Genomic DNA, 144,179 nt, shown 5'->3' on the forward strand with positions numbered 1-144,179 from the left:
GGGGGTCTGACTTTTCGTGACGCCGTGTGACGAGGGGGGGTGGTAAAAAATCGTCCAAAATCGCGTGACGTCATTTATGGACGGTCCCAGAGTGCTATTAGCGAGTGGCACCCACGAAGGGTCCACACTGTGGCACACGAGGGGGTGGGTGGCCAGCCCCAACGCCCGCCCGGCCGCCTTTGTCTCCCCAGTTGGCGATGTTTACTCCACACCGCACCAGGTACTCATTCGGGGCTGAGTCGACCCTAGGGGAGTTCAGACAACAGTCACCGGTATAGGCCGTGACCGGTAATCGAACGAGCCGTTTCGTAGTAGCGCTCACCGCTGCACCACCGCTCCCCCCACGTTAAACCACGCAAACCCGCTCCAAGCTTCAGGCCTGTGACGTCATGTCATCTCGGAACTGATGACGTCATTGTTCGCACACGCCGCCGTGTCTATGACGTCATCGGTGCCGCCACGTGGGCGCGGCGCGCGCACCGTTCATCTCACGTCCGCATTCGCGGGGCCTGCAGAGCGTGGCCGAGCTGCTGGTGGTGGTGTTAGTGGTGCGTGAGTCCGGCGTGTATTTGCGTTTCGTCTCTCGTCAACGCCTCCCTCTCCCCCCCCGTCTCTTGTCTCTTAACCATCGTCTTGATCGTTTATTTGTTGTGGACGTCTGTGGTGGTGGTGGTGGTGAAGGGGATATTTATGTTTAAGTCGTGGTTTAGTGGTAATTAAGGACGCTGCTGCTGGGCAATTGGAGGCAGTCGCCCTCCAGCAACAACGGAGGGCGGAGGAGCGACGCTCACAACCACGAGCGGAGCGCCGGGGTGGATAAAGCACAGCAAGTTGGCACAGTAGGGGGCACAGGTGGTGCATCAGCCAGTCATCTCAGTCAGTCGACCCGTGGCACCTGCAGGGTCTGCCCCGTGACCTCCTGCCAGCGGGAATTCAACAATTCACGTGGCCTCAAGGTGCACCTAGCCTGGCACAAGCGTCGTGGTGACGTCACCGCCACTTAGTGGCGAATGGCGGTGGTTGTTGTTGTTGAGGGAGAACAGAGCTTTACAGCTCATGGGATTCCTCCGGTGGCTTTTACAAATGCGGATTCTGTCTCGGGTCTCGTCTGCACTGCCTTGCTCTACCCCCGCCTGTGTACGGTCTGTCTGCTCTGGAAAGTCGACATTCTGTACCCTCTTGCTGTATCTCAGCTGTGCTCTCCTTTGCGCCGTCTTGTTCTGTCCTGTCTTGTCTACTCTGCACTGTATTGCTCTCGACTGCCTCGCCTCTCCGTTGCCTTGTTCTCTCTCTCGCCGTGTCTATACCCCGTCTTGTTTGTACAATCCAGTCTTGGCGACGCGGTCTAATCTGTCAACTCCCTTCCACGCCGTCTTTGTCTTTGTTGCCATCTGTAATGTCCGGCTTGCAGTGTCTCTTTTTGACATCGTGGCCGAATTATCCCTTGCCATCTGGTCGCCTCTCTGCAGCTGTAATCTCGTCTTAACGCCCGTGTCGTGTGCGCTCTTTCACAGGCGACTCTGACCACATGTCTAGCGGCTGGTAGATCTCAACGCAGCTGCTCTTACATCTGAAGAAGCAGCAGCAAGCAGCAAGCCCCTGCTGCTGTTACTGCTGCTGCTACTGCTGCAGCTGCTCACTGCGTTTAAGTCCTCGCCTCGTCGCAGCTCCAAGCAACCCGAGGCGCGATGGCTGCAGGTGAGAGAGCCGCGTGCGTCACGTCTTGACCGGGCAAGGCCGGCAAGGGGCATGGCTAGAGGAAGGGATGTTAGGCTATTCGTTGCAGGGCAAGAGTTGGGAAAGGAAGAGGGGGCAAAGGCTGGGAAGGAGGGCGAGGATAGGGTGCTGGGCGAGGCTGGGCTACAGGGCGAGGCTGGGAAGGAGTTCTCATGGCTCGGGAAGTTTTAAGGCAGGGCATGTGTTGCAGTGCAAGGCAGGGAAGGAGGGCAACGCTAGGAAACCGGGGCAAGGCTGGGTTAGAGGGCAAGGCTGGGCTAGAGGACAGAGGTAAAAAATTTAATTAAAATAATATAATATAAAATAAATATTTTATTTTAATTAACTTTAATTTCATTTTTTACCTACGTGACTTTACCGAAAGAACTAAGAGTATGAATCCTTGCAGTAACGAAAGCTTCAAATCTAGAATTAGAGGACAGAGGGCAAGGTTGGGATGAAGAGTGAGGCTGGGCTAGGGGGCAGAGGGCAAGGCTGGGCTAGAGGGCAAGGCTGGGCTAGAGGGCAAGGCTGGGATGAAGAGTGAGGCTGGAAGGCTGGGCTGGGCTGGAGGGCAATGCTTGGCTGGAGGGCAGAGGGCAAGGCTGGGATGAAGAGTGAGGCTGGAAGACTGGGCTGGGCTGGGCTGGAGGGCAATGCTTGGCTGGAGGGCAAGGCTGGGCTAGAGGGCAAGGCTGGGATGACGAGTGAGGCTGGAAGGCATGCACGTGAAGGGGGGCAGCACCTGGAAGGGGGGATGGCAGCGCAGGAAAGGGGGGCAAGGCTACGGGGAAGGTGCATTCTGGGTTGTGCAGTTGGGACACTTTGAGGGTCGCGTAAGGCTTGAGTTGAGGGTAGAACTGGGAAAGGAGGTTAAGGCTGGAGGAGATATAGCATTATGGCTGCAGGTATTGTGGTCTATGCAAACATGACTCCTTGTAAAAAAAGGTGTCAGTTTTGTTGCCAGATAGAAGGGTAAAAAACCAATTATCATATTTTTTACTGGCAAATGAGGTTCCAATGGTGAGATATGCCTCGTCTGGCAGGAAGGAGGGCAAGGTCTGGGCAAGAGGGGTGTGCCCACAGAGATGCCAGTACTGAAGTGGGCATTGGTGCCAACCATCGTGAAGGTTTAAAGCGGGATGTGGTCACGTGTTGCGATGTTTTAAGACGTTTTAAGGCCTCGTGTTTTAATGTATGGGACAGCTTCATAGCATATTTGATGTACATAATGTAATGTATACATAGAATGTATATGTCCTACATAATTGCACATGTGTCTTGCACGCATTTGTGTTGTTGGAATATACTCTAATGCAAAGTATACGTGCATATGGTATGCACATGAGTGTGAGATGGCACATAGGGTGGCTGTGTGTGGTTTATGTACATGTGTATGTTGCATGGTGGAAACGTGTATGCGATATGTAAATGACGTGTATGGACATGTATGAACATGGGAATGTGGTGCGGAGGTTACACGGGCTATTTATGGTGTGTACATGTGCGTGGGGTGCATTTACATTTGGTATATATATGTGCATGTGGTGTGTGTGTGCGAGTGTGATCTATAACCTAAGTAATATCTGAACCTGTCCTGGGCATCCTTTAGGTTTGTTCAGCCTTAAATGACGAGCTGTTGCAGTGTGCAAACATCACCAACAGGAGACAAATGTGGCCGGGCGTGGTGTTAGCCACACTCGCCCACCTCCTCGTTCACCGATCTCATCTTAAAATAGTTGCTCGCCCACAAGCACTTGGCCCAGCAGTCTGATAGAGGTTACACGGTGGGTCTTTGTGTACGTCTACTGTATCATTTGTTGGCCAAAGACCCTCTGCAGCTGCTGCAGTTCTGTAAGAGTGAGCTGAATGCATTGAGGTCATTGCCAGTCACTCACTGCCCCCCACCCGCCTCCACTGCCAGTACTGAACAGCAGCCACTGGCAGATGTCGCAAACGGGTTTTGATTCCATACCCGTACCCGGCCGGGTACGGGTACCCGTTCCCTACCCGTACCCTACCCGAAATGAGTGATAAATGGTTACTCACCAGTGACTCATGGCCTACCCGTACCCGGCCGCACCAGGGTCGCAAACGGGTACCCGTACCCGTACCTGGCCGGGTACGGGTAGCCGGGTATCGGGTAGGGTACGGGTATCGGGTACCCGGTTGCGACCTCTGGCCACTGGTCATCGTCATCATTATGGAGCGAGTATACGAGCCTGGGCCATCGCGCGTTCTCAACCCGTTTGTCAATCCACTGCTAGAAGTGGGCCTCCCCAAGCAGCGTGGGGGGCCATTTGACCGTACTTCACCACACCGGCCAGTTTGGGATTGGTGAAGCGTGTGGGTTGAGGAGGGGAAAGGGGTTCTTGGCCAGGACCCAGGTATCACTTGGCTTGGATAGTGCCTAGAGGTCGCAACTGGGTACCCGATACACGTACCCTACCCGATACCCGGCTACCCGTACCCAGCCGGGTACGGGTAGCCGTTTGCGACCCTGCTGCGGCCGGGTACGGGTAGGCCGTGAGTCACTGGTGAGTAACCGTTTGTCACTCATTTCGGGTAGGGTACGGGTAGGGAACGGGTACCCGTACCCGGCCGGGAACGGGTACGGGTACCCATTTGCGATCCTGGTGCGGCCGGGTACGGGTAAGGAATCAAAACCCGTTTGCGACCTCTGATAGTGCTGGGATGGGTGGCCACCATGCAGACGCAGTTCGTCACCCTGATGTGAGGTCCACGCGGTGGGTTGCATAGAGAGCGGTGCAGTAAAATCCATTGGTGTACCCGTACTACTACGCTTGCGTGGCTATGCTGCCCGCCTTCACCAACCCGAACTGACCAGCATAGAGTACCGCACGGACCAATAACCCCCACGACCCCACAGGCGGGAGTGGGGATGCCTTTGTCCTGCAGTGGACCGATTAAGTGGGTTGCAGGTGTACAACAAAGATGGGTAATCGTGACAGATGTGGACTATGGGGGATGGTCGTGACGACTGGAGTCAGGGACACTGCCCGGAGGGAGGGTTATTGCAGTTGTTGCGACACGGTATGCCTTACAAGTATAGCATTACGGAGGAGCTGCACCTTTTGCTTGTATTCCTGAGATTCCATTTACCTGCAGCAGTGGCAGAAGGCAAGCTTTGTTTAACGCGACCGGAGAATGCAATGGGCTTTGACGCAATACAAAAGTGCGATGCAATCGGGTACGTTTCCTGTAGTGGCAGGTACACAAATTATGTAACTTTACAGTCAATGTAACAAAACATCACTGTAATAGTGCACGCATATGGGGAGGCGGCATTGTGATGGTAATTATCAGTGTTAGACCAGAAAATGCAGTTATAACCCCTCAAACCCAAGCTATTAATACTTTAATACTTGCATTGTCTTTACACTGTTCGCCCTTCGGCGTTCTCTGGTCTGACACTGGTGAGAAAAGGTCATCACGAGGGTGTAGCCGAATCCAAGGCTGTAATTATAATATTCAAATATGCTCAAAATGTCCCCCCCAATATATTGCTATAACATTTTTTGATATGCTATGTAAATAAAAACAACAATTTTCTGAACCTTGGCCACAATATCTGGACTTGTCTTCATATAAATCAATGCATAGATTTATGTTTATATGATTGTGGTTATGGTTGTACTTTATTAATCCATAATCTCTGCCATTACATACAATGAAACAAGAAATGGTAAAAACAAGTAAAAACAGAGCAATGTAATACAATACACTATTAGACATGATTGTAAAAAATAAATAAATAGTCCATCCCACGTGTTAGTGATTTTTAAATATTTTAGGCAGGAAATTCGTTTTCAAATGTAGATATTTTTCTGGGTTGGGACCCCCAGACACCCTAGAAGATTTGGTCCCCCCCAATGTTGACTCCATGGCTACGACCCAATCAGTTTTCAAAAACAATTCATATTATCAGAGAATGTTTGCACGTGTTTCCACAATTGTGTGGTAAATGCAGACTTGATGCCTTGTAGTAATTGGTATGAATTTGACGTTTGAACATCTTAACGCATATTTTATTGCCAGTGTGGGTAAAGCCTATTCCTATTTTTTCCATCATTTCGATACTGGTAAAAGACCCATGGATACGCCTTAAAAGTGTTTGAAATGTACTGACCGTAGTTAAATGAAAGTTTTTCCCTGCATGTCACGAATGTTTTTTTGTTAACTCACCCATAGACCTTGAACATGTTGACAACTTAGGGCACAGTTATGTTTAACGTCTCTTTGAGCACTAGCCTTCCAAGTAGAGAATAGACAAAACCAGCAGTTTTTCTAGTTACATTCACAAGTAATCACCAGACAACATACAATTATTCACTTGACATTTTTACTAGACTTAAATATGTGACGATATGTTCATAGTATTAGCACTTCCGATTAGCACGGTTGGTTACGTACAGTGCGAAAGAAGTTCAACATATCTTCTTGGTTCTTTCGGTAAATTCACGTAGAATGGAAATAATATAATAATAAAAATAAAACATAATAAAATTATTCTCACGACGTTTCGGCCACAATGCAAGCAGCCATCCCAGGTGGAGAGCAGGTCTGTCGAGAAGACAGCGTCTGAATGACACACTCCAGGCCTTATATCTTTATTATTTTATTATTTCCATTCTACGTGACTTTACCGAAAGAACCAAGAAGACGAATCCCTGCAGTCATGAAAACTTTAAATCGAAGTTCAACATACTTATGTTGGTGGACAACCATACATCATTCCTTCATCGTTGACGCGACTTTAACAGAAAAGCCCGTCACTAAATCACGGGCAATGCACCCGATTCCGTCAGACAGCAGTCACGGGGCAGTGCTTGGACAGGCGACCACTGTGCATGAAACGAGTGTTGGGAGTCGTAGGTGTTGAAGGGAGCAAAGGTCAGTGCAGGTGAAATGTTTTGTTCTGGACTAATCCCACCTTCAGCTCGAAATGGCCAGCCTGGTGGACAGTAAGAATGACCTTCATGACCTGCACGGTATGGGGAGGCCCTCATCCAGTCGGTGGATTGACAAATGAACGTATTGGCGGTGCACCGGTGATGTGCGGTATAAAAAAAAAAGCACAATTTTCGCAATAATTATAAAAAAAAAAATCGGTTTAAAGCTTTCGTGACTGCAGGGATTCATATTCTTGGTTCTTTCGGTAAAGTCACTTAGAAGGGAAATAATAATGAAAACAGGTGTGTTTTCACACCTGATAATGATTGCTTGTGTTGCAATCGAAACGTCGTGAGAATTTTATAGTTGTATTTTTATTATTTTCCTTCTACGTGACTTTACTGAATGAACCAAAAATAATGATTTACTTACCCGCAATTTGCAACCCCGGTCAGAAAAATCTTGCGGGGTTGGTGCGTCAACATCCGTTCTCGTGATGTCGAAGCAGTCGTTAGAAGAATGTCCATTCAGATTTAGATTTTGGACTGTTTTATGAGGACCCCGGTGTGTTGCGTTGCACCGGTGTACTGCCAATATGTCCAAATGGTCTCGACACGTCAGCAATGAGACTTCAAGTCACTCGGTGGAAAAGGTCACCCAGTTGACGTCTTTAATCGCCCAGAAGTAACTGTAAAAGGGCCATTGCCTTTTTTGTTTTATTTTATTTTATTTTCATTAATTTTGATGTTTTACCTACGTGACTTTACCGAAAAAACCTAAGAATATGATTCCTTTCAGTCACGAAAGCTTCAAATCTAGAATCATTGCCTGAAAGTTTAACAAATACATATATTATGAAGGCACAATTAATAGCTAACACGTCATTCTAAGTGTGGTACATTATTTGCATTTTTATGTTTTACAAATGCCTCCAAGGAGTCAAAACTATGGGAGAGTAAGAACTTGACTTTCGGTGACTGTCAAGATAAACATTTTTCCCGGGGCAAATTCGATGTCTCCTTGCAGAACATTTCATCGCGATGGTTTTTCACTCTGTGACTCCTGTCCCTGCAGATATGGACAAAGAAACCAAGTCACTGGCAAAGCTCTCCCTGCAGATTGGTATCTAATTGCAGATGCAGCTGTTCATCCAAGCACAGACCCTTTCTTGGGTTGCGCTTCTTATCCTTTGGCATTCATTTCTAATTTCTACTGCTTCTAGCTTTCAGTTGAACGAATATGAAGATACGCCACATCTTTAGTTTTCATGTAGAGATGGGGTTCGGCGAGAGGGTTTAGGGTTAAGGTTTACAGTTTTCAGTATATTGTTTTTATCGTTAGGCAATAGGAGTGAGGTCTTTTGGGTGAGCGTTTTAGGGTTAGGTTTAAGGAGCTGTAATGTAATTCTGATGGTTAGTGGTTAGGGACAGACGTGCCCAGTACTTATTTTCTTACCACACGTCTTTCATGAAAGCGGTGGGTGCAATTGTTCAAGGTCTGCACCACAAAACCAGGAGCCATGAGTTAACTTCCAAGCCACAGAGATCACGTCAGTCGCAAATGACAGCTGAGCTCACATCCTGGGCCTCTACTAGATCTACTCGGACTTGCGAAGAGCGCCTGGGGCAGTGTGAAAACATGAACAGTGGGGACACAAAGACAGCCAGCCGGGTATGGCCACGGCAACAACACCCTTTCATGCGCCATACCAGCTCAAAAAGTCGCTCACTTGCCGCTAGTGTGGCGAGTGATATCTGAACTGGCTCTGAGCACCACCTTCACCGACCCAGTGACGTGAAGGCTGCTCAAGCAATCCCCACGACTGACATAGCGCGGAGAAGGCCTTTGTCCAGCAGTGGGTTGGTAACGGGCTGAAATTATTTACGTTTGTCTTATGAAGTAATTGGTGCCACCGATAGTTGATCCATTGGTCAAGACCAGAGAGTTTTGTTTAACAGTCTTATTATTCTTATAGTTACAATCGTAACACCTATACTGCCGACGAAATTAAGTCGGTTATTACAAAAATAAGACTAAAGAAAATGTAGATTTAATTCTGAAAGGTACCGTGTCGTGAGAGGAGTGGTGGCATAGTGCTTAGTGCACTCCGCTTTGAAAATAGCGACCTGAGTTTTAGTCTTGACCACTTAGCAAACCTCACCGGGCCAGTATGGTGAAATATTCTCAAAACAACGCCAACGATCGACACAGCGTGGGCGGAAGTCTATTCATCCAGTAGTGGATTCACAAAAGGTCGTTGTCATTATCCTTTTGTGTGTGTGCGTGTGTGTGTGGCGCACGTGACTGCGTGCAGGTGTGGACAAGGTGAGCCTGCCCTTCAAGCTGTACTGCTTGACGGTGATGACCCTGGTGGCCGCCGCGTACATCGTGGGCCTGCGCTACACGCGCACCACCACGGGAGACATGTACTTTGCCACGACCGCCGTGTGCCTCACCGAGGTGGCGAAGCTCATCGTCAGCTTCGCCATGCTCACCAGGTGAGCGGCGCCGACCCCCCCCGCACCGCAGGGAACAACGGGACAGCATTGCAGGAACCGTTCGGCTCGGATGCGCGCAAACGTGGGCCGGGCGACTCGCGTTGTTGCAGATCGCTGTTTTATACAAAGTTCACCTCGCTATGAATGCTGATAGTTGGCCGTGACAGTGTAACTGAGTTGATAAATAGACCAAAAAACTATAATCGCTCACTTTTATCGTGGCCCATACCTGGCAAAATGGCAGCCGCCCTCCACACGCTGCTCCCCCGAAGGTGGGAAACCCCCTACGGGCCACACGCGGCTGATGACGTCACCAAGCCTCATCCATTACCTCCTGTCCAGCGGCATGCGTGGGAATGGAGGCGAGACTTGTTTCCCACTAGTTTCGTGTTATTTGATTCGTCGAGTAATGGAATCTGTAATTAGTAGCTTGGATGATTACTTAAATAATTGTACTGGTGGGGGTCTGCACCATTGGACCCCCATGGCCGCCTTTGTCTTCCCATTGTTGGCTGTTACTCTTCTTCGGCACTGCCCTGTGTTTTTGCGTCATTTGCATTGTGTTCTATGTCTGTCCTGTTTATTATCTAAAGCAGGGGTGGGGAACCTTTTTTCTGCCAAGGGCTATTTGCATATTTATAACGTCATTCGCGGGCCATACAAAATTATCAACTTAAAAATTAGCCCGTTATATTTGGTCAAACATTTAATTCACTCACCCCTAATGCGATGGCTGGAACTGCTTCTCTTTGGCGAGGCGTGTGATGTTAGCTGGTATTGATGATGTTGCTGCTACTCGCAACTGCTTTTCCAGGTTTGCTCCTAGATTTATTGAATTTCGAGTCCCGTCTGCGGTTGCCTTGGCAGGGCCACATCAAATGATTCCGCGGGCCTGAAACGGTCCGCGGGCCGGACGTTCCCCACCCCTGATCTAAAGGAACAAAAACAATTGCATATATGTGAATTACTTGCTCATAATTTCTTCTTGCATGTTTGTTGTTGTAACATTCTTACCCGCCCCAACTGGACATCTGTGAAATAGAGCTTTATAGCTCGTAGAATTCCTCCAGTATAAATACATATTCTGATTTGATGTATTCCTCGTGAGCCTGAGAAATTGTACGAATTGATGAATAGTTGAATAATGTAATGCCTGCTACTCGCCATCCCATCTGCTTTGAGTGTGCTATAACATCATAGCCACATTGTTTCCATGGTGCTACCATATTTCTGCGAGGCTTACACTAAAATAGTTGAGTTTTATTTGTGTATTTTTCTTTGGTGATTGGCTTACATTTCCTCTACTTTGCACGCCTATCGTGTGTTTGTATCGTTTTAGTTGTTGTAACGTTCTGACCCTGCCCCTACTGGACATCCGTGATAAAGAGCTTCATAGCTCATCGGATTCTTCAAGTATGTATACATACAGTGATCCCTCGTTTATCGCGGTTAATGGGGACCGGAACCCCTCGCGATAGGTGAAAATCCGCGAAGTAGGAATGGCCCCCTAGGAATTTCCGTATATGTGTGTGTGGGTACCAGAATGTTTAAAATATGTATATTTATACTTTATATATATATTTTACTTAAATCTATTTAATTATAAAACCTTAATATTATACATTCACTCTCTCTCTCTCATACGATACGTATTATGGTGTTCTACACTCACCAATGACAGTAGTATCTTGAGACTTGACTCCAGTAATGACGACGACGATGATGACAATGATGATGACAATGACGACGATGACAGACCTGTGCAGTTCGATGAATGTGATGATGAATGATGATGATGATGGTGTTACTGCACAGGTATAATGAGGCCTTTAAATCAGTTCGAAAAAGCCGCGATGCACTGAGGCCGCGAAACTTGAGCCGCGAAGTGGCGAGGGATTACTGTATACCGATTCACATGGCGAACTACACAGGGGACCTTTGTCTTGTGTGCCACAGGGAGACGGGCAGCTTGCGGGGTATGGCCAAGTCCGTCTGGGAGGACGTGATCATGAACCGCAAGGAAACCCTAAAGCTCGCCATCCCGTCGCTGGTGTATGCGCTGCAGAACAACATGGGCTACGTGGCGCTCAGCAACCTCGATGCGGCCGTTTACCAGGTATGCCCTCCGAGTCCTCGGTCGAGCCCTCCCCTTGCTGGGCGCACAAGTTACAGGCATTCCCGATATTAGGAGGCCACTGAAGCGATGCGCTTTTAAAACTAGATTAAAAACTAATTTCTTTCAGGACTGCTTTTTGTGTTGAGTTTGTTGTCCTGGCCCCGCACCTCCGATTAGCACAGTTGGCTACGTATGGTGCGAAAGAAGTTCAACATGCATACCTGATCCTGATATTGTGGAAAACATCTCCACCTCCGGCTTGCATTGTGCTGACTCTGTGTCGGTCAGCAGACGAGCGATAGTCGGTCGCCCTCTTCGCACTTTCCTTTCGCTACACCCGTGGTTTACCGTTTTTCGTGAACTTCACTCGCCGATTCCTACCGCCCATGTTGAGAGAAGCAAACGGTAGGTTGCACATCTGAGGAGTTGTCCGATAAAAACGATATAACCCACATACACAAATACATTATTAAAATACTGCCTAGTCTATTTACACGTGTGTAGAGGAGTAGAGGAGAGTAGTGGCGTCGTGTGCGCTGTCCAGTGCGATGACGTCACGGGACGTGGGGTCACGCGCGCTGGACAGTGCACATGACGTTACGGCTCCTGGAGGTTAAAAGGGGGACCCCGTGACGTAAGCGGGGTCGTAGCTGGAGTCAAGGGTCGAGAGAGGGTGAAACGGGGAGCCAGGGTCAAGAGGGTAGGGATAGTGGAGACAGCACAGCGCCAGGGCTGGACGTGGCTGTGCTCCTCGGTCGGCCGTGTTGGATGATCCCACGGCCGGCGCAGAGGAGACGGCACAGGGCAGCTGGCTGTGTCGGGACCCAGTGGGAACTAGCCCGGGACCCCTAACCCCTGGGAAGTGGTTCACACCCCCCTTGTGTCTTGTGTAGCCCTTTAATAAACGGCGAAAGCCCTTAACCTCACCTCCGTCTCGGAGTGAGTCGTCGCAAGCTACTCAACACATGCACTGGAAGTAACAGACACCTGCATGTGTGATTTGTTTCACGTTTCGTGAGAAGCGTCTACATCAATGTAAGACTCATGGATTGTGATTCGGTCTACCAGATTGACAGTTGTATCTCATCCATGGTGTGTTCAAGCACCGTACTTTAGTTGAAAACCTTTCTCGCTTTGCTTTACTCACATAATTCAACTTGGGAATTCCTGCCCATTGTGTCTTTTCCCGAATTCGCATAGCCTCACTCAATCAGGAAACATTTAACTCAATTTCAAGAGTGCTGTTTGTTGCTGGCCATCTGGTATTTTGGGCCTTTGCTCAGCAACTGTCGCTGTGAGGGCCATTGGGTGTCTTTCGTTGCACGGCAACACAAAGTCGAACAACCGCAAAGGTTAGGAACGGTCGCCTCCGCGAATTAAAACTTGTTATTTGTTCATATTTTGACAAAAATGCGCAGTGTAAACTTCACTTCAAGAGAATGTGAGTAGACCAGCGTGTGGGAATCTGGTCTCGTGTGGTGTTACAAGGGCAAAGCTCACTCAGAGTCCTCTTGGCTTTTGTTGGCTCTGTTTACAGTGATGTTGACAGAAGCATTGAATGTTTGAACACAACGCAGCAGGCTAACATTGAGACACATCGTAATTGTGTTGATCTCTGATAGGAGCCATCTTGAGGGATCGTAAACGTGGCATCTGTTATTGTTACTTTTTCCATGAGCAGTTTCCATCATCGGACAATCCTTTAAACCGATTCTAACACTCGTTAGTAAAGAAACTCTTCGGATAGAAAAGTTAGTGCAGGTTGGCGACACGGATAATAATAATATGCGCAATACGTGCTTTCTAGAGAGCAAAAGGCACAATTGACCATAGAATATGTCATTGCATGTTACGTGACATCACCACACTGCGTCTCTCTAATTTTAGGCCACCGACTGAAGAAAGTCTATATGTTTACAACACCGTAGCAGGATATTCCAGCACACACTACTTGAAAACGAAGGTTGGCCAATTTAGTCATGTGGTACGGCTGTGGAAACAACGGGGCAAGTGTCTTAAATCTTTCTTCACCGCCTCTGTCTACCCAGCAGTATAAACTGGCGCATCACAGTTCATCGGCAGGCCGCGTGTGTTGCAGTTAAGTGTTGGTACTATCACCTCTTCCAAAATATCTGGCCAGCCTGTAAGCATAGGCCAAATATCCACTAAAGAGTCTGTCAAGAGCGCCCTTGAGTGGAGGACCTTCCATTAGCAGTGACGTGAGCAACCAATTGCAGGGCTGCACCTTTTACCTTTGTAATCCTGAGAACTCTGTTTAATCACAGGCAGTTGCTTGTATTCGAACCCACGATTCAAGCTCGGCTTCCTGACCTTTGACCTCTGTCCCACACGGCCACCTCTGACCCAAATGTTATCGGTCGGGCAACGCAGACACGCACGCGCTTCTACCCACACGCATCCACCCGCACGCATCCACCCGCACGCATCCACCCGCACGCATCCACCCACACGCATCCACCCACACGCATCCACCCACACGCATCCACCCACACGCATCCACCCACACGCATCCACCCACACGCATCCATCCACACGCATCCACCCACACGCATCCACCCACACGCATCCACCCACACGTGCACGCACGCGCGCGCTCACCTCGCCCGCCCTCCTTGCACGCAGGTGACGTACCAGCTGAAGATCCCGTGCACGGCGCTCTGCACCGTGCTCATGCTGGGCCGCTCGCTCAGCCGCCTGCAGTGGTTCTCCGTGTTCGTGCTGTGTGGCGGGGTCACCCTGGTGCAGTGGACGCCGGCTGAGTCAACCAAGGTCATGGTGGGTAGGTGCCTGGACTGCACCACTGCCTTTCCCTTGGTGTCGGCGCAGGGCACGTTAAGGCCTGGTGTTTAGGAGTGGAGCTGGACTATCTGATTATATCATTAATTGATTACTCTAACTGAATTTCGGTTGGATTACTCGACTATTCGGATTGCACGAAATTATTTGGAGTAAAAAAAAAACCTGTGTTTGAAATGCGTCTGCAGTACATGGTGCATGCACTTTTGCCGCTGCGTAGTTTTTTGCGGTTGTGCTGTGTAGCTCTCTGGTGTGTTTTCGAGGTTTGTGCCGTTCAAGTTCAAGTTAATTTATTAGGTATAGCCCTGTGAGCCATTCGGCTCTTGAATCGGGTGCAACCGCAACAAACAAAAAACAAAAACATGAACAGGAAAACATTTTAAAGTGAATATGTGACTAAGTGCAAACAGAAAATCCAAGAAAAGACAGCTAAATATTTCAGAAAAAGCACCATACACAAACGCTGTGTGCAGAAATCCCAGTGGGGTGCAAGTCAAACAACAACAACCACAAGACAACTTAGATTAAGGCCATCAGTCTAACTCCGTACTACAACAAACAAACATGGCCAAACCAAAAAACTTTTCGAAAATCACCAAAATAAAGCCATGAAAGCAATGAAACGGTGATCATAGGAACTGTGACGGAATTTTCACAATTAACGACATAAACAACATGTACCACCAAACCCTGCAGCCATAGCTGGCTGCACGACGTCCCGGGAACCTCACCTCCGAGCACGCTGAGCGAATCGTCATTAATTGTGCCGAATAAACACGGTGGTCGAACTTGAATGAACATCGCAGAGCTATATGGTGTTCTTGTTTTTGTTGCGAACACAAATATACAGTATTCCCTGGTGATACGTTCCAGAGGTGCTCGTAAATAGCAAATTTCGCGGATAATTATATTGGTCTACGAAAACCGACAAATAATATTGGCCAAGAAAAATATTTTTTTATGAATTACCTTAAATAAATGAATACATAAATGAGATATGAAATACGTGCAAATTATTTCATCACTTTACCTCATTACCTGAGCTCATCACTTCATCTCATCAATTTATCTCAACATTTTCTCTCATTGCATTCTCTCTCATCACTTTATTTCATCACTCTTTCTCTCTCGATGCAGTCGTGTGGAGTCCCAGATGCGATTCGCGGATAGCCAAAATCGCGGATCACAAGTTCGTGACTAACGAGGGAATGCTGTCTTAAGCACCTCACCTGTTCACCTCTAATGCTGAATGTTGTCTGCCGAAGGTGGAACAAAATCCCTTTCTGGGGTTCATGGCCATCGCCGTTGCGGTCGTGTGCTCGGGGTTTGCTGGTAAGAAGCCCTCGTCTCGCGACATTCACACTCGCACACACACACTCACACACACACTCTCACACCCACACGCACTCACTCGCACACACACGCACACACTCGCACACACACGCACACACTCGCACACACTCACCCTCACACCCACACACTCTCACACCTACACACCCACACACCCTCATATCCACACACACACCCACACACCGTAATACTCGTCGAGAAGGCCTCTTTCAGCGACTGTGATTGTTAAAAGGAGGACCAATATTTTCCAACCCTGGTTAACGAGCTCAAATTTGATTTCGTACCGCAGCATTCACACAAGGTCTCATAGCGCTTTGCACAAAACAACCAGATCCTTAACTAACCATGAACAAATAAAACTGACTAAAACCTTGAATTAATAAAAACAATTAATAGATAAGACAATAAACCCCTGAACAAATAGTACCTTTAACAGATACAACTGAATTTTTATTTAAAGCTTTCGTGACTGCAGGGATTCATATTCTTGGTTCTTTCGGTAAAGTCACGTAGAAGGGAAATAATAAAAAATAAATATATTTATATTATTTTATTATTTCCCTTCTACGTGACTTTATCGAAAGAACCAAAAATATAGATACAACTGAATAAAAACTCTCAACAGATAAACACTTTTGACAAATATAACCGAATAAACTTTTAAAAATATATATATAAACAATGTAAAAGGCACATAACCTACACAGACGGGTATACAAGTGAAAACAAATATGTGTCTCCAGCTTGTCGATGGCATTACTTGTAGTATCTATTTAACCGGATGGCTCGTTGTCATGGTTTACGTTTGGCGCGGGTGATGCTGCAACCGCTTGCTCAATTGCCACCTGTTCCAGCTATTGTATAATCTTTATTGCTGTTACCACTTGCTTACAAAAGGTGCGGTTAAAGTTCCAATGGGGGTAGGGGGGGGGGGGAAATCGTAAAACTGTAAACTATTTTCTGAAAATTAAATTCAGTGCAGCAATTTATTGATGATGCAATCTCGCACGGTACTGCATTAGTGGGCCTTGGCAGAGAGAACAAGGGTTACGTTTGCTTGCACGAAGCCCAGTAATATTTGCCCATCAAATAGCGCTCACTTTTTTGGGTGGTGAAATGTGGTCCGACGATGAAAGACGCTTTGTACTTCAAAGTAATAAAATCTCTGCATCGTCACCCCCAACGTGGTCCTATTTTATGAGAATTGTAACGTTTCTACGAACGCTTTGTGAAACTGAATTGGTTGAGGCATGCAGAGAGGAATTGAAATCACTTTCAGCTCGTATCCAGACATCAGCGTGTAATGAACTCGGTGACCTGAACAAAGGTGCTTTTGTTCGACCACATTTCAACCGTACGATCAGTATTGTCATGAGATAACATTTGGACGATGACATCACATTTATACGAACTGTGTTTAAAATGTAGTTTAATCGTGGAATCGCTGATATCTGGATGCAAACTCTTCCTATGGCTCTCAGGAAAGGTGGTGGCTCGCCGCTTTAGCTTTGAGTTGGCCACCTAAACCGCTTGGGCCGCCTCCTGGCTTGTGACTTTGTTTTTATATTTTTTCCTAACGAGGCCCCCCCGTTTGTCGCGCCACAGGCGTGTACTTTGAGCGGGTGCTCAAGAGCTCCAACACGTCACTGTGGGTGCGCAACATCCAGATGTACCTGTGGGGCATCCTCGTCACCTTCCTGGGAGTGGTCACCAACGACGGCAGCGCCGTGATGGACAAGGGCTTCCTGCACGGCTACACGCCCATGGTGTGGCTCGTCATATGTGAGTCGGCTTGTCGAGCATCTTGCGCGCACGGCATAGATCCCTCCGTCTCGCACTTTGTTCGTTTCTCAATCCGCTTGTCCTGGTGAGGATCGTGGTGGCAGCATGTTGAGTAGTGGCGGTCCAGACCTCCCTTTTCCTGGTGACGGACTCTAGCTCTTCCTGGGGAATTTGCGGCGTTCCCTGGCCAGCCGAGCGACATAGTCCCGCCAGCATGTCCTGGGCAGGCCCCGGGGTCTTGGCCCTTTGCAGAGATTAACATTTTTGTCGAAATATATCACAGTCGCTAAGTACAGGCCCAAAACTCGCAAGCAGCCGGACACAAACCGTCATTATTAAAGGTGTAATAGTTGAGAGGAGAAAAAAGTGTATTGAATTGATTAGGGCGAGGTGATTGAGAGCTTGGGAAAAGAGACGATGGGAGGAGAATTCCAACGTGGGAAAAGTGCGGGGGAAGAAGCAGAAAGAGCACTGTTTTGACCTGCAGTACGTATCTATGTACCGTGCTAATCGGAGGTGCGGTGGTTGAACACAGATGAAGGTTTGCTAAACTGTATCACATCTGATCAAATCTAATAATTCAATAATTCCTCATGGTTACGATGCACAAATCAAATCACACATTTTAAGAATCAATTACTCTTAATGAATATGTAAATAGTTGATGTATAAATTACAATGTATACGTAAGTTATCTTGTTTTTCCCAGGACGTCCTTAGGATACACAGCTTGCTATTGTTTCCAAGTTGCCTCTTTAAATCCCCTCGTCTACATTCAGTTAATTCAATATTTTTGAGAGTTCACCATCTAGATTTGAAGTTTTCGTGACTGCAAGGATTCATACTCTTTGTTTTTTTTCGGTAAAGTCACGTAGGTAAAAAAATAATAGAAATAAACGAAAACAACTACATTAAATCACGACATTTCGGGCGCAACACAAGCGTCCGTCTTCAGGTGTGGACAACGCAGCGAAAGTACATTGCTTAAGTGTGTGTACTTTCGCTGCGTTATCCACACCTAAAGACGGACGCTTGTGTTGCGCCCGAAACGTCGTGATATAATTTAGATGTTTTCATTTATTTTTTACCTACGTGACTTTAACGAAAAAAACAAAGATTATAGTTCATCTGGCAGTACCAACCTCCTCCTGATGCTGCAATGCCCAATGGTGGCCTTTGGCAACCCACGCCACTCACCCTGGTGATCATGCTGTACTGCTGCTGTGCTGTTGCTGTACTACTGCTGCTGCGCTGTTCTACTGCTGTTGCCGTTTTTCCCACGTAGTCCTCGCCAGCGTGGGTGGCCTCTACACCTCGGTGGTCGTCAAGTACACGGACAACATCATGAAGGGCTTCTCGGCTGCTGCTGCCATCGTGCTTTCCACAGTGGCTTCGATGCACCTTTTCGGCCTGCAAGTCGGTATGTTTGTCCCTTCGTCCGTCCAGTCGTCCGTCTCCATATCCGGCTGTCACAGGGGGGAATAATTTGCAGCGTGGGGTGTGTGAGGGTCTGATGGGTGATCAGGGTGGACACAAGACCAACAGTCTTTTATCTCATAAACAACAGGAATCAAGAACACCTTGAGACGGCAACGTATCATAAAGCCTATCGCTATACTAGACAACACATCAACTCTCCGGTGCTACAAGCTCTGCTGCTCTGCTCTGAGTCCACACGGGAGGGCAGTGAGGCAACTTCCTTGGAGCGTCAATTCTTGGGGCAACTGCCTCTATAACCAGGATACAGTTGATGTGACCGCCGTATTTGCAGAAGTGGAAATGGGTCTTTGGGCATCGTAAAGAAATCCGACGACCCTCTCCCTGTCTTCTTGAAATCTTCTCACACAGCCTGACTGTCCCTGATGACACGCTCGGCGGTCACCACCTCATCCACCTCCTCTTCAGCCTCTCATTGGCTTCTGTTCCCCATAGCGCGGCTCGGACAATGAGCGCGCACTGCTATGTCACCAATAGTTTAACCATGACACGAGTTGCTTGTACAGAGCCTCATTGCACCCACCAATATTTCTCTCCCACAATGTTATTAAGCCTATTGCTTTCTCCAATTACGGCCTTCCTAATATCTGATCAGGATCACTTTTAAGTAGAATCTCGACACATTAACATTACTTTTCTTCAGTAACCATATTGGTGGATCACACAGAGATGTGGCGATTGTGTGCACGCGATGATTGTATGTATGTATGTCGAACATCTTTCGCACCGAACGTAGCCAACCGTGCTAATCGGAGGAGCAGGAAAATTTGCTTATAAATAAAACGGCGAAGTGCCTGTAGGGAACGGCACAGTAAGGAGGTTGTGCCAGGCCATTCCTGTGCTGCTGTGGAGCGTATTCTCCCTTTGCCTGAGTTGTGGTCTCTGGGCACTTTAGTTTAACCCCCTTGTTAAAACGCGAGGAAATTGTGGCACTGCAAACGGTGGTGAGAAACGAGGCGCATTGGGCAACGATCGAGGGAGAGAGAGCAGTGAAACCTGTGAGGGAACACCGCGACAAGAAACGCCGCCAGGTGCCATTGCAATGCTTCCGCCGTGTTGTGCTGCGGTGACTGCAGGCCTTTTGTTCATGGTGGGCACGTTCCTGGTGTGCCTCTCCATCTACATGTACGGCTTGCCGCGCACCGACACCACCAAGCTGACGCCGCCCCCTGGGAGCGACGCGGAGCACAGGAAGCCGAGCACTTCCATCTGAGACGAAGCACCGTCTCCCGCCACTGCCGCTGCCGCCACCACTGCCCATCGGTCACGCCCGTAAAGACAAAAACAGAATCTACGTGTATGGGGAAGAGTCCGACGCGTGTTCCCATATTCCCACTGCGGCTCGGCAATGGTGACATTTCTCGATAAGGGTCCGTCGTGGCACGGGGGCAGTATTTCAAGGGATGTTTCTGCCCCCCCCCCCACCCACCTAACTTGTGTTTTGGACCACGCTGCTAAAGGTGAATTCGTGATGATGCTGAAATAGCGGCGTCAGTGGTCAAATAACGATGCGTGGACTCGATTGCGATGATCGTGAAGTAAAACTCTTGCCGTGTTCGACCGCAAGCCGAATCTCGGTTCAGTGCGGTTGTGTTTTGCGGCCTTGGTGAGTGACACGAGTGTGTGCCGCCACCCAGGCTAGTAATGTACGCTTATGTAGCGGCTCGCCAGCCCTCTGTGTGTCTGTACGTGATCGTGAGTCGTGCGCTACGACGAAGTGGTGTCCTTGGGAAAAACTTTAATCGTAAAGTTGTCGGTCGTCTGGGAGAAATGTTGATTGTGGGGATAAGTCTAAAAAGCACAGGTACTGTTTCACTCATTTCATTTGTAAGCCTCATCACAAGGTAATTTCTATGTAAACACTGGATCACTTGGGTCAATAACTGGTCAAGATTTTAAAGTCATCATATGTAAAGGTTGGTTTTTATTTGTTTTTTTAATTTCCCATTGGCGTGTGAAGTGTAAACTTTGTATAGTCAGGGTGGCCGGGTTTGTTGAAGGTCAGAACGCTGAACCAGACCTTGCTGACATCCCTCGGTGAAAATATAATCAGCCACCCGTGGTTAGACCGCGTTCTCAAGCACAGTGGTCATCAATGACTTTACAACAACAACAACAAAAATACACGTTTGGCTTTGCACTTTGCTTCATTGCATCTTGGATAGTTAAATAGATGTTTTTTTACTGTCGTGATAATCTCACTGTAGAGTGTGTGGATAAGTGTAACCCGTACTGGGTCATGGATAACAGAGGCCACTCGGAAGGATTGTTTTGTGTGAGATCCTGTAAAAAAAAAATTCCACAGTCAATACCTCAGACACACCGCTTGTACTGATGTGCAATTGTGGCCAAAAGCACAATTAGAATTAGTGTATAGGTAAAAGGAAAACAACAACTAAAGCGGTAGATTTTAAAATGTTGATCCATTTAGGCAACTGAACTTCTAATCTAAATTATTTTTAAATGTTATTCTGATTTAACAAAATAAAAACACTACCTAGGTTTATTATCATCATCATCATCATTCTTACAATGCTTGTTTACTCCGGAAGGCTGCACCTTAACCAACACTCTTTTTCTAAGAAGGTCCCTGCCAATTTTTCACAGACGGGGTTGCTGCTACGTGTAGTCCCAGTTGAGTAATTAAAGCAGGCAAATTGTCAAGCGTGAGAAAGTTTGGCCAGTTACATTGTGGGTTTTTTTCTCACTTATAAAAGATCATACACTCTTGGGGTTTTGACACAAGGGTGGTCCACCGTGGTTTATACACCTCCACTCCTGCAGGCGTTTCACGCTGTGCGCCGGGTATTTTGGGTTTGCGTCGCTGGATTGCGTTTTATTCATGGCCATTGGCCGAACTAAGCACTGAACCTTGACCTGTGGCCAGTTGCATACAATTCATTCAGAATGTGAGATTTCACCGTTACACTAAATTTACATTGCAAACAAACGGACTAAATGTCACTCTGATTTAAAGCTTTCGTGACTGCAGGGATTCATATTCTTGGTTCTTTCGGTAAAGTCACGTAGAAGGGAAATAAGAAAATATTTTATTATTTCCCTTCTACGTGACTTTAACGAAAGAACCAAGAATATAAATGTCACTCGTGATGTATCATGTAACCAACTACAGGGTGCAACCCACAGTGTTTGGCATGCGAGTCCAGACACCGCCAAAAAACGTTAAATATGGTCAAGAGGTAGCCACAATTTTGGTCACGAATGGCATTTTTGATCGGTGCACATTCAAGGTGACATTCTAATGTTGACTACGGAACTTATTTTTTTCCGCAGAGCAGCGCTTGAACAATGAGGCTCGGTGTCGAGTCAGGCGCCGGTAGTTGCTCTCTTGCATCGCGGGGTGGGGAGTGGTGGTGCACGTCACGGAGCCTGTCTGTGATCTAACCAATAACCACAGGGAACCATTCCCTAGTAGGACACCTCCAACTTCTATCGTGTAGCTGCACCCGACTGAAGCCTCATTGACGGGCTCCTGGGCTCTCTCGGTTGATGAAGCCGACGTGGTTCGCTCCACACTCGCCACACCACACGAGAGTTCAGTTTTAGAGAAAGAAATAAAATGGAACGTCATTCTGAGTCGTTCAGCATCCCCTCATGAAACGCTAATTCGGCGCACAGAAATTACCTCCGATTTGTAAACAAAGACTTTTGAACCAATTTTGACGGGGTGGTATTTGGATAATCCTGTGTGCAATGCTTTTATTAAAAGTTATTTTTGGATTGTATTGCAGTTCTCTCTGCTGGACAGGCACGCAAAAAGCATTTCAAGAGTGGCTAATGTAAGGGTAATCCTTGTTTGAAATGCGACTACGTTTGTTGGCTTAATAGATTGTAGATTGATCCACTTTTAAAGGTTTATTTCTGTGGTGTACTTGTACATTAAGGTGGACATATAACCCCCGTGATGTGCCCAAAGCTTTGGTCAATTAATTTAGCTTTTCATTGCAGCAAGCCTAGCATGGAGAATCCCACTAAGAAACAACTGCACCATGCCTTTTGCAAATGTGTTTGGTAGCACTAGTGTTGGGCGTGCGTCAAATAATTGCATCCATTTGACCAATTCCAAAGCAAAACATCGTGAGACCTGCAAATATTACCGTATTTATAGCTAGATGCTGATTTATAGGGGCTGTTTGTAGAGTGTGCGCACTTTACGATGTAATGTCAAGTGGGTGTTGGTCAGAAAGCACTGGGGGAAGTGATTAAAAGGTGGCTTTGGAATTCGTTTTTTAAAAGTTAAAATTTTTTTTATTGTGTTGGCGAGTTTGTGAATCCTGTGTACGATCATATTTAATCAGTCGGTTGATTCGACGGCTCGCAAAAACTGGTGCTTGGTAAAACAACCTCGCGATTTTTTTTGACAACTTGAACCGTGCATGGAACTTAACGGAGCAAGCGTTACAACTGGCGCGGGACGATCGATGGTAGCTTGGGAATATACGTAACAAAAACAAGGAGTCGGTATTGACACAATCCGCTGCCGAACGAAGATCATCCCAGTTGCCGCCATCCGTTACGCTCCCAAGACGCAACGGTCCAGCACCTGCGCACGCTCCAATTCCATCGCTCTGTCTCTGCACTGGATGATGCCCTCGTGGGTGCCGAGCTGGAGCGATGGAATGGGCCCCGCGTGCAAGGATGCGCGTTGCATTTACTGCATCGCAGGGTTGTTGATGTTGGGGGGGGGGGGGGGTGGTAGCGTCGGTCTTGGGAAGCTTCCATCCAGCAGTGGATGGACCACAGCAGATGAGTAGTCTCGGCTTCCTTACTGAGTAGACCTGTACATTTGACTCGACCAACGACATTAAACAATGCTGTATACAATTCGAAAGGAGTTGCACCGTGCTTGCTTTCTGGCATCTTTACGAATGGAAAGGTTAAACGTGGCCTGATGCTCATCCTCCTGCACCTCCGATTAGCACGGTTGGCCACGCACTGTACGAAAGAAGACCCAACATACATAGCCCTGAACCGGTCCCCGTAAGGGTTGTTCACAGCTTACTGTTCAGCGTAGGATTGCTATAAAAACATTGTTCTGCTCAGAGCACTTTATTATAATGCAATAAACCCATTAAATGGACCTATTCATGAAGGCGAGCCCCACATGTCCCGGTTAGGCTGGGAACGTCGTTCCTGTGTGCCCCGAAGTATTGGATAAAACTTAGATATTTTTTTTTCCCTCTGGTTTAAAGTTATTTTGCGTAATGCTCACTCTGCATGACTATGGGGCAGAGAGCGGGGCTATGGAAGTAGTGGGTTGGTGCTAGTGGTGGAACAGTGCCCGTAAGTCTTTTGGACACAATATTTGTGAGAATCGATTTCCTCATCTCTGCAGGTCTCCTCTAGCCACCTGCATTACCTGGAGAGACAGAAACATACACCACATGATTATTGGCAGTTCACTTACCTGTATCACATCGACAGGGACCAACGTTATTCATCACGCATTTCACTTGCCCGTATAGTCACACCTGTTTTTTTTTTATTTCCCACCAGGATTTGAACCTGCGAACCTGATACCTCCAAAAGCTTGGTGGAGCCCCAGGTGCTTCTTTGCTGCGCCACAGAGCTGCCCAAAGCTCCAGTGGCTTTGTCCACCCAAGTCCTTTCACTGTGCATTAATGCAGCAATAAAAGTGCGATGATTTCATCACATACACCGAAAATAATGGCAAAAAACAGGACTTGGTGGGATTCCAAACCAATTGTGCGTTTGCTACGCTGCATTAAAAAAAAAAGTTTTAAGAAAATATTCTGCTGGATTTGAACCGAGGTATCTTCAAACAGGACACACAATCACTGCATTAGCCACTGTCGGCTTGGCAAGACTTACAGGAGCGGTGATATATATAACTGAGACTTAAATTGAAGTCCTGTTAAAGTCATATGCCAGTTGCACACGAGTCTCGGTATTAAGAGCGTACAAAGGTCTCAATAGAGGCGGGCCTCTGGTGGCTGAGCGGGCTGAGTGGGGTGTGTGGGGAATTGGAAAGTGTGTGGACATGGTGAGGCTGAGTCAAAAAGTTCAAACCCCACCTATTTTTTTTCTCAATATTATTCAATTACAAAATAGTAAAAAAAAAATTACATTGGTGGATTCGAACCTGTGTAAGCTTCTAACCTTCTAACTTTCTAATTCCACATACTCTCCACCCAGCCACCAGAGGCAATGCTTGATCTACTACAGTCTTTGTTTATATGACTTGTGACCTCCTCGGATACTAAGCAGACTTGTGAGCTTAACCAGAGCTCCGATGCTCTGTTATGAACCCGGCGGGGACACTGAGACCTCTCTCCAACACAGAATATGGTCTGTTCCCATCTACCTCAAATATTGTATTCATATACTGTGGTATATGAATACAAGCTAACTACCAGCCCATCCTCGAGACAGGGCGAATCTTTATACGAACTAAAATCCTTAATGAAGCTGCATTGGATGAGAGATGTGAAGCCTGATTTGAATTCGCCTTCCAACTTTTGACCTCATCACAAAATTAACAGACAACGGACACATCACAAGCGGATCCCCAGTACGTCACCGATTATAAATTACAGCCACCGTCGCAGGGACATCACTGGCAAACCAAACACATCACAGACGCGACATGAGAAATGTTCTTTGTTCAAACATGAGTTTATTAAACATTGCGAAGTTGTACATCTGTGGGATTTGATGAACGTCAATGTGTTGACGAGCGGTGCAAGTGGTGGCACAGTGGTTCGCACTGCAGCTATGAACCCAGCGACCAGTTTGATTCCTGGCCACTGCTAAGTTTCGAGATCGAAATCGACCCTGGGTGGGTGCAGATACTCCCTTCACCGACCTGCATGGACCAGCGTGGTGAAGTATGGTTAAATGACCCTAATGACCGACGTGGTGTGGTATAGAGGCTGTACAAGGGTGGTCTTCTGCCGTCGAAAGTGGCTGTGGTCCGCTGCTTTCCGTGCAGTGATCTCGTCTAATCACGAGGCAACTCGTAACCAAGGCAATAATGGCCCAGCCAAATTGGCATTCGGTCCCCCCACCCCCCCCAATTTTCGTAATCGATTTCCCTCTGGCCCAGCCAAATTGGGTGAAAGGACGGACTCTTCTGTAACACGCAGCCAGCTCAGACGGGTATACTCTCCCGAGACGGACAAAAAGGCACACCTCAGTCGTCTGGTTTCCACTGTGTGTCCTGTTGATCCTCTATTCATTGGTCTGAATATCCTCAGTGTACTCCAAAACCCAGCAAGCGAAACTACAGAGCAAAAGACGACTAAAACGGGTTCATTCACCGTTCTAAAATGTGCATATGGATGTAACATTATTTGGGAAATTCCATTGCACACATTTCACAAAGGCGATCTGGATTGAATACCACAATCGTTTAGTGTATTTTTTTGTCGTTATTTATTTACTTACGAAACAGCCACAGTGCAGCTGATAATTTAATCGTGTGCGTGCCGGGGAGTGGAGATTTCAACACGATTCCAAAGTGTTCTCTCTCAACACCGGTGCATGTGGACAAGCCCTTACCAGAACGCTCTAGACAATTTAGATTTATTAAAGAACAGACCACGACTATCCACGTAAATTCCAACTACATGGAATTGTTAAAGAATATAATATACCTTTGCAATGTTCCATAGAAATACTATACACACATTCCATGACTTAAAAAAAAAAATTCTATAAAACTCAAAGGAATGCTTCATTATGACTAAATCATCAGAAAAATATTCAACCAGCATCAGTTCTGACAAGCCTGGTTCACGGATCAGTAACCACCGGGGCTTGCTACGTGTGGTAGGCGTGTGACTGCGAGGTATGACCAGGAGATGGCAGGGCTGAGTGTCACCCTCTAATATGCATGGACGGTTTGTCTCGGCTATTGGTTAAACATCCAAATGTTGGATCCTTATGAAGCAAGATAACAATGTTTGTCTTCCCATGGGTTTTTCTCCGGGGGCAGTTATTGCAGTGTGTGCAAGCTGTGTTTGTCGTTCTTCTGCTGGCTTCATTCGTCACGCACACGCAGCCAGTCTGGCCAAGAACTTCCCTGACAATTCGTGCGGACGCTCCGATTTGCCCCACTGCGCTGAATTCACAGGCAGGATTCCAACTCCTGTAGCCAGAAGTCCGAGTGCCTGAGCATCGCCACGTTTCTGCCACCGCCTCCCCATTTCTGGACATCTGTGAAACAAAGCTCGATAGCTCATCGAATTCCTCCAGCATAAATACATATTCTGACTCTGTATCAACATCCTCGACATTGCATCGAGTCGGCTGTTGCAGGTTGCCGCTCCCACACGGCCCTGTTGCGATCGCAGCCGCCTCAGTCTCCGCGAGTGACAGTAACCCCCCCCCCCCCACCGCCTTCACTGCGACAATCCCGTCTGCCCGCCCGCCGCCTGGCGATCGTCTTGAAGCTGTTGCCGCCCGGAGCTGCCGCAGGAGCCTAACGGCGCCGTCACATGCGGTCGACGGGGACGATGCCCAGCAGCCGCAGTCCACGGGCGAGGACGGAGCGCGCCGCCGCAAACAGGTGCAGCCTGGCCTGCGTCCCCCACGGCGACACGACAACAATGGCCGAGACTAAAACTAAACGAATTTTTGGTTTATTTTAACCAGGTGTAGGGCCCACCGAGCTCTTTTTCAGAAGCGACCTGGCTACAATGTGGCGGGGAAAATGTGGCGGGGAAAATGTGGGGTGAAAAATGTGGGGGGAAAAATGAGGAGGGGAAAATTCGGAGAGAAAAATGAGGAGGGCCCAGAGGAAATCCACGTGATCACGGGGAGAACATGCAAACTCCAAATAGACAGGTGTCAGGGTCGGGATCGAACCTACGACCTCCTGTATACCAGGTGAGGTAGTTAACATCTTGCCACCGTGGCGCCCCTCTTGCCACAGTTAAGACGAGCCTACCGACAAAGAACAATAAGGGTAGAGGTGTAGCCCTGCAATTGCTTTGCTCATGCCACATTGCTGGCGTAATTGAGTCATCCGAAGGGTAATCTTGGCTACTCTTCCACGCTGGCAAGACGCCTTTGACGAAGTGGGAGCACCCGCGCTTTACCCGCAAACACGTCGGAGAGCCGTACAGCACAACTGCGAATACCGCTGCAGGAGCGAGTCATGACCATTATAGGTCGTCTTGGGACAAGTCCACGCGATGAAAATGTGCGGCCGAGATCCAGGCTGGTACAAAGCGTGTGACGTAGGCAAGGCCGGATTAAGGCACGGGGGCTTTAGGGGCTGCAGCCCAGAGGCCTCCACCAGCTGGAGGGGCCTCCAGAGATGAAGTGAAAAGTTATTTCATTTGTGAATGCTGACTTTTATTTGTTGTTAGCCTTGTAAAAATACAATTTTCTTTTTCTTTAACTGTTTACCTTTTGAAAATATTACTGGGGGCCTCACAGTACCTGCAGCCCAGGGGCCTACACAATCTTAATCCGGCTCTGGGCATAGGGCTGCGTTGCTTTAACGGACTCAGGTTGGCTCACCTGGGCGAGGTCGGAGGGCATCCCCTTGACAGGAAGGTTCCGGTGAGCCACCGCTGCCAACCGACTGCCATGGGAAAACACAACTCGGTCAACGGCGCGCTTATACCACCCGCCAGGATGGTCCACTTTAACCAAGTGTTCTTTAAAGGTGCGGCGACGTATGGTGCAAAATAATTTCAACATACATGCGTACGACGACTGTGCAATGTGGACTATGCTGTAGATATGCCTTTAATATTCGTGCAGCCACCAGACCTCATTTCAGTCGGGATTGCCCCCTGAACGAATTGCCCATCTGGTGGGGACCTCGAACAATTTGTCATCCTTAATAAACAACAGCACCTTCTTCTCAGTCTATCTGGTTTGTGGGGGTTATTTGAGCATACTTCGCTAGGCTTTGTAAAGGCAGGGTCAAAGACCCGGGGGAATAGACGCATATTAGCCTTTACGTAATACGAATATAAATAAGCATATAATTGACATCCCACAAAATCGATTGTTACACAAAGAATTCGATGCATACGAGTACAAGAATCAGATGACATTGAATGATATGATTCAGCTTCTGCTGCTGCCAATGACGTAGGGCTCGTTTTTATTCAACGCTCCGCATTATCGGCCCACCCAGGTGTAAAGCGAGCAGAGCCGGCAACCGGGCAACTGCGGACTTGCATCACCTGAGTGTGAAGAGGAACTGCACCAGCGGTCGGGGCTGCAGGTCGCACGCCGCCTCCTCCACCGCCTCGTCGTAGCTGCGGCCGCCACGCGCACGGACGCGCACGGACGCGCGCGGTCGTTAGCAACATCCCGTGTCATTGGTGCCGAAAGTATTCATCAAAAATAAGTTTCTTATTCTGATCACCGATGACCGAGCGGTGGTCCCCCGCACGTCCTATTAGCACGGTTGGCTACGTACGGTGCGAAAGAAGTTCTACATACAGACACGAATTGAAGGACCACAGGTTGTCATCGAGCAGACCAAGGGCTATGAGTGATGCTGCTGATGCCAATGACAGCCGCTGCTGATATTTTTTCAAGGCATGCCTTGACATTCCTTTTTTTCTGTTGCTTTTTGGTTCTCTCTCCACATTTGTTACTGCTCCCACACGTATCTCTCTTATCCGTTGAGCTCGGACTATCTCTCTCGTGGCCATAATACTGCCGCTTAATTGTTCAGGGCTTCGTGATTTTTTTGAAAGGCACTTTTGTAAAACGAATTCATGAACTTCTTATGACTAAGCTAAACAATGCTAACAATGGTGAGGTTACCACGAAGCCTCGGTTGAAGATATTTCCAATGGGAACTCTCAGCTGGCACTGCGTGGGGACCTGCGTTTCTGTGCGTGTGTAACCGCGCAATGTGTCTGTGTGTGTATACGTGTCGGCCAGTCATCTCAGTCAGTCGACCCATGGCACCTGGGTCTGCCCCGTGACCTCCTGCCAGCGGGCGTTCGACACTTTACGTGGCCTAAACGTGCACATAGCCTGGCACAAGCGCCGTGGTGATGTTACCGCCACTTAGTGGCGAATGGCAGTTGTTGTACGTGTCCATGTGTGTGTCCGTGCATGCGTGTGTCCATGCGTGTATCTGTGTGTGCGCGTCCATGCGTGTGTGGTGTGTGTCTGTGCGTGTGTGCGCGTCTGTGCATGTGTGTGTGTGCGTGTCTGTGCGTATCCGTGTGTGTGCGTCCATGCGTGCCAGTGCGCGCGTCTGTGCATGTGCGTGCCTACGTCTCTGTGCGTGCTTGCGTCTCTGTGCGTGCCTGTGCGTGCCTGTGCGTGCGTGTCTGTGCGTGTCCATGTCTGTACATGCGCAAGCTACCGCATCAGGTGCTGCACCAGTGCTGGCGCGGGGCTCTCTTGCAGGTGGCTTGGACTGAACTCCTTTTCCAGCGCCACCCCACAGCTCCTCTCCAGACTACAGTCAATGAACAACGGTGGCACCCGTGCAAATGACCATGTGTTCGTTTGTATCAGCCCTTTAACTTGGTAGGAATTGGACGAGGTTTTCTCTATAAACAATTTCCCCCCCCCCCCCATCCTTAGGAATGTGGAATTTCCACCAATGGTTCAAGGCTGTAAACATGAGATGAGCACCGCCCCCATGCTCATTTCAGCCAAAAACCACTTTGGCTGGCCTGCCAATCGACTCTGGGGGTACCCACACTTTACCCCACCACACACGGCCAGCCGATCAAATAACTGATGTACCTATTTATAACGCCGGGTGAAGAGAGGCTGGGGCATTTAAGAACCTTGCCAATTCTTTCAACTGACACCGCGAGATCGTATCGAACCGGTGACCTCCACACATGTCGCATATTAATCGAGGAATCCACACGATCTGTGCAAGTAGCGTAACGCAAGGGGCATGTCGCACATCCGCGGAAGCATGTGCTACGATAGTCACCCACCTGCAGAGACGCGCGTGTGTGTACTGCAGGAAGACACCCGTGTCGCCTCGGCTCTGCAGTACTCGGTCCCAGTCGAACCTGTAGCCTTTTTTGAGGTCACCCTGGAAGTCCTGACCAACGCAATGAGGCGAGCGGGGCTTCAGGTTGGAGCACGAGCGGCGGGTGTGTGTGTGTCCGTGCAGTGGCCAATGGCACGCAGCAGATGGAATTTGTGCAGAAGGGCACCTGAATAATGATGGCGGCAATGCCGAGCTTCTCTGCCGTGCCCTCTGGGTCATCCAGCTCCTTGGTGGCTGTGAAGAATCAAATCGGAAACGTGGCCACTGCTTCGGCGAAGCTCGGTTCGAAAGGTCGCGTCGCGTGGGCACGAGTGTTGTCAACGGCAAGGCAGCTCTTGAGATTTTAAAAAACGTCAGTTAGGCTGTCATGAGGGGTTTACTCTTTATTGCAGTTGCCCGAGTACAGGCCTGAAGGCATGACGCAATACCCCTTTCCCATGGGCATCGCAGCAGAGCCAGTGTGGGGCCCTAACAGTGCAGGCGTTTTTTTTCCACTGGCTATTTTGCCATAAAATGTAAAATTGGCCAGGAACTCAAGTATCATGTGATTCCACCATTGGAACCTCATTTGCCAGTAAAAAAATATGATAATTGGTTTTTTACCCTTCGATCTGGCAACAAAACTGACACCTTTTTTACAAGGAGTCATGTTTGCATAGACCACAATACCTGCAGTCATAATGCAAACAAAAAACATAACTCTGATGATGTATGCACTGTCCTTGAAGTTGATTGGTCCACACCCGAGACAGCTTTCCTTAGAGCCTAGTCTCACATGGGTTGGACCAGATGACGCCAAAAGGCATACATCATCAGAGTTATATTTTTTGTTTGCATTATGACTGCAGGTATTGTGGTCTATGCAAACATGACTCCTTGTAAAAAAAGGTGTCAGTTTTGTTGCCAGATAGAAGGGTAAAAAAACAATTATCATATCATGTGATTGTTACAATGCTACCGTATTGCATGTTTCCCCGCAACACGGGGGAAATTGCCTGGTTCTCCGGAACACAGCGGGGGGGTTGGGGGGGGGGGGTTCAACAAGACGTGTGCGGTCTGCCTGCGCGGCACTCACTGGACGTGGAGTCCATGTTCTGCCTCATCCTGGCCTGGGCCTCGTCCAGCACGTCCTCCAGAAAGACGACGTCGCCCCTCCGCGTCTTCATGCCCTGCACCAGGCCAAAGCCCACGTGAACGCACCTGGCGGGGGCAGCCGCATTGTGATCAACATTCTACTCTTGCGTACGGTGGCAACACGTTCAGGACCTCAATGCCAACGTCGAGATCTGCTCGCCACGAGAGGGCTTCGGGAGAGAGTTTGTGTGTGGAGTTTTGCCGTCCCTCTATTGAAGGAGCGCAGGCTACAGTGGCTTACTTATATGGTCCATAGTCTGGGTTGCATGGCTTGTCTTTAAATGTCTATTCATGAAGATGTGTGCAGCGGCTGGCTGACAGCCAATGACAATCCACTGCTGGATGAAGGCATTCCTCCAAGCCACCTCCTCAAATTGTAAAATGGTCGTGGGTCCTGCTTTGGTGGCCGGGTGGCTGCTCAGAGTACAGAGCATTGAGGTGGCATCGCCGAGTTCCTAGGTTTGAATAAAGGCTGCCACCAGTGATTAAACTGGGTTCTCAAGTACAGCACGTTGATGATCTCAGCCAGCTCACCAATGACTGCACACAATTAACCAATCACATTCAATTTTACTATCTGTGCTTAATTTGGCCAAATTCCAGCTCTGAGGATTTAAATAAACATTAGTTTCACCGTCATGCTACGACCGTCGCTCTCTGCAGCAGTGAAGGTAAAAAAGTGGTGCCCCCTGCCATGTAGACCAGAGGTCGCTTGCAGGCACCTCAAATTTGAGAAAATTCGCAATGTCCCCAAACTGTGCTGTTAAATTTCGATTTAAAGCTTTCGTGACTGCAGGGATTCATCTTCTTGGTTCTTTCGGTAAAGTCACGTAGAAGGGAAATAATAAAATAATAAAAATAAAACATAATAAAATAATTCTCACGACGTTTCGGCCACAACGCAAGCAGCCGTCCTCAGATGAAGAACAGGTCTGTCGGGAAGACAGCGTCTGAATGAAACACCCTAGGCTTGGAGCGTATATTTAAGCTGGGTTGGAGGGGGAAGAGCGTCTTGACAAAATAATTTGCATATCAAGAGGAATTTTGCATATTTATGGGAAATGCAGATATGGGATTAGTACTACTTGTGAAATGCGTAGGAGGTGGGCGGGGGGTTTTCAAAGTCATATTATGCCCGTGCATTATGCAGGATTAGCAGCATCAAAGGGAGGGGATAGGGGTAGCATTCATAATAATGTGCTGTTAAAGTTCCCTACCGATCCGTCCAGCCATTTCCCATGAGCCTCAGGGTCTCGAACACCTGGCGGAAGTGTCCCTCCTGTCCTTTGTCCGTCTGCACGAGACACGAGCGGGCAGACACAGCGTGGGAATTAACTCCGTGCCCCGAGGCACACACGTCTATAGCCGAGCGCACAAACACCTGCACAAGCGTGGGCAAGGGAGCACGAGGGGGAGGCGAGTCCACTCACCACGTAGATCATTTTGTCGAAGCAATAGCGATCCATACGGTCAACGGCGGCCGCTATGTCCCTGTATTGGTTAGAATGAGCGCACAACACAAGGGAGACACGTATGCCTCTCAACGCTCAACGCGTATGCCTCTCAACGCTTGCGCACTGCTCAAGCGTTCTGTACCACAGGGGTGTGTGCAACCTTTCCCTTACTGACTTGCCTGTAGCGTATTCTTAGGTTTTTTCGGTAAAGTCACGTAGGTAAAAAATTAATAAAAGTAAAAGTAAAATAAAATAAAAATCACGACGCGATTTTAATTAAAACATTTTACCTACGTGACTTTAGCGAAAAAACCTAAGAATATGAATCCTTGCAGTCACGAAAGCTGCAAATCTAGAATGCCTGTACCGTGTTTGCCTTGCATGATTTGTTTTACTGGTTGACAGTGTTCACTGCAGAATGCAACTGTCCGTAAGGTCTGTGGGTGTTGCCAGCCGTACAAAAACAAATGTTTCTCACAAGTATAATTTAATTAATATATCAAATGCCTAACAATCAATATTGATCAATGAATGAATGCATTAATGGTGTTGCTCCAGACTGTGTCTCTATATTACAAGCTGGTGTCACTACATGCTGTCTCTTATATATCGTTTTATAAAATACGGCGTACGTCTCTGTAGGGTAAGCAACACCACTTTGCACGACATCCCCACTGCCCCACCACCCCATTGTCCCACCGCCCTGCTCCACACACCTGGTCAGGTAGAGGGAGGAGCCGTCGCTTCGCGTGAGCGTGGCGAGTGAGGTCATGTCACGTCCCGGCGAGAGATCCACCACCCCCGTGCCTTGCCTGGGGACACACACGGATACTCACGCATTCCTCCTTGGCGCAACTCGACAACATCGATGCCGAGTCACTTTAACTTTTAATCCCCTGCGCAACCGAGCCACAGTGGGGTTAGGCCAAGCCGCCCAGTAAGCGCCAGGGCTGTACATGCGATCAACGAGTCCAGACGCACGTAGACGCCGCGATGATGCCATCTCCTCGCAGTCGACCGACATCACACGCAATGAGCGAGTCAATGCGGTGACGCTGTGTACTGCACTGACGTCACATTAGCCCTGCCTATGGCCCTGCTTGAGCACGGTCTTGTCAGCCTAACATAACATATCATGGCTCTGTCACGGCAAACAGCCAGTGGAAAACCATCCGTACCGTGAGGGCCCTGTGTTTGCTCGGCTCGGATGTGTGAGTGGAAAAGGGGTATAAAAACCTGGTCGCCCGGATGCCACTTTACGATAGAAGGCCACTGTGTGTGTCTGTGTGTGTGTGTACTGTCATAAAAAACAAAGATCTTTGCTTTTTCTATGCTGTTGTCTCACCTATGAAAGCCGGCACGGCACAAGAAGGGGTGGGAGGCCAGCACCACGCCTGGCTGCCTTTGTCTCCCCAGTGGCGATCTTTACATACCGTTCCAGGCACTCATTTGAGGCCGAGTCAACCTAGGAGAGGCCCAGGACCGGTTCAGACAACCGTCATTGGTGTTGACCATGAGCGGGAATCAAACCCGGGTCGTCGGGTTCATAGCGCAGCACGCTAACCACTATGCCACTGCCCCCCCATAACCCTTCATAGGTGCTCGCTAACAGCACTTGCTCCTACAGCCTATTTTAACGCTATACGGGGGGATATTTTTATTTCTCTTTGCTGCCGTCTTACTCGGTTGTTGTGAAGAGGCCCAGTTCCTTCAGCCGTGACACCACGTCCTGGGCCTTGTCCCTGTAGAGGGACTCACCTGAGTACTCGTCAAACCGCACTGCGAGCCGCTTGGGACGGGAGCATTGAGAGCAAGACGACAAAAAACACGGGGACGTTCACACGAGAGCTTGTCTGGAAAGTGAAAAGCTTGACAAATAAAAACTTTCTTCAAGATAAAAAAAAGCCATTGCGACATCATAAAAGTAATAATAGAAATGAAATAAAATAATAAATCACGACGTTTCGGAGGCAACACAAGTCTCTAAGAGTATGAATCCTTGCAGTCACGAAAGCTTCAAATCTAGAATTAACATCATAAAAACTGAGTGATATGTTGACATTGTCATGGCCTGTTTCTGTCAAACTTTCCTATTTTGTCAAACTATGCCTCTCGAAGAAGTGGGGTTGGTGGAACATGGCCTATCTTGTCCTGTGCAACTCACAAACCAGTTGGTCCAATTTTTTTTGTTCCATCACTGCAAGCATCATAGCCACATGCAGCAAAGGGATTCTTTCTAGATTTGAAGCTTTCGTGACTGCAAGGATTCATACTCTTAGGTTTTTTTTCGATAAAGTCACGTAGGTAAAAAATAAAATTTTAAGTTAATAAAAGTAATAATGGAAATAAAATAAAATAATAAATCATGACGTTTCAGAGGCAACACAAGTCTCCGTCATCAGGTGGGATCGTCACAGGTAAAATTACTGCATCAAGTGAGGAAAATTCCAAAAAACCAGCCCTTAAATACAGGCATTTGACGTTATCCCCCTAATATTTACAATTTTGCAAAGAACAAAGTGGTCACATCGCCCCAGTGCAGGCCTCTTCTAAAAAACAGCCTTGACACTCAGCAAGGCCATTTCTACGTAGAGAACACGACTGCCTACCCCATCTGGCTCACTCTGATATGATCCTCATGCGTGCTGCGGGTCCGTACCTGGTACGTCATGCTGTAATTCTCCACGCTGAGCGCACGGAATTTCCGCCACAGAGACAGCGCCTCGTCTCCGCCGTCCTCCAGGCTCCGCAAGAAGCTTCGAGCTTCCTGTGCCAGCGCCGGGTCGTCCTTGGCTGCGCGGTTCGCTTGCACGTACACCTGGCAGGGCGAGGCGTTTAAGGCAACAGTCAACAATTCAGCGTCCTTTCATGCAATGTAAAACACGAGGCACAAAACTAATCTTCTTGGTTCTTTCGGTAAAGTCACGTCGAAGGGAAATAATAAAATAATAAAAATAAAACATAATAAAATACAATTCTCACGACGTTTCGGCCACAACGCAAGCAGCCGTCCTCAGGTGAAGACCAGGTCGCTGTCTCCCTGAGGACGGCTGCTTACGTTGTGGCCGAAACGTCGTGAGAATTATTTTATTATGTTTTATTTTTATTATTTTATTACTTCCCTTCTACGTGACTTTACCGAAAGAACCAAGAAGATGAATCCCTGCAGTCACGAAAGCTTTAAATCGACACAAAACTAAATTATTTATTATTTTGCCAGTTAAGACCGACTCTTTTCAGAAGGGACATGGACACAAATGATCGCTCAACAAAGTGGCTTATTGTGTGGAAATTTACAGCAACTGCATACTCTAAACGCGTGTTTCTTAACGTGGAGGGAAAAACTGGAGAACCGAGAGAAAAATCCACACGGCCACGGGGAGAGACACGCAAACTCCAAATATACAAGTGTCAGGGTCGGAATCGAACTCACGACCTGTATACCAGGCGAGAGATAGTTAACATCTCAAGATGCCCTGGAGTGTTGCATATAGATTGTGGTGTCCTAGACCAGAGGTTGGGGAACCCTTTGCTTAAAGTGCTTAACTAGGTATTAATTCTAGATTTGAAGCTTTCGTGACTGCAAGGATTCATACTCTTAGTTTTTTTCGGTAAAGTCACGTAGGTAGTAAAAAATGAAATTAAAATTAATAATAATAAAATAATAATAAATCCCTGATGACGGAGACTTGTGTTGCCTCCGAAACGTCGTGATTTTTTTATTATTTTATTTTTTATTAATTTCATTTTTTACCTACGTGCTGAACTAGGCTTTGGCGAACCATGTGTTTAAACGCGCATGAGCGTTATTCAATGAAAGACGCTTAACCGCACCAATGCGATGCCTGTAGCTGCTTTCTTCGCACCAGCACATTGGTGTCAGGCTGCAGTTCTGAAGTAGACAAGCGGCTCAGATTCGTTTGTGGGCCATTTCGCGGGCTTTATGAATATGCAGCTTTCGCGATTGAAAGTTTCAAGAAACTTCGGAGCTCAGATTAGCACGGTTGGCTACGTAAGGTGCGAAAGAAGTTCAACATACGTGCGTAAAAGTATGGCCCGCAGGAGGTAGAATCCCCAGACCTCTACTAGATTATCCAAGATCTATTCATGAGCGAATAAGGATTCATTAGTGACGATTATAAGCTGAGGACTGCAGTAGTGTTAGCCACCATTAGATAATGATGGTGATTTTACCACCGACCTCAAATGAGATACGTTAACCTTGATCAAAGTCAGCTGCTCCCTTTATAACGTGCCTGCATTGTTTTATTGCATTGCCCTGTCTGCTGGTCACCTTGACTATAAAGCAGAGCTCGAGTTATTATGATGATGATGATAAGGTGAAGGTTCACCTCAAACAGGTGCTGAATAGGGTTTCTCTCCAGGTGTTCCGTGGAGCCGAAACGCTGAAACCCAGCTCCCAGCATGCCTGGCAAATTGTTGAAATACAGAAAACAAATTAGGCCGAGATGTGTTTTTTTTTACTTGCATGCATTAAAAAAAACAATACTCCCCTCATACTCTTAGGTTTTTTCGGTGTATTTGGATTGTCAACCAACACTGGGAAAAACAACATGTGCACCTATTGTTTTCTTTTAGCCCCGCCCCCCCCCCAACACGTTCCTTTCATTGGCTACCACATTCAGATAAGCCCCTCCCCCCTCCTCAACTTGTATTTAAGAGCTTGTCTCTTGGAATTTTGCCTCACTTGATACAGTAAATTTAGCTGTGACGGTCCCACCTGATGACGGAGAATTCTGTTGCCTCCGAAACGTCGTGATTTATAATTTTATTTCTATTATTATAATTAGTATTATTTATTTTTACCTACGTGACTTTACCGAAAAAAACCTAAGAGTATGAATCCTTGCAGTCACGAAAGCTTCAAATCTAGAATTAATACTCCCCTCAATAGAAAGAAGATTCGGAGACTTTTCGCAATGTCATTGTGTACATGCAGCAGGCCTTTTGTCAAGCCATTGCAGGATGAGGGCAACCCTTCATGTATCGTGTCATGAAAAATCATATCGAGAGAGCGAACCTACCGAACTGCATGCCCCAGTCACCCAGGTAGTTCATACGGATGATGTCGTGCCGCAGGAAGTCATGCAGATTCGCAAGGAAATTTCCTGTGGGAAGAGACGTATGTGTGTAGAACTTATTTCGCTCCGTACGTAGCCAACCGTCCTATTCGGAGGTGCGGGGGGAAGGACAGCAAACTAAACCCAAAAAGCATTTATAAAGACGTGAGCTTAAAATTTTGATATAAATGTGCATAGCTCCAGTGGCTTCCTAATATCAGAAGGGAGAGCATTCCAAACGGCCGCAGAAGCGAATCTGAAAGCGTCCGATGCAGTGATCGTCTTTGTTCGATGGTTAGCCGAAAGCCACTGCAAGGATGACCGGAGTTTGCGTGATGGTTTATATTCCTTGAAGAGATCAGCAAGATGTGAGCACATGGAGGCAGCGTTGCATCATCGATGTAACGACACGCGTCCCCCCCCACCACAGATCATGAGAGTTTACAACGGCAACAGCAGCACAGAGATTAAACACCAATCACACGTTCATCAGTTAACCTTCGGTGCAGGCGCTTACCAATGATGGTGGACCGCAAGTGCCCAGCGTGGAACTTCTTAGCGATGTTAGGCGAGCTGCAGATGAAAACATCCAAACGAATTCCTTTTAGAGACCCTTAATTAATGTAAGTTTGCACGCTGGGCTTGCAATGCAGACGTCGCACGGCAGTTGAAAAATGCCCCCATCTGTCCACACTACAGTAAAAATTGGTAAACCACAGTTAGTCTACCATCGGAAAATCGTGCGTGGTGGAGTAAGCTGTGGGTATTCCCATCTCTTCCAAGATGTTTGGCCACCAGGAAGAGTAGGCCCAATACCCTATGGAGGGGCTCTGTAGAGCTTCCCTCTAGTGGAGGCCCTCCCACCAGCAGTAATGTGAACAAGTAATTGCAGGGCTGCACCTTTTGCCATCAACCTTACTGACGTCAGGAGCAGTGAAATTTCTCACCTGTACTCGACGATGATTCTTTCCCTGGGGAGGCCAGAGAACAGCTCGCTTGTGGCTCCGAAACACTCTCCATCCTCCTCCACTCTGCGCAGCACAGTCTGGTAAACAGGATCGGCGATACAACAGAGCGTAAACAGGGGGCATGGGAATTACTCTATGTACGTACGATGCAACTTCTTTCGCACCGTACGTGGCCAACCGTGCTACTCGGTTGGCTCCCGTCTAAACTTTAATCAATGCCTTGCGACTGATAGGAAGTGTGAATTGAGCTGTAACATATCATGGGGCCTCCTTTGCCAGTAGCAGCATATGAGAATAGGTTTTCCCCTTTTTTCTGGCAACAAAACAGGTGTTGAGATGTTAAAACACCAAACTGAAACCTTTTACAAGGAATCATGTCTGCATTAACCATAATAGTAATGAGAGCTCGGGGTGAGCAACTACATCATACTCTGATATTACTTGTTTTTGTGCTGTACGCCTTTTGGCATCCTCTAGTCTAACGCCGTTTAGGGACTCGGCTCAAAAGGAAGTTGTCTCTGGTATGGACCAATCAGTTTCAAAGACAATGCATATTACCAGAGTATGTTTTACTGGTAGGAACCTCCTGGTTACACCATCCCACAGGGGATTATTGTGTCCGTCCGTCGTGCATCGAAAAATGGGTGGGGCTGGGTGGGGAGGGGCTGGGTGGGGAGGGTGGGGCTGGGTAGGGGGTGTGAGGGGTGGGGCTGAGTCGGGAGTGGCTGTTCACCCCGTGGTGCCCTTATAATACTCAACGTTTAACCTACTCACGCCGGCTTGTGCCTGCCCTCACAGTCGTGCATATATGCGGAATACACCACGCCGCCATTGACCCTGGCCATTGACCGAGCAACCCAACGTTCCTACCAGCTCCCTCCGCAGGAATGTGTTTTGTTTGCATTCTGACCACAAGTATTGTGGTTAATGCAGACATGATTCCTTATAAAAGGTTTCAATTTGGTGTTTTAACATCTCAACACCTGTTTTGTTGCCAGACAAAAAGGGGAAAACCTATTCTCATATGTACGTAAAATAAATAAATACTTTATTAAAGGATCTATATTTTGATACTGGCAAGAAAGGTCCCGTATAGGAGTGAGATGGATTGTGGAATCGCAGGATCATGACGGATGGTGATGCCATGGGGAGGGCTGCGGTAGAAAGACCATGGCCCACGATGACGATGATCACCATACTCTTTGGTTTTTTCGGTAAGGTCACGTAGGTAAAAAATAAAATTAAAATCTCAGTAAATTTACAAAATTACTGTATCTCAGTAATTTTACAGTAATTTAACTGTGACGGTGCCACCTGAAGACGGAAGCTTGTGTTGCCTCCGAAACGTCATGATTTTATTTATTTTTATTTTCTTTTTTACCTACGTGACTTTACCGAAAAAACCAAAGAGTATGGACCCTTGCAGTCACGAAAACTTCAAATCTAGAATAGATGATCATCATCACAATACAGATGGCGTAGAAGCTTGGAGGTTGGGGTGCCCTCACCGACGTCAGCAGGGCTCGATCCACGGTGAACCCAAGCAGGCCTTGCCTCTGTACTCCCACCGCCCTCACCACAGAGTCGCATGGCACCTGCAAGGAGAGGTCATCAGTGCACGCACTCGCCCTACACGTGGACACATTATCATTGTGTTTTGCGGCTTCCTAAAGTCTATTTGTTTTTTTACATTTGGAACAATTTTCTCCATGGCCTCTGCTTGTAAAAATTAAGTCACTTTCCTTTTCAGAATTTACACAATATTTTTTGTAGACTTAAAATGTTTAAGTGCAATAATTCACCCTTACTTCGCCTTATTCGATTTTTGTTAAACTATTATCAAAAATAGTCTAAACTGTGAAATGTACTGTTTTTAAACGTTTTGCGCACTTAAAATGTCTTGTTGCCCTTGCAAAAGAGGACATTTTCACGTGCCTCAACGTAAGAAGGGAATTATCCCAAATAAAATGAGGTAACAACCCTAAAACACATCGGAGAGTTACACACGACAAACGCAAAAACCTTAAATCATTTCCTATTTTGATGATACATGCAATGCATCATGCTTGCAAGAACAAAATGCTGCAAACACGCCAAACAACACAGCAATGATAACACAAACAAGACAGTAAAAACGAAAATATATTTCGAATCGAATCGCGACTCCGTAATTGTGACAATTTGTGGAATCTGCAGGATTAGGTGCCACATTAAACGCCTCTGTATAAAAGTGTGTTGTTAATTACTCGTTATCAGCCCTGGCAAATGCGCGCGAGTGCGATATGAGCCTCATCGTGTGCAGACAGCATTAAGGGGGGCGGGGGGGCTGGGCATGCTCCTACATCGCACCTTGCGTGCCAAACTCTGGGCCTCGGCGTCCACGTCGACGACTGGACCGAGGAGGCCCCCGTCCGCCAGCGCCCGCACGGACACTTGTAAATGAGCGCGGTCCCCGGACAAACTGCGGGCACGGAGGAGTCGAGGCTGAGTGACACGAGGCAAAGCACGGATACCAGAGCTAGTGGGGTGGGGGATTGAAATGGAAAATATTAAACGCAATTGCTCACCACCCCTTTGTCAATCCGGAATGAAGGTTTCCAGGTACAGGAATGTGGGAATTCCACTTGATGGGAAGACGGTGGCTTATTAATTCAAAGGGGCACCACAACACTACTCGTTCTCTTGTCAATTCCCAGAGTTAGAGTTGTGCACACGTACAGACATTTTGTCAATCCATCGCTGGATGAGAGCGTCTCTACGCCGTGCGGGTCATGGGATTGTTTGACCATACTTGACCACCCTTGTCGGTATGAGTTGGTGTAGGGTGGCCTAAATACCGATTCAGATACCACTCGCCATGAACGTTAACTGTGGCCGGGCATCAAACTCAGTGCAGTGCACAGACTGGGTGCCACTTCCACCCTCTCTCTCCGTAATACACAAAGGGAAACACGCAGTGCTGGATTATCCTAGTAGCAAAAGATTCATATGCTACAGTCCCCGCACTTTCAAGGGTCCCGCGCTAAATGCTTTCAAGCTATCAATTCCGGTTCGGTGATTCTGCACTTGCTCTATTACTATAGTACTATACTGCCTTCAACTTTTATGAACGACTGGGTGTTTAAGGTTAGCGATGTCGTATTATCTGGCTGTATAGCAAATAAAAAAAATACAATTACTTTAATATACAAGTAAAAAAAATGTGTTTTAATATATCTTATTTATTTAGGGCCCCTTTATAACATATGCTACAGGCCCTGCACTAGCTTAATCCGGCACTGCCAATACGTACTCCTCTTGCTTGGTGACTGGAACCACTCGCACCAGCGGAACCAGTGCCTCTTCATCTGCGGCCAGCACTCGCGAAAGCTGCGCGCAAAGACAACGCAATGCGAGACTCGTTGTCAGCGAACACCGCCAAGTCTCCAAAACCACTTTCTCGTCACAACCCACTGCTGTCTTGGTGACGGCTGCACGCCGGTTCAGCTTTGGTTGAGAAGACGTGGGAGCAATCGGCGGACAAAACCAATGGATTTCGATTTAAAGCTTTCGTGACTGCAGGGATTAATCTTCTTGGTTCTTTCGGTAAAGTCACGGCTGCTTGCGTTGTGGCCGAAACGTCGTGAGAATAATGTTATTATGTTTTATTTTTATTATTTTATTATTTCCCTTCTACGTGACTTTACTGAAAGAAACAAAAAGAAAACCAATGGAATTGTTCCGCACTGGCCTCGCATGCCCAAGCACGCCAGCCCCGCCGGCAATCAATGGCCAACCTGTTTGTGCGTGGCGGTCACCATCAGCGTCGCCAACGTAGCCAGGCTCAAACAACGCCTGCTTAGCTTTAGAAGTTTGGGGGGTGTGTATTCTGGGTGATTTGGTCATTGGTAACCAATTTTCTTGGTTCTTTCGGTAAAGTCACGTACAAGGGAAACAATAAAATAATGAAAATATAAAACAATAAAATTCTCACGACGTTTCGACTGCAACACAAGCAATCATCATCAGGTGTGAAATCCACAGCAAGAACATTTGAAAAAAGTGGCGTTTTTTTCTTGCTGTTTTTCACACCTGATGATGATTGCTTGTGTTGCAGTCGAAACTTCGTGAGATTTTTATTGTTTTATATCTTTCATTATTTTATTGTTTCCCTTCTGCGTGACTTTACCGAAAAAACCAAGAATATGAATCCCTGCAGTCACGAAAGCTTTAAATCAAAACCTTCCCAAGGTTATGTTTGAGAATAATATTGTGTTTAGTTTTTACTTTCCCCGCACGTACGGTGCAAGAGAAATTGAACGTACATGGATAAACCCACACGGATTGTGGCCGAAATCGTGAAATCTCGGGAAGCTGAGCAGGGTTGAGAAGACCATTCATCAAGGGTTCATACTCTTAGGTTTTTTCGGTAAAGTCACGTAGGTAAAAAAATAATAGATAATAATAGAAATAAAATAATAAATCACGACGTTTCGGAGGCAACACAAGTCTCCGTCATCAGGTTGGACCGTCACAGCTAAAATTACTGTATCAAGTGACGGTCCCACCTGATGACGGACGCTTGCGTGTTGTGCCCGAAACGTCGTTAATTTTTTTATTTTCTACCGACGTGACTTTACCGAAAGAACCAAAGAGAATGGATTCCTGCAGTCACGTAAGCTTCAAATCAAGACTTCAGTAAACTACATTTTGATTTAAAGCTTCAGTAAACTACTTTGTGGGGATTCTAGATTTGAAGCTTTCGTGACTGCAAGGATTCATACTCTTAGGTTATTTCGGTAAAGTCACGTAGGTGAAAAATAATAATGAAATAAAATAAAAAATAAATGCAAATAACTAAATTAAATCACGTTTCGGAAGCAACACAAGCCTCCGTCATCAGGTGTAACTGCTCCAATATAATTACTGTAGCGTGTGAAGAGAACTATTCAAGACACGTGTTTATATAGGGTGCTGGGCAGGGAGGAGTCAATGAGTCGGGGCGGGGAGATAACCATCTCGGTGCTTGTACTCGACAAGTAAAATGCTTGTACACTGCATGTACGGTGTTTGAACACTACAAGGTGCTTGTACACTACAAGGTGCTTGTACACTACAAGGTGCTTGTACACTACAAGGTGCTTGTACACTACAAGGTGCTTGTACACTACAAGGTGCTTGTACACTACTTTGTGGGGAGCGGTTATCGCGCTGCGCTACGAACCCGGCGACCCGAGTTCGATTCCCGCTCACGGCCAACACCTAGGTCGACTCAGCCTCAAACGAGTGCCGAGTGCGATGCGTAAACGGGACAAAGGCGGCCGGGCGTGGTGCTGCCGTACCGCCCTTCACATGTGCTCGTCGTTGACAGCAGTTGCCCCAACAGTTTGGTAAAGGCTACGTGGGGATCTTTATCTCTGTACAGTTCTACGTTGTGGGTGCTATATTTGCTGCCCGCCTTCACCAACCGGTAGTGACCACCGTCAAGTATACTGTGGTTAAATACCTCGCACGGCGTGAGCAGCCTCTCACAAGGCAGTCGGTTGACAATCAAGGGCTTTATGTACACACACGAGTTGACGAGTCAACACTTGCGTTGTGTAGCCGCGTGTGCGCTGTCTACTGTGTAACGCGGTTAATGTAACGTCAGCAAAGCTCCCACCTGGCGAGCCACTGCCCTGCGGAACACGCACGCCATGTCGAGGGTGGTGGGGGGCCTTCAAGTTCACCGCGGCGACGTTAATTGGCGAAGATATTGCGACATTCAGGAGCCCCAGAGGACGCACTGCGCCCCACGTGTTGCTGCTACTGCAGCACGCACAGTGAGTGGCCAGCCCACGTGTTCAGTACAGTGGGACAGTATCGATTCCCTTGTCGATTCATTTGTCAATTCCTCGCAAACCGATTCATACGTAGCGTCTGCTGGAATCGATTTCATTAAAGCGTGTTTTTTAAAAAGTATTTTTTAAATATTTTTTTTATTTTTGCACGAGTTAAACCGTCATCGATCTTGATTTGAAGCTTTCTTTGGTTCTTTTGGTAAAGTCACGTAGGTATATAAAAAAACATTTTCTTGTTGTGGTTTTCCCACCTGATGATGATTGCTTGTGTTGCAATCGAAACGTCGTGATTTATTTTATTTTATACCGACTTTACCGAAAGAACCAAAGAGTACCGTCATTGATTATGTTGACTAACCAATATGGAAGCGTGACGTCATCGATGTTGACTAACCAATCTGAAAGCGTGACGTCATCAATGTTGACTAACCAATATGGAAGCGTGACGTCATCGATGTTTGCTAACCGAGCTAGAAGCGTGACGTCATCGCCAGTTTGGCAGTAGCACCGCCCGAGTGTCAACTCCTTCCGCAATCCATGGTATCGATCCCATCAGGAATTAATTAAAAAATTGTTACCACATTGATACCTCACCATGCATCGATCACAGAGATCATATTCGTCTGCGGTATAATCCTTAACTTATGAAATATTTAATGTGCGAATCGATTTATGTAAAAAACATGAGATGCGTGTGAATCGATTCACGCCGCGTGGCGCGAATCCCGCGGGAATCGATTACCACAAACCAGTAATCGATTACTTTTGTGCTCTCTCTTTCTCTCGTGTGCCTCGTATCGTCCGCAATTACCTTATTTATCCAGTCTCGTAATATAACTCCGAGCCTTACCCGAAACGAGACCCACCATCGGAATTGACACAACCGCTTGCGTGCTTTTGAAGACGAATCGATTTGCTTCTGCGCGGGGTTGAATAGATTCCGTGGATCGCGAGCGAGCGTCGTGCGAACGCACGTGGACGTCATCTGCCCCGCGCGTTCGTTGTTTTTAAAACTCCACAAATCATGACTTCCACAACTTCTGTTTCCAAGGTAAGACGTTCCACATTCATCTTCACCACTGCCCACCATCGGATGATCGCTGCAAAGTATGATCTTGTGTTTTGATTATAGTGTGCTGATCTTTTTAAAGGTGCATTGAAAAATGTTGATACTCTGACTCATGCCCCTCCTGCTGTTGTGAAGTGGCCTCATGCAGCCAGCTATGGCTACAGGGTTTGGTGGTATTTTCTTGGTTCTTTCGGTAAAGTCACGTAGAAGGAAAATAATAAAATAATACAAAATAAAATACAATTCCCACGACGTTTCGGCCACAACGCAAGCAGCCGTCCTCAGGTGAAGAACAGGTCTGTCGGAAAGACAGCGTCCGAATGAACACCACCAAGCTTGGCAGCGTATATTTAAGCTGGGTTAGAGGGGGAGAGCGCCTTGACAAAGGAACTTACATATCAACAGAGGAATTTAACATATTTATGGAAAATGCAGATATGGGATTAGTCACTACTTGTGGAATGTGTAGGTGGTGGGGAGGTCTCAAAGTCATATTATGCTCGTGTATTATGTAGGATTAGCAGTAATAAGGGGAGGGAAATTTTAACAGTAAGGAGCTGCAGCAGCCAAATGTTTGGTGGTCCATGTTTGTGTCGTTTATTGTGAAAATTCGGTCACAGTTCCTATGATCACTGTTACATTGCTTTTATGGCTTTATTGTGATGATTTCGAATCGTTTTTTGGTTTGGCCATGTTTGTTTGTTGTAGTACAGAGTTAGACTGATGGCCTTAATCTAAGTTGTCTTGTGGTTGTTGTTGTTTGACTTGCATCCCACTGTGATTTTGCACACAGTGTTGGTGTACGGTGATTTTTCTGCAATATTTTGCTGTCTTTTCTTGGATTTTTTGTTTGCACATAGTCACTTTAAGATGTTTTCTTGTTCATGTTTTTGTTTTTTGTTTGTTGCGGTTGCACCCGATTCAAGAGCCGAATGGCTCCCAGGGCTATACCTAATAAATGATAATCACAAACCTGTCCACCCCTTATCAGTGCCCTATCGTACTACAGACCAATTCAGACCTTATTGGCCACCCCGTACCCTTATAAATCTCAACGTTCATCCTACAAAGTCCCATCACAAGGGAGAAACACAAACAAATAGACACAAACATTTGCTCGTATTGAAACGGCTGTACGCCGTATGCACCTGCAAACTCAATATCCCTGTACAAGAATACAGGTAAACCGTATGGGTTGACAGGTGTGTGATGATGGCTTCTATCTACTTACTGTCGTCAAAAGTTCCACTTGTTAGCAAAGTAGAATTTCATTACGTGTATTGATCGCATTCGAATTGTGTTGAAGGTATCTCTAAAGCAGTGATTCTTAAAACTTTACTGACAGCCTTGCACCCCTTTGGGTCTCAATCGTTTAAAACAAACGTATAATGTTGATACATACATCGGTTTGATAAAACAAAGTAGTGGTTACTTACGTGCCCTTGCTTAATTTGTTTTTTCGATTATTTAGCTTCTGAATAAAATCTGGCCATGTCTCGCACCCCCAGAAAGGGCATCTCACACCCCCAGGGGGTGCGTGCACACCAGAGGTCGCAACCGGGTACCCGATACCCGTACCCTACCCGATACCCGGCTACCCGTACCCGGCCGGGTATCGGGTACGGGTAGCCGTTTGCGACCCTGGTGCAGCCGGGTACCGGTACGGGTAGGCCGTGAGTCACTTGTGAGTAACCGTTTGTTACTCATTTCGGGTAGGGTACGGGTACAGGTAGGGAACGGGTACCCGTACCCAGCCGGGTACGGGAAAGGGTACCCATTTGTGACCCTGGTGCGGCCGGGTACGGGTAAGGAATCAAAACCCGTTTGCGAACTCTGGTGCACACCAGGTTAAGAACCACCGCTCTAAACAATACTTTTTTTATTTTCTAGGGATGCTTTGTCTTCAAGCCTTCTGGCAAGAAAAAGAAAAGTAACGACGGTAAGTGAGTTTAAACGCGTAGGCTTTCGCGACCAATATCCGTAATGCAGGGGTTTTTTGGGGGGTTAGATCGTGTAAATATATAAATGTGTCGTTAAACCCGCCACCACCCAACACGGCCAATTAGTAAGGTTTGTCACGTAAACAGAACATGCCAATTCGTTACTAGTACAGCACACCGGTGTTTACGTGACAACCCTTACTAATTGCCTGTGTTGGGTGGTGGCGGCTTTAATGACACATTTATATATTTACGCGATCTAACCCAAAGAAAAACCTGTATTAAAGGTAAGTAAGATGACTGAATTGTGCATCCTTGATCGAAAATGGGAGGCACATTGAGTGCCATTAAGTTACAAATCTTGACTGTATATATGTGCGTATGTTGAACTTCGTTCGCACCGTACGTAGCCAACCGTGCTAATCGGAGATGCGATTGAGTTCGCCGATCGATTTGTTAAATTGTCTTTGTCAGAGGTGTGCTTCCAGAACGAGAATGGTGAGGTGACCAGGGAGAGCCGTTTGAGGTTCAACACCTACCAGACGCTCAGCCAGGAGCTGAAGACGTCTGCCGAGGTGATGATGGTCGTGACAGTAATCATCACTCTCATCATTCTGCACCACGACATTGTTCGTAAGCTGTTTGTGGAGGCCAGATAAGAGAGTTTTTGTACTCCCTGGAAGTAAAGTTGGAAAGTATACACGTTAACATGTACATAATCGCATGAATTTTTACAATAAATCTTAAGAAATTACACTAGAATCCATCGCCTGCGTGAAGGCCCTGGTCAAAACGCCATCTTATCTAACAGTCTTGCGATGCGTTCAGTCAGTCTTGCACCTGCACGTGAGATGATTTTACAGCTCCCATCGGTAGAGATCCATCCAATCACGCTCTTACGTTTCACTGCCACTTCATCGTTAGTCTCGACAACCAGCTGTCATCTTTTCTAACTCGCTAAAATTGGAAACGCAGTATTGAGGAGTCAAAAGTAGACTCGTCTAGTACCCAATCGGTGCAGGAAAGATTATTTGAGCGACGGATAAATATTGTTTGCAGGCCTTTCAAAGCGGTTGTTCTCATGTTGTAGCGGGCTGTATGAAATTAAGTCGTTGGCTGTGTACAGCCAGCGGGCTGCAGGTTCCCTACCTCTGTTTTATATTCACAGACATAAATACATCCTAGATTTGAAGCTTTCGTGACTGCAATGATTCATATTCTTAGGTTTTTTCGGTAAAGTCACGTAGGTAAAAAATTTAAATTAATAAAAGTAAAATATTTTATTTTTATTTTAATTAATAAAAGTAAAATAAAAATAAAATATTTTACTTTTATTAATTTTAATTTTTTACCTACGTGACTTTACTGAAAAAACCTAAGAATATAAATACATCCTATATTCTGTAGGTGGCTGTGTCCTGAGTATGTATGTATATTTCACTTCTTTCGCACCTTACATAGCCAATAGCCTCTGCTGTGTGGATGTTGTATGCATGCTCAGGCAGTGCATGTCGAGATGAATGCCCAGGTGTTTGAGAAGATGACCTCCTTCCTGTCGGGAGCCCGCGGTGTGGCCTCGGACAACCTTCAGAGCTGGGCAGAGCGACAGAGATCCAACGAAATTCCGACAGCCGCCTTTGTCACAGGTGCCGTTCGTTCCTTTTGACCCCACCTTCACGGTCATTGTGTAACTGTGCCAGCCGTCACAGGGATGTCTTATTAGGATGTTGGCTTTGCCTCTGCCTACCGTAGTGGGGCACGCGCAGTGCTGCTGTGGCATTGATTGCTTTGCGTGGCTCTACGTGTGTGCAGGCGTGAACGTAGCGGATCACGAGGTGGTGTTCCAAACGCTGACGGAGCGGCTGCGCGAGTCTGTCACGCCGCACATCGTGTCCCTTCAGCCGAAGGAGTGCACAGGTCAGTGTCTGTAAATACAGGTCCACGGCAAGGCTGAGCGAGTCCCGCTTTAGTTTCTTAATGTTAGGAATAGCTCGAGGGTTAATTAATGGAGGTTGTAATCCAATAAACGAACAGCTCTTTTTTTGTAGAGTTGTACCTATGATGTGTGTCTCGCGGTTATCGACACGAGTTTGAAGCTTTGTTCATGAGAAGTTAAGGACCCATCCACCGGTGTCAGCTCCAGATTTCAAGGATGACGGTCAACACACTTCTCTCGGCCCATGAAACCATGAACTGATTACACTGGAAAACCTGGTTTGATCACTGGCAGCTGCATGCATTCAAACCTGAGATCTTATCTGTGGCAGCTCAGTGCCTTTACCTCTGAGCCACATACTCACGTCTCAACCGCACGATGGTTGATCACCTTCGCAGGGCTGAAGCAGGCAGTGCAGAAGATTCTCGGTACGCTGCTTGGGAGGCAGACATCGTGCGAGGACGACGAGGGAGAAAGTGACGACTTGGGCGACAGGAAGCCCTTGTCGGCATGGCGGGTGCTACCGTCGTTCTCCGCACTGTGCAGCTGGTACTCGTCTCTGCCGCAGGTACCCTCCGCCTCCGTCATGGGCCCTTGAGCAGAGCTGCTCCAGTCGGACAGACGCAGTCGTTTAACAACAGATGAACCGCACCACCGATTAGCATGCTTGGCTACGTACGGTGCGAAAGAAGTTCAATATACATACAAACCATTGCTTAAACAACACAATTCACACGTTCTGTTGGTCTAAACCCACAGCTGCAAGGTATATATCCTTGTGTTTTATATCAACTTATGTGGCCTTTTATAAACTCATCCAAAATGCACTGGATCTCGTTAACTTTAGAAAGCTACAGTGAGTTGAGCCTGGATAGTGCTTGGGTTTGTGCCAAATGAAAAAAAAGAGGTTATTGTGCAAAGTAGCAGTATCCATTGTACTGTACTTCCACACTCCCACATCTATGCTACACAAACTCCCAACTGCCCAGTGTGCTGGAATATGGTCAAGAAACCCCCACGCCAGATATGGAGTGTGGGAAGCCTTCATCCATGAGTGATAGTAGGCTGTACATGTGTGCACGCGCACATATGTGTATATGGGGTGCAGGGAGCGGTGGTGTAGCGGTTAGCACGCTGCACTATGAACCCTGTGACCTGAGTTAGATTCCCGCTCATGGCCAACATCAGTGATGATTATGTGAACTGGTCACGGGCCTCCCTCTTAGGTCGACTCAGCTTTTAAATAAGTTCCTGGTGCGATGGGTAAATGTCGCCACTAGGGAGGGTAAAGGTGGCTGGATGTGTTGTTGGCCACGCACCCCCTCGTGTGCCATGCCGGCCTTCATAGTCAACAGCACTTCCCCAAAAAGTCTGTTAAAGAAATAAATGGGGATCTTTGTTGTATGTAGCCTGTATCGGACGGTGTGAAAGGCAAGCGGAAGGTGAGCGAGCGGCACAGCACGACTCCCCCCATCGTCATCATCCTTCGGGAGCTCGAGAGCTTTCCGCCACGTGTGCTGCAGGACCTCATCCGCATCTGCAGGTGCCATGTCACCCACATGCTCCCAAACGCTCACTTCTAGCAGGATCTCAGTACGCGGTGCAGTGGCGTAGCTATCGCGTGTGCAGGCAGTGCAACTGCACGGAGGCACATGGCCCAGAATGGCTCAGGCGCTGTGCTATATGAGAGGGAATTTGGTTGACTACTATTACTACAGCTGTAGCACTTCACCGTATGGGGTCATACCGTCCTATATTCCAGACTGTCACTCACAGCAGTCCATACCTTTGGAGTAGAGAGGCTCGCGTCCAGCTCGAACTTGCACAGCCAGGTGTGAGGAGGCTGGCCAGCTGGATGCTTCCAATCGCCGATTAATCTCACTCCTTGTGTCAACTTGACACATAGCTGTGAATCGAACAGGGGTTCCCCATTTTCATTCCTTGTACCAGGATGATCCAACAAACAGTCGTTCGAATTGAATGAGGACCGTCCCATATGGCAGCTAGAAGGTGGAATGAGAATGCTAATGGCACGAGATGAAGTGGCGATAATGTGGTTGAGTGGCTTTATAGCAAACATAAGAAGCCACTGGTACAATGGGCGTTAAGTAGTCTCGTACCATCGTCCGTGTTGCCGTGTGTGCGCATGTAGCCAGTACGTGGACCGGCTACCCCTGGTGCTGGTGCTGGGTATCGCCACGTCGCCCCTGGCACTGCACCGCTTGCTGCCGCACTCCGTGTCATCTCTGCTGTGCGTGGAGCGATTCCAGACGCCGCCTGCCACCGAGTTGCTGTCCTCTACGCTCGACCAGGTGGGGGCTGTGCAAGCAGCACAGAGCTGCTGGCTCATGGGCTCATGTGTACATGTGTAGTGGGCTCAGATAGGCGCGCACACTTCTTGGGAGGCAACACCGTTTATTAACACCAACCACGTTGCACTAACATAGGGTGGTAACCACTGACCTGCTCTGACTAACACACACACCGTCACTCTCCATCTCAGACTCTCGGATACACTAGCGTGACCCAGCCAGGTGGGCTACTAGCGGGTCCGCTGACTGGAGGCTTGACTCTTCTTCTTAGGAGGCTTCTTCACGATCCATCTTCACTCTTGACACGGGCAGCCTCGTGTCCCGTGAGGAAGCTGCTTATATCGGCCTCGGCGTGTCCAGAACCTTCTCGAAGTTCCTCGGCTGTCCACCTGACCACCCAAGGTCCCCCCGGGGCCCCCGGCCCCCACCTTGATAGGTCACGTGTCCAGCCAGGTTCACTCAGTGCCACGGCCTCACCCAACCTCCAGGTCCCTGAACCGGCAATGACGTCATCGCTGCCTCCAGCCGGGATGATGTCATGTGTGTCTGTTTGGACCCGCGGGGTCGTGACGCTCCCCCGCCTAGTGACGTCACACGTGTGTGTGTGTACACAGTAGTGACGCTGTCAGTCACTACACATGTATCTGCTAATCGGCTAACTGCTACTCAGTATCTGTTAATTCAAAAACTGTTCACGTGTTCAATTGTATTCAAGGAGTTTAAAACACCACACTGTAAAGTGTGATCTGCATTTAACAGTCAACATCTCTGCCTTTTCTTCACTCTGAAGAAGGGCCTTTGCTGGGAATGCCACACATACAGACATCTTTTGTCAACCTACTGTTGGACGAGGGCCTCCCCACACCGCTGTGCTGGGCTGCGTGGGTTATTTTACCATAATCTCAAAATGTCTGGACGGTGCGGGTTAGTAAAGGCGGCTAGAATAGACACGGGTGCGTATACGTACTGTAAAACTAGAATTTCCTGCATCATCGTGCATGGAGGTCATCAATCTAAGCACTGTCCTGGCTCCATCCTGCTTAGCTTCCGAGATCTGAAGCATTCTGGGTGATTTGGTCTAAAGCAGCCATGTGACACGAATGATGTATTCCAAGCCGAGTCATTCTTTTGGGTTGAGCTGGCAATGATGCCACAGTCGCCCGGGTACAAATGGACTTCGGGTCAATGTGAATGAAGCGTTTCATATCTACCTTTCAGCTGCTGCTAACGGATCGCTTCCTCTTCAAACTGAGCGGCAAAGCCCTGCAGGTGCTCATCGGAATCTTCCTCTACCACGACTTCTCCGTCAGGAACTTTGTCAAGGGCTTACAGGTAGGAGAGATTAATCCATTTATTCCAAGATCAGAAGTCGATTCTAACAGTCACAATACACACGCCAATTTGCGTGTGAATATTGCTCGTGTAGTAATGGTTCGAAATGTATTGTAATAATATACAGCCATTTGTCAGTTCAACGTTGGATAAATGCCTCCCCCATACTGTGTTGGTCATGGGAGTTGTAATGACCATGCTTCACCATGGTGGTTATTGTGGGTTTGGGAAGGCAGGACCAGGATCAGTTCAGATATCACTCGTTACTTCTGTTAGCTGTGGCCTATAAGCGAACCCAGGTGGCTGGGTTCACAGCATAGTTCATGAACAATGATGCCACTGCCCCACCCTATGTAAAAAAATCAAATTTTATGCAGATGTTGTCTTAAGGCTAATGGAAAGAACAAGAGAAAACAAACGAGTCAGACATTATCTATGATACAACATACAATTAATTCCTGAATATGATTTGTCAAACCACATCTTAGACATTCATCAAATTAAAGAGGGAAGGGTGATTTTTATCACATGGCTATACTGCTTGTTCCACCATCACAATCAGAGCATTCAGTGATTCATGTCCAACGATCGCTTCATTTTTTACGGTTCTTTCGGTAAAGTCACGTAGAAGGAGACAGAGTCTCATTCAGACTCTGTCTCCTTGACAGACCTGGTCTTCACCTGAAGACGGCTGCTTGCGTTGTGGCCGAAACGTCGTGAGAATGATTTTATTGTGTTTTATTTTTATTATTTTATTATTTTCCTTCTACGTGACTTTACCGAAAGAACCAAGAAGATGATGAATCCCTGCAGTCACGAAAGAAGCTTTAAATCGAAATTTAAGACCGCTTCATTGCTCGCTGACTCGCATACTTTATTTCATCCTTGCAGTTTGCCATGATGGAGCACTTCTACGAGCAGCCGCTGAGCATGCTGTGTGTGCCGCCGTCCAGCCTGAAGGCTCACGTCGCTTCACTCGGACCGGAGCTCTGTGAGGCCGTGCGTCAGGCACCTTCCTTCTGCCGGTTCGTCAGCAGTATTGGCACAGTGTACATCCTTACTTAGGGTCGGAATTGGATTCAGTACCTGTTGCGGGCCACCCATTGAGACACGGGCCTTATCATAATCATCATCAGAATTGCGTAGATGACGAAGGCCCGTTGTGCCAACCCAGAGTATCCATATTCTTAGGTTTTTTCGGTAAAGTCACGTAGGTAAAATTTTTTCATTTTTACCTACGTGACTTTACCTTGATACAGCTATCGTGCTGTGACGGTTCCACCTGAAGACGGAAGCTTGTGTTGCCTCCGAAACGTCGTGATTTTTATTTTATTTTACTTTGTATTTTACTTTTTATTAATTACATTTTTTTACCTACGTGACTTTACCGAAAAAACTTAAGAATATGAATCCTTACAGTCACAAAAGCTTCAAATCTAGAACAGAGTATCCATGTTTCACCGCATTGTAGAAAGCCTCCTGCAAGGTGTCTCAACAGATCTGACGAACAGACGAGTCCATAGGACGGCCCATTGGATGGTGCCACGATGGAGATGGTTGAGATCTACTCTTTACCTGGATGGATAGAAGTAGGGCATGGTGTGTGGGGAGTATCTTTTAGCCAAACAGGTGAATCGATCTTGAGTGGATAATTTCATCGATCGCAGGAAAACCAGTCTTTGATGAGACTTCGGTGTTGCGAACAGAGTCTTGCCATCTGCGGCCAAAAATGTGCTGCTGACAACGCATATGGAAGGACTGCAGCCTGTTTGGGTCTGAGTCTAAGTCTTGGCACCACACAGTAGGACAGGTATCATGAAAGTGTTGTATATTCAGATCTTGGTAAATGTGCTGGCATGATGTTGAGGCCAGATGTTGTACAAAAACTGCAAAATACACACTTTAGCATCATCTAACAACAACTCAAGTATATTGTTTTCTAAGGGCTCACCTTTATTATGATGACAAAAGTGTCAAATTGGCAAAACTGTGTTGTCAGGTCAAAAATATTCCCCTCTAGCACCATAATTTCTCTCTGAACTACAGTCCCAATTGGATGACATACTATGCCCAAGAAAAAAAAAATCCACACCATGATCATACAAACAATGGCCCACATTTAAAATTGTTTTGAAATGTGCATGCAAAATCGGGGAACTGTTTATTTATATTTAACAGTTGTTGAATTGTATCTACCTTTTAAGTATTATAGTTGTAAGATTTCAGGCACTTTAACATCATGGAACTGCCCCTTTGCGTTCCATATAATGCTCTAAATTACTTTAAATCTCAATGGACACAGCCTGCAACGTGAACAGTCTCACAAACAACAATGCAGTGCTGCGCCATAAATTGCTACTAATGGCTGGTCCATGTGAAACTAAAATGGGCACCATGGTGGCGAGATGTTAACTCCCTTGGCTGGTATACAGGAGGTCGTGGGTTGAATCCCGATCATGACGCCTGTATATTTGGAGTTTGCATGTTCTCCACGTAGTCATGTCGATTTTTCTCCGGGTCCTACGCTGTTTCCCTCCACATTTTAGAAACATGCATGTAGAGTCTTAATTTTGGAGCTTTCGTGACTGCAGGAATTATTCTTTGGTTCTTTCGGTAAAGTCACGTATAAAGATAAAATAATAAATTAAATAATAGCATACGACGTTTCGATTGCAACACAAGCAATCATCATCAGGTATAATGAAATAGCGACATAAAATCTAACCAGAAAACTATAGACAGACATATAAGCAGACAGATATCACCAAGATACATAGCGAGAGCAACACAGGTACAGAGAGGGGTGATCGTCTCTGTGGGGTGGCCTTAAATAGACAGAGGGGGGCGGAGGCAGCGAGAGGGAGGGGTTAGAGACAAAATTTACATGTCAATGAGTACGAGGAGACGCGTAGAGAAGTACGCAGGCTTAGAGGGAGAAAGAAACACACTAAAATTAAATAACCTGGCAAAGTATCGAAATGTTATGTAAAACGACACAGAGAGTCGGTCAACACACAATTAACGCATAGCCTGATCGATTACGTATTTCAAAGATTGCTAAGTTAGAATTTAAGTGAAAATTCCAAAGAAAGACAAAAGATAAAAACAAGAGGAACGGAGACACACAGACAGAGCAGAACCTAAGAACGACAAAGAATGCATTTAGAGTATTTCACTACTATAAATGTACACATTTGTGGCCAGGTCACTTCTGAAAAAGAGCTATGTAGCTCAGTGGGCCTTACCTGGCAAAATAAAAATCTCGATTTAAAGCTTTCGTGATTGCAGGGATTCATCTTTTTGGTTCTTTAGGTAAAGTCACGTAGAAGGGAAATAATAAAATAATAAAAATAAAACATAAAATAATTCTCACGACGTTTCGGCCACAACGCAAGCAGCCGTCTTCAGGTGAAGAACAGGTCTGTCAGAAAGACAGTGTCATTCAGACGTCCTCAGGTGAAGAACAGGTCTGTCACCTGAGGACGGCTGCTTGCGTTGTGGCCGAAACGTCGTGATAATTATTTTATTATGTTTTATTTGTATTATTTTATTATTTCCCTTCTACGTGACTTTACCGAAAGAACCAACAAGAAAAATAAAAATCGTTAAAAATAGTTTATAGTTGACAATGCTAAAGGATTCTGGTGGTCACTTCATAGGTACATGGAGGGCAGGAAGGCAAAGGAGCAGGACCGACTCCTGACTGATAACGAGTACCTTAAGGTAAGTGGACACCAGCCTTGGCTGCATGGTTTCCTGCTTCCTGCCATTATACTGCATGCCACTTAGCATACAGTAAACACTCAATTATCTGGGCTGCAGATTAACTGTGCTTGTCAAAGAAAGAGCTCAATGCACGTGCTGGATTAATTGTTAGCTGTTCTTCACTCCTCAAGGATCAGTGACCTGTGTCACAGCAAACACATCTGCAAGTTAAACCGATTACTTTAAGAAGCAATAAAAACAGACGGGGACTTTGGTGTCTTCTCCCCCATTCTACCCCGATAAACAATACACAAGCCCACTTTACGTGTGTTTTGAACTATCTGTGTTTTAGTATTTATTCATGCAACTCCACTCTCCATTACCATGCAGAATGGAGAGTTTACTCTGTAGCTCGGTGGGATTGAATGTTCATTGTCTTACATGATTATTTTTGTTGTTGTTGTTGTTGTGAAATAGACGATCCCGTTTAGCCAGTTTCCAGGATATTTTTCAATAGATCTGTGATGCTTGAGCACAGCAGCAACACAAAGAAAAAATACCGACTTCAAAATTTCAGAGAACGAGTACAGGCCCCTTAAGGAATATTGAAAAGCACGAGGATAAAAAAGAGTGCAGATATAATGAGAGCAAGAGGTGCCAGCAAAGTTTCAGTACATGTGCAAGCAAGCTCTGTATTTCAGTCTTAGCAGTGACGTAAACACACGCAAATCGAAATAGACCGTGCACACGTGTGGGAGCAAGATGTGCCAGATAAACGTTGTGTGCAAATAAGCTCTGCTTTGGCCTAATAGAGGGGAGTGAAGGGAGGTAACCAAGTTCTAGATTTGAAGCTTTCGTGACTGCAAGGATTCATACTCTTGGTTCTTTCGGTAAAGTCACGTAGGTAAAAAATGAAATTAAAATAAAACAATAAAAATCACGACGTTTCGGAGGCAACACAAGTCTCCGTCATCAGGTGGGACCGTCACAGCCAGATTAGCTGATGCAGCTAATCTGGCTGATGCAGCTAATCTGGCTGTGACGGTCCCACCTGATGACGGAGACTTGTGTTGCCTCCGAAACGTCGTGATTTTTATTGTTTTATTTTAATTTTAATTTCATTTTTTACCTACGTGACTTTACCGAAAGAACCAAGAGTATGGTAACCAAGTTGTAGGTGAGATGTAAGAGTATTTCACCTGATTATGTGCTCGCTAACAGCACTTGCAGTAAGTCTACGAGGCTGTGGCAAGGTCTTTGTCGTTGATGCTTGTATATAATTCATACGGGTACCACCAGGACCGTGTGTGTATCCTGCTGTCCGAGCTTCACCGATACCATCGGCGGTTCTTCCTGATGCTGCGGGGTCTGCACACCTTCACGCACCAGCTGCCCGGACACCCACTCGGCAAGCAGGTGCCGGCCTAGGACGTTACAGGGTCCACTCACCAGTCCCTCCTAACAGGCAGAGTGCTCTGAGAAAACACTGCCAAATTTCCAGATGGTTATATCACCTGGACAGTCTGAACCTTCCCAGAAAACTTACCACATTTATTAACACTTCTTTATAACAGATAAAATATATGATAGGCGGATGTTTCGGGCAGTATTAATTACGTGCGTATTACATTTTTTGTATTTTTGCTCGAGCACCATTGAAAACTCTAGATTTGAAGCTTTCGTGACTGCAAGGATTCATACTCTTAGGTTTTTCGGTAAAGTCACGTAGGTAAAAAATAAAAAATAATAGAAATAATAATAAAAATAAAATAATAAATCATGACGTTTTGGAGGCATGACGGAGACTTGTGTTGCCTCCGAAACGTCGTGATTTATTATTTTATTTCTATTATTATTTCTATTTTTTTTACCTACGTGACTTTACCAAAAAATTTAAGAGTATGAACCATTGCAAACGTTGAAATATGACGTCGTCATCTCGTTATGCGGCTCAGAAGGTGACGTTAATCAGAGGACAAACCTGTTGGAAAGAGTGACAAAATCCACGCGTAAGCATTATATATTTGTTCCTTTGAGAAGTGAGATTGAGTGCCATGCCATGTGAATTGTGCTTTGGCGACGTGCACACTTCTCGCGGTCTGCAGGTGCGGGAGCTGTACTGCAGCGTCCTTGAGTCCCCAGTGTGGGAAAGTGAAGGCTACTCATCCGCCATGCATCTCCTCCGGTGGGTGTCCTCGCTTCCTGACCAGACATCCCCCATCGCCGCCGCCACCATCGTTATTATTGTGATCGTCACAGGTGCGGAGGGTGAGACCTCTGCTGCCAAATGGCGATGAGCATAGTCCCCATGTAGGGGAAGCCTTCTCCCCTCCAACCACCCGATTGCTCGTGGTGAGGTGTTCTGTTTTTATGAGGCTGATGATAAGGCCCCCCTCCTCGTTGTGGCAACGTCGAGGTTCAACAGGGCCTCCAACTCCTACTCAGAATGAGCATTGATTACCAGAAATGTCTGATGTGGTTGACCTCGAGTGTTTCCATAACTGCCTGGGAGCTGCCGTTGAATCATTGAATCGGGGGGATGGGGCACAGTGGCAGAGGGAGACAATTGCTGTTCATGAGGTGGTTATATATTATATCATTATATTATTTTATTATATTATATTATTTTATTATGTTTTATTTTTATTATTTTATTATTTCCCTTCTACGTGACTTTACCGAAAGAACCAAGAAGATGAATCCCTGCAGTCACGAAAGCTTTAAATCGAAATTTGAGGTGGTTATAGTCACCGGCAGTAGTGGGGAGTGGTAGTGTCGTGGTTAGCGCACTGAGCTATGAACCCGGCGACCTGGGCTTGATTAGCGCTCGTGGCCAATAGCAGTGATGATTATCCGAATCAGTCCTGGGCCTTCCCTAGGATGACTTCGCCTCAAATGAGTATCTGGTTCGATGTCTAAACATCGCCATTCAGGAGTCAAAGGTGGCCAGGTATTGTATTGGCCACCCACTCCCTCGTGTGCCCTGCCGAACTTCAGAGATGTTCATCAACGGCATTTGCCCCAAAAGTCTATTTCGGTTATATGAGGGATCGTTGTTTTTGTTTTACAGTCCCCTGCCGGCTCTAAAACAGAATTGCAACTAGCATTACTGCAGTGACACGCTCGCCTTGCCATGTGCCAGGATGCTCGCCCGGGATGAGCTCTGCTGTCTGCTGGAGAGCTGTGTGGAGCAGCTGTCGACCGCCCCGACTGATCCTGAGCTACAGGGTGCGGTCACGTCACTCCAGGATGTCCTACAAGGCCTGCATGCACTTGGCGAGCCCGGCGGGGTACCCAACGTCGAAGAGATGGCGTTGCCGGTACAAAAAGTGCCAGTGCTTGGAAAGACCGACCTGCACCAGCTGCAGAAGGTGAGGGGCAAGCGCACAAATGTCGCTGTGTGCGAAACTTGATGCACAGTGCTCACCATACACGAGACACTGCAAACCACGTGCTACATACTGCACACAATGCAACACATGCTGTACAAAGCTAAGTATACTTTGTTCAACCACCACACTCCAGGTCAAAACAATTCTTATTCTGTTGCTTTCCATATACTGCTTGACTTTGGAATTCCTTCCCGTCATCTCATCTCCCAAGTCCTTATAACATTGCTCAATTCAAGAAACATTAACTCTTATCCACTATCAGAGTCACTTGGTGTTTTGGGCCTTTGAGCCTGTGCCTAGCAGGCTGCATAATACTTAGCATTGAATACCATGCCCGCTGCATAGCACACACGGCTGACGTATCGAGGCACAGGCATGCGCGTCGCATTGCGACCATTCCGTTTACAATGTTCCTGCCGCAGACATTGATGGAGATGCAGGCGGCGAAGAAGCAGCAGAAGAAGTCGAGTCCCTACGAGGTGCTCCGTACCAAAGCTGTGGATCTGCTCGACGATCTGGTCAGGTGGGTAGAGGCCGCAACAGCTTGAAAAGAGTCGCCCAATATGGCACACCAAGCATCCCATGGTGTGACATATCGTATTGCATGGGGGTTAATTTGGCTTGGTTTACAGTGGGGCATTTCATCTCTATATCTGTGTTCAACTCGCACTTTCAGATTAGTACACTTTTACTGCGCCCGACACTTGCTGTACTGACATGTGGCCACCTTTAGATTGGCTCCAGACTTGGTGCAATTAGAAAAGTGCCAACCCTAGAACTACCTGGTGCGCGTGATCGTTATTTAGTTGATCACTTTCGAGATTGCAGCATCCATTCTGCTGCTGCTAGCACATTCATTCCCTTATTTAATGCTGTCATCCCATGTTGATGTCCGTCTTCTAGACCCCACTACCCCTCACACTTTCCGTTTACCTTGCAGCACTTTAATGTTTAATGTTTTACCAACTTCATCTCTCCTCACCTTTCCCCACGTCTCTCATTTTCCTTTAGCTCTGTACCCCCCCCCGCCCTTGCCTCTTCCCAATGTCTGCCCCCCTGCCCTTATCACTCTACCCATCCAACCCTCGTCACCCACTTTATTTTAGCAGGTGTTTAAAGAATGTTTTTTTAACTCGCAATCTCTTCAGGTACTTTAACCCATTTTTTTAATACTGTTTATAATTACGTTTTATTGTGTGTACAGTGCTCTGAGATCCTGTGGCTTGAAGTACGCTCTATCAAAACACATTCTAATTATTTACAAAAGCACTACAGTATATAGAATCGGTGCATGTATTTAGCTGCAAAGTGGCCACTTTTGATACATTACAAACTGCAGAGCTTTTCGCGTTTGTCAGGCTTGTTGGGAATTCCGTCCAGCTTTACCAACCGATTGTCGAAGCAAACTGCGCGTTGCTTCTGAAACATATTTGCCTTTACACAGGAAATACCTGCAGCCACCTGAAGGGCAGACGCTGCACGAAGTGAGCTACTTTAGCGACTCCTCCACACTGAAGCAGCACCTCAACGCGTCGCCACGTGCAGCCATCCAGATGGCGCTCACCAACCCTTACTACTACCTGCAGGTGAGCAATAAATTCACCCGTAAAAACAAAGTTTTTCACTATAAATCCTTTATATGCGTGGCGGCTAGAGTCCTCTCGTCCTCTGGCTTGAGATGGCTGCCACCTATGGGGCAGATGATTGCCTGCCACCATTAAGCAATTGGTAATTAAATAGAATTTATTTTTTCCTAAAAAGTGTAAAATTTTGGAAAAAACATTTCACGAAAATAAATTGTCACGTACAACGAGTCTGTGTGCAAAATGTCAGCTCGATTGGATCACGGGAAGTGGGTTAAAAAACGACCGAAAGATTTGCACGGTCGTAAGTGCGCAAGCAAGCAAGCAAGTGAACTTAATATAAAGGATTTAAAAAGCAGCGGCTCTAGCAGAGCTTCATACGTAGTACAGCAGCTGATCGGCGAAGCGTGGTGGAAGATTCCTGTGATCCGTTGCCATGGATGCAAAGATTTGGCGGATCTTGTAGATTTGTAAAAACTCAGATCTTCGTGCGCTCGGAGTTGGCTAAAGCATGGCAGTATAGAAAGGTCGGTTCATGAATCTGTGAATGCAGAGAATTGTGTTATCTTTACGTATGTCTAGGCCTATTTAAGGACTGCTTTTTAAAGTTATTCATATGCATTTGCGGCTCTTTAAATATCAAGTTTATCACCGAATTCGAAAGTAAAATGCCTCGTTATTTTGGTTGCTGACCCCTGGTCTAGGTTACTCCAGTTCATTTCAACGTACAAAACACTCAGTAAAATTGAATTGGTCAAACAACCTTTTGAAAGAAATACAATTGAAAACTCAAGCTTTCCTGGATAAGTAAAGAACCTTTTTAGTTTCGCCAGTCAATGGGCTGCGTGTTGGTCGAGAGACGGAATGGGATTTGAGCATGTCCGAATCCTGATATACCATAAACGCTGGAGGGTAGTGACTGTCATTGAACCGGGAGCGGTTGAACAACATTGTTTGCTGGTCATGGGTTCTGTCTCCCGTGGGACTCATTGAGCCCTGGTTGCTTCAGCCCCCTAAACTTGTCCTTTTTGGCCTCATATTGCACTGCACTGCACTATTTCCGTCTCCCATGTGCACGTGCCCTTACCTCCCTTCCTATTTGATCTTCTTCCCCAATGTAGTATCTCACTTTCATATATCATCTTGAGATGCGGTTACATAAATTGTTGTGATGATGATGATGATGTGCGCCATCAGAACAAGGCCTTGCGCAGCGCGGAGGGCAGCATCACCAACATGGCTCCAGATATATGCATCGCCTATAAGCTGCACCTGGAGTGCGGTTGCATGATTAACCTGTACGACTGGCTGCAGGTAAGCACACACAAAACAAGTTGCCACCGTATGAGATTGAGGTGTGTGTCAAATGAGCAAACTGATTACGTTAATGCAGGAATAGCACTCCAGAAGAGACTTAATCCTGGAGAGACGTTTTGGAGTTAATCCATATGAAGCTGGTTAACTACCACTTAAGTCTGTGGTTGAGAGTTCTGAAATGCACTCCATAGGGATAAAGAACCTTTTTGCCAATATTGTCTGTTCCATCAGCAACTATAACAACTTTTGAACATTGGTAATAAATGTCAGTATTGTATGTTAAACGTAGTGACTATAATTATTTAAAAAAAAACAGCTGATGGCACAGCGAAAGCGAATCGGGGATTAAAGGGTGGAGTTTATAGCCTCTAAATGAAGCATCATTCAATGGGATTCCTCAACAAATGAGTTGCTGATACTCCCCAAGAGCTCTGAATCATATATAAATAATTTCTCTGGAATCAACTTTTTTTATACATTGTTCAATCCAACATCCTTGTTTTTTTTAAGTCCACAATTTTTTTTTAAATCCAGTTTTAAAAGTATATTTTTTGTGAAGCTTAAAGTAAGTTTTGTCTATATCACCACTGCTATGTGCCTGTGATCCCAGGCCTTCCAGACAGTGCTGCAAGCTGGGAACGACTCTGAAGAGACCGAAACACCTCACGTCATTGACCAACAAATTCAGTATCCTTTTTACTGCCAAGCACCTGTGGGGTTTGTAATCCATCATTGCTTCAGCCAAATATGCTCACATGCTTTACACACTGCCTGTTGATTGGCTGCTACAGAAAATGGGCGTGTCCATAGGACGTCCTTTACCAAATCTTGCCAGAGCACACACTTGTGCAGGCCTCACTTTTTCCAGTTTGTCTTAAGATTAGCCGAGCAACTGCCTGAAAAGCTCTTGAATCCTGAAACTGTTTACAGGCGAAATGAAGCGTGCTATATGTATGTACAATTTGGCAAATCCATTTTTTTACACTGGAGACAGATTGAGGATTCATTAGGTTAATACAAAAGCCGAATGGCTACTACAGTGCCAAGCTTTTTCATAAATCAATAACAATTTATACCATTCCCGCATGCATAATTCCATGCAATTAAATATATTTTCAATGGTGAATCAACACTCCCTTACATGCCTAATACTGGTAGGAACCTCCTGGTTACACCAGCCCACAGGGGATTATTGTGTCCGTCCATCGTGCATCCAAAAATGGGAGGGGTGGGGAGGGATGGGGAGGGGCTGGGTGGGGAGGGTGGGGCTGGGTGGGGGGGGGGGGCTGGGTGGGGAGGGGCTGGTCACCCCGTGGTGCCCTTATAAAACTCAACGTTTAACCTACTCACGCCGACTTGTGCCCGCCCTCAGTCGGCCATATTTACGGAATACACCACGCCGCCGTTGACCCTGGCCATTGACCGAGCAACCCAATGTTCCTACCAGCTCCCTCCGCAGGAATGTTATTTAATCACGATTAAGGAACTACAGGGGTGGAACAGTGACAATGCACTATGAACCCAGCCACATGAGCTAGATTCCCAGCCATGCTGAACAGTGGTGATATCTGAAAATATTCCGGGCACCTCCCCTTCACCAATGCACACTGACCAACATCGTGCAGTTATGGTCATTACCACCTCCATAACGGAGATGGTAGAGGGAGGCCTTAATCCAGAAGAGCCTTGAGAAGGGGTGGTTGACTTTTAAGATATTACAACTGTAGGTAGCTACCAGATGGCTAAGGGCTCGTCCATAAATGACGTCACGCACCTAGGGGGAGATGTGACGGCACATCAAAATGCTTAACTTTAAATATAGACAACACTTTCTACTTAAATAGACTTTTTAATGTTTTCTCCTACATCAATGCAGCGGCACATTAAATATGCACTACTATGGCAATAGTTTAAAGCGATTTGAAGCATGTTTAAAAAAAAATTGGTGGGGGGCAGAGCTTTATAACGTCATATTTGAGGGGGGGGGTCTGACTTTTTGTGACGCGTGTGACAAGGGGGGGGGGTCCACAATCGTCCAAATCATGTGACGTCATTTATGGACGGCCCCTAATGCGTTTGGGCTGCCCCAATGAAAATGAACTCGGGTGACCAACTAGTTGGTTGCAATATCTACAAAACTTGTTCATACTCTTTGGTTCTTGTTTGGCCAAGCTGTTGTCCTGAATTGTTACGCACCCAGCGCACGGTTCATTCGTGCAGTCTCCGAACTGCAGTTCCTGGGCTTCGTCAAGCCCACCAAGCGCAAGACAGACCATGTGGCTCGTCTGACTTGGGGTGGCTGCTGAGGCATCAATCCTGCTTGGTGGTAATATTGCATACAATGATGGTAATGTCAACAAATCGTTTTTCAATTAGTGAATGAACAGTGGACATGTAGTCATTAAGGTAAATACTACCCAGCAGTGAAAATGCAAAGATAATTTAACATGAGCAGCCTCCAGTGCGTAAGTGTGGATTCGATTTTCAAACAATGCTAATTAAATCAGACCACGACTGGACTGGCTTGTATAAAACATTGACTGCATGCATGGTGGTGCTGCACCAAGGATAGTCAAGAGAATCCAGTTCCCACTGCACTGCAATAGGTTCTTGTAAATACTCGTATGCTGTAAATATTAATGCGGTTTGTGCTTTAATAAACATTTACGATTTGCGCATTGAATTGAGAAGTGTCATAACCTTAACCTTGGAGCTGGTATTTGCAGTCTGCCATCTTGTTCAATGAATAGCCATATACATCTTACAAAATGGTGTAAAGACTCAATGCATTTCCATCTTTTAAAAATACAATTAAAATTAATAAAAAATGTTCTTTGCAGGCAGATCCATGTGTTAATACGGAGGTATCAAGTTCGAGGGGTAGGTAACACTATCAAGAGATTATTTTTAAAGCATTAAATGTTATTTTCCAGGGTCTGCCCATACCACAAATCTGCAAATCACGAGTAAAATGAGTAAATTTGTAAACCCAACATCAATACGAGACATTTCCACATGAACCAATGTGCGTAAATTGGTATACTGCGACCTATGGCATCAGAAAAGTCAAACAGAACACTTCCATGTTTGGAATACAAAACTACCAGTTGCTATTGCCAGGGTGGAATAGAATGCGTCAATCTTGTGAAAAGCAACCCCACGTTCTCACAAGTACACCTTGTTGCTGGGCCTAAAACTTGGGCTCGGAGAATAAGGATGGTGTAAGGTAACTTTATTACGGTATGTTTCATATGCGCACATTAACTGGCAGTCCTATGTACAGTACAAAGGCATTGTTACAGGTGCACTAGTTGTTTTGTACTAACATTTACTGGAATTGTCTCAAACAATACTAAATCTACGGGTCTAGAACCCAAGAAATAAAACGAGTCAGTCAACACAACAAACAAAAACAGCAAAGAAGTTCCCAAACCTCATACGTTAAAAAGAACAGGCAACGCAGTCAGTGCAACATCTTAAAGCAATGTCTGTACATGCTAAGCAATTGACAGCAGCTCTTTAAGATTTATACAATGCACAGCAAGTGTGAGAGTGAAATCAATATGCTTGCAATAGTAAGTAATCAAATTGTGCCATGCGTTTGCAAGTGAACGTTAATACCAGTCATGTTGGGAAGTGTGAAACACGGTCATTTAGGTTATACGTTTTAGTTAGCGAGGCTGCACTTGTGTGGGTAAGGCGGTTTGGCAAAATTTGAACGTGTTCTCCAAGTCAACAAAACTCAAACCCCACCAGCCAAATTAACAAGTCTGGGTCCTGTACCTGGAGCAGGCACAAAGATCATGCGACTTTCATGAAGTCAATAAAGCACCAACCAGGGCAACTCCAAGCCAGAGACATTTGGAAATGTCACTTCACTTAACTGGCCATTAGGGTGTAGTTGTATACATGACCCCAATGTTATAATTACATCTAAATATTGATAATTAATTTGCTTGCAAATTCACATCAAGGTCCTTTAAAGGGTGCAATTGAAAAGCAACAGGCATAAAATGCACATTTTTCTCTCCAACCCTGAATTCTTTCATATTGCAAACACCATTTACTTCCGATAGACCAGTTTTCAAACAAAGTACACTGGGACCAATACCCATCCCAGATTTCCATGACAGAAAACTTCTAACACAGGAAGTTTTCCTTGTGAAAACCTGCCGATTGCTAGAATTCGAAATCAAGGCTGGGTAGATGTATCTAAAGGCCTGTGATGAAATCCACCCTTTATGCTTTCCCTGGCTGTATTTACAAACCACAACTCCAAGGCGCCTTGTATCCCATTCACACATTACTTGTAAACCCTTTACTTTGTGAGAATCTTTGATTACCCACATTTCTCAACCCTGCTATTCCAATACAAATAGTTAACACTTGCTCCACAAACCATCTTCACACTTAATGTCTGTTTGCAAAACATCTTGCCTGCATTCCCCAATTGAAAAAAATAATAACAGCTATCGACCAAAAGGCAAAGTAAAGCTCGGAAGTCAGTGTTAGTTACAATTCTTATGAACAGCAATATCACGGATACTTTTGCTATTTCTGATGAAGGCAGGGTCAGCTTCCACAACGCAGTGTTACGCACTGATCCCTTTGCACTGTTTTGACTGTTTGGGTGGGCCTCTACACAAGTCAGGCATCGCGACTTGCAGCAGAACAACAGGACAACTGCAGCCTGGCCTCTTCAGGAGACATCTGTGGAGCAGAGGAAAAGAATGTTAGACATACATCTGCTTGGAATGTATGTGTGACATTTCACAATGGGGTGGGTGGGTGGTTCGGCCTCTTTCGGGCAGTATAACTCTTCTGGAAGTGTCGTGTAAAAATTGCATCATGCCATTGTAAGAAATTGTGCGACGCTGTTTTGAGCCGATATTAAACCAAAATAAGGGTGGTTCAGAAATGACAAATAATTTACAACAATTATGGTACTAATAAAATGCTTATTCCAAACATAACAATGGTAATATTCATCTTAACGTTTAAACTCCAATGTAAGTATGAATCAGCAATTTTTTAAATCCGAATATTACTTGATACAAGAATAGTGCAAAGTACATAAAGATGGCTTCATTTGTCTAGCAGGGCTTACAGCTGGCTGGTCGTTCCCCATACTTCCGCATAATCTGGTCCTGGGTGAACTTCACAAACCCCTCGTATTGCTCTGAAATAAAACAAGCACATACACAATGGCAACATCTAAGCACAGCAGACATCTTCATAAAAGTCGCTGTTTTACCACATGCAACTATTTGGCAAATTACTTGCAAAAAACATCAAGCCACTGCTGTGTTGTATAATTGATGTCTTTTTGGGTTGCACCGCACGTATTATTCAGCACGATATCCAACGTTTCGCTCCAAATGCTGGGGGAGCTTATTTAGGTACTCCCAGCATGTCAGCAAAACGTCAGTCATGCCAACCACAGACACACCGTACAACCAAAAAAACACATTAAAGACCATAAAAGACAATTGAAAATGGGTCGCCATCCCTGGTGTGAATGCCATGAATTACCTGCGAGCTTGGTGGACAATATCTGGTCGTACTCCTGGCGGATGTGCACCTCCCGCTCGCGCAGCAGCCCATCGCAGATGAGCCCCACCTGGCGCAGTGTGAACAGAGGCTGCTCACGTCGCCCACCGTCTCCACTAACGCTCGCTGGCGTACAGAGAAAGAAAACGCATTTGAACGTCAGCCTCACTATAACACTCCATTACTCGCAAGTATAGGTGTAATCATGGACTGGGGCCGGTATTCACGGATAATTGAATTATATGCATTTAAAATCTAAAAGCAATTAAGCATGATGAAATTTTATCTTTGGAACTTGTGACAAATCTATATATTTTTTTTATTGAAACATAGTGAAGTGCCAGCTGTAATACACTCTTATTTCCATGCAAATATTAAAGCCCGTTCTTGTTCCCAAAGCTTCTGCCTTCATTGTATAAAGCACTCCGTAAAATATCAAATTACATCAACATTTTATCCATCTACAAGCGTGCACAGCACATCACCTCTCACCATAACGCTTGCATTGCGAAATTGATGGTAATTGCAGATAACTCCTCGTAAGGCTGATGGTTTTCACATAACATTTCAAAATACAATTTTAAGAGCATGCCATAAAACTGGCTGGAGTGTGGATGCGTGCATTAACTTAATAGGCTCAGCTGCTGCGGCTCTTCATTATGCAGCCGATGCTCTTTTGTATTTCGTCTCGAGTTCAGACATACCAAAATTTCATCAGACCATCTGACGTGCAAAGCAAGGGTGGGGACAGTACGAGTATATGCTGCCATGTCAAATGGCTGGCATGCCAGGAAGCCTTAATATGGGTTTGTATGGGAAAGGCATCGTACATAGAGTAGCGTGCAATATTTGGAGGGTTCAATTTAAATTCCACAAAGCAGAGTGAATTGGAGCCAGCATGTGAATGCTCGCTACTGCTAACAGACTTAAAGCAAGCTTGCAGGAGATGCTTGCAATCGTTACATGGTGCTTGATGGACAATGCCGCAGCCAGCGCTGGGACTGGCTGAGTATGCTCCGCACTGCGGAACCAGCGTCGATCCCAGGGCAAGGAGGGGGGGTTTATTTGGGGGCACAAACGGCGTGGCACTGGCCGTGGCTCATACTGGGAGAGGCGGGGCCGCTCTGCATGGAGGCGCTGTCTCCAGCATGTGCATCGGGTGGCCCGTCCACTTGCAGGCGCCGCTGCATGCGCGAGTACTCCTGCTTCAGGTTGGCCAACACTTGCTCTGCACACCAGACGCACCAGAAGCAGTCCAATGCAGTGATATGCAAGAATGTGACATTTTGTATAAAGCCAAATTTACAATCAAGGCCAACCAGCTCACGCTGTGATGTATTCTAGTCACACCACTGCATCTATGCTGCCAGGCACACATGGGCATGCATTTCGTTCTAACGCTCGAAGCTTGTGGCATAAAGAATTACCATCAGGAGCTCATCCAGCTAAATACCAAAAATCTCTCGACGTTTATAGAACGAGAAATAATCCAACGAGCCCAGCATCACAGCAGTCATTAACTAAATAATACTAACACTGAGAAAACCGACAGCCAAACATCATCCGAGCTTCAACAATAGTAATGGGCTGCATTGTACACCACACGATTTGTCACGGCAGCAATCACTGGCTGCTATGGCGACTCATTTGATATGCACTGTAATGCGACATGGGGGAGTGGCAGTGCAGGTACGGTATGAGGGCAAGCCAGAGTTGTTTTGGCTAACTTTACGTGTCTGGTTTAATTACGGCACAGCATCAGCACGAGTGCCTATGAATAGTGTTGGATCCACAAACCTCTCCTTTCTTAGACTACTGATTAAAAAGTTAAAAATAAAATGTGTGCAAGGCTATTCCACCACCCGGCCCTTTCTGTATGCTTGTATAAATATCATGGGGCGGCAGTGCTAATACATGCAAAGGCTCTGCGCTTTCAGTGTATACAAACCCCGGTGAACAGGAGGGGGATAGAATATGGAGCAGCCAGGGGGGTTAATCATTCACTCCACAAGCACACTCAAAATGGGTGCTGTGTTGTCAAAATATTTTCTTTTTTTATACCTCTCATTTGGATTCGGAGAATTTCTAAAGCATACAGAGCCACTGCGATAAGCTCGTGAAACATAATGACTTCACCAATACAAGGCAACTTGGGACCCAGCCCATAAAACATTCCAGCAGACATTGTGCAGATCCCTTTCAAAAGCCAACAACAAGAAGCGCTGTTTAAATCCTTTTGAGCACATGCTACATTTTTACAAACGTTACAATGATTTACTCTTTGGTTCTTTCGGTAAAGTCGCGTAGAAAGATAAAATAATACATTTATTATTTACCGAAAGAACCAAAGAGTAATTCCTGCTGTCACGAAAGCTCCAAATCAAGTTTGTTACAATGAATGTTATTTCTTAGCTTATCATTCCCTAAGCCACATCAAATTACTACATACTGTAGGGTAATGCGACCCATTTCAAGGAAACAGCCCTATAAAGAGGGCTTCCTACAGTATGGCATGTACTTCATTACGACAGAGCTATACATTTCCACCTTTGGGTATCCGGAGCGACAAATTTCTGCTTGCGTATTAAATCTTAAAAATACATGTTGGTATGTAGAGATAAAACGAGCGCTCAAACTAAATAATTGTTCCAAGAGACCAGGCCCTCAATTTAGTGTTGCACCAGTACCAAATCTTAACTCCACACCCTATTTCGTGGCATCTGCTGCGTATTGCCATTTCATAACACGCATCAGTACTGCACAATCATACGAGCAGAGAAAGGGCTTTAGTGGAAAAACACATCTATGCCGCCCTGTCTTGCCACAGACAGACTTAAATGTAAGATTGCCCCTACCAACGGAACTCAACGTCAGGGCTATAATGACGCTTGAAACATTTCAGAAGGTTAAAAGTGAAGGTCCATTTTTCAATGAGCGCGTATCCAGCCCCAAATAAGGAATATTGCCACGTAGGCTTGAGTATAATCTATTGTTACTCGGGAGGAAAGGAATATACTATTACCGGTGCATTATTGTGCATATACTGACGCCGAATCAGAAGCTTAAATCACGCCCTTACAATCGGGCGATCATAGGTTTAAATTGAGTCGCACTAATCAGGTGTGAAGATACTTCTCTTTGAAGAAATGTAACCAAAGACTTGTCAAGGCCACATCTTTTGTGAACACGACGGGGGTTTGGTGGCACTATCCAAGCCACACAGCCATTTTAAAATTCACAGGGAGACTCGACTCAATCGCATTGTTATTGCTGCTGCTGTGGCTGAGATAGAAGAAGCCACGATACTAATCCAGCGGCCATTTAAGACTTTGGCTAAGACCAAGAGGAAATGTGGAAATGATGGCCAGTGTAGATAAACTGATAGCGAGCTCTTCTTCTTCCGAGATGGGTTATCTCTGGCGATGATGAGCACAGGGGCGTGGGTCCTGTTTCTGGGCCCACAGCAGCGTCTCTACGCCGGGAGCCATACAATTAAAAAAACATTGCGAACACAACAAATTTAAACAAAAGAGTACAACGCCGAGTTGACTAACATCCCTTCCGCCACGGCCTTCTGTGTCATTGTTGAATTGTCTTGGCACAAAGGGGGAAAATGCAGGCGACGGGGACCGTATTAGCGTTGCAATCAATCATTGCAGCACCATGTTGGGTTTACAATTTAAATGCTTCGCCGGCCATGGCGTTTAAAACCGTATTACCCTCCCACAGTCATTCACACGCGCATCAACGTTTTAAATTAGATGTTAAACGTAATTGAGCGTGTGAATTAAGTCTAAGGCATTTTTACAGGATTTAGATAGTAAATGCCGCACCCTTGTTTAAACGCCCATAACGACCAATTACTTTGGTTGCTTCTCGGCACATACACCAGCAAAACTATCTGATCATAACGATTATTTTTTTTTTATTATAAAGTAACTTGACAAACTATTCTACAAATATCCGGCGACGCGAATTAAAGGCCGGGACTGAGCGAGGCCTAGCAGGACGGATGGATCCTCGGCCTCGCCTAGTAGGCCCTACCGCCCGGAGCTGCACTTACCCGGGGTGAGGCGGGCAGCGGCAGCGGTGGAGTGGAGGTGGTAGTTGTGGCTCTCAGCGAGCGATGGCGTCGGCTCGGCCTGCAGGTATTTGCCCGATGAGGTGGGCGACGGCGGCGACAGCGGCGTGCAGCGCCGCCGCTTCGGCGACTGCGACGAAGGGCTGAGCAGCGGCTCGAAGTCCAGCTGCCGTTTGAGGGTGGCACCGCACGCCATGGCGGCGACGGCCGGGTTTTTCCCTTGAGCGGCGGAGCGAGCGAAGAGTCTCAAATACCCGCTCCTAGCGGGGTGATCGGAGCAAAATGACGGCGGCGATCGCCTCGCGGGACTCTCGGCGTTGAATGCGAAGAGGAAATGGACGACGGGAGGCGGCGGGACGCGGCCGATGGGTGCGGATTGCGCGGAGCGGGCGGAACCAACGATCAACGGCGGAGAGACGCGATCGTCAACATGGCGGCCTCTCGCCCGGCGTGAACAATGACAAGGCCGGGGTCACCATGGCAACGACCGCATTATTTACCATAAGCCCACAAGCCCCGCCCCCCGTCCGGCGTTTTTTTTGTTTCCCGCACCCGATGTTTGTTACACCTACTTTGCCTGCACGATTACCGTACGTCGGGTACGTGTCGTCGATTAATCGACAAATTAATCGATTCGCATGCATTGGATTTTTTTGTGGTTGATTACTTGGGGCCCCTTTGAAATTCTTTTTTCAGCTGTTTTTGATTAGTTGAGTAATTTAACCGATAATCGGTAGAGTAATCGATTACCTCAATGAGCTTATAGTCCTGCTGAGCACAAGCAGCTGCCAAAAACACTGCCTTAATGTAAGGAAGAAACATCATGCACATCCATGGGTTTTGTACGTTTGGCCTACCAAAAGTATTTCATTTTCCCCATGAATGTGCACGACGCACTACCTGGTATGAGATGGATCATTTCCTCGTGAATGTACATTAATGATGAGGGGTGACAAGCTGGCCAAATATGTCATCATTAAGATTAACTATAATTCAATGCAGAGCTGAATCAATGCCTTCCTAAGCCACCCTCTTCTCAACATCCCTTTTAGCGATGTTTTCCTGCATAAGGTCAAACACTTTTCTTGACCAAAATTGTCTTTACTCTATATTCCATGTGTTTGTCTATAAGCATTACTAAAATTCCAAGCACTTTTCATTTTTTACGTCATTCGTTCATGTCCATAATTGCGATCCATATGTGAATAGAAAATATCTGTCGTATGAACATATATTTGAAAATCAGAAAGTTAACTTCTGTAATATAAACCCTAACTGCAGAGAGAATGAAACAATCTTTGGTATCATTTATGGAGATGTTATTGCAGCAGCAGATCGATTGTAACATTTAGGACTAAGTGACAAATGATCCCGATGAGTATTGGTCAGAAGATTGTTCCCTCCTCCAACATTGGCTAGAAATCAGCAATTTTTTTTCAGAGGAAAAATATTCCAATTTTAGATTGTGATTGAGGGCTGTTAAGCAAAGCTTACGATGCATACACATTCTTCTCTGCTCTTATAGATTATAGTTAAATTTTTAGATATATAATCAAGCTTCCATTAGAATTTGAGATACATTTTAACAATTTTTTTGATTTGCGGTGACACACCTCCAAAAGTCTCCTGTAAATGGACGTCTGTGTTTGTGCTACAGATCTACAACTCTCCATTCATGCTATCACGTTTCTTCTCTGTTTCTGTGTAAGATATGGAACCATTACTTTTACAATATGCACTTACAAATTATTTGGGTCTTTCTGTATAGCCACGTAGATGACTTTCCCAACGGTTGGGGTGATTGCTTTACGGATTGTGTAGTCTGAATATCCATTCATCTTGAGGGCTTGGTGTACGTGTTCCAGTTCACTGGCTAGGTGGGGATGGTCAGAAATACATCGAGCTCTATGGTGTAGAGTTTTGATGAGGGATTTCTTTTGGGTTGGATGGTGGTGGGAGTCAGGTTTTAGGTAGGCATCCGTATGGGTGGCTTTCCTGTAGACAGTGTCCCATTACGCCATCTGGTGTCTTTTATTAAAACATCCATGAATGGTAACTTGCCATCCTTTTCCACCTCCATGGTGAATTTGATGGTTGGGTGTATGTAATTTATTTGGTTGAAGAATTGGTCCAGAGCTGGTAGGCCTTGTAGCCAGATGACGAACGTGTCATCTATGTACCTCTTCCAATAGGAAGGACGTAGGGTGGATGCCTGGATGGCATCTGTCAAAAAAAAAATCCCATTAAAATATTGGCTATAACTGGAGATAAGGGAGAACCCATTGGGGTACCTTCAACTTGTTTGTAGAAGGTTCCATTCCAGGTGAAGTAAGTGTTGGTGAGGGCAGTGTCTAACATGGGCCGGTACATCAGCATTCAGTCCTTGTTGGACCAAACCTTCGATGATTGCAATGGTGTCAGGAACAGGAACTTTGGTAAACAAATATACTACATCGAAACTGACAAGCAAATCACGTGGAGATAGTGAGATGCCCGTAATTAACGATACCAAGTGAGCTGAGTTAAGTACAGTTGAGGTGGTCTTACCAGTGAATGGTTGTAAGGTCTCAGACAAAAATCGGGTCAGTTTGTAGGTGGGTGAGTCAATGGTGGAGACGATAGGCCGAAGTGGTGTACCTTCTTTATGGATTTTTTGTAAGCCATAAAATCTGGGTGGCATGGCAGCAGAGGGATTTAAGGAAAGCCGCTTGGTTGGTTCGATTAAAGATGTCGAATCAGTGATGATATTGTTGGTTTTTGTAACCAGGCGGTTGGTGGGATCTCTATTGATTTTGGTATAGCTACCATCATTAACACCATTGGAACCTCATTTGCCAGTAAAAAATTATGATAATTGTTTTTTTACCCTTCTATCTGGCAACAAAACTGACACCTTTTTTTTACAAGAAGTCATGTTTGCATAGACCACAATACCTGCAGTCATGACGCCTTTTGGCGTCATCTTGTCCAACCCATGTGAGACTAGGCTCTAAGGAAAGCTGTCTCTGGTGTGGACCAATCAACTTCAAGGACAGTGCATATATTATCAGAGTTATGTTTTTTGTTTGCATTATGACTGCAGGTATTGTGGTCTATGCAAACATGACTCCTTGTAAAAAAGGTGTCAGTTTAGTTGCCAGATAGAAGGGTAAAAAACCAATTATCATACCATCATTAAGTAGGTCCTGATTTTTTTGGTATATGGGTTTGTCCATGATGACAGTGGCATTGCCCTTGTCGGCTGAGAGGATGACTATGTCATCTCTCTTTTTTAGTTGAGAAAGCTCAAAGCGCTCATCATTACTGATGTTGCTAATAGGTGTCTTAGCATTTTTGAGGATTGCAGCGATTTCCGATATTGCCACGTCTGCAGTAATGTGTGAGTTGTACGCCTTCTGGTGTCATCTGGCCTTACACCAATGGGGACTAGGCTCTAAAGAAAGCCGTCTCGGGTGTGGGCCAATCAACTTCAAGGACAGTGCATATTATTATCCTTATCAGAGTTGCTTCTTTTTGTTTGCTTTATTGACTACTTGTGTTGTGGTCATTGCAAACATGATGCCTTGAATAAAGGTGTCAGTTTTGTACCAGTTAAAAGGGTAAAAACCTACCATTATATTTTGCCACTGGTAAAAGAGATCTCATAGTGTAAATGTTTACCCCGAACTCTCGATACTCTGATATTGCACTGTTTTTGAGTTGTACGCCTTCTGGTGTCATCTGGCCTTACACCAATGGGGACTAGGCTCTAAAGAAAGCCGTCTCGGGTGTGGGCCAATCAACTTCAAGGACAGTGCATATTATTATCCTTATCAGAGTTGCTTCTTTTTGTTTGCTTTATTGACTACTTGTGTTGTGGTCATTGCAAACATGATGCCTTGAATAAAGGTGTCAGTTTTGTACCAGTTAAAAGGGTAAAAACCTACCATTATATTTTGCCACTGGTAAAAGAGATTTCATAGTGTAAATGTTTACCCCGAACTCTCGATACTCTGATATTGCACTGTTTTTGAGTTGTACGCCTTCTGGTGTCATCTGGCCTTACACCAATGGGGACTAGGCTCTAAAGAAAGCCGTCTCGGGTGTGGGCCAATCAACTTCAAGGACAGTGCATATTATTATCCTTATCAGAGTTGCTTCTTTTTGTTTGCTTTATTGACTACTTGTGTTGTGGTCATTGCAAACATGATGCCTTGAATAAAGGTGTCAGTTTTGTACCAGTTAAAAGGGTAAAAACCTACCATTATATTTTGCCACTGGTAAAAGAGATCTCATAGTGTGTCCCAAACCCTTAAGGGCTGGAAATTATATCATCAACTGGGATGTGTTTAGGGGTGACTGCGAAATTCAACCCTTTAGCTAGAACCGATTTTAGGCTGTCGGAAATTGGTCTGTTACTCTGATTGATAACAATCTTATCACCGTCTAACTTTTTAATGTGTGGATTTGGCTTCTTCTTGGACAGGAGGTTGAACTTGGCAATCAGGTTATCTTTGCACTTGGCTGACATTGAGGCGGCTGACGAGGCAGTCATGTTATCTACATGTTCCCAATCAGATGTAGACATTTTTTCTGTCACTTACAAATTGAGAAGAAAATAAGAGGGTTATTAGAGCTTCCACAATGCAATATCCCAGCAACATTTAATAATTTTACTTTTAATGTAAAGAAACACCTGTTGATTAATTGAAGGGGTTTTCTGTTGTTCAGTAGCTACAATTATGTAACTATTCATATGCATATTAAGAACAGGTCGTGAGAAAACATTTTAAAAATGTAATTCTCATCAGACCGCATTGTGTAGTCTCCAATCCCTATTAACAATCTGGTCTATGTGTGTTATGAAGGGCCATTTTATTTATTTTTAAGGTTGTGGTATTTACGAATGCCTTGAGTTGTTTGTTAATATTGCTTGTGCACCACTGCCAATGCAACATCACCAAAGTAATTTGTGGGTTATATATAAATGAAGCACTTTATATATTTTAATAAAATACATGTGATGGTTCAAGAAGAACAAAAAACCTCTTTGTAGTAATGAAATGTAAATTTGGAATGATTAATTTGAAATATGATTTATCTGTGATGACTTTTTAACTGGCAGTTGTTTTTGTCAGAAAGTAATTATACACTGTCAGTGCAGAAATGGACGATGAAAATTGCTTTTACACTTTTAATAAAGGCGTGTAATTTCATGCAGCTATCCGGCCATGAATCATTTTGTTAAATTAAATTGTGTAATTGAGTTGTGATGTTGTTTTCGCTAAATTTGACACCGATGGTTGTCATAACTTTGGTCACATTAACTTGGACCATTAACAATCTTGTACAACTTAAAGCACGCGTTACACGCTGCCACTCATTAAATCACACAACACCAGACGCTTGATGTCAGGACAAATACTTTTCAAACATTCATCATTTGGACAGTTTTTTTTATTACTTTTATATCCAAACTCAAAGTAATTCAATGTAAAAAACCAGCCCAGCCTTGAGGCTGATTGGGATTAATCTCCCATGCATAGCGTAATTGTATTATCCTTAAAAGTTTCCGACTAAAAGTAGCTGGTAACAGTGTGAATGTATTTTGCAGGAATCGTGGGGTTTTCAGTCCTCTTGTGAAGTCCTCTTGTGATGGCACCGTAGTTGAAATAGTTCCTTCTCTATCCCATGCTATTGATTACATAGGAGCATTCTATAACACAATACCAAAGTACACTCCAATACTATCAGACTTTTATATCCACCTAAATGCAGCAGCATTCCCATTGGACGTTATAATGGCAGTCATCGCAAGTGTTTGGTGGATATCTGAACTGCAGGACTGAGAAATGGCAATAGTTTGGGAAGGCTGTCATCCAATGGATTGATGAAGACGATTAATTGCAACGGCGTCTGAAGACACCGTACACAAATATGGGAAATTTGCATCACAGGGAGCACCAAAAAAATAGTTGTATAAATGTTTATGGTAAGGGTACGGTTAAATAGTACACTTCATAGAGAAGAAAGTCATTTTCAAAGGAGAAGATGAAGGTATTGAGCTTCTACTTGAGCAGGGGTTAGGGAATCAGTAACACGGATGGTTGGGCAGAGGAAATTCTAGATTGCACTAGCAACCCAGAAAACGGAACCGTTGAAGGACCAGTATCGAACTTCAGTCTAAAACTAGACGGTTCGGTTACTTTAATAATATATTGGCTTTCATACTCTTAGTTTTTTTCGGTAAAGTCACGTAGGTAAAACAATTAATAAAATAAAATAAATGAAAACTACGAAATTTAATCACGACGTTTCGGAGGCAACACAAGCCTCCCTCATCAGGTGTAAAAGGCACAGCAAAATAACTGTAGCGGGAGTTATTTGTGATGAGACATTGTTATTTTGCTGTGCCTTTTTACATCTGATGAGGGAGGCTTGTGTTGCCTCCGAAACGTCGTGATTTAATTTAGTTGTTTTCATTTATTATATTTTATTAATTGTTTTACCTACGTGACTTTACTGAAAAAACAAAGAGTATGAATCCTTGCAGTCACGAAGGGTTCAAATCTAGAATATTGGCTTTCATCGATTACCTGAAGAATTGCGTAACATGAAAATTGTAGTAAAAATGATGTCACCTCTGCTCCTACATGTGCCACTGGATGGGAGGTGATGGGTGGGACTCCGTGGCTTGTATGGGGTTTCCAGCCATCGGTGTGGCATTATGTAGAGAAATTGCCTCCGTGTTCAAGGGGCTCGAGTAATCGACCATGCAAATGTTATAAAATAGATACGTATACATAGGTTTCTTCATGTAGCCTCTCTAAAACAATAAAACAAGTATTTCCAATTCTAGATTTGAAGCTTTCGTGACTGCAAGGATTCATATTCTTAGTTCTTTCGGTAAAGTCACGTAGGTAAAAAATGAAATTAAAATTAATAAAAAATAAAATAAAAATCACGACGTTTCGGAGGCAACACAAGTCTCCGTCATCAGGTGGGACCGTCACAGCCAGATTTGCTGTATCAAGTGAGGCAGGGATTTCAAGATGCATCTTGGAATCCATTGTGGAAATATCATTCAAAGATGCATCTTGGAATCCCTGCCTCACTTGATACAGCAAATCTAGCTGTGACGGTCCCACCTGATGATGGAGACTTGTGTTGCCTCCGAAACGTCGTGATTTCTATTTTATTTTTTATTTTACTTCAAACACAACCCATGAGCTGCGCGACCCTCTGGAAATCCATAATTTTATCACCACAGATTCAGTGCAACGAAATTCTGGGCCAGTTTCAGCATAGTGTCTCAGCAGCAGATTCACGCTTGCTTACTTAAATCAATGCAGATGAACTGGCAGCACTTACAGGCAAGGCCCTTCTCTTTAAGATATGGGTCGTAGTAAAGGAAACAAAAGTGGTAGATTGCAATGTTTAGTGGAATAATTGACAACGTGGACACATCGTCCCAGTTTTAATTAAGTCAATCAATTATTATGAAAATGTCTTGGTTGTCACTAACGTTGCCTTAAGCAGTAATACCCATTATACTTTATGGACCAAATAGGAGGTATAGGCATCATTATGGGGTCCACAAAAGGAAACAGGGATTTACGGGGTTTCTTAATTGTTGAAATAAAAGGAAGAGATGGGTTAAGTGGGTTTGTTTCAGTTTTGTACTCGAGAAATCTTTCCAGCTGCTCGACACTGCGAATAGTGCATTCATATTTATCCTCTCTAGAGGGCAATGCTCACCCAATTACTGCACTCCCTGTGCCATTGTGGAAATATCATTCAAAGATTATTCACCTATTTGCAGAAGCCCTACGCATTCTAATTGAGTGAGTTTCATTTGTGGTGGAGAAATGTCTATGCCGCATGTTAGCGAATAACGAGCTGTAAGGTTGATTTTAATGCCGTTTGTGTGCGTACCCAAGATTCATTTACACATTTGAAATGTCGCATGAATGTAATTCTTTTTTTCATTTCTTCTTGAAAAATTAAAATAGCATTTAAATTGTGCTAAGCATGAGCCGTCACATAGGAACTGGCAGTTCTTTCAACACTTCACCTACTTAATAGACTATCCAATGTAAAACTTGGCAGAGTTACCGTAATGCAATTCACATGTCTTTCTGTCCATACCCTAGACACATGATTATCACGAGCTTCTATGAGGTTCTGAATGTCTGTGCATAATCCTTAAAGCATTGGGGTGTTTAAGGTGTTAAGGCATAATAGTATATATTTTTTCGAGATCCCAAATTCATAGCTAGGGGGTGTAATTTCATGAAAAATATTCATGGATTCTCAGAATTTCCCCTCCCCCCCCCTCAATTTATTTCTATAATCCACCTTTCAGCACACTCTATAAGTGCTCCGAGGCTTTTAAAAATGCACAAGAGCGGTGGGGCAATGTTTAAAGGCAGTACAGTATTCATCTTCTTGGTTCTTTCGGTAAAGTCACGTAGAAGGGAAATAATAAAATAAAATAAACATAATAAAATACAATTCTCACGACGTTTCGGCCACAATGCAAGCAGCCGTCTTCAAGTGAAGAACAGGTCTGTCGGAAAGACAGCGCCTGAGTATTGTTTTTTTTGCAGTGCCATCTAAGCTTGGTCTTTTTAGAAATAATGTGTGGCAAAAACAGACGTGGTCTGCCTTCTGACCATCAAATTCCTAAAAGAGCGGTTACTTATGAAAGCCACTTCTGAGCTCACTGGACCGATGATTGCCTGTGGCAGGATGAAATCCTGTTCTCTTAAGAAACACGTCCGTTTCATTCTAGATTTGAAACTTTCGTGACTGCAAGGATTCATATTCTTAGGTTTTTTCGGTAAAGTCACGTAGGTAAAAAATTAAAATTAAAATTAAAAAAAGTTAAATAAAAAATGAAATAAAAATCACGACGTTTCGGAGGCAACACAAGTCTCCGTCATCAGGTGGGACCGTCACAGCTAGATTTGCTGTATCAAGTGAGGCAGGGATTTCAAGATGCATCTTGGAATCCATTGTGGAAATATAATTCAAAGATGCATCTTGGAATCCCTGCCTCACTTGATACAGCAAATCTAGCTGTCACGGTCCCACCTGATGACGGAGACTTGTGTTGCCTCCGAAACGTCGTGATTATTATTTTATTTTTATTTTACTGTTATTAATCTTAATTTTAATTTTTTACCTACGTGACTTTATAGAAAAAACCTAAGAATACGTCCGTTTCACGCAGAGAATAGCGATTGTTGTGTCGCTTGTGAACTATTCTAAATTCTCACGACTTCTTTTTGCACGAAAAGAAAAATGTAATAATACGCGCACATATCACAGTTATAAATCAGCTTTAAGACAGAGTGGCAGATGTAATGTAAACCGGTGAAGGTGAATGTGTATCCCGTGCAATTACAGAGACTGGGGGATTTACGAAACTTGGCCACTGGCCACGCCAGGAGATTATGCCGGCGACCTCAGGATTGCAAGTCCAGTCTGCTCATCAAATATACCACGGCGTCATTCCAGATAGAATGCATAATTTTTGCAGCATTGATTCGGTTAAAGCAAATTCGAGCACATTCTGCACCGGTTTCGAAATAAGCAGTCTCGCTGTGCATTCATTCAGGTGCAGACAATGTTTTCATATGTGAACTCCTTACGTGTACGCTGCCAATTGTCTAACCACCATCTCAACAGTGTTTTCACTGCTACGCAATGCTCAGTTTGCCATGGCGCTATTATGTAATTCCCAACCGACTGATGTGCAGTGTCAAAATGCACAAATGCTCTTGTTCCATCTATTAAATTCTGCCTGATAGCCACTACGGCACCAGATATGCCAATTGCACGGACACTAGTAGCTTTGCACACGCTTATCGTCTTGATAATAATTGGCTATCGAAACGTCTTGATGCTTGCGTTTGAGTTGATTTGAGTTTGATTAGATTTGTTATACTGATGATCCTACGCAGTCAATTGCCCGCTATTTTTTTACAAGGGAGATCCGTGGTGCGTGAGCACAGCAGCGACAAAATAAAAAAAAAGAAGAAAAAAAAAGCATCACAACGAACAAACGAGGTACACGGTCGTAAACGAATCGCACGCGAATCAAAAAAATAACCACAGTGCAAATATTATGAGAGCATGGGGCTCGGAAAAGGTTAGGCGCTCCTCGTGAATGCAATCTATATTTTAGTCTAACAGTGACATTAACATACACACACAGATCGAGAAAGACAGTGGCAACGTGGGAGCAAGATGTATCAGTAAAAAGTTGGGTACAGATGCAAGTATGGCCTGCGTTTTGGTGTCATGGGGAAACAAAGATGGGGAGTGAAGAGAGGAAACCGATCTGTAGAAACGTGGGGCAAATACTCGGGTTGGGATAAGCAACATCTTGCTGCAATCTTTACTGACACATAATTATTTAGATGTTAAGTCTAAATTCCAACCACCATAATTAATGTTTTAACACACTTCTTGCATCCGGATACACATGTGCAATGATAACACTATGTAACATGATTTTGTGTCCCTGGGTAGTAAGTGTTACTTTTTTAATTGCTTACGCCTAAAAAGTACAGAAATTGGCTATTATTCCCCACAAACTTTGCTTTTGTGACCAGGACTTTACGTGAAGGAATGCCACAAATGCACACCGCGTTTTCTCATTGAAAATAGGTACATTTCTAAATATCACTGTCCTGGTCACAAAAGCAAAGTTTGTGGGGAATAATAGCCATTTTCTGTACTTTTGAGGCATAAGCAATTAGGAAATAACACTTATTACCCAGGAACAACATTTTGTTTTCTTACACAGTGTTTAATGGTACAGAACAGTGGCTTCAAGGAGGACGATTGATTAGTGTTTTTTTACGAGGCCAAACCATGCCTGCAATATGCAGAGCAGCTTTGGCCAGGGAGTAAACATCACACCCGTCGACTTATTCCGTTGTGTGGCTGTAATAAAAGGCTATGAACGACTGAAAATCTTGAATGTGCTCACAGACAATTCACTTGGGAACTCGGTTAGCTTCGGTGGTGCTCGTCCATTTGGGGCCCAAGGCAGAATAAAAATGTTTGGCCTATCATGAGACTTCAAACATTATATACTGAACAACCACAATTATATTTTGATTTAAAGCTTTCGTGACTGCAGGGATTCATATTCTTGATTCTTTCGGTAAAGTCACGTAGAAGGGAAACAATAAAATAATAAAAATATAAAACAATTAAATTCTCACGACGTTTCGACTGCAACACAAGCAATCATCATCAGGTGTGAAAACCACAGCAATAAAACATATTCCACAGCAAGAACATTTTTTATTGCTGTGGTTTTCACACCTGATGATGATTGCTTGTGTTGCAGTCGAAACGCCGTAAGAATTTATTGTTTTATATTTTTATTATTGTATTGTTTCCCTTCTACGTGACTTTACCGAAAGAACCAAGAATATGAACCACAGTTATGTGAAAGAATTAACACAATCGACCAGATTCGGATCCTAATCAACTTAACAATCTGATAAACATATCTCTCTGTCTGCACCTCTATCGTCTTACCTCACTACGGTACATCTCTATGCTTGCCTGCATTTCCATGATTTCACTCCATCTCTTTTATACATGTCGTCTGTCATCTCACCAAAAAAAATAATTTCTGCTTCGGGCCCCTAAGGGTTATTATCACTAACACTGTGCACACTGCTGTTTGCACACTGAGCAGTTCCCAGCAGAGGCTGGATCCAGCAGAAGACTGACTTCATGTGAAACTTATTCACATTCCAAACAGCGGGAAATGTGATGCTTTGTGCTGGAGATCTTGTTTATTAAATAGCAGCCCAGAGGAATAAAGCACAGCCTGTGAAATAAGCACTATAAATAATGTCAAACATGTCACTTATGGTGTCTGGAAAGTGATTTTGTACGTATCGCTCATAACGCTTCATTGCAATATTACATTCGATCAATTCATCATCATTAAAATTCGCCATGTTCACTCCACTGCTGAGTGAGGGCCTTCCCAAGCTGCTGCAACTACCTGTCGCGATCCTGAGCTGCTGGAGACGAGTGGTCGTGGTTGGTTTAGGTGCGTCGGTGATTGGGGGGGGGGGGGGGTTGGAAGGGGGGTGGTGGTTGACCATACTTCACCATACTGGTCAGTGTTGATTTGGCTAAGGGAACAAATTTCGTCTCGATTTAAAGCTTTCGTGACTGCAGGGATTCATCTTCTTGGTTCTTTCGGTAAAGTCACGTAGAATGGAAATAATAAAACAATACAAATAATACATAATAAAATAATTGATTCAGACTCTGTCTTCTCGACAGACCTGTTTTTCACCTGAGGACGGCTGCTTGCGTTGTGGCCGAAACGTCGTGAGAATTATTTAATAATGTTTTATTTGTATTATTTTATTATTTCCATTCTTCGTGACTTTACCGAAAGAACCAAGAAGAGAAATTTCGTCTCGCCTCTACGCTGAGTTCCTAGCTACGTGCAGCTACTCAGGTCTACAAGCCACTTGTGCATCTTTGTCATGGATGAAGACGCCCTCTGGTGAAGAGCTCAATTAGCCAAGTCCAAACCCTTTGCGGTAACATGTAGTTTGTAAAATCCATGAGCATCGAACGATGTATCGATCAGTGGATTCTCAAAAACGCGGCGCCTCGTTAATCTGACACGGCAGACATCTGATCCTTTATATGTAGCTCATACTCTATTAAGTTGTACTAACTCATGCAGTGAACTGTTTGCATCATGTATAACGACTTGCAAGTTGTACTTTGCGTCAGTAATGCAATGGTTAACAAGGTATAAGTGCAACCCTGCAATTGCTTTATGATGCCACTGCTGGCGGAAGAGACTCTATGAGAGAGGGCTTGAGAGAGCCTTTGGCCTACTCTTCCACTGCTGGCCAGACATCTCGGGAGGGGTCGGAACTACCCACAATTTACTCAACAACACGTGATCTGTTAATCAACGAACTGCGATGTCCCCCATTTAAACGACCGGGTGGACAGATTTAAGAAACGTGTCAATTCATTCAGCTGCCACGCCAGGAGATCGAATCAAACTGGTGATCTCTGTAGTGTGTGTGTGATGACAATTACACTATGGCTGCTATCCCTTTGTATGTATAATTACATGGAAGTTCTACTTTGCTGGAAAGGAAGGGCACAGCATGAAATCATGGCTATTAAACAGAGATGTTGTTGAATGGGGTCAACACTTTCTTTCAATGGGCCAAACTATATATATTTAGTATAGGACAAAACGTTTCCCAATGATGTGATTTTTGGAACACGAATGGAAATTAAGAGGCCAATGGGTCAAGCAGTGGCAATGTAAGGCCAATTTGGTTATATCTAATCACAGGATGCCATGCCTCTTGGCCTTCGTAACAACTTTTCATCCTTGCCCGCAAAGTCAACCGTCCCTGTCGCATCATTACACAGGGTAGACACAGTGCTGATGCCTTGCAATTGACCCCACAACTCTTCTTGCTTGCTGTGTGTGCTAAGTGTTCGTCCCTTATTCATTCGGGCTGGTAATTGTGATAGAGATAATATGTCCATAATACAGGTTTTTTTGGGTTAATACTCTTAGGTTTTTTCGGTAAAGTCACGTAGGTAAAAAATAAAATAAATAATATATAATAGACTTTACCGAAAAAATCTAAGAGTATGAATCCTTGCAGTCACGAAAGCTTCAAATCTAGACATTTTTGGGTTAGATCGCGTAAATATATAAATGTGTCGTTAAACCCGCCAACACCCGACACAGCCAATTAGTAAGGTTTGTCACGTAAACAAAACATGCCAATTCGTTACGAGTACAGCACACCGGTGTGTTGGAGAGCAAAGCCACAACATTTACAATCTGAGTACGATGTTTCACCAGTAATTACAACTAGCTTCATCAGGCAACAGCAAGATTTGTGTAAGGGTGGGTTTAATGACACCTTTATATATTTATGCGATTTAACACAAAATACCTGTATTATGGATGATATTGGTCGCCAAAGACTACGTGTTAAACTGAGATAATATGTATTAGATAATGAATCATCACCATCACCAGCGATGCTCTAGCTACTGCTAGTTGAAGGCCGCCCCTCATATACTGCGGTGCCACAATCCGTCTCCCTCGTGCCCATGAGTCAATCTCATCGCTCCATCTCGCTGCTGTGGAATCTAGTTGAGTCTGAAAAACAAGAATAGGTTTTACCCTTTCTGGCAATTAAACAGGAGGTGTTAAAATGTTTAAACACCAAATAATTACCTTTTGCAAGGATCAAGTCTGAATCAACCACACGTACTTGTGGTGAACATGCAAACAAACATGATCTGATAATGTACTTGCATTGACATTGAAACTGTTTGGCCTACACCAGAGACAGCCTTCTCTATGGCCTAGTCTCACCAGTGTCAGACCAGAGAACGCCAAAAGGTGAACATCAGTTGAGTCTGCTATGAAGAAGGGCTGATTGCCTGAAATATCAGCACGTTATATATTATGGTTGTTGTCATTATTAGATATTGAGGGTGGTGACACGGCCGAGGGGTAGCACATTTTATGCTCGTTACCGAGGTTCGTGGTTTAGGCCCGGAGACCATCCTAGTTAACACTGCGGGTGTATTAACCAATACATACATGCCGTCTTCTACTCAGTGGACATTAACGATCCCATGAAACGATTGGAAAAGAAAGGAGACCACGTGTCCAGGCATCTTGGTCCAACTGTTTTTCCAATTATAAAATCTGTTTCAAAATACCTAATTTGGTAAAAGCCACAAAGCATTATTGTCCCACTTACTGGTAGACCACGTCCTGAAACAAAGTGCCTTTGTGATAGCCTTGCGCGATAATAATGACACAAATGTCAAATGTGTGAATCATTTTTTTTACTAATGTAGTGTTAATGACGAAGGTGGTATTGCCTCTAAGCCTGACCCAAAAGTTGGGTTGACCCGTTAACTCTTATGTCTCAACATATTTGCAATGTTTAAACTGTTCGGCGCCAGAGAGGGACCACAGTGATCTGTGAAACCCTCCGATGGACCGTCCAGTAGGCGAGAGTGGGGTTAATGTTGCTATACTTAGGAGTGCATTCAAGCACTGAAGTGGGAACGGGTCACCACCCCATCGAGTGGCAGATGCTTCTCTATTAGGCATTGAGGGTACCAGCGCTTGGAATTGGTTGACCTCCAAGGAGCCGGAAACATTGGCCAGCTCTGGCTGCCAGTTATTTGTCCATTCCCATATGGCACAGCACTCAGAGAAGACACGATGCACTAAAACTATAGCAGATTGCACGCGCAAAGGACAGCGTTGAGGTCGGGGAGAAGGGTCGTGCTACAAGTTTGAGATATATATGTCATATATTAAAAAAATGTGAATGACTGATGCGTAATATATCATTATATATAGTGGAGAGCGACATAGTGATGCTGATCTTGCTATTTATTTTTTAAGTGTCAGAAAATTTTATTTTAAACGACGCTCGAAAGAATCCTAGTAACAATGCTACATCCGTTGTGATTGTTTCGTATGTCGGAATGATTAAGTGAAGCTTTTGCCGTGGGTGCATGGTCGCCGTCACGACCGAGTGAGGAAAAAAAACCCAGAAATATATTTGGTAGCTCCTATTTTAATCTGTCCTGAAACCAAATATGAGGATTAAGCAACCAAAATGTATTATTTAAGCCTGCCAGGTTTAATGATAAGAAAGGTGATAGAATAATTATATGCAGGCCACGTAGTAACTCTGAGTGTGTCTACATCCTTTTGCACCTGGGGGCGAGGCACAATTTTAATCATATTTTCCAGTGCGCATTTCATTTAGTCATTAAATAAGACAAACTAAAACATGTAAAATCTTGCTACTTTTAAAACGTAATCTCTTTTAAAAAATCTGTTTCTACTTTAACTGTCTGCAATAGTTTTCTTCAAATATAAAATAGATAATGGGGGAGCGAGTCCAAATCTTATAAAAAAAAAATTGTCAGAGGCCTCAATTCATTTTATTGAAGGACATTGACTGGCACATTTTCATATAAATTGGACCAGAACTCTGCCAAATAGCCACCAAATGTTGATCAGTCATGATTGATGGAGCACCCCTGCACTGAGCTCTACCATCTGCATGAGACAGAAGGCTAGTCAAAAGAATTAAACACTTCACTGTCCATTGCAAGGGTTATATGCTCAGAGACCAAGCCAGTGAGATACCCTTGACAGAGTGACAGAACCTTCTCCAGGGACGATGGCTTCTAAAATCCAGATTTAATTGCACACAGTTGTGCAGAAACAATGCCCACATACAAATGCAAATACATATCCATATCTTCAGGTAAGACGCTGCCATGGTATAATGGTTCGCATGCTGCATTTGCAAACTAGAAGTTGCAGATTCAATTCAGTAGGCAACATTCTTAAATCCCCTTTGTCCAACCAGCCATATAAATAGGTATATCAAGGTTGGTCGATTGGCAGGTTGCAAGTTGTGGCGTAAAGTGTGGGTCCTCCCAACTATTTCAAGATGTCTGGCCAGTGTGAAAGAGTAGGCCACATACTCACCAGCGGAGGATATTCTGCCAGCAGTGGCTTGAGAAAGCAATTGCAAGGGTGCACATTTACCTTGTATCTATGGCTACATAAATAATTTTCAAATATGCACTTCTGCTCTTTCCAAGACCATTCATATCGACTCATCTCTGGATTTGTGCATTCGTGCCGTGCACGGCAAAATACATTTGTGTGCATTCCATAATGGGGGCTATTCAACTTGACCCTGGAAGAAGCCACGTGATGGAGAGACCTTGCATTCTGCAGAGTTTTGTCTTTTGTTGCCAAAACTCACAATGTTTGTGGACTCACCCCCCCACCTCTCCCCAGAAATGTGCATGGCCTCGTCTGCCATAGTTTTGTCCTGGTGGATATTTTTTCGGCCGAGAAATTAAATCACAAAATAAGGCGATAATTTCTACCATGTAACAACAAAAATTCGCATCACGTTGCGAATGGTGACAGCGTAGCCTGTGTGTTCTTTCCATGACTCAAAACACAATCCCACTGCGAGTTAAATCAAAGCTAAGTACTTTCGGTGACTGGAACAAAAAAATAAATAAAATCTCAATATCATCTGTCCTCTCTCACCTTTTCGAGAGCCAGGACATGATCCATGCTTGAACCTATTTAAGCCTGGGCTATTGGGATCTCAATAATGCATCGCCATTACGGAAGCAGATGTCACAGCCAGATAAATCACGAAGTCATATGAAGGGCACGTCTGTGAGTGGATTTCGAAAACAGAGACCCCCCTTGCCACATAATGGCACCTTCCACTGTCATCAGTGGGTGTGTATACTCTCATAAGATGCGGGGAGCGGTAGTGGTAGCGGAAAAAAACCAAGGGATTGATACCGAGATATAGCGGTTAGTGCGCTGTGCTATGAACCTGGTGGCCCGAGTTCGATTCCCGCTAACGGCCAATACCAGTGACGATTATCTGAACCGGACCTGGGTCTCCACTAGGTCGACTCAGCCTCCAATAAATACCTAGTGCGGTGTGTAAAACATTCCCACTGGGGAGCCAAAGGCGGCCTGCGCCTTTCAGGCCTTCATAGGTGCTCGCTAACAGCACTTGCCCCAACAATCTGTCAAGGCTATACGGGGGGGGGGGGGGGGGGGGTCTGTGTACTCTCGTAAGAACTGCAGTAGGGAATACTTGGGATGCAATTTCCCCACCAACTGCCAACACGGGCAAATAGAAATTAAAAACACACATGACAGATGTAACTAAGCGAGGGCCGCTTCTGGCAAGGCAAAAACCAAGGGATTGATACCGAGATATAATTGCTGCCTAACATATTCTCTCGTGTGTTCACCTTATGGGGGTTCTAGTGTCCTGGCTCATGTTCATTCAAAGGAATACATTTAATTTCAAAAAGGCGCAAGACGACGATGCAGACATGTGTGTCTGCGCAAAACTTACATGCATATAAATGAGATGTCGCTGAACAACATTGTATTAATGCATTTATAAAGCAACGGTAATAATCTGAAAAAGTAATGAGCTGTTTAAACTTGGAAACTGTTGGAGTAAGTTTCTATTCGAGAGAATTCGGGTTGCCATCTGTCCTTAGATTTCCCAAGACAATCCTCTTGTTGATGTAGCTGCTGTGCTGGTAAATCTGCAATTATATTCGAGACGATAAAAGTCCCCGTTTTTTTGTTGTCAGTTGCATAATATTAATAGATCACTCGAGACAATAATTTAGATATATTTTCATTCCCGTAATATGTCCCGATTCTCTTGTACATCAACGGTGGCCACCCGAAAGGGTACCGATTAAGACCGGCACGGTACACAATGTGGTGGCATGATCAGCACGTCTCGTGGCCACGATGCTGACCCTACCACACCGGGTATAAATGTTTAAGACTGAGTTCACCTAGGAGAGGCCAAAGCCGAACTCATGTACCCATACCTCCTGGGTCTGTGCACGGCCAGACATTCTTACCACGATCGCGAAATTCGTAATGCAGTGAGTGAACCCGTGGTTACAGCACACATCACAGGAGGAACTCTGGCCGGAGGGGCACTAAGATGGCATAAAATGCTGATCAGCGCCACTGATGAACGAAAATGCACCATTAAGCATCCATGAACATGGTTATGGAATGATTTTGCTTCGACATTTGTCATTTTCCTTCAGATGTATCCTCACCGTGCTCCTGGCCTGAGGTCATGGGGCAAAGTGTCCGTTCAGATCTCCCGCGGAGCGGTGCAACCGCTTCGTGTTAGGGAACGACCCAAGGAAGCGAGAAACCACAGAGCTACCTCTGAGATCCCTCCGTGTGAGCTCTATAATCCATACACGACGGCGTGGCACTTCCCCACCTGATTTGCCACAGGACGGGAATGGCTTTTTTTTTCCCCGCAAGGAATCAAACCAAATATTTGAAAATCTCAGAGCTGGAATGTAGCAAAATTACACGCAGAATCAAATTGTTGCGTGCATTCAGTCATTGCTTAAATCATGTGCGTTCCTCCTGTGTTCCCCGTGGCTTTAATCACTGGTGTGAACCACTGTGACGCTGCTCCACGTATATAAATAGTAAACAACACTGACACATATAAATACGCGTTGTGCGTGGAAAACTCAAAATAGCTTTTGCTGCCAGACCTGCATGAGGTGACAGCGTAGGAGGCAGGGTTGTAATTACGCTGAATAACAGGGGAGGCAGCAGCTCGGTTTATGCCTTGTGATGAGTGGAAGAGAATGGGTTATAATTTTATTTGAATGCCGGGTGCTGACGGAACCACAAAGAGCTCATGCATGCGTCGAATGCAAAAAATGACATCGCTCATTGTCTACGTTCACGTACACATACAGCCGTTTTGCCAATCCACTGCTGGATTTGGGGTCACGCGTGGCATTTGACTATACACACCACTCCGGAGAATGCGGGCTGCTGAATGAAGGTGGGTGGAACGGGACACTCTAATCATGGTTCAACAGCATGTGGCTTGCCCACCACGTAGCACAGCCCTGTAACTCACCGTGTTCCGTGGTCATACATCCAGGCACTATCCACGCGAAATCCTTCCTTAGTTTCCAAGATGTGACAATTTGGATGCTCTCAGGATAATTTTGTGACCGGGTTGCTTTCGCATTACTTAAGGCTATCAAAATGAGTTCGAGTAGTTTTATAATTGTAATACTGCTTAAAGCCCGTTGCCATTCCAATCTAACATTATAGTCTTACGAAGAAGATTCCACTGCTTGATAAATGCCTTCCTGTGTCGTGCAGATCGCGGGGATTATTTGACCATACTTCACCACAATCGTCAGTGTGGGTTGCTGAATGGGGGGAGGGGGGGTAGAGTGGGGGGTCAGAACCAGTTCAAATATCACTCGGCGATGAAATAATCCACGGCTGCCAATCGATCTCACCAAATTCATATGCACTGCACTGACCGCTGTACCACCCAATGGTTTCATATTCGATGTTTTTTTTTTTTACAAAAATATAGTTTTTCACATTCTTGGGTTTTTTCGGTAAAGTCACGTAGGTAAAAAATGTAATTAAAATTGATAAAAGTAAAATTTAAATACATTTTTAATAAAATTAGAATAAAAATAAAATTTAATTTTTATTTTACTTTGATTAATTTTAATTTTTTACCTACGTGACTTTACCGAAAAAACCCAAGAATATGAATCCTTGCAGTCACGAAAGCTTCAAATCTAGACTTGTTTTTCACATCAACGAGTGCATAACGTACAGCATCCGCAAGTGTGTGTGTTCTGGAGATCGCGCACACTGAGACCTGTGTTACGAATTGAGCGTTGTAAATTATCAGCGATGCTGATCGCAGACGGCGATGCTGGCAGTGGCAAATATTTCCACAACCCGTCGGGCGCTCGAGCAAATCCATTCCCCTTATCCCACTGGGCGGTATTGTGAAAGCGAACAGCACAAAATAGTAATAACCAGCCGACAAAAAGGGCAAGGCAGGACCGTATCTGTCCTCACATTCTTTATAAACCTGGGTGGCCTGACTGCCACAAAACATGCCCTGGTGCAAGACCCCCCCCAACATTTTTTTACCAACCTTAACTGACCTGTGTGGGTCCATTTGACCTTTCGAAATGAGAATGACATTAACTGCATTGATGCCTGTGGTGACAGGCATGGGGTAAACGTTGATTAATGAGTAAAAATAGACCGCAAATAGCGAAGCCTGTTTTAAAACGGGACCACTGACTTACATCACGAATCAGTATGGCTCACAGCAACCACACACTCATCGCCTGTTGTCACCTTATATTTTTAGTTGGACAGTGATCAATCGAGAGCCGTAATGGGATAAACGGAACTTAATGCATTTTCGTAAGTCACCCATGATAGGGCCAAAGGAAATAATAAAGGCAATTCAATGAACTTGATTTCACGTCAAAACAAATCAATATTAATGGTCACGCCGCTGGATGCTGATTCAATTAGTAGAGAACTATTCAACACAAAATAAATAACCCCCCCCCCCCCAAAAAAAAATCTCTGAAAAACTAACCAGCCGATGCGTGTAAGAAAAAAAATATGTCATGGTGCTATCAAAGCTCAGTGACTGCAGCAGCTGAACGCGTTCAATTATAGATAGGAAGGCAGCCCTCTTCCACACGGAGACGCGGCCGCGTGACTCCGAGTGCATCACCCTTTTCTTACCGGAGGGTCACAGTGGTGTCACGCGGAAATTAGCGGAGGACTCGAGCGACGGGCTATCGAGATAAAAAAAAATACATAGCAACAAACCCCGTGGGTGTGAGAGGAGGTAAAGAGAGAGAGAGCCTCTCGCACCAGCCAGTGTGCATGGCGGGCTTGCCTACACGCACGATGCCTCGTTAGAGGCAGCTCGTTTGCGATGCTGTTTTTGATGGGGAGCTCATCTTTGTGGCCAGTTCACGCTATGAAGCACGTGCGCTCATAATCATCGTCGTTGTTTGTCATGGTCAATCCCGCCGCTGGATGAAGGACTCTCCAAGCCGTCACCAAACACAGCACGAGCTGGTCTTTGACTTGTATATTTGGGAGGGGGTGGGCAGGTGCTCGCTTTGTGGTAGTACATGTTGTTTATGCCATTATTGTAAAAATTCCGTCACAGTTCCTATGATCACTGTTTCATTGCTTTCATGGCTTTATTTTGGTGATTTCGAAAAGTGTATTGGTTTAGCCATGTTTGTTTGTTGTAGTACAGAGTTAGACTGATGGCCTTAATCTAAGTTGTCTTGTGGTTGTTGTTGGTTGTTTGACTTGCATCCTACTGGGATTTTTGCACACAGCGTTGGTGTACGGTGATTTTTTTCCTACAATATTTTGCTGTCTTTTCTTAGATTTTCTGTTTGCACTTAGTCACATATTCACTTTAAGATGTTTTTTGTTTGTTGCGGTTGCACCCGATTCAAGAGCCGAATGGCTCACAGGGCTATTCCAAATACATGCACTTGAAATAAATTAACTTGAACTTGTCCCTCACGTTAGGAATCGTGGGTGCATATAATAAATAGATGCATTTGGTTTTAATATTAATTGTAAACTAATGAAAATAAATTAATGAACGTGTCCAGTTTGGGGGGTATTGGCCCCGTGCCCCCCCCCCCTCAAACTCTGCCCATGATGTATGTATTCATACTCGAGGAATCCGATGAGCTGTGAAGCTATTTTTCACAGATGTCCAGTATCCTCGGACGCAATCCATTCTCTTGCTGCTACTCTGTCAGCAATCGAGCCCATTTTTTTTCTCGACTGTTTGGATGCTGCTCGTAATGGTGTTCGGAATCGTTTGGCGTTCTTCACGATGTTGGTGAGGGTGGGTTGGTCAAGAGAGCAAGGTTTGTGCCGCTTCTTGCCAGGTGCCTTGCCAGGTACCATCGATGGGGTACCCATACCAGTCCTCAGTCTGCAAGGCGAGCGTGCTTCTTCGCCACAGCAAGGGAGGGCCCCAATGGACTCACAATAATATTTATTCAACATGAAATGCTTCAATGAGGTCGATATAATTTTACATTTGATGGTTTCCACGATCACATCTGTTAATTTGCCTGGGGCGTTCACCCGCATCAACCTTTCCCTAAGTTTTTTGTCCTCATTTCCTTGTATAATTAAATTGTTTAGTAATGCAAAAAAAGGGGAATTGTGTCCATGGCGATGGCTGTCACGAGTGCACCCAATTAGCCTTTTTTCCAAAGGTGACGGTATATTCAAGCGACGCACAGCCAAACACGCCAATCAACCTCACGTCCTAGCAACCAGAGCCCATAATGCCCCGAGGGCACGGGGGCTTAATATTTTAGATGGATGCTCACATGAGCGTCTCGTTTCAGATCAGATATTTGCGATGACGTAGCTTCAGTGCTTAAGGAGCTCGTAATTACAAATGCTCCGTTGTGAATTGCAGGGCGGAATTAGCTAAAATAAAAAATAAAAAACCTTGACTACCATTTTCTGCCGAAGATTTTTTGGGATGTATTGTCTGGATGTGGTGGCAGTCTAGTTTGAAAATTGTAATGATTTTTCTGGATTAAAATAAATAAATAAGTAAATGTACGTTTGGCATTAATGTGGTAATTTTTAAATTGCTTTTTTTCATTAGTTTATGTTAGGTCTCATTATTTTAAATGTCACGTGTTATTATATTTATTATAATGAAAAAAAACTATCTGCATGGTGACATTAATCAAAGTAATTTTCAGAGGCCTTTACATCAGTGTTGCATCGGTGAGAAAGCTGGCCTATGAATGGCGCCGTCACAGGAAAATTCCATTCTTCTCAAGAGCAAATTTCCCTCCATTCAGTGTCATTATTAAGTGAGATCGTGACTTTTGTTTTTAGTTGTGAGGTGTAGTCATGATGCTACCATGCAGAGTAAACTATGCTCACAATAATAATGCTATTTGTAACGCGCACGATATTTCACTGACATAAATGATCGTGATTCTTCAGGCAACGCGGTCAAGCTCAGTGTCACTCGAGCGGCCGGCGAAAGACGTGGGGCCTTCACGAAGTCGGTGGAGAGTGTTCGCCGCTGCGAATGTGCAGCGGGACGATGGCCGCTCTCCAGATGGCGTGGGGCTACCGATGAGAAACGACGCCTGGCATGGTGGTCCTGGTCCTTGGCTCAGAGAGGAGGATTCTAGATTTGAAGCTTTCGTGACTGCAAGGATTCATACTCTTAGTTTTTTCGGTGAAGTCACGTAAGTAAAACATTTAAATTTAAATTAATAAAAAAAATAATAATAAAAATCACGACGTTTCGGAGGCAACACAAGTCTCCGTCATCAGGTGGGACCGTCACAGCCAGATTTGCTGTATCAAGTGAGTAGGAGGAGGATGTTGTGAGTCTAGCTGTTTGCTGCCGCTGTAGTGCAGGGTGACAGGAGGGAGTCGTGTTGAGAATCGTGCACACGAGAATGATGTGTTCCTGTCACCCCTGGCTCCTGTGACCCCTAGCAGCCGAGCGACGCGACAATGGGCCGCAATGTAAAGAAATGTAATCGTTGCCTGAATAGAATTGTGACCCTGAATCGTCAAAATGGGTTGAGTTGCAAGGGTGAGTGAATCGCCACAGGAATAGGAGTGATAAAGTCTTGACAATTATGCAAATTTAACTTTACAAAAAGTTAATTCAAAATATGTTGTAATGTCCAATTTTATTTGGCCCAACATATTCATGATATTTTCTGCATCCAGTGCTGGGTTAACTGTGGCTGATGATGATGATGATGCATCTAATTCTACCTATGACCAAATTTAGCTCAAATGGGTCCACCCAATCTAAGCAGCTTGAATTCCTGCATAGAGCTTGTATGGGTGTCCACCAGGCATAACACAGGTGTTACAGGCTGCTGTGGGTCTACGTTGTGGACAGTGGAGGGGAGTGCAACACCATCAATTGTTGTACTCTACTATGCTCCTATGGTTATTGCTTCCCGCCTTCACCAACCCACCACTGACCAAGGTTGTTAAAGATAAAGATCCCCCGTAGAGCCTTAACAGACTGTTGGGGCAAGTGCTGTTTGCGAGCACCTACGAAGGCCGGCACGGCACACGAGGGGGTGGGTGGCCAACACCATGCCCGGCCGCCTTTGTGTCCCCAGTGGCGATGTTTACATACGACACCAGGTACTCATTTGAGGCTGAGTCGACCTAGGGGATGCCCAGGACCGGTTCAGAGAATCATCACTGGTGTCGGCCGTGAGCGGGAAACGAACCCGTTTGCTGGGTTCGTAGCGCAGCGCGCTAACCGCTGCGCCACCACTCCCATAACCCACCACGATGACACACGTGGTGAGGGGAGACCCTCATCCAGCAGTGGATTGGCAAAAGTGCAGTACACGTACATACATTGACTCCATTCAATATTGCCTTGAATAGACCACAATAGTGCCTCGTATTTGGTTTTTATTTTTTATTTGTCACTCTGCTGTCATCACAGACGTTCTACTTCACTAATATGATCACATATTGCACAGACTCAATACAATTGGAAATGTAAACAGCATACAGTGCAGTAATACAACATCATGAACACGATAATTAATACTGGCTGTACACGTTGAAAGATCAAACCATTTTGCTCTCGATTTTTAAAATATGATGTCATCACCATTACCAGTCTAAATCCTTCACCTCAACCATCATCAAAAAGATAAACGCTATCTACATTCAGATAAAAAGACACATTTTTTTATCACTTCAGTCATCTGTTTTTTTTATCATTGCTACCATTATCGCGAACACCTTCGCTTCAATCGTTGTACAGGGTGAAGAAAGCACGGCACTTTGTTTTAAAGACAACACCTACAAATTCTGCAGTCCTAATTGCCGCCACCACCACCACCATCCGCCACTATTTCCAGATCGCCTGCCCCGGAACGACCACTTCTAAAGCATCGCTGAACCACGCGGCTACTGGCGCAGCTGACCGCCGTGTCAATTGGAAGAAAATTACGGCCCCGTAAATATTCCCGCTGGCAGTTAAAACGGAATGGGGGCAGAACGCACGGACCGTGCCCGCAATGGGGGTGAGCTCTTGAGTGGGGCTTGTTGTTGTTCAGGGAGGTCGATCATTAATCTGGCGTGGTGCCAGCTTCATTAGGCCGCGCGATCAGACACCTCGCCGCATTCCATGCTTAGGCCGACCAAGATGTGCGCAGTGGTGGAGTTTGGCCCCGGGGGAGTGTCGTCCCAGGGTAGACGCGAGAACACGAGGCTGCTCTCATTTGGTTCTGGAATAATTAATTGGTCGATGAATCAACGGCATTTATTGTAATCGACTGACAGTTGTTTTGTCGTTGTGGTCCCATTACTCGAGTACCCCCTTTAACAATGACTCCCGCCCCAACCGAAAGGCCAAAAAAACCCCTACAATCCATGCCCAGCGTGGCAATGGGCTGATCATATCGATGATTGCCACCAAGCTCCCGCCCATCACCTCCCATCCAGCAGCACAAGTAAAGAACAGAGGCGAGAGAGACTTCCACCCCCCACCCAACTATTTTTGTGTTATCCGATGAGTTGAACAACTGAGCTGATCATCGATCGGGAGGAGATGATTGATTACATTTGGTGACACAGGAGTGTTATATGAGGCCAGTCCTCATCGAGATGTTCCGAAATTGAGAAAAAAGGTATTCTCGTGCAAAAAAACAAACAAAGGGGAGTTGAGCTGCCTCGGCACGGATTGGCACGTCGTGGTTTTTACTCCGATGAAGAGCGCTACCTCGGGAGGTACACAGCTACGCTTGGGATGGAATTTAAATGTCGTGGGGCCCTATGGTTCCCGGGTGGTTAGGGAGTTCTGCTGCACTATTACGCACAGAGTGTTCGCCACAAATAAACCACACTACCACGCTGATTTCGTCAAGGAGCATAGACCATCACCACACAAACTCCGGTCATCCTGGCAGCAGCGGCTTTGGGCTTGACGGTCGAACAAGGACGGTCGCCACGTCGTGCGGCGCATTCAGATGCGCTTCTGCGGCCGTCTGGAACGCTCTTCCTTACGATATTAGGAATCCACTGGAGCGACGCACTTTTAACTCTAGATTGAAAAGTAATTTCCTCAGAAGTGCTTTTTGTTGTTTAGTTTGTTGTCCTTTCTCCGCGCCTACGATTCGCACGGTTGGCTACGTACGGTGCGAAAGAAGTTCAGCACGCCATATTCTGCAGGATTATAAGATGCTTCGGAAAGTAAGATGCACCCTCCAAATTTTGCTTCAAAATAACAATCCAGACAATGCGGTATATTTAAACCCACCTCGCTACTAGCCGCCGACTCATTCTACCGCTGAGCCAGCCTCATATCGTACGTCTAGAAAAAATACATTGGAGGTGTCTGGACCGCTTTTCTGTGCGGAGATGATGTTTGGTGCCGAGGAACGCCTCTGTTGGATAGGCCAACCGCGGGATGCGGAGCCCTCCCTGCCAGAACCGATGGAGGAGGAAGCCGATTTCAGGTTGAAGGTTGACCTCACAAAGAGAATAATAATAATAATAATAATGATCATCCAAATTGAAATGGACGTTAAATTTAGACACGGGAAGCGAGAGGTGTTGAAAAAGATCAATGCGACTTTGGGGGACTGGCGCTTAATGGGTTTCGCTCACGACAGGTCACGAGCTGCTCTTGCGACTCTCCAGTCGCAATTAATCCAGCTGTGCCGAGTAACTAACGAGGGCCTAATTAGTCGAGTATAAATGTGAGCGGTGAAGCGGGGCCACCGTGCCTACGGTTTTTAAAAAAAGATCAATTGCGGGCACGGTTTCTCCAGAGTGGTCTTTGCTCTCGGCGCTGGGTAAAGTCTCTCCGAATGAGATCTATCGTAAAACAAATAAAGAAAATCCTCATTTCAAATACGATGCCGAGTCAATTATTTTACTTAAACCTGACGACACCCCCCCCCACTCCTTCCCGTCCCAACACGGCTTCCAATCGCAGGGGGCCAGGTAGAGTTAAGTTCCTCTGGAATGAGAAAGCAATTCAGATTGAGACAGCAGCCCTCGATGGTGAAAACGACCGGGTACAGCTGTGGGCCACGTTTGCCATCTGTCAGTGGTGACACGAAGCGACAATAATCCTAGCTTGGCGTTCGGAGTATCTGCCTCGTGACACAGCTGCATTTTGTAGGATACAGAGATTGGGCGATTAGACGGAGTCATTTGATGAAAAAAATTAAACACGCGTTAATCTGCATTTAGTAGATTTACCACATTGGGTGTGGATAAGATAATTTATAAATGGTAAAAGTGCAGCCCTGAAAGTAGTTCTTGCTTACACCACTGTTGGCGGTAGGGCCTCCACTAGGCAAAGCTCTAGAGAGCCCCTCTATAGGGAATTTTGGTCCACTCTTTCACGTTGGCATGTTGTGGGGTAATGTATGAAGTACCCACACTTTACCCCACCATGCACAACCTGCTGAGATCAGCCACGCCCGGTGTACCCATTTATACTGACGAGTTGATAGACGCAGGGGGATTTAAGAAACTTACACCGCTGTTTTCAACCGTCGCAGCGGTAGGGAAATGTATTTTACCGCCGACTTGTTTCTCAGGCGCTCAAGCATACTTTTGTAAGGCGTTGTTATAAGTGCGGTCCATTCAGATGGCCAAGTGAAACCCACTCAAGCTACGGAAACGTCGTTCCAGATCATCAGGTGCAATGCAAGACCCCAGGCAGTTTTTTGTCGGCCGCAGAACGGCGAACACGAGCGGAGGCTGCTTTTCCAACTTGCGTGAAGCCAAGCCGACGTCAGACATCGGATTTGTATGACAACATCACGTGGCGTGCGTCTCGGAGGGGCGGCGTGGGGCCCTGCTTGAGCAGGGACTGCTCCTCCTCCCCTATTGAGCCCGAGCTCCCTGCTGGCCGCAGTGTCGCCAGAAACGCAATAATGCTCAAGCATCTTCTTGGTTCTTTCGGTAAAGTCACGTAAAAGGGAAGTAATAAAATAATAAAAATAAAACATAATAAAATAATTCTCACGACGTTTCGGCCACAACGCAAGCAGCCGTCTTCAGGTGAAAACCAGGTCTGTCGAGGCGACAGCGTCTGAATGAAACAGCACCATGCTTGGAGCATATATTTAAGCTGGGTTGGAAGGGGGGAACGGCGCCTTGACAAAAGAATGTGCATATCAAGAGGAATTTAGCATATTTATGGGAAATGCAGGTATGTGATTAGTACTACTTATGCCCGTGCATTATGCAGGATTAGCAGCATCAAAGGGAGGGGATATGGGAAATGCAGGTATGTGATTAGTACTACTTATGCTCGTGCATTATGCAGGATTAGCAGCATCAAAGGGAGGGGATATGGGAAATGCAGGTATGTGATTAGTACTACTTATGCCCGTTTATTAAGCAGGATTAGCAGCATCAAAGGGAGGGGATATGGGAAATGCAGGTATGTGATTAGTACTACTTATGCCCGTGCATTAGGCAGGATTAGCCGTATCAAAGGGAGGGGATAGGGGTAGCATTAATAAAGGGAAGGAGTGTGACTTTACCGAAAAAACCAAGAATATGAATCCCTGCAGTCACGAAAGCTTTAAATCGAAATGCTCAAGCAGTCTAAACGAGCCAGTCAGAGGGAGCGTTCGCTTGCTTCCTGCTGCTCCCCGCAACTCTCCAAGTCTGCATTTTGATGTTTGGGAAAGGGAATTCCCGCTTGCCGATGATGTGCAAATTCCACGTGTTAAAAATAAATGTTTTGGTTTATCTTGCAACTTGGCCGTTTGATCTCAGTGCCAATCTGTGGAAATTATTATTATTGGACATGCTTCAGCTAAAAAAAACCCCTATAAATACACATTCCACTGTTGAAACATTAACATTTTGTGATAATATTGATGATGAAACGACGTTCCTTTGAAATGTCTCACTCTTTTCAATAGTTATTTTTCTTTTTACCTTGGCAGTGTCCCTGTGTGGAGGGATTTAGCAATAAGCACAACGCCTCTGCGCCTGAGAAATGACAGTCAATTGCATCAGATTCCCTATTCCCCAGCTCCTGTCAATTTCATGCGATTCCACTTTGATTTCTCCAGCGAATGCTCATTTATCAATGTGTGTCAGCAGAAGGCAATACCAGTCTGGGGCAGAGGGTCTCCTGGGAGCGGATGGTATTGGTGGGGAGGCCGCATGTGTAGAGCAGGGCGGAGGAAGAGAGGAAGCTAAACACAAAATACGACAGCATAGTCAGGAGAGCGAGGTGCCTGCGGTGATGAGCGACTGTCATCAATGAGCATCGACTCCGGCACTTTTATGCCCCCACTTTTCAATGAACCACGCAACTCGAGTTTCCCCGTCCAAAACTCCACTTCCATGTTTGTAGGCTTACTTTGTGTTGGCTGCCAATTCGGGCAAGTGCCTGGACTGTATGGGCTGATTTCGCATCATTAGGCTGCACTGGTTTAAATTTTACATCAAATTTTAGTCTGAGTGGACGTATTATACATTTCCGGGAAATATTTGCCTAACTAATGTGATAAAGCGACTAACTCGAAACATCGTGGAAACACCACTTATTTGATTTTCACCAGCTCAATTTTGTCCATCAACTCAGGGTTCTGGGAGAGATCAGGCCAAATTAGGATGAATCAGGCCAACTTGAGTGCACTCGAGTCCATGAAAATGAGATATTAGATTGCCACACAACAATTTTATTCAGAGTCAGCGACTGAGTAACACTGGACTCGCCTCAATACAGGGAGTGAAGTTTGGACTTTGCAGGTTACCCAGTGTATTCGGGTTACACGCCGTAACAGGGCATTGCTAACCATGCCTGCCTCTGCACTGTCAGGCAAGCAGCACAAGGCTACAGCAAATTGCGTGCAGATTGAACGCAAGATCCCCCCGCATCTCTTTGCAAATGCTCCCAAGGAAAAGTTTCCCGTAACCGCACTTCGAGATGCCCCTTTGGATGGCCTTCGTTTTTTTTTGGACAGATTACACGGCGCCGGCAAATCGAGCAATCCGTCGGTAATTTGTGCTCGCCGGAGTCTGCCACGGCACACACGGGTTGTAAGCATCGATTACGAGCGTCTCGTTACCACTAAACACCGTCGCATCCCACCTTGTGCGCCACTGGGGGGGGTCTGCTCCATTTTCCGACGCGTTTGGAAGTGTTCATCCGTCCTTCCGGAGGTTTCTGGCGTCTTAACACGGGCCGCTGCATTTTTCGGGTGTTTCTTTTCACGACGCTTGGCGGGTATTTTCACGAACCATAATTTTTTTTTTTATCTTTCAACGAACAAGCATTCGCCTTGCTGGAAATGTGAAAGCCGCCGGCTACCGTGCCGCAGGCGGCAAAGCTACGAGGGGTTTTCGTTTTTTTGAGGTCAGCCAAGTTTTGGACGTTCGACGAAACTCATGAAACATCGCGGCAGCGGCTGAGAAGGTGACTGCTCTGATGACAGTCGCCCGAGTGAGTACCGTCCGGAAAAAAAAAAGTGACAGGCCGTTCCTCGCATCGATGTGGCTTCGACGGGAATAATCTACGCTCGGTCAAGACGTTTTCTTGGGAAAGGACTGCAGGTGTACGTCGTGTTCTCGGAGAATTGTGTGTTGTTCCCCACCCACCACCGCGAATGTAATTGTCTGCGCGACTTTAAAATAAGCAATCACAGTTTTACTGAAGCACACAAAACAAATATTGCACAATACGAAGTACTGAATTATCATTGTCATTATCATTGCCACACGGCACCACAGCAGAAAAACACAGAAAGTCGGGATGCACGTCTTCTTGGTTATTTCGGTAAAGTCACGTAGAAGGGAAATAATACAATAATAAAAGTAAAACATAATAAAATAATTCTCACGACGTTTCGGCCACAACGCAAGCAGCCGTCCTCAGGTGAAGAACAGGTCTGTCGGAAAGACAGCGTCTGAAACTCAGACGCTGTCTTTCCGACAGACCTGTTCTGAAACTGTTCTGAAACTCAGATGCTGTCTTTCCGACAGACCTGTTCTTCACATGAGGACGGCTGCTTGCGTTGTGGCCGAAACGTCGTGAGCATTATTTTATTATGTTTTATTTTTATTGTTTCTCTTCTACGTGACTTTACCGAAAGAACCAAGAAGATGAATCCCTGCAGTCACGAAAGCTTTAAATCGGGATGCACAGTCAATGCCTTTGCCTTTGCCCCGAGCGCCCGAGTAGAAGCAACGACGAAATGTAAGTCATGAGAAATAGCGCAGAGTACCCTCTACAGAACCCTCTATGGGGCCAAGTGCTCAAAGAGAAAGAGAGAGAGAGATAGAGAGAGAAAAAACCCTTTCAAACACAAACTTACGACACAATAGGAAGCCTTCTGAGAAAAGAAGGAACCTCTGAAATAATTTCCAACAGTCTGATTATCAAAGTTTTGACATATATTTAGTTAGATTTTTTTTAAAGCCACCTTTACACATATTCACCCCTCTACACGCACGCTGTTCCAGAGGATATCAACGTGTAGAAGAAAACAACATTAAAAAAAGAACCACAAAGCCTCTAACAACTCAGCGTGAGATATCTAAAGTCTTCCTAATAAAACCGAACCTTCGAAACAGAACAGACTGCTCCCTTTTCACTGTTGGCACTTGTGTATGTTGGAACCATCTCTTAAAGTGCAGTCACAGATGTCAGCAGTGAGGTCGGAAACATTCCATTTGTGTGAAGGGCATTCACATTCTGACCGGACACTTTCCTCGTGTCTTCCAATCCAGACCTCAAGTCTGATATTTTGACCCATCCAGTCAAACACTGCCTGCATGGCATTGCAGGAGCCTACACTGCACATGTCCTGAACAGAGCCCAGAGGTCGGGATCATAGAGTTCAGTGCGGTGACAGAGACGGTTCACAACTAAAAGTTCACAAGTTATACATTTCCGGTGCATTTCATTTGGTCAAATAATGTATGGGGTGTCCGCTTTTCAGTTTTTGTTTGGACTGCTTCCCCCCTCCCCGCCCCTTACAATCATACATTTATTTTTAAATGTGCCAGTTGGTCAATGGCACTGATATCGCAAAAGCTGCTGCCGACGCATTTGAAGCGACCTTGCCTGGTCCTGATCGCCGTTGTATTTTTACAATAGACGGTGAACTTTGGCAGCAATGCCACCCAGCAGTGCTGTGAATGAAGCCTTCAACTTGTGTAACCTGAACCAGCAGTAACTGGATCTCACTCGGTCAGTCAAGCCACCACCACTCATCTTCACGTATACTGATTCTATTTACTGGGTGAATCTATGTATATTAATATGTATGTACATGTACACAGTACAGCCCTTTTTTGTCTACCCATTGCTAGATGAGGGCCTTCCCACTCCGTGCGAGTCGCGGTGGTTGTTTGACCATACTTCACCATGGCTGGTCAACACAGGTTGGTGTTGGTGCAGACCACAGGCTTGGGATCATAGTCTCGTACATTGATGTATTTTTCCGGTCTGCCCTCTACTGCCCCCACGGCATCCCTGCAGCCTCAAACACCTGCGACCCATGACGGTCACCCATCCAAGCAATACCCAGGCTCACGCCTGCTTGGCTTCTGAGATCTGATGCATCCTGGGTAATTTGATGAGAGGCACTGGTCATTTCGCTCAAGGTGCATCCCTGCATTGACACGCCCATGTCACTGCTGGTGGAAGGGCCTCCGCTAGAGGGAGCGCTAGAAAAGCTCTCCAAAGGATATTTGGCCTAATCTTCCATTACAACTACTTACATGCATAAAACATTGTCTACTGTAGTGTGTTTTTTTTGCCACAAGTGCTATCTTAATGCACAAGCGGTCAAACACCTGATCCATCCACCCAGGCGGACAGCAGCCAGATGAGACGTTACGTGAGCGATTTCTTCAATAGGCATCATCAGCCAAAAAAACAAGAGGTGGACACCCGCACGCCACATTAGACAGCACCACAGTGGAAGTCGCACGCGGCTTACGTATGCAGGTCACAGCACGCACATTCAAATTATCACTCCGCATATATATTGTATATATACCGCATGTATAAGATATAGATTTGCAACGCACTATAAGTTGTTAAGTTCTTTAGCGTTTCACACGGTGCTTTGAATTAGGCACCTTGAATAGATCCACTATCTTAGACGACTCGCGTAAATACAATTGGCTTTACTTCGGCACAACCGTTTATAAATTAAAGCCAGTTGTTTTTTTCTCTACAAACACGCTGCAGTTCACCGTTGCATTTGAATAACAAAGCGCCAAAGCCGACACTAACCACTTATAACTGATTATACTGTTACAGCTTTGAATGTTTTCGTGGGAACGGTGGCAGCGTTTGAAAAAAATGTGAAAATTCTCTCCGCGTTTCCATCCGGCGGGGAAAAGAAAAAGAAATGTGTTGCAATCTCCGAGGTCGCCAGTGGCCATCGCAATTAGCGCAAGCCGCATGCAAAAACAATTAATCATTCAGTTAACAATAATGGGTGTGCCTAACCTCTCCGAAGCAAACGATTCCAGTGAGGAATGTGTTTGGAGGGCCCGTGCGGGAGATGCCGGCGGCTGCGTGACAATTCACGGTTGTCCCTTCGTGGTGATGGCAGTGCCCGATTATCGTAGTAGCAAAAGTAGCTACATATGTAGTAGCTACGGGCCCCGCACTTTCAAGGGCCGAGCGCTAAATGCTTTCAAGCTATCAATTCCGGTTCAGTGATTCTGCACTTGCTCTATTACTATAGTACTATACCGCCTTCGACTTTTATGAACGACTGGGTGTTTAAGGTTAGCGATTTGTCGTCGTATCTGGCTGTATAGCAAATGGGAAAATACAATTACTTTACTATGCAAGTTGAAAATTTGTATTTGAATATTTACGTGTTTTTATTTATTTATGGGCCCTTTATAACATATGTCCGGCTGACACGGGCGCTCCGTGGCACAAAAATAAACGCCGCTCACTTGCGATGGCGACGACCCTGACCCAGCCAGGTCGATTGAACCGGCGATGGGAACGTTTCGTTTTTACTGTGGGGCCCGCACGGTGTTCGTGAAACGGCTGGGAAACAAGAGAATCCACAGGCGTGGGATGGGAGCCCAAAGGCATGGCTCTGGCTCACGCTGTCCACGTGATATTTTAGCATTGGCAAAGTTATTACAATTCCCCGACAAGGTGGCACACATCAGACGTAATGTCCTGCGCAAAAACGATTTTGCCTTCTTTGTTTGGGACACCTTGAACTTGGCGCTCGGAGGTTTCGGACGTTTGTTGCTTACGACGAGATTTGCGAAGAGCACAGCAGATAAAGGCCACGCTATCAGAAACAAAATCAGAACGTGCCTAAAAGAGCATCGTTAATTTAAGCAGACGCCATTACACTTTTAATGACTATTCATAATGGCGAGGTAGAAAGGAAATTAAAAAAGAAGAGAGTTACAGCGACTCGCTGCAATTATATTGATTTCATTCAATGTAATTCCCGCACCCCTGTTAAGCATAGATAAGCCATGGGCAGGATGTGCCCTCACAAAGCCACATGCTGATAAACCAGGCTATGAATCACAGCGCGCTACTGGGCAGCCGGCACAGCAGACAGCTCAAACTAAACAGAACACCGTGTACCAGAAGCCACTTGGATAGATTTAAAAATAAAAAAAATTAACCTTAAGAATAATGATAATATTAATAATTTTTTTAGCCCTTTGTCAATATGCATGAAGGCATCCTCATGCCTTGTCAGTCACGGGGGTTATTTTTTTTAAACCTACCATACTTCACTTACACTTGTAAGTGCGTTTTGATGTGGGAAGGCACCCAAGACTGGTCCAGATATCACTCACCACTGATGTCTACAATGGATGGAACTCAAATTCAGGTCACTCGGTTGCTGAATGCCTGTGTAGTGCACCAACTACTACACCACCGATTCATCCGCAACAGTTACATATTCAGTAAATGTTTCATCTTGTGCATCATCGAATCACAACATACACATAAGCAGAATGGAGACTGCACATTGAGACCTTTGTTATCAATTGAGCATGATGAATTATTATTGATTATATGGATAACAACAAATATTTACATATCATAAGTGGTATGAGAATAGGTTCCTGCTCAAGCAAGCATGATCCAGCTTGTATGCGTTGTTTGTACAAGGGAAAATTCCACATGTCTATGGCCTTATCTTGGAAAACCCACTGTTGACTTTCCATAAATTGGTACTCAATATATAAACCTCCGAGGGATAAAGTGCAGAAGTGATCCTTGGACGGAGGATATGAAATCACAATCATGTGATTGCGAGCTGCGTGCTGTAACAACCGGTGCCAACCGGCATGTTTATTTGCTTCTTAATTTAATGACTTGTGTCTTTTATATTACCCAGGAAAGCCTCATTGAGAGACCCTAGACTGTTTACATAGGGACTGCAGGGATTCATATTCTTGGTTCTTTCGGTAAAATCCCTTCTACGTGACTTTACCGAAAGAACCAAGAATTATTGGAATGTTTGACCAATTTTAAAAATGTAACCATAATTTTTTTTAACCTAAAAGTTGAAGATATTAATATATGTTGCTAATCCTGATGGGTTATGCAATGGAAGAGAGGAGCAAAAGTCAGACGCACTGATTACTCTCGCTGCCAATGCTTTCACCCCCGCTGCTCTAAGCTGGCAATTTCACCCTCCCCCCCCCGTGATGGGGGAGGTAAAGTGGATTAGACTTTGAAACGTTAAAATCGAGTGTCAATAGCGTCATTTAAAAAAGGCCAGTTCTATATGGCGAAGCGAAACGCTCGGAATTAAAAAAAAAATTGTGGTGACATTCATGGTCCACAATTTTACGAGTCGGGTGGCAGTGAGTTGTTCAGCTTATTCGCAGATTAATGTCGCACATTTAACGTTTACATATATACATAGCATTTTTAAAAATGGTTTTTTTCAAGGAGCATTTTGTCCCCCTTTGTACGCACTTATAATAACGTATCTCATATAATGTCCATTTAAATAACGTATTACTCGCAGCCCATGCGCACACGACCACACGTCACGCAACACAATTGCGCAAAGCAGTTAATCTACCGCGCGACTCCAAATGGGGCCTTTTTACTCGACGAGGAACTGAAGGCTCCCCCACGACTGAGTCAGACAGATTAAAGCACTGGGGGGCTTAACCCACAGCCAGAGCGGCGAAGAGAACACACTATCATCACGGCCACCACAAAATAACATTCTCTTCATTCTTACCGTGATTTTGCACAACATATTACACCCAGTTGCCTGTCGCCACCAAGTAAGAAGGCAAAATCCTTTTTGAAAAATATAACCTTTCTGGTTTAGCGCTCTGATGTGTTTTCGAATTGTATCGCGCACTGCTCGGCATTATGTGCAACGTTTTGCTCCACGTGCCGGGAGCCTCTTCAGGAACTGAATTGCTGAAGGAGCTCCCCCGAACACAGGATACAGCCGCACAGCTGTGAATAAAACCCCACTTCCCGTTCTCATTTATCTACCCGGGAAAGCATCGCCGAGTCTCCAGGCTTACAACCTCTGCAACCGCATCGCCCGAACGAATCCTTGACGCGAGCAGCTTCGTTGCAATGACCGCCGTGTAATTTGTTTGCTCCCCTTGGAATCCTGCTTGGACTTCCTCCTCGAGCCACCCGCCTTGTTAGACGGCCTGTGGAGGAATTCGCTCGCCGGTCTCCAGAACAATCTGCGCCGTCTTGGGCTGGCAGGCGAGGCCCGACGTGGAAGGAGCGCAGACGTTTTCGGTCGCCTCGCTGGCTTTGTCGACCACGGTGACGGCAGCAGCAGCAGCAGCAGGAGCAGCAGCAGCAGCAGGAGCGGCCGGCACCGGGGTCTGGCCAGTGGCGAGCGCGGACTTGGCCTGCCCGTCGCTCTCCTGGCTGTTTTCTAGCGGCTGCGTGACGCTGCGCGGCGGACGGAAGGTAACGGCGCACGCCATCCGCAGGTCCTTGCTGCGCATGGCGTAGATGACCGGGTTGATGGTGGCATTCATGAGGCACAGCATGGAGCAGAAGGCGAACACGCGCTTCATGTGGTTGTCCACGCTGCCGAAAACGTCGTACACCATCATGGTGAGCACGGGCCCCCAGCAGATGATGAGCGCGACCAGGATGAGGACCAGCGTCTTGGCCAGGCGGATGTCCATGCGGTGCTGCTCCACCTTGCGCCTCTCCGTCACGGACACGCGGCTCATCTTGGTGGACGCCCGCCTGATCATGTTGGTGGTGTGGCGGTGCGCCTTCCACAGGATGAAGCCGTACGCGTAGATGATGACGACGAGCAGGAAGGTGACCAGGCTGATGAACGAGAGCAGGTACATCTTGTCGATGTGCGGGAAGATGTCCGAGCACTTGGAGTGCAGCTGTCGGCAATTCCAGCCCATGAGCGGCAGGGCTCCGGTCAACAGCGCTATCGTCCACATGACGCTCAGCGCCGTCACGGCCCTGACGCGCGTCACGATGGTCCTGTAGGACAGCGGCTGGTGGATGGAGATGTAGCGGTCGATGGCGGTGAGGAAGAGGCTGCAGACGGAGGCGGTGAACGAGGCCGTGACGCCGCCCAGCTTGAACAAGAAGACGTTCTGCGTGTCCTTGCGGTGAAAGACGTGGAAGTCCGTGAAGCTGTACACGAACACGATGCTGGAGAGTAGGTCCGAGAAGGCCACGCTGCCCAGGAAGAGGTACGAGGGCTTCCTGCGAAGGCTCCGCGTGCGGAAGATGATGAAGAGGACCAGGGCGTTCTCGAGCACGGTAAAGATTCCCATGGTGAGCGAAAGCACGCCGATTGCCGTCTGCTGGTCCCTGGTCAGGATCATGAAACACTCCATGTCCAAGAAGTTCCCGCTGCAGTTCAAGTTCTCCTCGAGTGGTCCCAACGTCGTGGCACCGTCCAGGCCGCTGGTGGAATTGGGGTCCCACGGTGTGTCAACTGGAGGTCGCTCGGTTTGCTGCCGAGTGATGATGTTGATTCGCGGTTGACTGGGGTTGCCCCTGAGCGGCTCCATGGCTGGTCCGTGTAAATATTCTCTACCACCCCGCTAAAGAGAATGTCAACGTGTTTCCAGTATGTGCGGATATGAGGTTGAGCTGAGATGAAGACAACTCCCGGGGTCCATCGCTTCACGGAGGAAGAGAGGGGTTTTTTTGTTGTTGTTTCGGTCACTGAATAACGTTACCGCTCCTGGGAAGACATAATACATCAGACAGGTATTAAAATGGTAAACACGATGCCCCTTTTTTGATGATAAAACAAATTACCTTGTGCTTCACCATTTCATTAAAATTCATTTCATGTTCGATAAAATAGTGAAAATGAAAAATAGATTTTTTTAAATGGAAAAATGCATCAAAGTTAACGTAAATTGAGTCGCCTTTGAATATTTATGTCGACCAAAATGTATGAATTCAATCCATTCACTGCTATCAGTACATCCGATGCACGGTGTTCGGTGTGATTTGTAATGCTCACACTGACTCTATCACATGCTAAATAATGTATAGTTAATGCGATACATATATTTATCTGATTTACACAGAGGATGCTTTTAAATGACTGCCCTTTTTCCATTTTAAAGATTTATTTTGTCAGTTTTATTCGCGAACGTTGGAACACAGCGATAGCATTGCAATTTAGATTTATCGGGCATCTGAATATAACTGCATCTCAAGGTTAAAGGCGCAGCCCTGAAATGCCTTGCTCACGCCACTGCTAGCGGAAGGGCCTCCACTAGAGGGAGCTGTAGAAAGCTCCTCTGTAGTGGTAATTTTCTACGCCTCCCAGACATCTTGAAAGAGGTGAAAGTATCCACACTTTACCCCACAATACGCAACCGGCTGATTGATTGTGTGGTGAACCCATGTACACTGCTGGCTGGACAGAGGTGGAAGGATCTAAGAAGCTTAAACAATCGTTACAGCTGCCGTGCTGGGAGACTGAATCGAACCGGTGACCAAGGGATTGGGCGCCACGGTGGCGAGATGTTAACTACCTCGCCTGGATTTTGATTTAAAGCTTTCGTGACTGCAGGGATTCATATTCTTGGTATATTCGGTAAAGTCACGGAGAAGGGAAATAATAAAATAATACAAATATAAAACAATAAAATTCTCACGGCGTTTCGACTGCAACACAAGCAAATCATCATCAGGTGTGAAATCCACACCAAGAAGATTTGAAAAAAGTGGCGGTTTTTTCTTAACGTCATCACCACGGACAGCGATTTGGCAGTTGGCCAGATGGACGAATCCATCGATACAGTGCCTGTCAGACCGCATTCCATTCTCTTCTTCTCTCTCCCCTCTCCTCTTTTCCGAACATAGATGACCAACTGCCAAATCGCTGTCCGTGGTGCTGACGTTAAAAAAAAGCTGCCACTTTTTTCAAATTTTCTTGTTGTGGATTTCACACCTGATGACGATTGCTTGTGTTGCAGTCGAAACGTCGTGAGAATTTTATTGTTTAATATTTTTATTATTTTGTTATTTCCCTTCTACGTGACTTTACCGAAAGAACCAAGAATATACGTAACCTGGTATTCAGGAGGTCGTGGGTGCGATCCCGACCCTGACGCCTGCTGTATATTTGGAGTTTGCGTGTGTTTCTCCGGATTTTCTCTCCACATTTAGAAACACGTTTTTAGAGCATTTGGCTGCTACACATTTCCACATGATAGGCCACTTCGTTGAGCTATTATTTGTGACCAGGTCCCTTCTGAAATAGAGCTATACTGTATAGCTCAGTGGAGCCTTACCTGGTAAAATAAAAAAAAAATTGTTTTATTTTAGTTTTATTGGCAATCCAGTCTGTGAAATGATGGTAGCATCCCTGCATCTAAAGACGCTGCACACAAAGTAATGGAATTTAATTCCCGAAGATAACGGCCCAGGATGATTTGAGGCCACCTAATGGCACTCATAAGATAAAAATCAATGCAGTAAGACGATTTATAATCTCTGAGCTTTACAGCTATACAGGACGAACATTGATAAGTGGAATAACACATGTTGAAAAGCACTGTGGCGCTGATTACACGTAAAGTTATGGAAACATGTATAAACACTCTTAGTTCATAATAGGGGTTTTGGGTCAGGCCGTACGAGTTAAATGTGTGTTGTATACTCTCCTCTACCCATAGAAGAACGTGCTCACGTATTACTACTGTTCGGTAGCACCACCGGTGTGTTGGAGAGTGATCGACACGAATTTAACAATTGGCAAACTGTCCGATGATGCTGGTTGTACCTACCAGCGAAACTTCGTACCCAATTGTTAAACGTTCGTGGATTACTCTCCAACACTACTGGTCGTGCTAACGAACCGGTACATAATTGGCGCCTTTGTTCATCATGTGACAACTGTAGTAATTGGTTGCAATAGGTGTAGGGGGGGGGTGTACGATACATTTTACCCATGTGACCTGCCCATAATATTGGTCTCGAAAATCTACGTGTTAACACAAAAAAATTGCTGAAAACATCAACCCTTTCCTATTCTGAGGCGTCTGCAAGTTTCAGATTGGGTGTCCTATTCACCGCTGAATCTCTGAATGCGCAAGCTGTCAGCGTAAATTTGATTTAGAGGGGCATAGCGCCGTTGTTTTTATAGACATTGTACTCACAGCAGAGAACTGTAGCGACACGACCGCACTCTATGATAGCCGGTGCCAAACTGTGCCACACGCCCTCCCGTATGTATATGTACGTCATTAAAATGGAATCGGAAGAAAAACTGATGACGTAGACGTTCTGTATACGTCATGACATACACATTCTGATGACGTACATGTCGTACAGATACGATATCAGAACTGTAAAGGTTTAAGATACATACTCAATGGAGCAGGGCCCTCATGAAAAAGAGTGCTCGGTCTCATAATGACTCTGAGTAAAAACAAGTAAATATCAAAACAAGCCTGAAAAAAAATTCAACAGCGTGGAGCATACATGAATTAAAATCAAAGTGTACTTTAAATAATATTTGTGATGAAAGTTTTCAATTAACATTTTGCCAATTCAAGGTGTTATAAGTTGTGCTAATGAAAAAAAACACGGTGTTTGAAATTAGATCAATGTCTTAATTAAACATATCTATGTAGATTTTAATGTTCTATTTTCTCTCTTTACTTAAAAGCCAGATCACTCTCTTTATTTATCTTCAAAATGTGAAGCGAACGGTGGTGCAGCTACAATCTGTGAAGAAACCTGTGAAGGGTGGGGGGACCACCAGAATGAGACTGACAGCTGGCCAAATAAGTTACGAAACGTCACGCGTACACATGGGTCACGATTTCCAACATGCGTTAACCTTCAGAAGTATTTAATTAGCAGCGCAGACGCCGATGGGGAAGCTGTCAAGGCTGACATTCATTTGCATATTTCTGAATATGCAGGTGTGAAGGCAAACTCATAAGTATATCTGCAAATCGTGCTTTTTCCTCTGGTGTTCATCTCCACGTGTTTTGGGCAATAACCCTTTCATCAATTTGGCTGGTTCTCAATAGAATAATTCCTATCCTCAAGTGTTGTGCATATTGGAACATCTTTAAAAAAGTTAAAGTGCCACCCCAATTATGGACGGAGGGATGAACAGAGCTGGTGCATGAATGTTTTAAACATTAGGGGGCCACGGTGGTGAGATGTTAACTACCTCGCCTGGTATACAGAAGGTCGTGGGTTCGACCCCGACCCTGACGCCTGCTGTATATTTGGAGTTTGCGTGTGTTTCTCCGGATTTTATCTCCACATTTAGAAACACGCGTTCTCCCTGTGGTCGCGTACATTTTTCTCCAGGTCCTCCGGTTTTTTTCCCCTGGACGTTAATACGCCTTTAGAGTATTTGACTGCAATACATTTCCACACGATAAGCCACTTCGTTGAGCTATCATTTGTGGCCAGGTCGCTTCTGGGAAATGAGCTATAACGCTCATTGGGCCTTACCTGGTAAAATAAAAAAAAAGTTAATTTTAGTTGAGTACAGTAGTTGGATAGAGCCAAGGCCATAACCATGGAGTCTACATTGGGCGGGACCAAATCTTCCAGGGTGTCTGGGGGTCCCAACCCAGAAAAATATCTAAATTAGAAAACTCATTTCCTGCCTAAAATATTAAAAAAAATTCACTAACACATGGGATAGACTTTTTATTTATTTTTTACAATAATGTCTAATAGTGTATTGTATTACGTTGCTCTGATTTTACTTTTTTACCATTTCTTGTTGCATTGTATGCAATGGCAGAGATTAGGGATGAATGATTAAGTACAACCATAACCACAATCATATAAACAGAAATCTATGCATTGATTTATATGAAGACAAGTCAAGATATTGTGGCCAAGGTTTAGCAAATTGTTGTTTTTTATTTACATAGCATAGCAATTCTTTTTTTATAACAATATATTTGGGGGGACATTTTGAGCATATTTATAATTACGGCCTTGGATAGAGCTAAAAAGAGCATGCCCACAGTGGCAGCATAACCACCGTCCCCACCCAACTCAGGTTCATTATCAAAGCTATCCATAGCTTTGTCAAAGCTATCCATAGCTTTGACAAAGCGTCGGTGGCTGTGGGCAGTGACTAATGTTTCGTGGGTCACTTGCTAAAAGATATTCGCCCGCGAGTCCCACGACACACAATGACGGCAGACTCGATCGCAGAGGGCGTCGGCACGCGTGGGCAGGTGTGAAGGCGGGCGTCTCGCCAGCTGCGACCGCCGATGGGGAGGATTTCTAGCGCATTTGCTGAAATCTACTGTACCGCAAAGGCGAGCAGGAACAAAACATGGATAGGGCAAAAAAAAAATATCTTATTTTCGGAAGGAGGGTAGACAGAACCTGTAGCCGCGGTTGTGTCACTCGCTGAAGATGAGGGCAGTGGTGTTTTTATTTTTTTAAGACGAAAGCTCCTGTGGTGCTACGAATAAATGCTGTTTCTGGAAGCGTATCCCTCTTTTTCCACTGCTCGACTGAGCCACACCGGGACCATACCAAGCCACTTTGGCGTGGCTCAGGAGGTGCAAGGTTTTTCCACCGCGGAAGTGGAGCGGTGCCGCTTACCTCGCACGCAATGAACGAGTCGACGCGTGACATTACGAAATCGAATATCTCCGCCACTGGCCTTGCTTGGCCTCGAACCAGATTCAGGTGTCACGCGAGGACCTTGCTTGTAAACCCAGCGTATCATGGGTTGCTTCTGTTTTCAGCTCGGCAAATAGCCTGTGGAAAGCCACCTGAACCGCAAGGGACCCGTGCTAGCATGGCTTGGATGTACAGTTGGAAAATTGACATAAAACGGGCATTGCCAGCTTCAAGACACACTTGGAGTAGTTTCTTCTTCACCACGTTGTACGGAATTCTGGGTGACGGTTAATCCCGGAAGGTTGTTAAAGAGTCTTCATATTCTGACCTACGTCAGCACAGATCACAACCAGGCGGCAGCAGCAGTTCATGGAATGCTTTAATTATCTCCCCTCGTTTCACAGACATGTTAACTACCCCGTTTGGTATACAGGAGGTCGTGGGTTCGATCCCAACCCTGACGCCTGCTGTATATTTGGAGTTTCCATGTTCTCCCCGTGGACGCGTGGATTTTTCTCTGGGTCCTCCGGATTTCCCCTCCACATTTAAGAGCATGCATTTCGAGTATTTGGCTGCAATACATTTCCACGTGACAAGTCACTTTGTTGAGCTATCATTTGTGGCCAGGTCGCTTCAGAGCTACGTAGCTCAGTGGGCCTTACCTCGTAAAAAAGAAAAACAATTGTAAAGCCTGGTAATTTCCTGGCGCTGCTACAGTTAGATTGTGGGTGCCAAATCGCCATACGTTCTGCTTCGACCATGAGACCAGGTTGTGGCATGAAAGCATGATATTGTTTTTCGTTAACGAGAATAATTATCCGTGTATATAACGACGAAATATACATGTCGATGTCTCGCAGATGGTTTAAGCAAGTGCTGCTCGCGAGCATAGATTAAGACCCAGCATGGCACACCTGTGGACAATCATATGAATTCGATTTAATATTGAGTCTTAATGGCACATTGTCTTAATCGTCAGGAGTTGATTAAACCATGGCCAATAATGATGATAAATAAGTAGCATTTGCACATGTGGTGGCACATTGCGTAATTGCAACTGGTAAATATGCACTTAGAATCAAGCTCAGGCTGTCAGTATTGTAGCCCCACTCTCCAAGCATAAGTGCATACACAGACAAAGACCCCCCTTATAGCCTTCACAGACTGTTGGGGCAAGTGCTGTTCACGAGCACCTATCAAGGCCTGCACGGTACACAAAGGGGTGGGTGGCCAGCACCACTCCCGGCCTCCTTTATTGCTCCAGGTACTCAATCAAGGCTGAGTCGACCTAGAGGCAGCCCAGGACCGGTTCAGATAATCGTCACTGGTGGTGGCCGTGAGCGGCAATCGATTCGGGTCTCCAGATTCGTAGCGGAGCGCGCGAACCACGGCACGACCGCTCCCCATAAGTGCATACATACATACAAAGACGAAACAGAGCGCACATTCACACGTACACAATTACACACGCGCGCACACAAACACAACTATAAATACAAATGAGTCACAATTGCGTTTGCCACTCAGGTATTAAACAGGGCAATTGTGTATCTTGGGAGAGAGATCAAGGAACCGCGAGCTCGCTGATTTGGAGCTGCGCACGCAATGAATTGGGCCCCTGCTTTGATGATGAGTAAGCGCTGCCAAGCCCCACATGCTCTAAACATCCCCAGCAACTCGCGAGTCCAGTGATCCAGTCCTCCAGGCAATTCACAATGAATGTTGGGTCTTATTTTCATAATTGCATCGTGGCTTGATAATTAATTGTCGTGCGATGCAACAACAAACAAACTAAAAAGCTCGGGCGGGATGCCGTCTGTTATTTTTTAATTACTTTGCATAGATTACAAAAAAAAAACCTTACCTAACGTACTTAGCGCTACTAAATCGGGATTTGTCACCTTTGGAATAATGCGTTACTGAATCACGGTGCACGATTGCAGCAAGCGTTTTGCCGCAAATCCGATCGACATGCCACCCCAATCGCCCACGCTTAATATTGTTGGATGCCGTCGATGCATTATGGGCCGCGCGCGCAAGAGGTGGGTTTTGATAGATTGAACATTTGATGGCACGAGAGACGGCTTAACAGAGAAAAAAAACCGCAGGCGTTTCAAGAAGCAGGTTGCCCGAGCGGTGGACGGAAGGCGAACTTCAACCCAGCCTCATCGCCAGCCGCCACGTGACGACGGAGGGAAATCAAATCAAAGTAGCACCGACAGCGATCCATTCCACTTGGCGACGATGATCCATTCTAGATTTTAAGCTTTCGTGACTGCAAGGATTCATGCTCTTAGTTTTTTCGGTAAAGTCACGTAGGTAAAAAATGAAATTAAAATTAATGAAATGAAATAATAAAAATCACGACGTTTCGGAGGCAACACAAGTCTCCGTCATCAGGTGGGACCGTCACAGCCAGATTTGCTGTATCAAGTGATACAGATGATGATCCAATTCCAGGTTTTACAACAACAAAACGATCTAACCTGCGCTAGCGCAAGCTTGTGGATGGACGCACGGTGATGGTGATCACATTTCACTGGGCAAATGTCAATTGCGTGGACAAACACACGCCAGCCATAGTTAATCCGATCTTGGACGTGGGCAGCGGTAGCCCAGTGTCACTGTAGCAGAGGGCCCGTCTCAAACTCCCAAGGTGAAGTGTTGGTCAGTTGATGGTTTGAATAGAGTTTTTTTTTCGCCACCTTTTATTAAATCGAGTTCTCACGTGGAGTCAGTTGATGGTCTCAGTCCAGTCACAAATGACTGCACATACAAAACTATCACATTGCAGTAGGTTCTGCACTTACGTTTGCTAAATTCGAGCTCTGAGAATTCAGATATCGGTGCGACAGTCACGCATGAATCTTACAATCAAGTGGAAGAAGGGTCATGACGTGACGTACGTGTGTGTGTTAAGCTTCGTTCGCACCGTACGTAGCCAACCCTGCGAACGGGAGGTGTGGGGCAAGGACAACAAACTTAACACAAAAATATTTTTGATGCCAATAGCAATTAAGAAAAATTGGTGGGGGTCGGTGGAAAATAAATATAAAAAAAAAATCCCGCTCGGTGTGCGAGTTCAAATCATCGGGGTGGTGGGGGGGGGTTGACGAAACCTATCATCACCCCCTCCCCCGCAGGGGTGGATAAAATGAGCGGAAATGTTCATCACCGGCTCGGAGGCGCCGGCACGAGATGAGCACCGCCGCCCCACGCTCGCTCGCGTCTCTCTGGGTGGTCACTTCGAGGCCATCGCGATCGCCGCAGCGGGATTCATGCCTAGGGCACGCGCATCAAGATCCGCCCCACGGGATTGACTGAGAGAGATCTTGCCTGCCTCTGACCCCCTTCACCCAGATCCGGCTGTCGTGTCCGACATGACGCGTCCGGCGTGAAGAGTGCAATAGAAAGGAAGCCGATTTTGGTGCCGATTGCGCCGGTTTTTTTTGGGGGGGAATTTTTTTGACCAAAAAAAAAATCTCCCTCTCATCTCGCCCCATACTGAGTACAATATCCACCGTCATGTCTGGCCGTCCCCACTTGAGGTGCCTTTGTCATATCACAATGGCATGCTAGTAATGCATGCTCACGTGGGCTCGAGAATTGCTAAGCCTCAGATAAAGCTGACGTGCAGCACAAAGACTGCATCTCAAATCTCGCCCTCGGTGGCACCAATGAATTACTTCTTGTGAGTGGCACATAATGGCCACGCTGCACTTTCTCTCTGTCTCTCTGTCTCTCTCTCCCATCTTACCGGTGTGCGAAGTGACGACATTATTTTCTCAAGTCGCACATTCTTGCAGGGACAAAAAAAAAGCGTCAGCCTGAATCAAGATGCCGCAAATCACGAACGAAAAAATGTCTCGTAAATCTTCGCACGGAAATAATAAACCTCAAGAGTGACGGCGTCTTCTCCACTCGAGCCCGGAGAGAGAGAGAGAGAGAGAGCGAGACCTCACGATTGCCGAACGCGTGCGCGCGTAATTTTCAAGAAATTAAACAAAACTTAAACGCGGGATTTTCGCAATTCGCATAACGCGGAAAATGCGTACTTCGCGTGGCTGTCTGAATGTAGCTGTCTGTATTACCGGCTTCTGAAAAAATGCACGGTGTCAATCATCGATGTTGGCACGTGAAAAGATTTCAACGTCGGCCGTGGACAGATCTGAGCTCCGTGCCACTGTCGATGCCTCCGCGTGAAAACTCAGCCTCCCGCAATCACCTCTGCTTTGTTGGGCTCAAGGAGACACGCGCCGAGGTTCTAGCAAGCGACTGCTGCAGGCAAGTGGGGATGCATCCGTTGTATTCATGAAACACTCATCTCGTAAGTTTATTAAATTCCCACATCCTCCGCCCCCCCCACCCCCGCTTCTCTCCACCAGCCATAACAGTGGTGCTTGCAGATCCCATTGGGTGGGGGGTGGGGCCTTAAGCAGAAATTAATTTCGCGCACCTTCCTTTTCTTTTCTTTCAACGCCTAGCGAGATGACAAAAGAGATATTTACAAAAGATAGGGACGTAGTGAGGTGAGAGAAATGCAAAAGAAAGAGGAGCGAGATGAGAGAGGAAAGATATCAACAGGATAGTGATGAGAGAGATTAATAAACGTGTTGTATACAATTCGAGTTTGACATTTGGTCCACCCCTATTTTTTCATGAACCTGTGGCCAATTGGGCTGCTTAGGGTGCTCAGCGACTCGTTTAGTTTGCGTATGCCTCGTGCCTCCACTGCAGCCACCAGTATCAAAGGACGTGCCATGGTTTTGTCGATGGGTAGGTCGCTTGCGGTGGTGGTGGTAAAGTATGGCTACTCCCACCTCTTCTAAGATGTCAGGCCAACGTGAAAGAGGTGGCCAAAGACCCATGAGTTTTCGCTAGAGCTTTCTCGAGCGAAGGCTCTTACGCCAGCAATGGGGGTGAGCCGGCAATCAGACTGCATTTTTGGAGAGAAAAAATCAAATCTTGCCTTTGCGCAGGGTGTCATTACGTCCACCGACAACAACCTAATACGGGGTGCTCAGGGGAATCTGGGCTGATGGCAGCGCACAAATATTGGGGCAGATTTTCATCTCGACCTTGATTATTTTTGACAGATTTTTGTTGTTGTTGTTAGCCAAATCGAGCCGAAGATGCGTCTGACACCAACAATGGAGGAAATGCGCAAGGCGTTGTGTTTCGACTGTTATGTCAAGATGGCAATCTGGCTCGACACCATTGTGTTCAACTGAAAGCCTCAGCTGTGATCAGATTTGTACTAATTCTGTGTCGATGTCCCTCTATGTCTGTTTCTTACGGGGCATCCCACGTCTCCATTATCAAAATATATTTGACCTCATTCAACTCTCATGAAGTTCACCTGCCCATTTGCTTACAAACCTACCCACTTGTCTACCAAATTTCTTGCCTGCTCACCCACCTGCCTGCCCACTCAATCATTTACCCACTCGCCTACCAACCAAACCTACCAGCCCACAGTAGGAGGACTGTCTATAATAGCAAGACACAGGCATTGCTTTAGTGCACCTTTTAATAGGCTTGCTTCCCTATGGGTTGTACTATTGTTTGCAAATACACATGCTTTTTTTTAGTACGAAGTAGACTTTTTCTTCACAGTGTAATCACTATATTCTTGGTTCTTTCGGTAAATTTTCTTGCTGTGATCTTCACACCTGATGATGATTGCTTGTGTTGCAGTAGAAACGTCGCGAGAATTTTTATTGCTTTATATTTATATTATTTTATTATTTCACTTCTACGTGACTTTACCGAAAGAACCAAGAATATGAATCCCTGCAGTCACGAAAGCTTTAAATAAAAATTTTATGTAATCACTATTTATGGGATACAATGAACGTCTGGCCTGTCAGTGGCCCCCGGTTCTCAGATCTCGCTCCGTAATGAGGCGAGGTTAGGGTAACCTGGTGGGGGAATTCATCATTAACTCTCTACACATAACGCATTTGGAGTCAGCGGACGGTCACCGCCGAACTGATTGGCATTTCATCTTTTATTGCCGGTGTCAAAGCGCCCATTATGCCTGCAACTGCTCACCTTACTGCCGCGGAAAAAAACAAATTCCAGACGCCCTAAGTGACGGAGTGTGAGCCAAGCCCGTCGATTTGAAATGGACCCCAAAGCCTATGATTTGTTCACTCCACGGCAAAGTAGAGGGGTGGGGGTCATAATATTGGCGCGTGCGTTTATTGATGCGACTTTGCCCTCCTCTGTAGAATGCGGCGCTCGCCACGCGGGATGTGCGCACAACGCGCGAGGCCGTTTTGTCAAATTGAATTATACACAGTAATAACACGAGCACAACGACAAGTGCACACCCCTTCCATGCACTTAGCAAATAAATAAATGCAGCGCCCCTTTGCAATATTTTTCATTTCAAAAGAGTTATTTTTTTTTAAAGAGAAAGCTTCAAGCGAAGTGAGATTTTCGGGTGCTTTTAAAATGTGACGTGAAGCCAATGTTAGTTTAATTTGGTGGCAATGAAAGTGCTTTAATTTTTAATAACATATATTATTATAGATATATTTCCAATGTTATTTTCAAAGAGCAACCATTCACATACGGAACTTTAAACGCATAACACGCTAGCGGGCATAAACAAAAAAACACAAAGATCCCCCGAATAGTCTGAACAGACTGCAGGGGCAAGTGCTGTTAGCGAGCACCTATGAAGGCCGGAATGGTACACGAGGGGGTGGCTGGCCAGCACCACGCCCGACCGCCTTTGTCTCCGCAGTGGCGATGTTTACATATCGCACCAGGTACTCATTTGAGGCCGAGTCGACCTAGGGGAGGCCCAGGACCGGTTCAGATAATCGTCGCCGGTGTTGGCCGTGAACGGGAATCGAACTCGGGTCGCCAGGTTCTTAGCGCAGCGCGCTAACTGCTACACTACGCTCCCCACACACACACGCACCCCACGCACAGACACACACACCCCATGCACATAGCTAAGCTTCGTCAACGTAAACCCCCGTTACAATCATCAATGTCGTCTTTCCGACTCAATGTTGTGACATTTTATTTATAATAGCATCATGTTTGCATGAATAGAAGCACAAACATCATCTTTCACGCTACATTCACTCCTATGTCATGGTGCAGTGGGGGAATGCATTACCATTAATTGCTCCGGTATCTACGGCAACCACGAGTTACTCGTAAAACCAATTACAAAACAGTCACATAACCACGCACCGATTTTACCGCGGGGGAATATATATATATACATTTGTATTTTAAAGTCGCCATAAACTCCACGCACAATATTACCCCCAGCCACATGGAATCACTTCAAACAAAACGCAACCGCCACGACAACGATGACACAAAAACGCACCACGAAAAACGGACGCAACTTAAAATCACGAAAATAGCAGCGGCAGCAGCAGCAGCAGCGATGATGATGCCACAAGAAAACCACCTGGCCCACCGACAGACAGAGAGACAGACAGAGAGACGCGGCCCCGGACTCACATGCCCCGCCAGCGTTACCCGTGGCCCGCGCCTCGGCTTCATCGGCCGGCACGAGGACGTCGTCTGTGGGGCACTCCGGATGAACCTCGAGCGGAGCTCCCCCCACCACCACCACCCACCACCACCACCACCCACCACCACCGCCCTTTCTCGCCAACCGCTCAGCGACGCCCGCGATGCCGCGTGTGTTCTAGCGCTTCCGTGTCGGTGCATTTGAGCACCGCACCGCCGCACCCCTCCTCCTCCTCAGTTTCCATGGCAGCCGCTCCCTCTCTGTGTGCTCGCTTCCTTGTACATTCCTTCTGCTGGCGATCGCTACAGCTTTCTCGCCCCCCCCCATGCCTTCCTTCTTTCCCGTGTGTTTGGATTTTGTCGTTGCCCAAGCGATATTCCGTAAAAAAAATTGGTTCAGTTTTTCATTCGAGATTTCCTTCCTGCATCTGGGCTACCATTTGCATTATACTTGTACCTGCGATGCTGTCGGTTTTAATCTCTAAGCCCTGGTGACTCCCCGCTCCCTGCTCTGTGCCGTGCTTGCTCGACCCGAGTGCTTTGCTCTTTCCTCGGAGTGCCTTCTGCCCACTTCTCATCTTCATTTTGTGCAAAATGTTTTTGTCTCACAGCGTTGATGTCCCACGCTCCTGATTGTCAATCTCATTTCCGTCAAGCTCAAACATGTGTTTTCTTACCCTCTCCTTGTCTCTGTGCACCTTCAAAGAGGGTGAATATCGTGGGCATCGCTCCGGCGGACTTTAATCGTAAAACAATGAACGCTTTTCACACAAAAATGCCATCCTGGAGAGGCCATTTCTCAACGTAAAACAATGTTCAAAATATTATTTGGTTCTTTCGGTAAGGTCACGTAGATATAATTAATAATAATAAAAAACACGACTTTTCGATTGAAAGTTTTCGTGACTGCAGGGATTCATCTTCTTGGTTCTTTCGGTAAAGTCACGTAGAAGGGAAATAATAAAATAACAAAAATAAAACATAATAAAATACAATTCTCACGACGTTTCGGCCACAACGCAAGCAGCCGTCCTCAGGTGAAGAACAGGGCTGTCGGGAAGACAGACCTGTTCTTCACCGAAACGTCGTGAGAAACGTCGTGAGAATTGTATTTTATTATGTTTTATTTGTATTATTTTATTATTTCCCTTCTACGTGACTTTACCGAAAGATCCAAGAAGAAAAACCACGACGTTTATTTTTTCTATCTGCGTGACTTTACCGAAATAACCAAATTATATTAATTCCTGCAGTCACGAAAGTTTTAAGTCTAAATATTCAAAATGTACAATAATTTGTTGCTTATGTACAATTACATTTGACTCTCTCACTAACAATACATGCTTCGAATCGTAGGAAACGATTTTTATACATTTTATGCGAATTGTGTAAATGCAATTTTCATACCGATAAGAATTGCTCAGATAACGCGCATCAAGTTGTCCAATTTTAAAATTGGCACGCGTAAAATGCTCCATGTATTTAATGATAATGTAACATATATTCCAAAAAATACAATAATATATTATTTTCTACTCATCGGAGGTGCTGGGGAAGGACAACAAATTTAACACTAAAAAAAATGCTGTCCACGACTTCAATGATCCTCATTCATCTGAGCTCATTGTGACAGAATAAGTCAGGATGCAAATAGGGCAGGTAACAATTAAGGTCACCGTAACATCGCACCTCCGATAAGAACGGTTGGCTATGTATGGTGCGAAAGAAGTGTAACATACATACATACAACATTGCTTTGATGTAAATAGCAACACCGTCACCGCCACCACCATCACCTTCATTGACAACACATCCACTACAGATGCAATTCGCACGATATTCATGAGACGTGTAATGCTTTATCAATCCATTGATTCAATTGTATTGTTACACTTGTGCGCATCTAATTGCGTGCGTAATTTGATCATTCGCAATGGATGCAAATCACGTGCGAATTGGATGGAAATGTTCCCTTTTGGCGAAGAGTCCGTGCGAGATAGAACAAAGAAGGCAGAACGTAGGAGATAGACGGAAACATTATAAAAGTTCACGTCCCTTTGTCAACTCACTGCTGGATGATAGCCTCCCCACGATGTGTCGGTCTTGGGACTAGATTGACCATACTTCACCACACTGGTCAGCGTGAAGGCCGGGGGGTGGTGGTGGGGGGGTATTTTGAATTAGTTTAATTCGTTAAAATATCACTCACCACTGCGGCAGTTGGAAATCGAATCTCAGGTTGGCTAGGTTCATAGCAGAGTGCATTTCCTAAAACCAGCTTGCACTGGCCCCCTAAATTGCCCACGATCTTATTTACTGCGATCTCTGTTAACAGTTTCTGCTCACGTGCTAAGAGGGTCGAGGGGTTCAGCAATCTTAAAGTCAGCCTTTGTCTTCCCTTTGGAACGGAGGCATGGCCGAGGCATAATTCGATGATTGAGGTCTTTAATTTCTGTTTAGGTAAACATCCACTAATTATGTTCCAATTTCTGCTCCCACTGCGTCGTTGATGAAAAACATTCTGGCTGTCAAAAGATTCACAGGTGGAATTACCACAGTTGGATAGAGGCGTCATCTTGGTGAGAAGATATTTCTTTACCTCTTCATTATTTGATGAGATCTGCATCACGTATGAGACCGAATCAAATGTATTCTTGAAATTTAATCTTGACTGATAATAGCGACAATTCATCATGAAAATTGTGGAGGGGAGGGGGGAGGTGAAATTGCTTGGTGCTCCTTAGCGGCCAGCACTGGCTCTCAGCGTCAGTGTGTGGATGTCAGCGGCTGCTCTACCAGTGCTGGATGAAGTCCGCACACAGGCACGACGGGACAGTGCTGTGGGCTACTGCAGGGCTATGTTGCTCCGACGACTTTGCTCCTTGTCTGTATGCATGTTGAACTTATTTCCCCGCCGTACTCAGCCAACACGTGCTGAGCAGCGTGTATGGTCAAACAACCCGTACGACTTGCGTGGCGTGTTGGATGCCTTCCTCTGTGAGTAGATTGACAAAAGTGCACGCGCACTTGGGCGCATGTGTTTAGGGCTCCTTGAGATGACATCCACCAGGGCCACGTGGAACAGAGGATGTCGAGCAGCAGCGTAGCGCGGTTCACACGGGAACTGGTGCAATTGTCCAAGTCTGCGGCCATCTGGCCTACGGATCTCTGTGCAGCTGCACCTGCCTGCACACTTGCCAGCTATACTACTGGTGCTGAGAGGTCTTCATTTACCCTCAAGCCTGCCTTCAGTTGAATCAACACACGAACCCCACAGATGCCATCTCTTACCTTCACGCATCATGTCCCCTCTGTCTGGACAGTGCCAGATCACCCGTGATTGCTTTTCAGTAATTAGCTCACTTAATTTTGGCTGCAATTTGTAATTAATTCACCGTGCGCAAACCATTACAAGGTTGGCACATGGGACTGTCATGAGTGCGTACAGCGACGAGACTCGTTTTTCTATCTCTGACCCCGCCTACTTACCCTTGGGTGACACCCACCTCAAACCCATATTTATCCTCTTGTTGCAGCAGTCCTTTCCTGTTCAGCAGTTCTACTGCTGCATCTTTCCACCTGATAACGATTGCTTGTGTTGCGATCGAAACGTCGTGATAGATTATTTGCTTTTCTACCTATGTGACTTTACCGAAAGAACCATAGAGTATAACGTCATAACTCTTCTTGGTTCTTTCGGTAAAGTCACGTAGAATGGAAATAATAAAGTAATAAAAATAAAACATAATAAAATAATAATATTAAATAATATAAAATAAAATAATAAAATAAAATTATATAATAAAAGAATAGAATATAATAATATAACGTCATAACTCTTTGCAAACCAGGTGCAATGCACATCCTGGCTCTCCAGGGGTTCGCTCAGGAAAGGCTCGCGCCGTGGTGGTGAGATGTTAACCGCCTCGCCTGGTATGCAGCAGGTCGTGGGTTCAATCCCGACCCTGATTCCTCTACAGTTGGAGTTTGCATGTTCTCTCTTCGTGGTCGCGTGGATTTTTCTCCGGGTCCTCCAGTTTTTCCCTCCACATTTAGAAACATAGGTTTACAGTATTTGAATTTTATTTTTATTTTATTTTAATTTTACTTTTATTAATTTTAATTTTTTACGTACGTGACTTTACCGAAAAAACCTAAGAATAGTATTTGGCTGCTGTAAATTTCTACATCAAAGGCCACTTCGTTGAGTTATCATTTGTAAAATAAAAAAATGTGTTTAGTTTTATTAGTTTGGAGTAACCTAACGGCGTCTTCCGGGGACCGCTATGCCCTGGGCCCGGGCCAACAACTGATGATGATGGTTTTCACAGCATGAGCATCAATTAATATTTCATGTAGAATATGTATTTAAATATTTTTTGGGGATGCAAAGAGTCCAATTGATGTCCTAACATATGAACCACTGCAAGATAACCACTATGTTTGATCATAGTTTCCCATTTTTGCTTTTATAGCAAAGAAAACACCCCCAAACATGTAAGTAAATTTCCACTGTGGAAACTTGCTCGTTCGTGCGTTAGGTTTTGTGCTCTGTCAGTGGACTAGGGACTAATGGACTAACACTTTGACAATTGACGGCTAAGTGCTTGTGCATGATGAACCAAAGGCAGGCAACAACATCATCATCTGAGAAAGATGGCCCCTATAGACAGCTGTTACAGACACGTGAACTCAAATACAACCCTACGCTAACAATGCATAAATGAGAATCCTTCACTGTGACAAATGTCCAGACATAGATAATCATGTGGAGAGAGTGATAGAATAATGAAGTCACCTTGAATGAGTTTTTTTGTGCGGAAAATGTGTTGATTTCTTTTGTTACATTTCTTTGGGACGACACATTTTTTTTTGTAAATTCTCATAGCGCGTGATACACGGTACCAAATTGGGGCACTTGCTGCCAGGATCAGTATTTATAAAAATGTATGGGCAAAATAAATAAAAAGAATTTATCCACAATCTTCATCTACCAATGGATAAAGGACCTCTGTATGCCATGTCAGAAACGTCAGGTTATTAATTTTGGAGCTTTCGTGACTGCAGGAATTATTCTTTGGTTCTTTCGGTAAAGTCACGTATAAAGATAAAATAATACGTGACTATAAGGAACGTCAGGGTTTTTTTTTTACCATACTTCACCACGCTGGTCAGTGCTGCTTGGTGAAGGTGGGGAGGGAGGTACCGGTTACAATATTACTTGCCACTGATGCTGACCATAGCCACCAAGAATGTGAACCACTGTAACCATAGCTTCTTCAGTAATTTTGGGGTAAAAACTGACGTAAACGTTCCCATTCGTAGGCTGGTTGTTTTTTTTATTCTCCAAGTTTCACTGCTTACACTAAAGATGAGCAACGAAACGAAAGAGCCGAAGTCTACAGACGCAGAACTCCCCATATCGAACCACTAATTACAGACAGGCGAGAACACACGCACACAGGTAGGGACAATGACGGTCAGACGTACAAAAAAACCCGGCTACACAAGGGACGTGGCATCTCTGAACACTTAAACTGAAAAGTTAACAAGCCATGAACAGGGTGGGGGGGGTGGGCTGTGCCAGAGGCAGGGTTAAAGGTAAGATTCTGATTTGAAGCTTTCGTGACTGCAGGAATCCATACTCTTTGGTTCTTTCGGTAAAGTCATGTAGGTATAAAATAAAATAAATCACTACGTTTCGGGCGCAACACAAGGGTCCATCATCAGGTGGGAAAGCATGGTCTGCTGCTAAGGCAGACTGTTTTAACACATTCCTGCGGAGGGAGCTGGTAGGAACGTTGGGTTGCTGGGTCAATGGCCAGGGTCAACGGCGGCGTGGTGTATTCTGCAAATATGGCCGACTATGAGGGCGGGCACAAGCTGACGTGAGTAGGTTAAACGTTGAGTTTTATAAGGGTACCACGGGGTGACCAGCCCCTCCCCACCCAGCCCCACACTTTCCACCCCCCACCCAGCCCCACCCTCCCCACCCAGCCCCTCCCCACCCTCCCCTCTCCACCCAGCCCCACCCCTCCCATGTTTGGATTCACGACGGACGGACGGACACAATAATCCCCTGTGGGCTGGTGGAACCAGGTGGTTCCTACCAGTAAAAGGTTTGAAATGGGTGTAGCTCAAGGTTAGATTCTGGTCAGTGAAAGGGCTAGCACTAGTCGCTGCTTGGTTAGAGTCAGTTAGAGGGTGAAAACTAGTGGCTGGATGTCTAGTTGGTGATTGTTAGGGTCAGTGATGAGGCTTATCCGAGTGGCTTAAATATTTATAAGGGTTAGGGGTACGTGGTTAAACTGTTCACCCCTCATCATCATTGCAGCGTGAGATCTATTCAGCCTTTGGCTGCTTCTCCTTTGTAACGTTTACAGCCGTGCTCAATATTGGAGGTAACAATATATTTCAGCTTGCGATCCCTGCTACAGTGGCCGTTGCAGTAGTGCAAATTATTAAACTAAAACTATTAAACTTAAAAAATGTACCAGGTAAGGCCCACTGAGCGATGTAGCTCTTTTTTTTATCAGCGACGTGGCCACAAATGACAGCTCAACGAAGTGGCTTATCACGTGGAAATTTATAGCAGCCAAATACTCTAAACGCGTGACGTTGATTCTAAATGTGGAGGAAAACACCAAAGGACCCGGAGAAAAATCCAAATGACCACGGGGAGAAAGACACGCAAACTCCAAATATACAGCAGTCGTCCGGGTTGGGATCCAACCAACGACCTCCTGTATACCTGGCGAGGTAGTTAACATCTCGCTACCGCCTCACTTGAGCCGGCACGTGGAACCGAAGGGCCGCTCTTCCCATCAGCAAAGCTCACGGTCCGTGGGTGGCTCCGAGTGAGGTATTGGTCAGGGCTCGGCTACAAGGCCACTCATTTTGTTCATTCTTTATTCATGAGATGAGGCAGGATAGGAAATATATTTTGGACTCTGTGCCACCTTTACGCTTCCCCGCTGAGCTTGGTAAATCTGTGAGTGGAGTCTGTGTTTATGCTGCGGAGAGAAAGAAAAATGTGCCCCTGTTGTGCTCAGAGATTTCCACGCTGACCGCCGAGGGGAGAGCAAGCACTGAGGGCAGGTTATGGGGTTAGGGTTGGGCTACGGGTTAGCGAAAAGAGAAAGTGGAGCACAGCACCCCACAGCCTCCTCTCGTCGAGTCGATAAACCCTGGGTATCGATGGAGCCCCCCCCCCCCCCCTCAGTGCAGCCTCGGGTCTCTCTCATCCCTAGCCCCTGTCTGTGCACTGCAGGGCCAAGCCATGACCCATCGCTATGGTGACCGCCAGGCGATCGAAGCGAGGCGCTCATCCACTTACAGAGTTTTCTCGCTGCTCCGTGCCTCTTCAGCTTCCCCACGGCGGCCCTGCAAAGCAGCGAGTACCCCAGAGTCGTCAGGATCTCGCACATTGCCTGCCGGGGCACAGGCGTTGTCACATCTCCCGGTTTCCCGAGTGTCTCACCGTTTTGTGAGGTCAGTCATCCTTGGAGCCATCTGTAAGTGTTCCCGTGACGTCAGTCGGTTGTTGCGTCACAATGCACCACCTCGCGGCAATCTGTTTGCGTGTCGTACTCTCCTATATTCCTATATTGTGAAATTTACTTCCTCGCATTGACATGCCCCGGTTTCTTTAGTGGCAACCCTCGTGATGCAAGCAAGTGCTTACAGAGTCTGTCGTGGAGAAGGAGGACGAACGGCGAGGCACTTTGTGAGCTTAATGCAGCCCACTATGCAACTTTTTCCAAACGAAAGTCTCTCAGCGTTGTTGAAGGGCACATCACTGCCGGTTTTACCTGGGCCCACTCACGACCAAATCACCCAGAAGGAGCCCAGTCTGATCACATCCCGTGGTTTCATTGTCTTCGCTACAGCGCTTTGAAATCGTCGCTCGGAAGGTGCTGTACGAAGTGAATTGTTTTTATTATGCAATATGCCAGCAACATTTTATAGATGAAACTTTTTACACAAACGAATAGATTTAATAGTAATTTTCTTTTTTTACTATTGAAGGGTTTGTCGATTACCCATTAGGTAACCTTCCGTAAGCCAATTTCAAAACTGGTCATCATAAAACATTTAAAAAAAAATATTCTGATTAGGCACATGGTCTAAAAGTGCAGTCTCAAACTCTTATCCATTCTCTCTCTCTAGTATCACTATTTATCTGCTACGAGGAAGAGCAATTACCCTTAACGTCACTTATCATATAATTTCCCTTTTTAAGGCCACAGTGTTATTGATTCATGTGCCTACATTTTTGTCATCAGATCCTGGAATCTAAGCCGGCTTGAGCCTGGATAGTGCTTGGATGGGTGACCGTTGAGCTCATACAGGTTGCCATCGAGCTGTATGGGGCGGCTCAACAAATTCGTGGTTGTTCTACACTTCTATGCTTCCACATCAATGCTTCCCACCTTCATCAACGCACACTAACCAGCGCGGTGAAGTATGGTCAAATAAGCTCGTGCGACCCGCTGGTGGAAGCCGTCAGCCAGCAGTGGATTAACAAAGGCTCCTCTGCTCGCGCGCAGAGGAACATTGCACGAGTGTCTGTCCACATGCCAGTTTGTAGACGAAATATCGTTGACTTTCATAATAGAGGTTTTCTGGGTTAGATCGCGTGCATATATGAATGTGTCGTTAAACCCGCCACCACCCGACACAGCCAATTGGTAAGGTTTGTCACGTGAACAGAACGCGTCAATTTGTTACTAGCGCAGTACACGGAGAGCAAATCCACAACATTTACGTGTGCGTGCATCTGCGTTCAATCTCTTTCGCACCGTACGCAGCCAATCGGAGGTGCGTGGGAAGGAAAACAATCTGTGCAGGCTGCTGCACGTGCGTTCACTGCGTCGCTCAGTCCGTGTGGTTGCCCCGGGAAAGGAGCCGAGGGTGGACACGAGGCAGGCCGAGGCGATGCTCACCGCTTCGAGCAACACGCACGTGCTAGTCTGTAGCCTTTGAATTAAAAACCATTCTGCTAGTTTTAGTTTTTTTTTGGAGATACTCATCATTAGCTTATTTGCGTTTCGCGCTCGAGTTAAGCTTGATTTTAACTTTTAAGGAGAAAAAAGAAAAACGCCGTCTGCATACATTATGCTCATCCATTGCAAACTCATTAACGGTCGCCATGTGCTACATTACATACAGCCCTTTGTCAATCCACTGATGCATGAATATCTCCACATGCCGTGTCTATTATGGGGGGTGTTTAACCATACTTCACCATGTCGGTCAGTGCATGTTGTTGAATTGGGAGCCCAGGACGGCTTCATATGACACTTGCCACAAATGTTAACTGTGGCCCCGGAATGGAATGAAGGTTGAAAGGTCCACAGCCCGCTGTGCTAACCAATGCACCACCACTCCATCCAATGAACCCGTTAAACCCTACTAATGTAATGCATCTATACATCACAAATCAAACACGAACGGGCAGGATACGTTGCTATCGGCAAACGGAATGATGGTCGAGGTTAATTATTCACTTTGCTGCTGTAAACTTCCACGTGATCAGCCACTTTGGTGACTTATCATTTGTGGCCAGGTCGCTTCTGAAAAAGAAAATACTATTTCAGTGGGCTTTACGATGCTATCATAAAACATGGATTCGTTGTATTTGTATTTTTTAAGTGATTTGTTTAACCTCACTATACTTTGCACTGCTATCGTGTTTATTGTCGCGTTTGTTGTTGTAACGTTCTGACCCGCCTCTGCTGGATATCTGTGAAAAAGAGCTTCATAGCTCATCGGATTTCTCGAGTACGAACACATTTTCTGATTCTGATGATGGTGGAGTGGTAATCAGAGGAATTAGCACACTGGGCAGCATGACCACCGCCGAGATGGAGTGAGAATAAGATCTGCTTGCGTGCAGGAGCGAGATGAATTGTTATTTGTATTCTTATTCTTAGGTTTTTTCGGTAAAGTCACGTAGGTAAAAAATAAAAATTCATAAAAGTAAAATAAAAAAAAATAAAAAAAATCACGACGTTTCGGAGGCAACACAAGCTTCAGTCTTCAGGTGGAACCGTCACAGCACGGTAGCTGTATCAAGTGAGAGGATTTTTATTTTATTAACGTCGTGATTTTTATTTTATTAATTAAATTTTTTTACCTACGTGACTTTACCGAAAAAACCTAAGAATATGAATCATTGCAGTCACGAAAGCTTCAAATCTAGAATGAGATGAATTGGGCCCGAGCAGTTGATAAACATTATCGAAATGGTGACCCTTTACATCTCATTAATAATACATATCCAATGTAAGACACAACAAAAACAACAACGTAACTGGTATTCGCCAAATACCGTATCCCAATACACTTAGAAACTACCTGCTAATTACTCAATTGGGATTACACGTGGGTCGAAAACGCCTCCTGACAAAGGAGTGTTGAAGCACATCAACAACAACAACAACATGAAAATTCAGTCACCACTGACTTCGGTGCATCGATTTGTGATCTGCAACCCGACCGCGTCTCCCCAGGATGGACTCGATCGTTTTGCCACAACGGCGCCAAGAAACTGTGGCGTGCAGAAGTACGCGGTGGCTCAATCAGGGATCGGACTTGCACCAGTCTCCCATTGCACATGAAAGAGGGGCAGCCCCGCTGGTAGCTCAGTAGACGACCTGCTGAAGACGAAAAGAGAGCCGCTGAAAAACGTTAATGATAAAAAGGGCACTCCAAAGCAATGAATAATACATCGAATTATTAATGAGTGACTGGCATTTGACTCGGTAGAGACAACTGAAGAAATAATGCATGTTGTCATGGAGTTTAATCAATACATATCAAAGTTGGAATTTTTCAAAGGAGCGTGAACCAAAAATAAAACGAAAAATCTAAACCTTGATTTTGTGCTGAAAAACTGCCGCGCTTTAATATAAAGCAGAGCAGGGCCATGAGATTCGTATACATGGTAACACACACAATGCCACAGACACACAACACTTGTTTTCACGCAACAAAACAACACAAGGATTAAATATTCGCAGCTAAGAGAATGCACAATGAGGCAGTTCCTGCCGTTACATCTGCGACGTTAATACCTTCGCGTTAAACCCCCCCCCACCCCCTTCGTTCCACGTACGCAATAATGGGGCCGAGGGAATAATTGAGTCGTGGCACGGCAAATAATGGGATTTGATATTTACGCTCAATTGGTTTTCGCTCATTTATTTCTGCAGTGGCAACCCCCCCCCCCCACCCTCGCGATAGGACTCACATCACGTGGAGTTTCCTGCCTGCCTAACGCCACTGCGGGATGGGGCATCGTTGCCATCTCCGTTTTGAGAAATGCGCAGGCGACGAAATCTCCTTCCGCCAACCTGCGCCCACGTTTCACCGCGTTGCAGGATACGGGGCCTCCTGCAAGCCTAAGTCAGGTGTCCCAACAGGTGTCCCAACAGACATGACGATCCCAGGTGTCCCAAAAGGTGTCCCAACAGACATGACGAGCCCAGGTATCCCAACAGGTGTCCCAACAGACATGACGAGCCCAGGTGTCCCAACAGGTGTCCAAACAGACACATGGTGTCCCAACAGACATGACGAGCCCAGGTGTCCCAACAGGTGTCCAAACAGACACATGGTGTCCCAACAGACATGACGAGCCCAGGTGTCCCAACAGGTGTCCAAACAGACACATGGTGTCCCAACAGACATGACGAACCCAGGTGTCCCAGCAGGTGTCCCAATAGGTGTCCCAACAGACAAGACCAACCCCCAACCCAGGTGTCCCAACAGGTGTCCAAACAGACACATGGTGTCCCAACAGACATGACGAACCCAGGTGTCCCAACAGGTGTCCCAACAGGTGTCCCAACAGACAAGACCAACCCCCAACCCAGGTGTCCCAACAGGTGTCCCAACAGACATGACGAACCCAGGTGTCCCAACAGGTGTCCCAACAGACAAGACCAACCCAGGTGTCCCAACAGGTGTCACAACAAGTGTCCCAACAGACAAGACGAACCCAGGTGTCCCAACAGGTGTCCCAACAGACAAGACAAACCCAGGTGTCCCAACAGGTGTCCCAACAGGTGTCCCAACAGACAAGACGAACCCAGGTGTCCCAACAGGTGTCCCAACAGAAAAGACCAACCCAGGTGTCACAACAGGTGTCACAACAGGTGTCCCAACAGGTGTCCCAACAGACAAGACCAACCCAGGTGTCCCAACAGGTGTCACAACAAGTGTCCCAACAGACAAGACGAACCCAGGTGTCCCAACAGGTGTCCCAACAGACATGACAAACCCAGGCGTCCCAACAGGTGTCCCAACAGGTGTCCCAACAGACAAGACCAACCCAGGTGTCCCAACAGGTGTCACAACAAGTGTCCCAACAGACAAGACGAACCCAGGTGTCCCAACAGGTGTCCCAACAGACAAGACCAACCCAGGTGTCCCAACAGGTGTCACAACAGGTGTCCCAACAGACAAGACCAACCCAGGTGTCCCAACAGGTGTCCCAACAGACAAGACCAACCCAGGTGTCCCAACAGGTGTCACAACAAGTGTCCCAACAGACAAGACGAACCCAGGTGTCCCAACAGGTGTCCCAACAGACATGACAAACCCAGGTGTCCCAACAGGTGTCCCAACAGGTGTCCCAACAGGTGTCCCAACAGACAAGACGAACCCCATGAGTCCCTTGGATGGCACCGGGGGGTGTAGGGGGAGGGAGTTGAAGCAACAAACTTCAATCGGTCATCATAACATCGCTTATCGCCTTGTACGATGTAATCGCCACGTGTTTTATGAGAGATGACACTGCAGTTGCGAAACAACGCCTGGCTGAAGGAATACGGGCTGCAGGCGCCACGGTTTTAGCGAATCCATGCGAAATGTGTCCGTGCGCGCGGAGACACGCGCGGTGGCACCAGGCCACAGCTCGTTACGCCGGCTCGTGCCGGTATTGTTTTTTGCGCCGACATAGGATGCCCCTGGGCGAACACCGTCTGAAGCGAGCGCGCTTCTCCGTAACGACCGGAGCCCCAGGATACGACGCGCAGATGCGCACCCGGCACCGTGGCACTGCCACCGCTCCCCCATGCCTGTCGGGGCAGTGAGTGGCTGTTTAGGATTATGTTCGCCGTGATGTGGTGATACTAAAATACGCCGCACGGTGTAATGACACAATTTCAACTTGTAATGCGCTGCAGAGTATTCGTCTTCCCCGCCACAGACGAGCGGGGAAGGCAGTAACCACGCGGTGAGCCGGTGCCAACAATTGCCTAAGCTCTGCGGTTCTCTATGCGTTAAGGCGCTCTTCCCCCTCCAACCCAGCTTAAATATACGCTGCCAAGCCTGGTGGTGTTCATTCAGACGCTGTCTTTCTGACAGACCTGTTCTTCACCTGAGGATGGCTGCTTACGTTGTGGCCGAAACGTCGTGAGAATTATTTTATTAAGTTTTATTTTTATTATTTTATTATTTCCATTCTACGTGACTTTACCGAAAGAACCAAGAAGATGAATCCCTGCAGTCACGAAAGCTTTAAATCGACATACAATTAAAGAGTGTTTACATATGGGAGGAAACTGAAGCACCCAGAGAATACCAATGCGTGCGAGGGGGAAACACGTTATCCCGTACAGGGAGAACAGGTGGAGTCCACACTTGCTGTACGACTTTCTCCTGGCAAACCAGGGCCACCTTTACACCCGTGGAATGGGAGTTCCATAACATTTTTGTGATCCACGAACTCTCGCCCCCTTAGTGCTGGACTACAATTGTGTATGTATGTATGTTGAACTTCTCTCGCACCGTATGTAGCCAACCGTGCTAATGCGATGTGCGGGATCGGAGTTTCGGGAATTGTGTGACATCACCGCCCGGCTAAATGTCCGCAACAATCATATCATCTGTTCTGTAACGGATTGCTCTTTTTTGTAGAATTTTATTTCCCAAAAACATATTTCTTAAAAAATAAATATTAAAGGTCACAAAAATCATTTAATGTATAAATAAAAATGCTATTACCTTACCAAGTGCTTTGTAAAACGTTTTCCGGATAGTTTTGATAGCGTGTTGATCATATGACATAATCGTTTTCCGACGGCAAGTGTGTTATAGATCGACAAGTTGCAATCAGTTGAGTGAACTGCAGTTGAAGAACATTCAGATATTCTTTAATCGTAAGTGCATCAAAGCACACAAGAAAGATGACAAAAATGAGAAATACAATTACAAAGTTATGGGAAACTGACATCGCGATAATGGTCATATCGTGAAATTTATTATCGTATCATGAATGGACCTGCTGGCACAGATGCTCAAGTTTACAGTAGTTTGCTTCTGCATGTTATATGACATGGGTGGTAATCCACGTGAAAATTCTAGATTTGAAGCTTTCGTGACTGCAATGATTCATATTCTTAGGTTTTTTCGGTAAAGTCATGTAGGTAAAACATTTAAATTAATAAAAGTAAAATAAAAATAAAATATTTTTTATTTTATTTTTAAAATTAAAATTAATAAAAGTAAAATAAAAATAAAATATTTTTTATTTTATTTTTATTTTACTTTTATTAATTTTAAATTTTTACCTACGTGACTTTACCGAAAAAAACCTACAAATATGAAATCCACGTGAAAGTTTGTGTGAACCCCACCGTGCGTGCTGGTTACTCTGGCTGCGAATTGAATGTGTTTTTTTCTTTGTTTGAGGGCTCCTGGGATGGAGGTTTCTGAAAATGAAAAGCGCAGACAGCTCTCATTGAAAAGTGGAGGGAATTGTCCTAGAGGGATGGAAATAAAATCAGATGTGGCAAGTCTTCCGATTTAACCGCAATGAGAAACAGACAAAATCGTTTTCTGTTAAACAAGAAGTGGTAATGAACTCAAAGTGCCAGATTTTACTCCGATATCTCGTCAAATATTTTTCCAATTAATCTATTTTCCCGACAACTAGATGTTTAAATAAAGGTAATAACTAGCATCTGTGTGTGCGCGCGTTGGCTTAACAACCTCAGAGTAAACACGTTGAAACATTTATCGCGTTCGAGACTTCAAAACCTCGTAGCTACAAACGGAGACAATATCACTCCAGCCGCATTTCACGCTGCGGGCCTCCAAATGTCACTCCGTGCATAACGTTTGTCAAAAACAATTTGTTATTTTTAATATGATCTCTGGACACATTCCTTTTTTCGTTCTTTCTTTCCTTCTCTCTTTCTTTACTTATTTATGTATTTCTTTCTTTCTATCTTTCTTTCTTTATTTCTTTCTTTCACAGACACTCGTAAACAGCGACTAGAATATGTGCCGGTGCTATTCATGTTTTCCTCATCACATGCTCCTGGCGTTCGAGCTCATTGATGTGCAATGGCCCAGCACCCACCCTACCATCCCCCCAAAAAACTGCATTGCTCTCCCGCCTGCTCTGATGAGTCCGGTGTGCCTGATGTTGTCGATGGCCCCTTGTCAGAATATTGCAATGTATGATGTGAGGGAAGTGTGTTGTGGAATAAAACATATATATGTAACTGCAATGCCCATCGTGGTCTCATCTCCATGATGTGTCTTCAATCACGTCTCACCATACTCTCACCTCTCTTCCTCCGTCCTGTCATCCCATAGCTCTCTCTCTCTCTCTCCCTTCAAATAAAAAACCCTCCCTCTCCCTCCTTCCCCCACCCTCTCAGTTTCAGTTGATGTGGAATCGCATCTTGAGATGCAATCACACTCGTGTATTGTACGATGCATTGCATATGTGCAGAGTATAAAGTCACAATGCCCCGGTACTGACAATGATCTTAACCACGTGGATGCTTTACCCCACAATTTCCCTCTTTAGTCTCTCATGGACCCAGATGATGGCACTGCCACCCATGTGAACTGTCTTTTAAATCAACGCGACCACAGGGAGATCATGCAAACTACAAATATGCAGAGTGCCACTGTGGCGAGATGTTAACTACCTCGCCTAGTATACAGGAGGGCGTGGGTTCGAGTCCCACCCTGACGCGTGTATGTTTGGAGTTTGCATGTTTAGCCCGTGGTCACGTGGATATTTTTCCTGAGTCTTCCGCTTTTCGCTACACATTTAGAAACATGCTTTTAGAGTATTTGGCTGCTATAAATTTCCACGTGAAAAGCCACTTCGGTGAGCTATCATTTGTGGCCAGGTCGCTTCTGAAAAAGACCTATATAGCTCAATGGGCCTTACGTTGTAAAATAAAACGTAAAAAATGGTTTTTTTATAGTTTCAATAAATATGAACACCCATTTTTCTGAATTAACCATGATAAATTTGAATTGACTGTGCCCGATGACCAAATCACCCGCAATGTTCCGGATCTCGTCACATCTCGGAAGCGAAGCAGGCTATGTATATATTTGCCTGGATAGTGCTTGGATGTGTGACCACAGTGCATGATAACGGGTGTTACCGTCTGTGGGGCTACGTTGTGGCCAGCAGAGATAAATGCAGCGACGTCAATTGTTGCCAACCCGCAGTGACCAGCGTCAAGCGTGGTCAAAGAGTCCTCACGACCCACACGGCCAATGGGGAGGGCCCTCATCCAGCAGTGGATTGATTCAAGGGCTGTTCCTCTACACGTGTGTGCATGAACATCCCAACGATTAGCACGGCGGGATACGTACGGTGCGAAAGAAGTTCAACATACATACGGACATGCATTGACCGCGATTGTTACATGCGAAACGGTGAGGAATCAGAATGGGGAATGGCTCTGAGGTTCCTGCGGTTGCAAAAAAGAGATCTAACCCATAAAGGCGTGTGGCTGCTGAATATGGATCATCAATGCAGTGTAAACTCAGCATTTTAAACATTTTAGTCGTAGTTTTAGTCTAGTCGATGACAAATATGTGTGAATTTGGTCAAATATTTATACAATGCAGTAGTCATTCCCTTAGTCCAGTCAAAATGTACCCCCCCCCCTTAGCACATATCGTCAGATCAGATAATCAGTGAGCGCGGTAATGACGTTTTTTATACAAATATAGCCAATTGCAATTTGTGGTCCTCTCCACTGCACTCCGGTCTTTAATGATGTGACCAAGTTATCTCGGTCTGCGTCTCCATTAAGGCTCGTTAATGTTGTCTCATCATCATCAGTCGTGCTTTGGTAGGGGGGGGGGGTTAGTCGTAATTATTGTCACGCTTGATGGGGTTTCGTCCACTCATTCTCATCGTTTAGTTAACGAAAAAAAAATGCGTTGCTTCATATTGTCGTCACTAAATCGCAAATTCAATCTTAACACCGGCCCAAACCTCCCCCTGCACCACCGGCTCGGCCAAACCACCGCTGCCGCCAAATGCATTCGTCTCGAGCCTTTGTCCCAAAAACACCGCAGCCAAACCGCAGTGGCTGAATTACAAGGCCCTTGGTTGTGCTGCGTCAGCACAACCAAACTGCGGCAATCAAAACGTATTCTAAGGTAATGACAACATCAACAGCAACAGCAGCAACATCGCACGCGATCAGTTGTTGTCGCTCGTAGACTTGCAGCGTGAAGGGTTCCCAATTGCCTTAAAGCCAATGGAATGGACGATCCACAATGGTTAAAATTTGCGTCAACAGAGTCCACGTTTTAAAAACGCTGCGTTACTAATGCAACATTAATAAACCACTTTATTTTAATGGCGATTAGAATCACACAAGCATTTGCCACGAAGACACCGCGGCTACTTTTGTTGCAATCATTTTTGTAACACATTTTCATTTATCATCATTGCATTATTGTCATCATCATCATCATCACTGTAGACAACAGCTGACATGATATTACACACATAAGACACCATTGGAACCTCCCTAGCCAGTAGCAAAATATGATAATAGTTTTTTTACCCTTTTATTTGGCAACAAAACTGACACCTTTTTTTTTACAAGGAGTCATGTTTGCATTGACCACAATACCTGCGGTCAGAATGCAAACAAAAAACACAACTCTGATCATGTATGCACATGCGCCTTTTGGCGTCATCTGGTCCAACACCATGTGAGACTTGGCTCTAAGAAAAGCTGTCTCGGGTGTGGACCAATACATTTCAAGGACAGTGCATACATTATCAGAGTTATGTTTTTATTTGCATTCTGACCGCAGGTATTGTGGTCAATGCAAACATGACTCCTTGTAAAAAAAGGTGTCAGTTTTGTTGCCAGATAAAAGGGTAAAAAACCAATTATCATATTACACACATAAGCTCAATACATTGTCTATGCTGTTCCTGAACCAAGAGAGTTCCCTAATGGGCATTTTCCAGCTCTCAGTTTCTACGACGGCTTTCGCTCAGCGCTCGCACGGAACATTTAGAACAGCTCCCGTTTCACATTCATTACACGCGCAGCGTCTTCCCGCGAGCGCACTCCAGATTTTGCATTTCTTCCGGTTTGCTGACCAGCTCACCCTTAGGCGAGTTTCTTATCCGACACCGTTTGAGACCGTGCCGTCAGCGTTAACGAGCTGAGCAGCCAGGGTCGATAATGGAGCCTCCGTTCCATTCAGTTTGGGGATTTGGTTGTGCACAGGAAAACTCGCAAACGCACGCACATACGGACACAACATGATAACCAGACACTTACACTCTGCACTGCCATGAGAACGAATGCAACAGACATCGCACAGGGGATTCAATGCGACGTTAATTTTGTTCAATTTATTTTTAAAGTTCATTAATTGACAGTCGTTCCAAAAAAAACTTTTCAGGTCTAGGTTTTGGTATTAATAAGCTGTGTGGTACATTTTGCAGTTATTCGGTTAGAAGATTTGTAGTTTTCATTAACTAAGTGCGGCGGTCCTCGGATGGACAAACAGATGGCCACAGACATAAGTGGCATATCTGACTCGCTGGAGACTAAGGTGTAGGTGGATATGTGAAAAGTAAGATATGTGAACTTGGATAAAAAAAATACAGTTAAACTGTCACGCACAAATTTGGGACTGGACAAAAAAGTGCAGACTGCCGTACACACGGGAGAATGGTTGATATGATTTAGAATTAAATAAACAAAACATTTTTTTTATTTTACCGGGTAAGGCCCACTGAGCTATATAGCTCTTTTTCAGAAGATACTTGGCCACAAATGATAGCCGCATCACTTCTACGTAACAAAAGGCTCAGTCCCTTTTACACGCACCTTTACATCATCCGCACCCAGTTAACACAACAAAGGCTCATTCCTAGCAGCGTGCTTCAGCCGCACCGAACCTCACAAAAATAATATCCAGGCCCTACCTTGGCTCCTCCCACCCTCAACCAGTATATATACAAATACTGTGTTCTTGGAATTTCTCTCACTTGATACAGCTATCGTGCTGTGACGGTTCCACCTGAAGACGGAAGCTTGTGTTGCCTCCGAAACGTCGTGATTTTTATTTTATTTTACTTTTATTAATTTAAATTTTTTACCTACGTGACTTTACCGAAAAAACCCCTAAGAATATGAATCCTTGCAGTCACGAAAGCTTCAAATCTAGAAAGACACAAATGATAGGTCAACGAAGTGGCTCATCAAATGGAACATTCACCGCAGCCAAATACTCCAATCGCACGTTTCGACACCGAAGTACGCAAATACATATCTACGCAGCCACGGAGAGAGAGACATGTACACTCCAAACATACAGGTGTCAGGGGTCGGGATGGAACCCACGACCCCCTGCATACCAGACGAGGTCGTTAACATCTCGCCACTGCAGCATCGAATGAATGTACACGAGATTAAGA

At 45.6% G+C, this 144,179-nt stretch overlaps 5 protein-coding genes across 9 annotated transcripts; 2 read left to right on the plus strand and 3 right to left on the minus strand.

Annotated features, from left to right (window-relative positions):
* Positions 1 to 393: 393 nt before the first annotated feature.
* Positions 394 to 23,542, plus strand: SLC35A1 (solute carrier family 35 member A1). 3 transcript variants are annotated; one of them, XM_078615524.1, is made up of 10 exons: positions 394 to 548; positions 1,515 to 1,698; positions 7,705 to 7,752; positions 8,945 to 9,128; positions 11,085 to 11,244; positions 13,888 to 14,040; positions 15,327 to 15,393; positions 17,017 to 17,193; positions 18,479 to 18,613; positions 19,767 to 23,542. In XM_078615524.1, exons 2-10 carry the CDS (start codon positions 1,689 to 1,691, stop codon positions 19,901 to 19,903), a joined length of 1,071 nt encoding a protein of 356 aa, XP_078471650.1. In that variant the 5' UTR covers positions 394 to 548; positions 1,515 to 1,688; the 3' UTR covers positions 19,904 to 23,542. The 3 variants fall into 3 exon arrangements, with proteins under 3 accessions (XP_078471650.1, XP_078471652.1, XP_078471651.1); XM_078615525.1 differs by lacking the exon at positions 394 to 548 and adding an exon at positions 633 to 956; XM_078615526.1 differs by lacking the exon at positions 7,705 to 7,752.
* A 1,786-nt stretch (positions 23,543 to 25,328) lies between these two features.
* Positions 25,329 to 45,152, minus strand: RARS2 (arginyl-tRNA synthetase 2, mitochondrial). 3 transcript variants are annotated; one of them, XM_078615520.1, is made up of 20 exons: positions 44,952 to 45,152; positions 42,603 to 42,679; positions 41,653 to 41,794; positions 40,819 to 40,905; positions 39,290 to 39,387; positions 38,860 to 38,915; positions 38,307 to 38,390; positions 37,614 to 37,690; positions 35,921 to 36,079; positions 34,944 to 35,050; positions 33,978 to 34,073; positions 33,238 to 33,298; positions 33,025 to 33,101; positions 31,749 to 31,873; positions 30,840 to 30,907; positions 30,615 to 30,724; positions 30,023 to 30,118; positions 28,878 to 28,952; positions 28,201 to 28,264; positions 25,329 to 27,253 (listed from the first exon to the last, which is right to left on the minus strand). In XM_078615520.1, the coding sequence occupies exons 1-20, from the start codon at positions 44,985 to 44,987 to the stop codon at positions 27,167 to 27,169; spliced, it is 1,782 nt and encodes a 593-aa protein (XP_078471646.1). In that variant the 5' UTR covers positions 44,988 to 45,152; the 3' UTR covers positions 25,329 to 27,166. The 3 variants fall into 3 exon arrangements, with proteins under 3 accessions (XP_078471646.1, XP_078471647.1, XP_078471648.1); XM_078615521.1 differs by having other exon boundaries at positions 41,660 to 41,771; positions 44,952 to 45,151; XM_078615522.1 differs by having other exon boundaries at positions 41,653 to 41,771; positions 44,952 to 45,151.
* A 910-nt stretch (positions 45,153 to 46,062) lies between these two features.
* Positions 46,063 to 66,398, plus strand: ORC3 (origin recognition complex subunit 3). The gene is made up of 19 exons (XM_078615527.1): positions 46,063 to 46,180; positions 48,089 to 48,137; positions 48,613 to 48,713; positions 49,640 to 49,784; positions 49,951 to 50,055; positions 50,473 to 50,642; positions 51,484 to 51,617; positions 52,227 to 52,386; positions 53,605 to 53,718; positions 54,610 to 54,743; positions 57,378 to 57,441; positions 58,723 to 58,839; positions 59,529 to 59,608; positions 60,566 to 60,794; positions 61,238 to 61,338; positions 62,260 to 62,401; positions 63,596 to 63,712; positions 64,326 to 64,402; positions 65,916 to 66,398. The coding sequence occupies exons 1-19, from the start codon at positions 46,154 to 46,156 to the stop codon at positions 66,019 to 66,021; spliced, it is 2,172 nt and encodes a 723-aa protein (XP_078471653.1). The 5' UTR covers positions 46,063 to 46,153; the 3' UTR covers positions 66,022 to 66,398.
* Positions 66,399 to 66,930: 532 nt separating this feature from the next.
* AKIRIN2 (akirin 2) lies at positions 66,931 to 73,810 on the minus strand. The gene is made up of 5 exons (XM_078615528.1): positions 73,329 to 73,810; positions 70,371 to 70,493; positions 69,248 to 69,391; positions 68,823 to 68,894; positions 66,931 to 68,425 (listed from the first exon to the last, which is right to left on the minus strand). The coding sequence occupies exons 1-5, from the start codon at positions 73,540 to 73,542 to the stop codon at positions 68,415 to 68,417; spliced, it is 564 nt and encodes a 187-aa protein (XP_078471654.1). The 5' UTR covers positions 73,543 to 73,810; the 3' UTR covers positions 66,931 to 68,414.
* Positions 73,811 to 110,300: 36,490 nt separating this feature from the next.
* CNR1 (cannabinoid receptor 1) lies at positions 110,301 to 112,030 on the minus strand. The gene has a single exon (XM_078615362.1). The coding sequence runs from the start codon at positions 111,871 to 111,873 to the stop codon at positions 110,512 to 110,514; it is 1,362 nt and encodes a 453-aa protein (XP_078471488.1). The 5' UTR covers positions 111,874 to 112,030; the 3' UTR covers positions 110,301 to 110,511.
* Positions 112,031 to 144,179: the final 32,149 nt, after the last annotated feature.

Source organism: Lampetra planeri, chromosome 47 (assembly GCF_965212315.1).
Source record: "Lampetra planeri chromosome 47, kcLamPlan1.2.h2, whole genome shotgun sequence".
Taxonomy (NCBI): Eukaryota; Metazoa; Chordata; class Hyperoartia; order Petromyzontiformes; family Petromyzontidae; genus Lampetra; species Lampetra planeri.

What these genes read in the sequence shown, in the direction of transcription:
- SLC35A1 (XM_078615524.1), top strand. An exon ending in AAAGCTCTCCCTGCAGATTG is followed by an intron (nt 7,753 to 8,944) that starts GTATCTAATTGC and finishes GACTGCGTGCAG; the next exon opens with GTGTGGACAAGGTGAGCCTG. An exon ending in AGCTTCGCCATGCTCACCAG is followed by an intron (nt 9,129 to 11,084) that starts GTGAGCGGCGCC and finishes TGTGTGCCACAG; the next exon opens with GGAGACGGGCAGCTTGCGGG.
- RARS2 (XM_078615520.1), bottom strand. Translation starts at nt 44,987, where the DNA reads ATGGCGTGCGTGTTCCGCAGGGCAGTGGCTCGCCAG. An exon ending in CCAGTCACCAAGCAAGAGGA is followed by an intron (nt 41,795 to 42,602) that starts GTACGTATTGGC and finishes CGTGTCACTCAG; the next exon opens with CCTCGACTCCTCCGTGCCCG. An exon ending in TGCCCTCCGACCTCGCCCAG is followed by an intron (nt 27,254 to 28,200) that starts GTGAGCCAACCT and finishes TGGGGGACGCAG; the next exon opens with GCCAGGCTGCACCTGTTTGC.
- ORC3 (XM_078615527.1), top strand. Translation starts at nt 46,154, where the DNA reads ATGACTTCCACAACTTCTGTTTCCAAG. An exon ending in GAAAAAGAAAAGTAACGACG is followed by an intron (nt 48,138 to 48,612) that starts GTAAGTGAGTTT and finishes TGTCTTTGTCAG; the next exon opens with AGGTGTGCTTCCAGAACGAG. An exon ending in ACCTGCACCAGCTGCAGAAG is followed by an intron (nt 60,795 to 61,237) that starts GTGAGGGGCAAG and finishes TTCCTGCCGCAG; the next exon opens with ACATTGATGGAGATGCAGGC.
- CNR1 (XM_078615362.1), bottom strand. Translation starts at nt 111,873, where the DNA reads ATGGAGCCGCTCAGGGGCAACCCCAGTCAACCGCGAATCAACATCATC.
- AKIRIN2 (XM_078615528.1), bottom strand. Translation starts at nt 73,542, where the DNA reads ATGGCGTGCGGTGCCACCCTCAAACGGCAGCTGGACTTCGAGCCGCTG. An exon ending in CGCTGCCCGCCTCACCCCGG is followed by an intron (nt 70,494 to 73,328) that starts GTAAGTGCAGCT and finishes TCTGGTGTGCAG; the next exon opens with AGCAAGTGTTGGCCAACCTG. An exon ending in GAGCGGCCCCGCCTCTCCCA is followed by an intron (nt 69,392 to 70,370) that starts GTATGAGCCACG and finishes TCTGTACGCCAG; the next exon opens with CGAGCGTTAGTGGAGACGGT.